The sequence below is a fragment of the Salvelinus namaycush genome, chromosome 3 (genome assembly GCF_016432855.1).
Source record: "Salvelinus namaycush isolate Seneca chromosome 3, SaNama_1.0, whole genome shotgun sequence".
Classification (NCBI taxonomy): Eukaryota; Metazoa; Chordata; class Actinopteri; order Salmoniformes; family Salmonidae; genus Salvelinus; species Salvelinus namaycush.
In genome coordinates this window covers 17522771-17666949 of record NC_052309.1, presented here as the reverse complement: position 1 = coordinate 17666949, position 144179 = coordinate 17522771, and the positions used below count along the sequence as shown (strand labels likewise).

General features: G+C 43.2%; 2 protein-coding genes and 1 pseudogene across 2 annotated transcripts; 2 read left to right on the top strand and 1 right to left on the bottom strand.

The window, feature by feature from the left end:
- The first annotated feature begins 39845 nt into the window (after positions 1-39845).
- Positions 39846-48593, top strand: LOC120044244 (glutathione hydrolase 5 proenzyme-like). The gene is made up of 12 exons (XM_038988849.1): positions 39846-40027; positions 41671-41798; positions 41910-42005; positions 42557-42752; positions 44029-44189; positions 44373-44519; positions 44725-44855; positions 46452-46636; positions 46829-46920; positions 47072-47184; positions 47311-47421; positions 47703-48593. Exons 1-12 carry the CDS (start codon positions 39846-39848, stop codon positions 47847-47849), a joined length of 1689 nt encoding a protein of 562 aa, XP_038844777.1. The 3' UTR covers positions 47850-48593.
- Positions 48594-58759: 10166 nt separating this feature from the next.
- LOC120044243 lies at positions 58760-67271 on the bottom strand (annotated as a pseudogene).
- An 11686-nt stretch (positions 67272-78957) lies between these two features.
- On the top strand, positions 78958-123652 carry LOC120044242 (leucine-rich repeat-containing protein 75B-like; the record flags this gene model as incomplete). The annotated part of the gene is made up of 4 exons (XM_038988848.1): positions 78958-79251; positions 87483-87611; positions 91487-91599; positions 123160-123652. Coding segments are annotated over exons 1-4 (1029 nt in total), but the record flags the coding sequence as incomplete, so codon positions are not given.
- Positions 123653-144179: the final 20527 nt, after the last annotated feature.

Here is a 144179-nt window from a genome sequence, read left to right as displayed (position 1 = left end):
TAATCTCCCTCAATCTGGGGCTCCACGCAAGATCTCACCCCGTGGGGTCAAAATGATCACAAGAACGGTGAGCAAAAATCCCAGAACCACACGGGGGGACCTAGTGAATGACCTGCAGAGAGCTGGGACCAAAGTAACAAAGCCTACCATCAGTAACACACTACGCCGCCAGGGACTCAAATCCTGCAGTGCCAGACGTGTCCCCCTGCTTAAGCCAGTACATGTCCAGGCCCGTCTGAAGTTTGCTAGAGAGCATTTGGATGATCCAGAAGAAGATTGGGAGAATGTCATATGGTCAGATGAAACCAAAATATAACTTTTTGGTAAAAACTCAACTCGTCGTGTTTGGAGGACAAAGAATGCTGAGTTGCATCCAAAGAACAACATACCTACTGTGAAGCATGGGGGTGGAAACATCATGCTTTGGGGCTGTTTTTCTGCAAAGGGACAAGGACGACTGATCCGTGTAAAGGAAAGAATGAATGGGGCCATGTATCGTGAGATTTTGAGTGAAAACCTCCTTCCATCAGCAAGAGCATTGAAGATGAAACGTGGCTGGGTCTTTCAGCATGACAATGATCCCAAACACACTGCCCGGGCAATGAAGGAGTGGCTTCGTAAGAAGCATTTCAAGGTCCTGGAGTGGCCTAGCCAGTCTCCAGATCTCAACCCCATAGAAAATCTTTGGAGGGAGTTGAAAGTCCGTGTTGCCCAGCAACAGCCCCAAAACATCACTGCTCTAGAGGAGATCTGCATGGAGGAATGGGCCAAAATACCAGCAACAGTGTGTGAAAACCTTGTGAAGACTTACAGAAAACGTTTGACCTCTGTCATGGCCAACAAAGGGTATATAACAAAGTATTGAGATAAACTTTTGTTATTGACCAAATACTTATTTTCCACCATAATTTGCAAATAAATTCATTAAAAATCCTACAATGTGATTTTCTGGATTTGTTTTTCTCATTTTGTCTGTCATAGTTGAAGTGTACCTATGATGAAAATTACAGGCCTCTCTCATATTTTTAAGTGGGAGAACTTGCACAATTGGTGGCTGACTAAATACTTTTTTGCCCCACTGTAAGTGAGAAGCTCATGAAAAGATTTCTAATTTTTTTAAAGGAGAATGGATGGGGAGTAGTTTGCTGTCAACATTTCAAATAGCATAGCACATAGTATCATGATACAACCTTAGCCAATATTACTATTCTCTTCTTTTGCCTCTTGCCTCTGTGTCCCCTTTCACTCTCTCTCCTTTCCCTGTCTCACTGTTTCCCTGTCTCCCTGATTTCCTCTTCCAGTGGCTACGGACAGCCTCAGGTTCCCATGAATATTCATCATTATCACTCACACACATAAACACACACTTGCACGCACATGCGCACAGACACACACGTCTTTACACAGTCTCCTGAATTTCACGGTCTAATCCTTCATATTTCAATGGGGATTTAACTGAATAGTGAAAATGTCTACCTCCTTCACAACCATCCGTTAATGGACTGTATAAATACCCATCTGTGGCTATAAATAGTCTTTGGGCTATAAACATATTAAAGACTGAAATTACAGTTGATACGACAGTACTTATACATGTATCATGGCAGCTTATCCACACCTCCTTTTCCCTTCCCATTACCACCCAGTCCTTTCATTTTTCTCTCTCTTTCCCGTCATCCATGCTCTCTTTCTTTCCTGTCATCCATGCTCTCTCTCCATTTTCTCTGCCCCCTCTTTCCCTTTCAGACCTCATCAAGGTCAGTATGACCTGGCAGGAGAGAGGGAGGGAGAGATGGAGAGGAAGACAGGGAATGATGGAGCGAGGGTCGGAGAACTAATAAAAAAGGGAAAGGAATGAGACTGACAAAGGAGAGAGGGACACACACACAGAGAGAGAGAGATGACATTTGAAATGTCTCTATTCCTTTAGAACTTTGGGAGTGTAATGTTTACTGTTCTTTTTTTTGAGAGAGAGAGAGAAAGTGGGGGGGGGGGGGGGGGGGTCCATAGAGTGAAAGAGGAAATGATTCAGTGGAAGAGTGACAAGGGAAGGTAGGGAGGAGGGAGTATACCACCAGCAGGAAAAGGAGGCTTCAGCTGTGCTTTTACCGGAGAGGTTTCCTTGCATTATCTCCAGAGCTGTCAAATGCTCTGTGACCAGGGAGCTGAAGGGGACAAATATAGTTCTGTGTTTTCCTTACATAACCTAGGTCTGTTAGCATGACTGCCTTCCCACATAGCTCAGATTCTTCCTCCTATTTATCCAATTCCTTCACTCTTTAAATCCCTGTCACCCCAGTGGGTGCTCGTATGACACACAGAGGTTGGGTTTGCGAACTGTGAATTTGCTAATGTGGGATTGGCAGGATCATTACCCTAACACACACACACACACACACATCATTATCACACACACACACACATCATTATCACACACACAGTTTATTAATGAGTGTAACTTATCTCAAGCTGGGTAAGCTGGATAAGAACCGACACAGCCTGTTATCAAATACTGATGTACACATAAATTAAGAGTTTATTTCCAAAATGCTATAGCCACCTACTTTTCACTTGTTTTTTCATCAGACATTATTGCTTATGGGTACCTTCATGTGTGTGTAAAATATTACTGTTCTCAGATTTTTTATTCATAGATTTCAGATGTTTATGAACATTTTAATTTTTTTGCAAAACCCTATACTGTATTTACATTGTTTCACTGGAATGGAATGTTCGAATCCTGTATATTTGACTGTAATATGTGGTTGTCTCACCTAGCTATCTTAAGATGAATGCACTAACTGTAAGTTGCTCTGGATAAGAGCATCTACTAAATGACACAAATATCAAATGTAACTGTTTTACATACAGATCTCATATTCCTGTATTTAATTATTATTTTTGAACATTTTTGAAATATTGATTTCACAAATGATAAGTTTATATAGTTCTTTATTGAAAATGTAGCTATTTGTTACAATTGACTGTGTAAAACCTAGCAGTACTACTTATTTCTCTGAGAGTGAGGCAGATAAATAGCATCAAGTGATAGATTTTAAACAAATGCACTACATGACCAAAAGTATGTGGACACCTGGACATCTCATTCCAAAAGCATGGGCATTAATTGGCACCCCCCTTTGCTGCTATAACAGCCTTCACTCTTCTGGGAAGGCTTTCCACTAGATGTTGGAACATTGCTGCGAGGACTTGCTTCCATTCAGCCACAAGAGCATTAGTGAAGTCGGGCACTGTCGGTGTTCCATTTCATCCCAAAGGTGTTTGATGGTGTTATGGCCAGGGCTCTGTGCAGGCCAGTCAAGTTCTTCCACACCAATCTCAACAAACAATTTCTGTATCGACCTAGCTTTGTGCATGGGGGCATTGTCATGCTGAAACAGGAAAGGGCCTTCCCCAAAATGTTGCCACAAAGTTGGAAGCACAAAATTGTCTAGAATGTCATTGTATGCTTTAGCGTTAAGATTCACTGGAACTAAGAGGCCTAGCCCGAACGATGAAAAACAGCCCCAGACCATTATTCCTCCTTCACCAAACTTTACAGTTGGCAGTATGCATACGGGCAGGTAGCGTTCTCCTGGCATCTGCCAAACCCATATTCGTCTGTCAGACTGCCAGATGGTGAAGCATGAAGCATCACTCCAAAGAACGCGTTTCCACTACTCCAGAGTCCAATGGCGGCGAGCTTTACACTACTCCAGCCGACGCTTGGCATTACATGTGGTGATCTTAGGCTTGTGTGTGGCTGCTCGGCCATGGAAACCCATTTCATGAAGCTCCTGACGAACAGTTCTTGTGCTGGATGTTGCTTCCAACGGATGTGACTAAAATAGCCGAATCCACTCATTTGAACGGGTGTCAACATACTTTTGTATATATAGTGGACATGTCTGTCATTGAAGAACGCCATGCCATGATTAGATAGTGTGTGTGTTTTTTACCAACATTTCTCTTTTATTTCATTTTATTCAGTTACCATACAACTGCAACAAAGATAGCTCAGATGTGCCAATGCCTTTTGAATTTTGTACCCAAATTTCTGAAAATGGATGTATAGCGTTTTGGAATGAAACTCTTTAAAAATACCACTTTTAATACATTGAATAAGCTGTGTGTTTTAGGGTTTTGAGTTATAGTTTATAGTAATACAAATGCTTGACACACATTGAATCTTACAAACAGACACACACTCTCTGATTTACAGTACATATTGTGAGCAGCCACCATCATCTGGTGGTGTCATCTCAGAGGTAATTAGGCATTGGTGAAAAACAATCATCCATTTACTTCTCTGCCCAGACTTCCAAAGAATATTTTTCTTTCCTCAGAAGTGGTAGCTTAACTTCTTTGGGAACGGGGGGCAGTATTGAGTAGCTTAGATGAATAAGGTGCCCCGAGTAAACTGCCTGTTACTCAGGCCCAGAAGCTGGAATATGCATATAATTAGTAGATTTGGATAGAAAACACTCTAAAGTTTCCAAAACTGTTAAAATAATGTCTGTGAGTATAACCAAACTCATATGGCAGGCAAAAACCTGAGAAAAATGCAACCAGGAAGTGGGAAATCTGAGGTTTGTAGTTTTTCAAGTGATTGCCTATCCAAAATCCAGTGTAAATGGGGTCAGATTGCACTTCCTAATGCTTCCAGTAGATGTAGATCTTCAGAAAGTTGTTTCAGGCTTCTATTGTGAAAGGGGAGCGAATAAGAGCTGTTTCAACAAGTGGTCAGGCTGAAAGCCTTTAGTTTAGTCTCGTGCGTGGCCGTGAGCGCGAAGGTCGTTCCCTTTCCTTTCTATTGACAACGGAATTGTCCGGTTGGAATATTATTGATGATTTATGATAAAAACATCCTAAAGATTGATTATATACATCGTTTGACATGTTTCTACGAACTTTAATGGAACTTTTTTGACTTTTCGTCTGGACTTAGTGCCTGCGCTTTGTGCATTTGGATTAGTGAACTAAACGCGCGAACATAAAGGAGGTATTTGGACATAAAGATGGACTTTATCGAACAAAACAAACATTTATTGTAGAACTGCGATTCCTGGGAGTGCATTCCGATGAAGATCATCAAAGGTAAGTGAATATTTATAATGCTATTTCTGACTTTTGTTGACTCCACAACTTGTATGGTATCTGTATGGCTTGTTTTGGTGCCTGAGCGCTGTACTCAGATTATCGCATGGTGTGCTTTCGCCGTAAAGCTTTTTTGAAATCTGACACAGCGGTTGCATTAAGGAGAAGTTTATCTTTAATCCTATGTATAACACTTGTATCTTTCATCAAAGTTTATGATGAGTATTTCTATAAATTGATGTGGCTCTCTGCAAATTCACTGGATGTTTTGGAGGCAAAACATTACTGAACATAACACGCCAATGTAAACTGAGATTTTTGGATATAAATATGAACTTTATCGAACAAAACATACATGTATTGTGTAACATGAAGTCATATGAGTGCCATCTGATGAAGATCATCAAAGGTTAGTGATTAATTTTATCTCTATTTCTGCTTTTTGTGACTCCTCTCTTTGGCTGGAAAATGGCTGTATGTTTTTTTGACTAGGCGCTGACCTAACATAATCGCATGGTATGCTTTCGCCGTAAAGCCTTTTTGAAATCGGACACTGTGGATTAACAAGAAGTTTATCTTTAAAATGGTGTATAATACTTGTATGTTTGAGGAATTTTAATTATGAGATTTCTGTTGTTTGAATTTGGCGCCCTGCAATTTCACTGGCTGTTGTCAAATCGATCCCGTTAACGGGATTTGATCCCTATGAAGAAGTCAGGGTCGCAACTTTGGTTTTCGAAATGGAGGGGACATAATATATATGTATATATTTTTTAAACACTCCAAACAGCCTACCCGACTGCTCGGAGGTGTCCGCATGGTCCTTCAGCACACCGTTGCCTTGTTTTGTATCACATTCCAATGATAAAACTGGGGGGACAAAAATGCAATTTCAGAATTTGGAGGGGACATGTCCCCCCCGTCCCCAGTGAAGGTTGCGCCCCTGAATAAAGTACTCAATACAACAGTGAAAGCTGTGAATAGACTGCTGTAACCTGGATTGGTCTATAAATGGAAAGAGTTGGAAATTGTAGCCTACATACAATAATTAAAGTATGACTACATTGACAATGCGCAGACTGCTATGTATGACACAGATGAATAGAAAATATGAAAGCAGTTATGTTTGTGATAATTATGATCCCTGTGAATTGAGTGTATGACCCACTGGGCACAGACGTCAATTCAACGTCTATTCCACATAGGTTCATTGAAATGACGTGGAAACAACGTTGATTCAACCAGTGTGTGCCCAGTGGGGAGTGTAATGATGAGTATGGAGAGTATAGTGTAATGATGTTATCATTCATAACTGACCAAAATTAGTGTTGTTTTATTTATATCTATGCATGAATTCATACGTCTAGACAGGGATATTGTATTTATATCAGGATTTTCCTTTATTGATAGGAATCATTCATTGTTAAACACTCATTATTTTCATGTCCAATTCTCACAATGCCCCCTCCTCATCACTTTCCTCATAACGCCCCCTCCTCATCACTTTCCTCATAACGCACCCCTCCTCATCACTTTCCTCACAACGCACCCCTCCTCATCTCTTTACTCAAAACGCATCCCTCCTCATCCCTTTACTCATAATGCCCACCTCCTCATCCCTTTACTCATAATGCCCACCAACTATTCCCTTTCCTCATAATGCCCCCCTCATCCCTTTCCTCATAACGCTCCCCTCCTCATCACTTTCCTCAATGCCCCCTCATCCATTTACTATTTTAAATGTTTTAATTTTAAATTTTATTTAACCGTTATTTAACTAGGCAAGTCAGTTAAAACTTCTTGTCAATATGGGGGCGCTGTTTTCACTTTGTAAAAATTCGTTCCCAAATTAAACTGCCTCGTACTCAATTCTTGCTCGTACAATATGCATATTATTATTACTATTGGATAGAAAACACTCTCTAGTTTCTAAAACCGTTTGAATTATATCTGTGAGTAAAACAGAACTCAAGTTGCAGCTAACTTCCTGTCAGGAAGTGAGAAATCTGAAATCGGGCACTCTGTTCCAGGGTCAGTTTATTAATTTGCATGTAATCTATGAGTCGACATGCACTGCATACGATTTCCCCTAGATGTCAGTAAGCAGTGAGAATTGGAATGGTGTTGCTAGGTAGATCTGAGGCCGTATAAAGGCTCGGGTGCACTCTTTTCAACGTTCGTCATGGCGCAAGACAGACCTCAGGATGGCATTCTGAAAAGCTCTCGTTATAGGCCTTAGATATATCCGGCTCTGATTTTATTCGATATAGGTGTTAAAGACATCATAATGTAGTTATTTTAAACCGAGTTATATCAGTTTATATCAGTATATTGCGATTTTCGGTATTTCATTTGTGCTGCGTTATAGTGAGTTGGACACGTCTTCGTCACATGGCTAACGTTTGCTGCTAATTCCAAAGTTGAAGACGACAATCTACAACCGAGCAACGATGATTCTGGACAAAGGACACCTTGCACAAGATTCTGATGGAAGCTCATCAAAAAGTAAGAACTATTTATTATGTTAATTCGTTGTTCTGTTGAAAAATGTTACACTACTATTCCGCCATTAATTTCGGTGCGGTCTCGCTTTAACGCACGCTGTATGTTGTAGTAACGTTAATTTTAAAAATCTAACACAGCGGTTGCATTAAGAACTAATATATCTTTCATTTGCTGTCCAACCTGTATTTTTTTGTCAAGTTTATGATTAGTTATTGATTAGATTAGGTGCCTCTCCCAAGATTTCTCCCGACATTTTGTTGGCAGCTTGGCTACTATTCTCATTGTATAACCACGATTAGTGCCGCTAAATATGCACATTTTCGAACAAACAATATATGTATTGTGTAATATGATGTTATAGGACTGTCATCTGATGAAGTTTTGAGAAGGTTAGTGAATAATTTAATATCTTTTGCTGGTTTATTCGCTATCGCTAACGTGCATGAATCAATGCTGCTGTGTGGTTGGCTATTGTAGTAAGCTAATATAATGCTAAATTGTGTTTTCGCTGTAAAACACTTAAAGAATCTGAAATATTGGCTGGATTCACAAGATGTTTGTCTTTCATTTGCTGTACGCTGTGTATTTTTCATAAATGTTTTATGATGAGTATTTAGGTAATTCACGTTGCTCTCTGTAGTTATTCTAGTTGCTTTGGTGAGAGTTGTGATGGTGGCTGCAATGTAAAACTATGATTTATACCTGAAATATGCAAATTTTTCGAACAAAACATATGCTATACAATAAATATGTTATCAGACTGTCATCTGATAAAGTTGTTTCTTGGTTAGTGACTATTTATATCTTTATTTGGTCGAATTTGTGATAGCTACCTATGCAGGAAAAAAATGGTGGAGGAAAAAAAAGTTGTGTCTTTTGCTATGGTGGTTAGCTAATAGAAATACATATTGTGTCTTCCCTGTAAAACATTTTAAAAATCAGATGGCTGGATTCACAAGATGTGTATCTTTCATTTGGTGTCTTGGACTTGTGATTTCATGAACATTTTATTATATAATATCCCTGTGGTTTTAGGCTAGGCTATGCTAGTCAGCTTTTTTGATGGGGGGGATCCCGGATCCGGGTTTGTGACTCGTTAGAGGTTTAAGAACAAATTCTTATTTAGATGACAGCCTACCCCAGCCAAACCCGGACGACGCTGGGCCAATTGTGCGCCGCCCTATGGGATTCCCAATCATGGCCGGTTGTGATACAGCCTGGAACGTGCCCCTCATCCCTTTCCTCACAACGCCCCCTCCTCATCACTTTCTTCATAATGCCCCCCTCCTCATCACCTTCCTCATAATGCCCCCCTCATCCCTTTCCTCAAAATGCCCCCCCATCACTTTCTTCATAATGCCCCCCTCCTCATCCCTTTCCTCATAACGCCCCCCTCCTCATCACTTTCCTCATAACGCCCCCTTCCTCATCACTTTACCCATAATGCTCCCCTCCTCATCCCTTTTCTCATAATGCCCCCCACCTTAAAACTTTCCTCATAACACCCCCCCTCCTCAGCCCTTTTCTCAAAATGCCCCCCTCCTCATCACTTTTCTCATACTGCCCTCCGCATCACTTTTCTCATACTGCCCTCCTCATACCTTTACTCATAATTCCCCCCTCCTCATCCCTTTCCTCATAACGCCCCCCTCCTCATCCCTTTTCTCATAACGCCCCCCTCCTCATCCCTTTTCTCATAACGCCCCCCTCCTCATCCCTTTCCTCATAACGCCCCCCTCCTCATCCCTTTCCTCATAAACGCCCCCTTCCTCAATCACTTTCCTCATAACGACTCCCCTCCTCATAACCCCCCCTTCCTCATCACTTTCCTCATAACGCCCCCCTCCTCATCACTTTTCTCATACTGCCCCCCTCATCCCTTTCTCATAATGCCCCCCTCATCCCTTTCCTCATAACGCCCCCTTCCTCATAACTTTCCTCATAACGCCCCCCTCATCCCTTTTCTCATAATATCCCCCTCCTCATCACTTTCCTCATAACAACCCCCCTCCTCATCACATTCCTCATAACGACCCCCTCTTCCCTGTTCTCATAATGCCCCCCACCTCATCACTTTCCTCATAATGCCCCCCTCCTCATCACTTTCCTCATAATGCCCCCCTCTTCATCACTATCCTCAATGCCCCTCTCCTCATCCTTCTTCTCTTTTTTAATTTTATTTAAAAAATATATATTTAACCTTTATTTAACTAGGCAAGTTAGTTAAGAACAAATTGTTATTTAAATGACGGCCTACCTCGGCCAAACCCGGATGATGCTAGGCCAATTGTGCACCTTCCTATGGGACTCCCAATCATGGCCGGTTGTGATACAGCCTGGAACGCACCCCTCCTCATCACTTTCCTCACAATGCCCTCCTCCTCATCACTTTCCTCATGACACCCCCCTGCTCATCCCTTTCTTCATAATGCCCCCCTCCTCATCCCTTTACTCATAATGCCCCCTCCTCATCCCTTTACTCATAATGCCCCCCTCCTCATCCCTTTACTCATAATTCCCCCTCATCCATTTACTCATAATGCCCCCCTCCTCATCCCTTTCCTCATAATGCCCTCCTCCTCATCACTTTCCTCATAACACCCCCCTCCTCATCCCTTTCCTCATAATGCCCCCCTCATCCCTTTCCTCAAAACGCCCCCTCATCACTTTCTTCATAATGCCCCATCCTCATCGCTTTACTCATAATGCCCCACTCCTCATCACTTTCTTCATAATGCCCCCCTCCTCATCCCTTTACTCATAATGCCCCCTCCTCATCCCTTTCCTCATAATGCCCTCCTCCTCATCCCTTTCCTTAAAACACCCCCTTCTCATCCCTTTCCTGATAATGCCCCCTCCCCATCCCTTTACTCATAATGCCCCCCTCCTCATCCCATTTCTCATAATGCCCCCCTCCTCATCACTTTCCTCATAACGTCCCCCTCCTCATCCCCTTTCTCATAATGCCCCCCTCCTTAAAACTTTCCTCATAACACCCCCCCCCCCCCCCGCAGCCCTTTTCTCATAATGCCCCCCTCCTCATCCCTTTACTCATAATGCCCCCTTCTCATCCCTTTACTCATAACGCCCTCCTCCTCATCCCTTTCCTCATAACGCCCTCCTCCTCAACACTTTCCTCAAAACGCCCCCTCCTCATCACTTTCTTCATAATGCCCCCCTCCTCATCCCTTTACTCATAATTCCCCCTCCTCATACCTTTACTCATAATGCCCCCCCCCGCAGCCCTTTTCTCATAATGCCCCCCTCCTCATCCCTTTACTCATAATGCCCCCTTCTCATCCCTTTACTCATAACGCCCTCCTCCTCATCCCTTTCCTCATAACGCCCTCCTCCTCAACACTTTCCTCAAAACGCCCCCTCCTCATCACTTTCTTCATAATGCCCCCCTCCTCATCCCTTTACTCATAATTCCCCCTCATACCTTTACTCATAATGCCCCCCTCCTCATCACTTTCCTCATAGCGTCCCCCTCCTCATCCCCTTTATCATAATGCCCCCCTCCTTAAAACTTTCCTCATAACACCCCCCCCCCCCCCCCCGCAGCCCTTTACTCATAATGCCCCCTCTCATCCCTTTACTCATAATGCCCCCCTCCTCATCACTTTCCTCATAACGCCCTCCTCCTCATCCCTTTCCTCATAACGCCCCCCTCCTCATCCCGTTCCTCAAAACTCTCCCTCCTCATCACTTTCTTCATAATGCCCCCCTCATCACTTTCTTCATAATGCCCCTCTCATCCCTTTCCTCATAATGCCCCCTCATCCCTTTCCTCAAAACGCCCCCTCCTCATCACTTTCTTCATAATGCCCACCTCCTCATCCCTTTCCTCATAATGCTCCCCGCCTCATCCCTTTCCTCATAACGCCCCCCTCCTCATCCCTTTCCTCATAATGCCCCCCTCATCCCTTTCCTCAAAACGCCCCCTCATCACTTTCTTCATAATGCCCCCTCCTCATCGCTTTACTCATAATGCCCCACTCCTCATCCCTTTCCTTAAAACACCCCCTTCTCATCACTTTCCTGATAATGCCACCTCCTCATCCCTTTTCTCATAATGCTCCCCGCCTCATCCCTTTCCTCATAACGCCCCCCTCCTCATCCCTTTCCTCATAATGCCCCCCTCATCCCTTTCCTCAAAACGCACCCTCATCACTTTCTTCATAATGCCCCCTCCTCATCGCTTTACTCATAATGCCCCACTCCTCATCACTTTCTTCATAATGCCCCCCTCCTCATCCCTTTACTCATAATGCCCCCTCCTCATCCCTTTCCTCATAATGCCCTCCTCCTCATCCCTTTCCTTAAAACACCCCCTTCTCATCACTTTCCTGATAATGCCCCCTCCTCATCCCTTTACTCATAATGCCCCCCTCCTCATCCCATTTCTCATAATGCCCCCCTCCTCATCACTTTCCTCAAAACGCCCCCTCCTCATCACTTTCTTCATAATGCCCACCTCCTCATCCCTTTCCTCATAATGCTCCCCGCCTCATCCCTTTCCTCATAACGCCCCCCTCCTCATCCCTTTCCTCATAATGCCCCCCTCATCCCTTTCCTCAAAACGCCCCCTCATCCCTTTACTCATAATGCCCCCTCCTCATCCCTTTCCTCATAATGCCCTCCTCCTCATCCCTTTCCTTAAAACACCCCCTTCTCATCACTTTCCTGATAATGCCCCCTCCTCATCCCTTTACTCATAATGCCCCCCTCCTCATCCCATTTCTCATAATGCCCCCCCTCCTCATCACTTTCCTCATAACGTCCCCCTCCTCATCCCCTTTCTCATAATGCCCCCCTCCTTAAAACTTTCCTCATAACACCCCCCCCCCCGCAGCCCTTTTCTCATAATGCCCCCCTCCTCATCCCTTTACTCATAATGCCCCCTTCTCATCCCTTTACTCATAACGCCCTCCTCCTCATCCCTTTCCTCATAACGCCCTCCTCCTCAACACTTTCCTCAAAACGCCCCCTCCTCATCACTTTCTTCATAATGCCCCCCTCCTCATCCCTTTACTCATAATTCCCCCTCCTCATACCTTTACTCATAATGCCCCCCTCCTCATCACTTTCCTCATAGCGTCCCCCTCCTCATCCCCTTTCTCATAATGCCCCCCTCCTTAAAACTTTCCTCATAACACCCCCCCCCCCCCCCCGCAGCCCTTTTCTCATAATTCCCCCCCCCCCTCATCCCTTTACTCATAATGCCCCCTCTCATCCCTTTACTCATAACGCCCTCCTCCTCATCCCTTTCCTCATAACGCCCTCCTCCTCAACACTTTCCTCAAAACGCCCCCTCCTCATCACTTTCTTCATAATGCCCCCCTCCTCATCCCTTTACTCATAATTCCCCCTCCTCATACCTTTACTCATAATGCCCCCCTCCTCATCACTTTCCTCATAGCGTCCCCCTCCTCATCCCCTTTATCATAATGCCCCCCTCCTTAAAACTTTCCTCATAACACCCCCCCCCCCCCCCGCAGCCCTTTACTCATAATGCCCCCTCTCATCCCTTTACTCATAATGCCCCCCTCCTCATCACTTTCCTCATAACGCCCTCCTCCTCATCCCTTTCCTCATAACGCCCCCCTCCTCATCCCGTTCCTCAAAACTCTCCCTCCTCATCACTTTCTTCATAATGCCCCCCTCATCACTTTCTTCATAATGCCCCTCTCATCCCTTTCCTCATAATGCCCCCTCATCCCTTTCCTCAAAACGCCCCCTCCTCATCACTTTCTTCATAATGCCCACCTCCTCATCCCTTTCCTCATAATGCTCCCCGCCTCATCCCTTTCCTCATAACGCCCCCCTCCTCATCCCTTTCCTCATAATGCCCCCCTCATCCCTTTCTTCATAACGCCCCCCTCCTCATCCCTTTCTTCATAACGCCCCCCTCCTCATCCCTTTCCTCATAATGCCCCCCTCCTCATCCCTTTCCTCAAAACGCCCCCTCATCATCCCTTTCTTCATAATGCCCCCCTCCTCATCCCTTTTCTCATAACGCCCCCTCCTCATCCCTTTCCTCATAATGCCCCCCTCATCCCTTTCCTCAAAACGCCCCCTCATCACTTTCTTCATAATGCCCCCTCCTCATCCCTTTACTCATAATGCCCCCTCCTCATCCCTTTACTCATAATGCCCCCCTCCTCATCCCTTTCCTCACAACACCCCCCTCCTCATCCCTTTCCTCAAAACGCCCCCTCCTCATCACTTTCTTCATAATGCCCCACTCATCACTTTCTTCATAATGCCCCCCTCATCCCTTTCCTCATAACGCCCCCCTCCTCATTCCTTTACTCATAATGCCCCCGTCCTCATCCCTTTCCTCATAATGCTCCCCGCCTCATCCCTTTCCTCATAACGCCCCCTCCTCATCCCTTTCCTCATAATGCCCCCCTCATTCTTTTACTCTTTTTTTTTATGTATTTTTTATTTAACCTTTATTTAACTAGGCAAGTTAGTTAAGAACAAAATGTTATTTAAATGACGGCCTACCCCGGCCAAACCCGGATTATGCTGGGCCAATTGTGCACCTTCCTATTTGACTCCCAATCATGGCCGGTTGTGATACAGCCTGGAACGCCTCCCTCCTCATCCCTTTACTCATAATTCCCCCCCCCTCCTGATCACTTTCCTCATAATGCCCCCCTCATCACTTTCCTCATAGCGCCCCCCCTCATCCCTTTACTCATAATTCCCCCCTCCTCATCCCTTTCCTCATAACACCCCCCTCCTCATCCCTTTCCTCATAATGCCCCCCTCATCCTTTTCCTCAAAACGCCCCCTCATCACTTTCTTCATAATGCCCCCCTCATCCCTTTCCTCATAACGCCCCCCTCCTCATCACTTTCCTCATAATGCCCCCTCATCCCTTTACTCATAATGCCCCCCTCCTCATCACTTTCCTCATAACGCCCCCCTCCTCATCACTTTCCTCATAATGCCCCCCTCCTCATCACTTTTCTGATAATGCCCCCTCATCCCATTTCTCATAATGCCCCCCTCCTCATCACTTTCCTCATAACGTCCCCCTCCTCATCCCCTTTCTCATAATGCCCCCCTCCTTAAAACTGTCTTCATAACGCCCCCCCCCCCCCTCAGCCCTTTCTCATAATGCCCCCCTCCTCATCACTTTACCCATAATGCCCCCCTCCTCATCCCTTTACTCATAATGCCCCCCTCCTCATCACTTTCCTCGTAACGCCCCCCTCCTCATCACCTTCCTCATAATGCCCCCCTCATCCCTTTCCTCAAAACGCCCCCTCATCACTTTCTTCATAATGCCCCCCTCCTCATCCCTTTCCTCATAACGCCCCCCTCCTCATCACTTTCCTCATAACGCCCCCTTCCTCATCACTTTACTCATAATGCTCCCCTCCTCATCCCTTTTCTCATAATGCCCCCCACCTTAAAACTTTCCTCATAACACCCCCCTCCTCAGCCCTTTTCTCAAAATGCCCCCCTCCTCATCACTTTTCTCATACTGCCCTCCGCATCACTTTTCTCATACTCCCCTCCTCATACCTTTACTCATAATGCCCCCCTCCTCATCCCTTTCCTCATAACGCCCCCCTCCTCATCCCTTTTCTCATAACGCCCCCCTCCTCATCCCTTTCCTCATAACGCCCCCCTCCTCATCCCTTTCCTCATAAACGTCCCCTTCCTCAATCACTTTCCTCATAACGACTCCCCTCCTCATAACGCCCCCTTCCTCATCACTTTCCTCATAACGCCCCCCTCCTCATCACTTTTCTCATACTGCCCCCCTCATCCCTTTCTCATAATGCCCCCCTCATCCCTTTCCTCATAACGCCCCCTTCCTCATCACTTTCCTCATAACGCCCCCCTCATCCCTTTTCTCATAATATCCCCTTCCTCATCACTTTCCTCATAACGACCCCCCTCCTCATAACGCCCCCCTCCTCATCCCTTTTCTCATAATGCCCCCCTCCTCATCACTTTCCTCATAACAACCCCCCTCCTCATCACATTCCTCATAACGACCCCCCTCCTCATCACATTCCTCATAACGCCCCCCTCTTCCCTGTTCTCATAATGGCCCCCACCTCATCACTTTCCTCATAATGCCCCCCTCCTCATCACTTTCCTCATAATGCCCCCCTCTTCATCACTATCCTCATAATGCCCCTCTCCTCATCCTTCTTCTCTTTTTTAATTTTATTTAAAAAATATATATTTAACCTTTATTTAACTAGGCAAGTTAGTTAAGAACAAATTGTTATTTAAATGACGGCCTACCTCGGCCAAACCCGGATGATGCTAGGCCAATTGTGCACCTTCCTATGAGACTCCCAATCATGGCCGGTTGTGATACAGCCTGGAACGCACCCCTCCTCATCACTTTCCTCACAACGCCCTCCTCCTCATCACTTTCCTCATGACACCGCCCTGCTCATCCCTTTCCTCATAATGCCCCCCTCATCCCTTTCCTCATAATGCCCCCTCCTCATAACGCCCTCCTCCTTATCCCTTTACTCATAGCCCTTCTATTTCAGCAATTCCTTCTGATGAAAATGAAAGTGAAAGTGTAGGCTCTGCCATAATTTATGTGCTCTCTATCATCATAGCATGACAAATGGCCCAAGACGATGCCCAAGGACCAGTCAGCCCTTCCTCCATCAAGGGGCCAACATCTTTCCCTAAAGTATCCAGAGGACTGACTATTAAATGTGTGATAGAATAATACTATAGTATCCATGTTTGGTATCTATCAATAGAACTCTGAAGCTAGCTACAGTATATGGATGTATGATCTCTGTGGTTCCTTATAGTTGCTCAGAGTAAACTCTGACGACACTGTATGCAATTTTCCTACTCTGCCCACCCCCACAGGTCATCACACATAGATGTGACCCCCTTCCTAGAGGCTTCCTTGGCTGGTTTGATCTGATTGGATATCTTAGTTTTACTACCTTTTCGTTTGGTCTGTGGATTGGACAACAATTGATTTTGAATACAAACAAGTCATATCTGGTATAAATGGAATGAATGTATGTTGTTCTCTCATCTTGATATTTTCTAATTTCCTAGGTTTCTATGCCTCTGGCCTAGTAGGCATCTCTTTGTTCATGCTTTGTCTTGTAACAACCTTAGGACCTATATGCCTAGAATTAGGTTTTGTTAATAATGTCAGTATTGCCTTGTATGTGAATCCGTTCAATTTAGAAAGTTATTAAATAATACTTGCATTTTGCCATCACTTCTCATGACCATTCCCTGATCTTACTCAGCTAAACGCCTAATTCTTGCTTGCATATTTTCCTCACGTGTGCTCCCTCTACGACCTGTAGGTCACCAGGCTGCTCGTTAGGGCGCACACCTGTCACCAGCGTTAGTCGCATAATGACACTCACCTAGACTCCATCACCTCCTCGTTTACCTGCCCTATATATGTCACTCCCTTTAGTTTCTTCCCCAGTCGTCATTGTTTCTTTTCCTGTTCCATGTCGGTGCGCTGTTCATGTTTCCTGTTTTGTTCTTTTATTTATTAAATGTATACACTCCCTGAACTTGCTTCCCGACTTTCAGCGTACATTACAATTTTAATTATCTTTATGGAGTCAGATATAGTTTTAATAGACTTTGTCCATTAATTGAATAGTCTTATTACAGGTCGCATGTAAGGTACATATACACATATCAAATATTACCCTGCTACAAAAGCATGCTAATTATATGGATGCTTGAGATAATGTTTTCTTATGCAGGAATCCCTGCTTTAGTCACCAATTTGCAAACTGGCTTTGTCAGGTAGCGCGTTAGCCAAAGGATTTGAATATTTTTACTACCACACGAAAGGCTGTTCTCCTCCACTCTCTCATAATCAGGTCTTGGGAGTGTTATATTTAGCTTCCACTGGCAGAGAATGAGTTCTGTAGGGAGACCTTGATGTTACATAAGAAAAATATGAAATATAGAATGTCAGTGGGTACATTCTCACTCCATATCAAAACATTTATTCAAAGTATACTTGTGCCAATAAAAATATATGATAAGATAGATATGATAAGATAGATATGATATGACATGTAAATGTCACCTAATAGATTATCACAACCAAAGATCCAAACACACGCATGCACCTATGTGCACACACAGGCAAGTGTACACACACACACACACACACACACACACACACACACACACACACACACACACACACACACACACACACACACACACACACACACACATCTTTGTATCAGACAAACAGAACATCTTGCAATATCTAGACACCACCACACAACTCTCAGTTGAATTGAAACTTTGCTATTACGTAATTGGACACAAACACTGCATATCCAGTTATAGATCTGATACTACTGAAATAGTCTGAGAGCTTTCTGACAAGTCTCTGACTTACAGTAACTAGCATCAAGTGACACAGTCCCCTTGCATACTTTTTCTGCTCAAAAATTCCTCCAGCTGAGCAATTTCACAGCCAAGTGAGCGAGAAATAGACAGATATTGTCATTAAAGGTCCTTCAATATTCCCATTTCAAAGCACAATGACTGGATAGAGTGATAGAGGGCTACTGCATCGTGTCTCACTGTGGAGCAGATTGAGATACTGTAGGCACTATAGAGCACAGCAGTGCTGCATAGATTGGGGTTTGCTGCCTAGAACTCCTGTGACTGATTGAAGCTCTGGCCTGGTTTGAGTGAAGTTATTTCTGGCACACATTAACACATGGGAAACATGTTGTCTCCTTCTGAGCTTTCTATCTCCCTAAGCACTGAAACTAATATCTCAGCGCCACAGGAAGAAAACAATGGATAGCCTACTGATGGAGAGCAACAGAGGCACTATAGGAACGGGGTTATTTGATGAGGACTTTGAGGAGGACCTTTGTATTAGTAGAGGGTAGAGGAGATGGGATGCAGGAATGAAGAGATGGAGAAGCACCCTTCTTTTGCCATCCACAATCACCTATCCATCTTCCGGTGTACGGCCCCAAAGTCTGGCAAAGATTATACCATTTCCATACCCAAATGATTACAGTGTGATAACTATTCAATCTCACATTTTTTTTAAACCTTGATGTGAGTGTGACTTACCACAAATAGCTGTGTGTTTGTGTGTGTGTGTGTGTGTGTGTGTGTGTGTGTGTGTGTGTGTGTGTGTGTGTGTGTGTGTGTGTGTGTGTGTGTGTGTGTGTGTGTGTGTGTGTGTGTGTGTGTGTGTGTGTGTGTTCAGCACAGCTACAATTTCCACAGGATTGGAAAGTTGATCCACCTGCCATTGCTCAGGTGACATACATGATGAGAGTATCCTTCATATCACCACACACGACAGTCTGCCACCCCCTCCATCAAACTAATTACCAGATACACAGATAGGTGAAATTTGGACTCAAAACGTATCTACATTTTTGATATGGTCAGCTGGGGTGAATGGGTGTCAGGTCACATTTGGCTTGGGTTCCTGCTCTACCTGTCCCTCACGTTTGACCCTACCATACCAACCTGACACTGTGAAGCATTCTCATTTTGTCATGCTTGAGCTGTCTGAGCTATATAATCTGACCTATAGGCTACTACTCATATCTATCCAACGGTCTTGTTTCAAATACATTGGAATCTTTTAGGAAAAATCTTTGGGAAATGTTATAGTGCACTGTGCAGTTCGAAAAATCCATAATCCCAGCCTTCTGTTGTCACGCATCCTATAGCTTTTGCAACTACCTGCTCTGAACGAAAGGTTCCTCCTTAATTTCTGTGTTATGAATTACTGTTTAATGGTGTTACACAACAAAACACCTACGCGTTTATTCGTGCATAATAGAGCCGTTAATGCCAAAATGCATGAAATGGTCAATTGTGTAAATTAAGTTGAATCTTTTTGCATTTAGAAATTATAATTCAAATCGACCCTTGAAATAAAAGTGAGTTTAGGTCTTGCGGCGTTTTTTGGCAAATGCACATAAATGAATTGCCTATTGTGACTAATAATCCCCAGTCTACTTGTTGAATCCTTGAGCTGACTTTGAATGTTTGTTCGAGAGTAGGCAGGCTAATCAATGTGTTGTAGTGCTGTCTAGACACGGATTTACCTACCTGCCCGAAGACTGATTTCACTATCGGATGCAGATTGGAGTCATGTTCAGGTGGAGCTGTGCTGAGTCTTTTGGCGGTGCGGCTGGTACGGGGACCGGGCACTGGCGTGGACGATACCGGTGGATCAGAGTTTAAACTCGTGGACGACCCAGCATTTATTCTGTCCTTTGATTCAAAAAAGTACGCAGTATCGTCGGATTGTTTTGTATGGGATGGAGTTGGCGAGGACCTCCGGTCCGGACGTGCGTTCCCGTGGTGATGCGCAGGCGGCAGGTCACATTTGGAGGTGTTGTGATGGTGGTGGTGTGGGTGTGGGTGTGGGTGGAGGTGTCTGGACGACTTACTGCGGTCTTTCCCACTGCGATCCATTCGCTCTCTCATTTCTTCCTGTCTGTAGCCGTCATCGTAGTGGTTGCTGTGTTGTTGGAAGTGGTGGGAATGTACCCGTTTATCACCTCCATTCCTGTCTGTCCTGCCACCGGCATGCCTCGGTTGACAAAGCGGTCTGCGCGCGCTTGCCTCGCACTCATCGCTCCAACACGGCTCGTCAGGTACACCGCTACCTCCGTCGGGTTGATGATGGTGACTGCGGTGGCTGCGCGACCCATGATGCTCAGAATGATGTGCGGATCTGCGACTCACCGGTACCGCTGAAGATCTCAACAGAGAGGTCGTAGATTCGCTCTTGGGAAGAGAGGAGCTCATTGCCGTGTGCCGTTCTTTTTACCTTAATGTATTCCTGTGTGCAGATACCAGGACAAGACTGAAGGTCGGGTGAAGACAGTTGCAGGTGCTGGGCATTTAGCCGGTATACTGTGTAGTCAGGGCAGTCTATTGGATCCCCTCTCAGTAGCCTATTCGCGCGTCTCTACAGCCTAGGCTACAGTGCAAACTAGGAACACCCACCCACTGTGAAATGCTAAAGTTCTGAATGCCACCTGCTCACTCTATTGTATAGATGCGAGGCTACGTGTCATACGAAGTGACGAATCAGTCGCTTCTATACACGCGCAGAACGCATCAGTGAATTTGGGTGGCTTTGGAAGGGGATTTTATAGTTGCCTGCTATGCGGCGTGCCGTACACTGTCCTCGCGCAAAGTTCGTTAGGTCCCGCGTCACCACAGAATATAATGAACCGTAAAAGAGCCGTATATCATTATAATTACTCACTCCTCTACTCATTCATTCCCGGGGGTCGTGAGGTTGAGCATCACATGATTTGAAGCAAGATAATAGGTGAGAGGGGTACGACATTGTTTTTACTTCACTGCCTTGCCAGAACAATTGTCAATCAAAGTTTTTTTGTTCAGTTATTGATTAAAATACCTAACTAGAACTGCATCTCTTGGACAAATATTCCTATATTCATGTCAAAGTTAAGTACTTTAGTATCAGCATGATATTCTCAATTTCATCAATTAATCATATTGCAGGGAATGAACGATTTTACTATTTTCCTCTCATCTTCTGTCTAGTAACTCTACGAGGACTATTAGAAATTGCCATTCTACCAGAGTAAAAAGCAACAGCCTGCATGGAATTCCAACCAAACTCCCCATCCCCAGACATATCTAACCATCTTCCAACTTTCCATCCATCCTATAGTCTACTCTAAACATTTTCAAAATATATATCCAGTGAAACCGTATTGCTCAATGCCATCAAAACAAAAATCTATATATATTTATTCTCCTCCACAATGTCTAAATAGGCTATTATCACTCCTGTTGGCAGTTGGCTCTTTCTCAAGTGGCCTCTGTCTTTCTCTGGCCTCTCTCTCTCCCACAGTGTTCTCCCTCCCTCCCTCCCTCCATCCTCCCTAACCCTAACTCTCTCTCTAGGGTAAACAGATGCTCTCAAGCTGAAAGTGGAGCTTATGTAACATTGTACCTTCACCTTTCAACCCCATCTCCATACATTTGTAATGGTCAAATCACATGTACAATTACTTAGCACTTCACCTTTTATAAAGGGTTTGTAAGGGATGTATCATTGGTTGTAATTGTGTGATTGTTTGTGCCTGCTAAATAATTGAGTTATATGTCTGTTATAATTCAATCAATTAGTTATTACTGTTTAATACCAATAACAAAAATGCTCTAGAAACAAACTGTTTTTACAACTTTTGCAAATCCTTTATAAAGGGCACTTAAATGTAAAGGGTATTTTGAACCGCACCATTTACTCATATGAGTGTGTCAAATGTATTTGTCTCAATGGAAATTGTAAAAAAAAAATAAAAAAAAATGGAATTCACTATACATTCTTGACCATACATATTTGGGTTGTTCCACCAATTTGGTCAAAGAAAACGTTTGATTTCACCTCATTTTTACATTCTGTCATACACTGTAAACCCCAAGGCATGTTTAACTCAAATACTTCTAGTAATTTGTACTCAAAGTCAATGAAAAATCATTATTACATAAAATGTTTATGTGGTAACTTTTTTCCCCAGCATGCTCTACTGCAGGTTGATAAAAAAAAAAAAATGTATATCTGTGTTTTTGCATGTACATTGAGTGATTGATTGATTAAATGCTATGATACACAAAGATAAATAAAACAATTCTAACTAATCCAATTATTGAATTTGTACACCCATTACTAAAATGGTTGTTCCAGTTTAAATGGGTTAGGTCATTTCCTCCTACTATTTTTTATCCCTGGCAGTCATTATGAATGCAGGTTGTGGATGAATACAAATTGCAACTGTTGGATAACCTAACGCTGGCTGGATTCCAATAGGAATTACATATCACACAAGACAGTATAATGCGATTATCAGTACATTTCAGGTACATTTCCCATGTTGCCCACAAATACTGGTTGGAAGATTACTTTGAACATTTTTTGGAAAGTTTGTAGAATTTTGCAACCCTACTTGCAGGCCTGATGTGGCCTGTAAATTATGTGTTTCAGGCCGCTGTATAAGGCCTTATGATATATGTAATGGTTAAATTATAATGATAATATTCACCTAGGAACTCACTTGGTGAAGGCCACAGGACTGAAAATGAATGAATTCAACAACCATGTCTCTTTCACTAACAAATACAGTCATGGGTGGTTTACTCTACAATTCAGTTGAAAAGGCAAGGTACAATCGCAAGTTATTGGAAGTGTGGCTTAGTGGGGGCGTTACATTTAAGTATACCTTACTCAAAAAACCTGCATTTGTATTACTCATATGAAGGTAATCGGTTTCCTCAAAATGTTTGAGTAGCCAGAACGTATCCGGTTTTACAGTGTAAGGAGTACACGTTCAACTTAATTAACAAAAAACATGTTTTCCCATCTCCTAGAGGTAAAAAAAAACTATATTAAGTAAGTACGTGACAGGGTTGACGATTTCATCTTGTGACAGGGGGAATGGAAGCTTTTTGTGTGCGACAGAGGGACAAGCTTAATTTTTTAAATTTCATTATCAATACATTTCTAGCCTATCTATGGGTAACAGGGGACGTGTTATTCTCGACCCGCTGTCACGACTTCTGCCGAAGTCGGTTCCTCTCCTTGTTCGGGCAGTGTTCGACGGTCGACGTCACCGGTCTTCTAGCCATCGCTGATCCATTTTTCATTTTCCATTTGTTTTGTCTTGTTTTCCCACACACCTGGTTTTCATTCCCTCATTACGTGTTGTGTATTTAACCCTCTGTTCCCCCCATGTCTTTGTGTGGTATTGTTTGTTTGTAAGTGCTTGTGCACATGTTGACTGGTGCGCGTCGGGTTTTGTACCCAAGTTGTTCTTTTCTTGATGCTGTTGGTTTTGGAATTAAACTGCTCCGGCTATTACCTAGTTCTGCTCTCCTGCGTCTGACTTCCCTGCCACCAGTTACGCACCCCTTACACCCGCTCAGTTTTCCAATGTGTCTATTGAAAATAAATATTGAAAAAGGAATAGTTTCACCATATTAAAACAAGAGTTCAGTTCACCTAACAGGCTGAACTTTAAACAGATGTAAATGGAAAGATGTAAATTAATCACTAATAACATTACATAAATAAATAATAATCTTCAGAAATGATTTTGTCAAAGCAACAAAATAACCAGGGCTTTACAATGATGGTGAAAACTTGGAGAAATGTTGGTTAAGTGGGTTAAAATCTTCCTAGAGGTCTGAGACGGTACACAGATGGACATGTCAAAATGCAGAATTTTGGCACTTTAGTAAGTCTTTATTCATATTGAAAATGAGATTTTGTTGAATTATCTATGTTGTCTATATTAAAGGGCTCTTCATTTAATATAACAGGCTTTCAAAATTCAATATTGGTCCACAAATTATACTTAAAATATCAAAGGGATGCAAAAGGGACTCATTTCATGGAACGACCCATTAAATGATAGACCAGAAGATCTAACAGGTGGGGGACAGTAGATCTGAAGCTCTTTATCAATAGCAGATCTTCAGATAAAAACTTAATAACCAATTTCTGTTATGATTATGTAGCGCATGGGGATGTGTGAAACTTACTCCTCAGCCTGAAGTGTCCCCACTTGCACCATGAAATAGCTAGCTTTTCACGTGGCGCGACTGGTAACGCTTTGGCAGGGCGGTCACGTGTGTTAGCAAAGCAGTGCTGGGTTTGAGCCTCGGTGTGAGTCAAATCAGGAGTAAGTGGTATTTGCTAAGCAAGAGCGTGAAGTCCTTTACAATTGCATCATTAATGAAAGAAGAACTAAGTGAGTGCTGAAAGTGTAGTCAGATAGCTGAAGTAAAATGTGACAGTATCTGTATGCCCATGGTCTTTACTCACACAACAGATGTCCAGGGATCCAGGCACATGTCAAATTCTGTTAATATATAGACACAATTAGACACACAACCTCTCCCTCCCTCCAAACTGTGCTTCAGTGTGCAAAGCTGAGAAGTGAGCCTCCTCTCCCCTGTCTCTTGGGAGTTTGTGTTTTCTGACATCTGTGTCTCTGTATCCCCTGCTCCAGGGATAGTCGGCAGAATATCTTGCTTCTCTTTTCATTTCTTTCCCATCCGTTCCCTGATTTCATTGCCTTCTTCTCCTGCTCTTGTTCTAGCTATTTCTAATTTTGTCATCCTCTCCCCTTCCCTGTCTTTCCTGTTTCTTCTCTGTCCTGCCTTTTTGACATGTCACTCTTATGTTTGTAGGTCTGATATTTATGGGGAGGAGTAGTTATAGATATTAAAACTTAACATAATAACATATTTACACCAGTGACGGCCGGTGCCATTTAAGATCAGGAAGAACAATTTTTATTAATGAGCATGATTTTATTTCTATTTCAGCCTATTGGATGACTGTCATTCATATTCCATTCACCTAGCTTAATGTAACATTGATAGGTTTAGGCTACAGTACGACATGATACAAAAATTTGCCCTATACCCATCATTAAGTTGCTGGAACCTAGCCTACATGAACATTTATAAAGTAAGTGCACAGGTCAAGGGACAAATTGGAGTAATCAAGGTGACAGCATAGCCGCGGGAAGTAGAGGTGCTAAGGAGGCTGCAGCACCAAAATTCACCAAAATAGTGCACTAGGCCTTTATTACTCCTGTATGAGCAATGCAAAATATTTGTCAGAAGAGCGGGGAGAAATCTCTCTCTCTCTCTCTCTCTCTGCTGCTTCTCCTTAATTTTTGAAGAAATTAATTTGTTCAAAACTGTTCAACTGTTCAACATTTTATGCACTGCAGTGCTAGCTAGCTGTATCTTATGCTTTCAGTACTAGTTTCATTCTCTGATTCTTTGACTGGATTGACAAAATGTCAGTTGATGCTGCAAGAGCTCTGATAGGTTGGAGGACGTCCTCCTGAAGTCATCATAATTACTGTGTAAGTCTATGGAAGGGGGTGAGATCCAAGAGCCACCTAGGTTTTGTATTGAAGTCAATGTAGCCAGAGGAGGACAGAAAATAGCTGTCCTCTGACTACACCACGGTGCTACCCTACAGAATGCTGTTGAGGCTACTAGAGACCTTCATTGCACTGTGTGTTTTAATCAGTTATTTGGTAACGTGAATATATTTAGTATAGTTTTATCTACAAAGGATAACTTTTTTAAATGTTTCACTATTTTTATTTTTATGAAATTCACTGAGTAGGATTGTCCTCCCCTTTCTCCTATGAGGATCCCCCACTGATTTTATCAAAGCTGCTCCCCTCTCTCTCGCTCTCTCTTAGCTCTCTATGCCCCCCCCCCCCCCCCCCCCCCCCCCTCTTTCTATCTCTTTAGAAAATGTTGGGCTCCAGCAGCGGGGGACATGAGCCTCAGGCTTCAATATGGCCTATTTACAGTCCACACACACGGAAACTAAACAATGTGAAACCATTTCCAGCTCAGTAAACAACCAAAAAAGCACATCTACATCAATGTGTGTGTTAATTAAGTCATTTTAGTAATTTGACAACAATATTATATGGTAATATACAACTGTTGGTCTAAATACACCAACTCAACATGATGTGTGAAATTCAAGACAAAGTACCTCTAGTAAGCCATGTAACAGTTACTGTAACACTTGAAGTCACCTTTCTCTCACCCTCACGATCAGTTTACACCAATGAAATGGTTAAATTACGTCTCAAGGGTCTCAAGGGTCTCGCTCTCTCTTTCTCGCTCTCTCTTTCTGCACAGTCTCCTATTTCATACTTGGTGGACATCTCTTTCTCAGAGTTTACATGCAAAATAAAACATAAAAAGGGAGATATGTGTGTTCTTGGACATGTCACCCTATAGGGAGATATGTGTGTTCTCGGACATGTCACCCTATAGCGAGATATGTGTGTTCTTGGACATGTCACCCTATAGGGAGATATGTGTGTTCTCGGACATGTCACCCTATAGCGAGATATGTGTGTTATTGAATGGTGTGTGTTGTTGTCCATGCTGCCCTCTCCCTGCTGTCGGTCTCTTATCTCTGACCACATCTTGCACCCCCATTAACCCGGTCCCCTGGCACAGTTTGGTAACCCTGAAAAATTAATCGATTGCTTTAATAATTAACCACACAGCAGCTTGTGGCATACAGGTTTTTAGTTGCTATTAGTTGCTGTAGTTGCTGTAGAATATCATGATTTATATCTTAATGAACCATTCACTTTTACTTCTACTCACAATAATTTTTTGTTCTCCAATAGTTTGGTGTTGCGCTCACATTGTTTTGTGTACTGTGTTTCTCCACTACCCCATGTTCTAAACTTGCCCCCTCGCTCTCTTTCTTTCCAGGAGTGACTCAGTTGGACGAATATTCTTTTGGAACTATATTTCCGCCTCAATGGAATAAAGGCAGATTTTTGCTCATTCATCTGTTTGGCTGTCTATCAGCTTCCAAGTATACTATACAGTAATGGTTGTTGGCATCTCGTTACAAAAATAACCAAATTGCACAGAAAAACAAAAGAGTAAAGAACCTTTTTAACTGTTGAAGAGAGGATAAAGTAGTATATTATTTGGGTTTAATGATTTATGGAAGAAAAAAAGGAAACAGAAATTGCAAAAATGACTTGAGTGAGAGCTTCATAGCCCCAAAAACTAAAGGAGGGGAGGTTGGTGTGGAAGAGGGGATTTGGTGGGGTGTTGGAATGGCGCAAAGAGTGCAGAATGATAACTAGCTAATGCTATTTATAGAATTATAAAGACCTTTGTCTCTCTGCTTCAACACATACGCCTACCCCGTCTCTGGGTGTTCTCCTTTTCAATTACACAATTTGTATAACAACAGTCATTATATCATCAACATACAATTATACAGTAAGTAGTTACTGATTCAGGTTATGATAATGATAAGACGACTATACTAAGCTGCACAATAGGATATTTAAAATCCCATTCAAATGAGGTGCTTTCTTTCATGCACCTACTGTATTTGGATGAATTGATCCTTGCTTTCAAACACAATTCATCATTAGAATAGAAAGCCTTACAGTATGCCAACAATTCAGGTCATATTACTACAGGATGTGAAATATAGCACATGACCCTAGATTAATTACTTGATAAGTATGTTTGTGCATATTTCTAGCCCAGTGTTTTGCCTGAAGCAAGACGCCATATGAAAAGGTTACCAGGACTTCCTGTATGAACTGGCTCTATTCAGCTAATTAACATGAGAATGGGATCTTCTACAGACTGGACATACAAAGACCTCTATCCTATCATATTTTGTTGATGAGATGCTGTGTATGCATAGTCTGTGATGGTGTGGAATGGGGCTTGCAGATGTAGCTGGTGTTAGTGATACTGGGTTAACACTGGGGCAATTAAAGGATGGTGCACTTTGTAATTACAGTGCATTCAGGAAAGTATTCAGACCCCTTGACTTTTTCCACATTTTGTTATGTTACAGCCTTATTCTAAAATGGATTAAATAAATAAAATCCTCATCAATCTACACACAATACCCCATAACGACAAAGTGAAAACAGAAATGCCTTATTTACATAAGTGTTCAGACCCTTTGCTATGAGACTCGAAATTGAGCTCAGGTGCATCCTGTTTCCATTGATCATCCTTGAGATGTTTCTACAACTTGATTGGAGTCCACCTGTGGTAAATTCAATTGATTGGACATGTTTTGGAAAGACACATACAGTACCTTTCTATATAAGGTCCAACAGTTGACAGTGCATGTCAGAGCAAAAGGTTGAAGGTATTGTCCGTAGAGCTCAGAGACAGGATTGTGTCGAGGCACAGATCTGGGGTAGGGTACCAAAACATTTCTGCAGCATTGAAGGTCCCAAAGAACACAGTGGCCTCCATCATTCTTAAATGGAAGCAGTTTGGAACCACCAAGACTCTTCCTTGAGCTGGCTGCCTGGCCAAACTGAGCAATCGAGGGAGAAGAAACAAGATTCTCTGGTCTGATGAAACTAAGATTGAACTCTTTGGCCTGAAGGCCAAGCATCACGTCTGGAGGACACCTGGCACCATCCCTATGCTGAACCATGTTGGTGGCAGCATCATGCTGTGGGGATGTTTTTCAGCGGCAGGGACTGGCAGACTAGTCAGGATCGAGGGAAAGATGAACGGAGCAAAGTACAGAGAGATCATTGATGAAAACCTGCTCCAGAGCGCTCAGGACCTCAGACTGTGGCAAAGGTTCACCTTCTAACACAACAACGACGCAATAGTGGCTTTGGGACAAGTCTCTGAATGTCCTTGAGTGGCCCAGCCAGAGCCCGAACTTGAACCCAATCAAACTTCTCTGGAGAGACCTGAAAATAGCTGTGCAGCGACACTCCCCATCCAACCTGACAGAGCTTGAGAGGATCTTCAGAGAAGAATGGGAGAAACTCCCCAAATACAGGTGTGCCAAGCTTGTAGCGTCATACCCATGAAGACACAAGGCTGTAATCACTGCCAAAGTTGCTTCAACTAAGTACTGAGTAAAAGGTCTGAATAGTTATGTAAATGTTATATTTCTGGTTTTATTTTTTATACATTTGCAAATATTTCTAAAAACCTATTTTTGCTTTGTCATTATTGGTTATTGTTTGTAGATTTAATCAATTTTAGAATAAGGCTGTAACATAACAAAATGTGGAAAATGTAAAGTGGTCTGAATACTTTCCGAATGCACTGTATACTATTAAATGGGGATTAATTCAACTATTTAGTTCAATTGAGGGATGTTTGTTTCATTGAATCTCACGATCACTCTGTAAAATGTTCAGCCTTAAATCTTGAGGTGTAGTTCAAGTTCACCCAAATGACAAATTTACACAATTTTGCAGAAATCTAGAAAGAAGTTATTGGACACTGATTTAGGTTAGCTATTTAAAGCATGCTAACAGGGGTCTGCTCTGTTAAATTCGGGGACTTCCGGATTCCTTCGGAGGTGAGCAGGCAGCAGCGGATGAACAAATGTTCCTGAGACCCAACCTCCTCTCACTCCGGTGTTCTCGTAGACGCCCATCAATCCTAACCGTGAGGGCGATGAGGGAATCGAGGTCCAATGGTAACTCCCGCGCTGTGAGCTCGTCTTTTACTTCCTCCGACAGCCCGTGAAGGAAGGAATCGAATAGAGCCTCCGGATTCCACGCACTCTCGTCGGCCAATGTGCGAAACTCTACTGCGTATTCTGCCACAGTATGGGAGTTCTGATGTCCCTTCAGTAGTTTTCGGGCCGCCTCTCTCCCGGGCACCAGAGAATCGAACCTTCCTCACCGCCATGAAATCTTCCAGGTTATGGCAAACGGCGGATTGTTGCTCCCAAACGGCCGTCGCCCAGGAGAGCGCCCTTCCGGACATCAGCGTAATTAGATACGCTATCTTTGATCGATCCGAAGGGAACAAAGATGGCTGTAGCTCAAAAATGAGGGAGCACTGGGAAAGAAATGCCCGGCAGGTTCCAGGATCGCCAACATGTCGCTCCGGAGGAGGTAAGCGGGGTTCTCGGGGAGCCGGATGTGGCGTGCTGCTTGCGAGCTAATTCACGGAATTGCTCCATCAACGCCATGAACCCCAGGTCGTGGCGTTCCGTCAGATATCAGAACCCCTCCATCAGGTTCTAAAGTAGCTTCTCCTGTCTCTTAATGGTAGCTCCCTGCTGGGAGACAGTGTGACGGAGCTGGTCCAAGTCTGCTGGATCAGTCAGGGCCAGTTCGTACTATCACGACACAAGGCGAGACCCAGATGCAGACACAGGAGGCAGATGGTTTGAGCTCTGGTATTTATTATAATCCAAGGGATAGACAAAAGGCAGGTCGGGGACATGCAAGCATTCATAGCCAGGGCAGAGTCCAAAACGGTACAGGGCTCGAGGTCAGGGGCAGGCAGAGTGGTCAGGCAGGCGGGCTCATAGTCAGGACAGGCAAGGGTCATAACCAGGAGAACGAGAAAAGAGAGATTGGGAAAAACAGGAGCTGAGAGAAAAACGCTGGTTGACTTGGCAAACAAGACGAACTGGCACAGACAGAAAACACAGGTATAAATACCCAGAGGATAAGTGGGGAAGATAGGAGACACCTGGAGGGGGATGGAGACAAGAACAAGGACAGGTGAAACAGATCAGGGTGTGACAAGTTCTCAAAAGAAAAGAGGGAGAAAGAGGCAGAATGGTTCAAGTATGACTCCCCAATTTCCACATATTGTTATTGTGGCTTTTGTGAGAGGCACCAAATTTCACACACAGCTAAGACATGCCTAAACAATTATTTCTGGCTATCGTGCCATAGCAGATTTTGTCCATTAGCCCCTGGCAGCCAGTTTGGAGAGGCGTCATGCCCCCTCAGATTTGTCTTGTTTAAAAAAAAAAATCATTATAATTATATATATATATATTAATACTACTAGCCACTTAGCAATTTTATGAAGTTGTCTTTAGCTAGCCCAGATAGGTTCTCAATCTCCCAACCTCATAACTGGCTACCAAGAAGCCATTTCAGGCTATCAATCAAGTTAGAGTAGCTAGCTTGTCTAACTATCTTAGCTGGCATGCCTGCTGACAAGTTTGGTAGACTTTAGAAAAGCAAGCAACTACTAAATGTACTGAATAAGACTCACATTCTTTTCAATCTTTTACCCAGATTTTAGCAGAGATGCAGATAAGTATATTTTGTTTCTTTTCAAAATGAACCTCCAGTCAGGAGGATACAGACAGATATGCCGAAAAATGTAAATCATTTTTTACATGGAATTAAGCATAATGATTATGGCTCTAGAAAAGGCAATTTCAGTTGTAGTTTTTTTCAGAATTCTCCAACTTCCACATGGGGAGGCCTAGTCGCGCTCCAGACCACCCCCCAGCCACCCCCCTTCTTTGTGCCCCCTCAGAGTCACATGGTCAGTGTGCTAAATTAAAACATTTAAAATTAAATCATGTCTAGTTCCAATATGAACTGAGATGATTACAATGATAGATAATATGATATGACATTAAGAACACCTTCCTAACGCTTGTCAATTTCAAAACATATCCAGTGGAGCATGCCAATGAGTCATGATGAAAACCATTTTGTCATAATATTTTGGGGTCTGCTTAGTCACAGGATGTAGGGGTGCTGAGCATTCTGTAGCACCCCCTGATAAATCAGAATGAAAAATATTTTTTTGCACTGGCACTGGACAAAAATAATCCTCAGAGGTAAGAGGAGAACAAATTATCTTGGCCAGTAACCAAAAGGTTGCTGGTTTCGAATCCCTGAGCAAACTAGGTCAAAAATCTGCTGATGTGCCCCTTGATCAAGACACTTAACCCTAATTGCTCCTGTAAGTCGCTCTGGATAACAGTGTCTGCTAAATGACTAAAATGTAAGTGGATACACAGGTCATGCTACAGTACATGTTGAGGATGCAATGAAACAGGAGTAGTTCAAGTGTGCTGATCAGGACTGTCAACACAGATGTGGTTGTCTCAAAATAACCGTCTAAATTACCCTGATCTTTGGGTTGCGTATGGGACAGGAAGGAACTTTTGCCACGTTGCTGCACTTAACATTGACAGAAAGCTGGGGACAGAACAGAGTGCTCCTTTTTATACGTAGTATACTGCTGATAGAACAAAATAGCCAACAGAGGGGCAATGTTCTGAGAAGCACCTGGATATCCTCAACATAAAGACTCCTCTGTGTCATTGACATCCAGTTCACATACTGTACTCTGTCAAAGATAATAATAACTGTTGTTTATGCATACTGTGCATTTGACATTACTGTAACAAATGACAGGATAAGGGCATCAAGGGTCAGCGTAAGAGTGACATTAAAGTGATTAAAGTGACAGAATTAAAGTGACAGGAGTGGCACTATGTGTGTACACATTACACACAAGGACACAGTATTCACTATTTCCTGTAGTTGAAAACAAAAAAAGTGTATTAGCTGATTAGAAATAGTGGACCTAAGCATAATACACATGTAGCCAGCAAATGGAGAGCACAATGAATAAGTTGAAAAAGCTTTGTTCTTTCTTTAAAAAAAATAATTCTAAAATGATTTCAAGTAGGCCTAGTTCAACATGTTTAAAACATGGTTGATGATAACCCTATTACATGTATAATATGCACAGACTGTTCGTATGAAGATAATATGCCACATTCCCTGCCAATGTCATCTAATATACACTGAACAAAAATATAAACGCAACATGCAACAATTTCAAAGATTTTACAGTTCATATAAGGAAATCAGTCAATTGAAATAAATTCATTACGCCCTAATTTATGTATTTCACATGAGGCCGAGACAATAAGAAGACAGTGGCAGAATAAATTCAACAACACCTTTGTTTCATCACAAAACCGGAGAGCAACCTCTGTCGGGTGAAGTCCACAAAGCATATTATTGCATGTAACAAACAGTTACATGACCTACAGCATGGTCAAGCAAGTTAATGTTTCTGACATTTTCAGACTACTAAACAACTATTGATTTAGAACCATGGAGAGTTACCGGAAGTCACAAAGAAAACAGGAGCCACCATTCCAGCACTATTTCGACTTCAACATTTCAACATCATCAAATCACATATGCTTTCTTAGTATAATACAGTGACAACTAAACAATTCAGTCCAATCAACGTAATTTAAATATGATGTGGTTGTCCATGGTTCTGATTTCTGTGTGTGTGTGTGTGTGTGTGTGTGCGTTCTTGCAAATAGAAAAAGCATGTTGACTCACCCTACTTGTAGGGAAACGCCAATACCATCTTCCTCTCTTTCATGTTGACGAAATAGTCTTTAACTCTGTCATACAGTACAGGTTTTATATTTTGTTATCCTAGGCTACCTGGCTAAAATACTTGCTCGCTAGCCCAACTTCCTTTCATGGGCAATGTAAGCTACACTACCGTTCAAAAGTTTGGGGTCACTTAGAAATGTCCTTGTTTTTGAAAGAAAAGCAAAAGAAATTGTCCATTAAAATAACATAAAATTGATCAGAAATACAGTGTAGACATTGTTAATGTTGTAAATGACTATTGTAGCTGGAAATTGCAGATTTTTTATGGAATATCTACATAGGTGTACATAGGCCCATTATCAGCAACCATCACACCTGTGTTCCAATTGAACGTTGTGTTAGCTAAACTAGTTTATCATTTTAAAAGGCTAATTGGTCATTAGAAAACCCTTTGAAATTATGTTAGCACAGCTGAAAACTGTTGTTCTGATTAATAAAGAAGCAATAAAACTGGCCTTCTTTAGACTAGGTGAGTATCTAGAGCATCAGCATTTGTGTGTTCGATTACAGGCTCAAAATGGCCAGAAACAAAGAGCTTTCTTCTGAAACTCGTCAGTCTATTCTTGTTCTGAGAAATGAAGGCTATTCCATGCAAGAAATTGCCAAGAAACTGAAGATCTCATACAACGCAGTGTACTGCTCCCTTCACAGAACAGCGCAAACTGGCTGTAACCAGAATAGAAAGAGGAGTGGGAGGCCCCGGTGCAGGTCGTTGTCCTGTTGCTTCAATTGGCGGACAGATAGCCTTACATTCTCCTGCAAAATGTCTTGATAAACTTGGGAATTCATTTTTCCGTTGATGATATCAAGCTGTCCAGGCCTTGAGGCAGCAAAGCAGCCCCAAACCACGATGCTCCCTCCACCATGAGGTTTTGATGTTGGTGTGCTGTGCCTTTTTTCTCCACACATAGTGTTGAGTGTTCCTTCTAGAGGTCGACCGATTAATCGGAGTGGCCGATTGAAAATAAGAATGTGTTCTTAACTGACTTGCCTAGTTAAACATTATATATATTTTTTATCGGTGTCCAAAATTACCGATTTCCGATTGTTATGAAAACCCACCGTTCCTAGGCCGTCATTAATTAGGGCCGATTTCAAGTTAACTGCCTTGTTCAGGGGCAGAACGACAGATTTTTAACTTGTCAGCTCAGGGATTCAATCTTGCAACCTTACGGTTAACTAGTCCAACGCTCTAACCACCTGCCTCACGAGGAGCCCGCCTGTTACGGGAATGCAGTAAGAAGCCAAGGTAAGTTGCTAGCTAGCATTAAACTTATCTTATAAAAAACAATCAATCAATCATAATCACTAGTTATAACTACACATGGTTGATGATATTACTAGTTTATCTAGCGTGTCCTGCGTTGCATATAATCGATGCAGTGCGCATTCGCGAAAAAGGACTGTCGTTGCTCCAACGTGTACCTAACCATAAACATCAATGCCTTTCTTAAAATCAATACACAGAAGTATATATTTTTAAACCTGCATATTTAGCTAAAAGAAATCCAGGTTAGCAGGCAATATTAACCAGGTGAAATTGTGTCACTTCTCTTGCGTTCATTGCACGCAGAGTCAGGGTATATGCAACAGTTTGGGCCGCCTGGCTCATTGCGAACTAATTTGCCAGACTTTTACGTAATTATGACATAACATTGAAGGTCGTGCAATGCAACAGGAATATTTAGACTGATGGATGCCACCCGTTAGATAAAATACGGAACGGTTCCGTATTTCACTGAAAGAATAAATGTTTTGTTTTCGAGATGATAGTTTCCGGATTCGACCATATTAATGACCATATTAAAGGCTCGTATTTCTGTGTGTTATTATGTTATAATTAAGTCTATGATTTGATAGAGCAGCCTGACTGAGCGATGGTGGGCACCAGCAGGCTCGTAAGCATTCATTCAAACAGCACTTTCGTGCATTTTGCCAGCAGCTCTGCTGTTTAGGAATTCAAGCCTATCAACTCCCGAGATTAGGCTGGTGTAACCGATGTGAAATGGCTAGCTAGTTAGCGGGGTGTGAGCTAATAGCGTTTCAAACGTCACTCGCTCTGAGACTTGGAGTAGTTGTTCCCCTTGCTCTGCATGGGTAACGCTGCTTCGAGGGTGGGTGTTGTCGATGTGTTCCTGGTTCGAGCCCAGGTAGCGGCGAGGAGAGGGATGGAAGCTATACTGTTACACTGGCAATACTAAAGTGCCTATAAGAACATCCAATAGTCAAAGGTATATGAAATACAAATCGTATAGAGAGAAATAGTCCTATAATTCCCATAATAACTACAACCTAAAACTTCTTACCTGGGAATATTGAAGACTCATGTTAAAAGGAACCACCAGCTGTCATATGTTCTCATGTTCTGAGCAAGGAACTTAAACGTTAGCTTTCTTACATGGCACATATTGCACTTTTACTTTCTTCTCCAACACTTTGTTTTTGCATTATATAAACCAAATTGAACATGTTTCATTATTTATTTGAGGCTAAATAGATTTTATTGATGTATTATATTAAGTTAAAATAAGTGTTCATTCAGTATTGTTGTAATTGTCATTATTACAAATAAATGTAAAAAATCGTCCGATTAATCGGTATCGGCTTTTTTTGGTCCTCCAATAATCGGTATCGGTATCGGCGTTGAAAAATCATAATCGGTCGACCTCTAGTTCCTTCCAAACAACTAAACTGTAGTTTCATCTGTCCAGAGAATATTTTGCCAGTAGTGCTGTGGAACATCCAGGTGCACTTTTGCAAACTTCAGATGTGCAGCAATGTTTTTTTTGGACAGCAGTTGCTTCTTTCGTGGTGTCCTCCATGAACACCATTCTTGTTTAGTGTTTTACATATTGTAGACTCGTCAACAGAGTTGTTAGCATCTTCCAGAGATTTCTGTAAGTCTTTAGCTGACACTCTAGGATTCTTCTTAACCTCATTGAGCATTCTGCGCTGTGCTCTTGCAGTCATCTTTGCAGGACGGCCACTCCTAGGGAGAGTAGCAACAGTACTGAACTTTTTCCATTTATAGACAATTTGTCTTTCCGTGGACTGACGAACGTCAAGGCTTTTAGAGATACTTTTGTAAACATTTCCAGCTTTATGCAAGTCAACAATTCTTAATCTTAGGTATTCTGAGATCTTTTTTGTTCGAGGCATGGTTCACATCAGGCAATGCTTCTTGTGAATACAAACTCAACATTTGTGAGTGTTTTTTATAGGCTCTAACCAACATCTCCAATCTCGTCTCATTGATTGGACAGGTTAGCTGACTCCTAACTCCAATTAGCTTTTGGAGAAATCATTAGCCTAGGGGTTCACATACTTTTTCCAACCTACACTATGAATGTTTAAATGATGTATTCACTATAGACAAGAAAAATACAATACTTTGTGTTTAAGCACACTATGTTTGTCTATTGCTGTGACTTAGATGAAGGTCAGATCAAATTTGATGACCAATTTATGCAGAAATCCAGGTAATTCCAAAGTGTTCACATACTTTTTCTTGCCGCTGTATATACTGTGTATATATATATAAATATATACATGTATATATATTTTTTTTATTCAGATTTTTCGTGAGATGCTGCAGTACCCTACTTCCCGTTTCTATGATGGCTGCGCGAAGATGCTGGATATTGGCGGGAACTGGAACACACTGTCGTACACGTCAATCCAGAACATCCAAACATGCTCAATGGGTGACATGTCTGGTGAGTATGCAGGCCATGCAGTGGCAAATTTAGCATGTAAATCTTGGTGGGGCAAACTCAACAAAACAGTTTTTAGATGCATGCCAGCAAAGCCACTACACAACACAACACCAAACAATACATTAATTGCACTATAACGGTGACAAACAGTGCCCGCAAACTGTTAGGGCCTACATAAAGCTGTCCCAACAGCAGAGCGTTCTTTTCAACACCATGGAGTGAATCTTTACCATTGCTACACCTGGCTATCGGCGGAGCCTTGTCTTGCAGTGAAACAGTTCATTCAGCCTCATTTACTGCCTTTAAAAAAAACATAGCTGATATGGCTGACTTTCTTAAACAAATGTGGTTTCTACTGACAATTGAGATGTACAAATGATGGCAAACGGGATGTTGAGCGGATAAGAGGCAATCTGTTATTTTGATTAAGACATTAATGAGCGAGCTAGGAGGGATGAAATGTACAGCGACAGAATTCAGAGCATGGGCCATTCTTACAGTATTCTCCCTGTACACCAAGCCAGAACCGTAGGATAAATAAAGGGGGCATATAAGCAGACGATGAAAGCTCTTACAATATTCAATGATTACATTTCTCCAAAACAGGCTATAGGCTATATGTGCACCACCAAGTCAGAACAGTAGGCTAAGTTATGAGGGGGAAAGGGACCAAATGATTAGGGTGAGGCACATGAGCTACTAACAGCTTACTACACAACATACACTTAATATTACTTTCTTAGCTACAGTATACATACCTCCCTGGCATATCACATTATTTATGTAGCAGCATACAATACATTTTTGGACTCACCTTGTTGTGCTGTGCTCACTTGAACAGGAAGGTGGAGCAGCGGTCCTTCATGTGGGAAAATGTTGTCATCAAACTTTGTCATCAAAGTCTGGCATTCTCTGGATTTATGGTGCTTTCAAGACAACTGGGAACTCAGGAAAAAAACAAGGTTGAATCATGAAGTCATGCTGGATTGACAGCATGGCCAATGTATTCAACCTTTTCTGGCCCATGGTGTTGAATGTTTATCCTTTTAAGCTTGGAAAAAATACCCTTAAACCCTGACTTGGACCACACACGTGCTCCATTGAATAGCAAGCTAGTGATTGCTTTGCAACGTTTGCAGTTAGCCACTGATTCCTTCCAAACCACTCATTGTTGAATTTGCGATTTCCAACTTGTTGTGAAATGTTTATGTCCAATGGCCAATATGTTTTATCTATAATTTCTGTTTGCTAAAATAATTTATATGTTGAAAGATAATGATTACATAATTCCACTCTGAAACCATATAATTGTATGAAATTGATTAGAATCATAAAACTATAATCTGATGATGTGTGTAGTTTTAGTCAGAATTAGAACAAGGACCTTTTGTTCCTTTTTAGTATGTAAGCAGGGTGCAAGTGTGAAACAAATGATAAGAGGAGCTATCGACAGACGAGTTGTACTACTGTGTTCCTTACAGGACATTCTGTCTCCACCCGTGGAGGGGAGAAACTGTTAGGCTTGCAGAAAATGATGAAACATGTTGCAGATTAAACAATGTATCTGTGTAGTGGAAAAACACAGACTGTCTGAGCAAGGCGTAGCTTAAGATTTGAACTTGTTTGTGTGTGTTATAAAGACTGGGTTTGCATTTTTGATGTTAGAACATTTTCTGAATAAACGGTACTAATCTTTTGCATAAGCTGAGTCTTTGCCTAATTATTATTATACCCATGGTCTTACAAACCTCGGGGATTGGTCAAAGCAATTGATTGACAGTTATTATCATTGGGATTGAAAATTCTCGTGACACTGTTCATCATTTCTCTTCATATGACCAGGTTTGAAAAGGATTTGCCAGTAGATTGTCGACTTGATTCATGATGATGACTGCTTGTCTAGTTTGCTAGCTAAGATTTTGAAAGTATGATGTTGACATGATCAGTCCAATCAAAGCTATGGTACATATAACGTGATTTGACGTCATTTTATCTGTGGCCAATGACCTTGTTGGATGGGCACTGCTAATGTAACTCTATGGCAGCACCCAATGGGGTTGAATTTTTGAGCTCTCCCTGTAGATTTTGCGGTGGCGTAGTGTCCCCAACATCGTCTGCGGTTGTGAGGCCGGTTGGACGTACTGCCAAATTCTCTAAAATTACATTGGAGGCGGCTTATGGTAGAGAAATTAACATTACATTATCTGGTAACAGCTCTGGTGGACATTCCTGCAATCAGCATGCCACCTGCAAGCTCCCTCATAACTTGACACATCTGTGGCATTGTGTTGTGTGACAAAACTGCACATTTTAGAGTGGCCTTTTACTGTCCCCAGCACAAGGTGTACCTGTGTAATGATCAGGTTGTTTAATCAGCTTCTTCATATGCCACACCTTTCAGGAGGATGGATTATCTGTCCAAAGGAGAAAAAAATCAATAACAGGGATGCAAAGAATTTGAGCACAGCATTTGAGAGAAATAAGCTTTTTGTGCATATGGAACATTTCTGGGATCCTTTATTTCAGCTCATGAAACATGGGACCAACACTTTACATGTTGCGTTTATATTTTTGTTCAGTATATATCTGGCATGGCTCAAGGGGAAACAACGTTCACTTTTACTTCAGAAATGCAACAATTTGATCGAGTGGGGTGGAGGCGGAGTATGAAGGCTCATTGACTACTAAGCCGTGAGCTCTTGGGACGGGACAACACTTTCTGCCCAGCGGAGAATAGTATTCTTGGAAAAGTTTTTCTCTTGAAAGCATGTCCAAATATAAGCCATGGCAGGTTGGTTGCTGTCTCTGTATCGGTTTATTTGGTGCTATAATATCCATCTGTCTCTGCATACTAGCCTTCGGCGTATTTATCCACCAAGGATGCCCCGAGGACACGTACAAGCACGCGGCGGTTTCTGCGGACTCTAAACTTTGCTCGGACATTGGCAGGTAAAGTCAAATACGGTCGCCTAGATCGTACAGCTAGTTATAATAAATTATAATTTATTTAAAACATGTTATCTAAAGTTTCACTACTCTAATGGGCTACCTATGATACATGGATTTGGTAGTCTGGTTGAACAGGTGTTGTTTGGTGTTATTTTACCAAAATGGCCAAGTTCAACTGGTCTCTCTAGGTTCAAGCTGCGTGCCTTATCATGGACAATATAATTGTTATTTTAACAGGGAAAGAACACTCTTTACTGCAGTGATTTAGACTGTGTAGGCTATTCATTTTCAACTTGTAGCCAACGTGCAGATAGATTAAAAACTGTAGGTAGCATAGACTACCAAATAGTACGCAGTTTAGGAGATTTGATTGGCTATCATAGCGATTATACAGAACTATTAATTGTATTGAACCCAAGTTACTTGATTCAACTGTGACTGATCAGATCTATAGCTTTCCTTTTATTACTTGATAATAAATATTGATATAACCCCTAGCAAGCATGGCTAATAGTCAGCTCCCCCAGCAAAAACATGTACCTCAACAGAAAATCTTCAGCTTTGTTAGCGGAACCGGTAGCGCGCACAGATCAGCTTGCTTCTCTGTGTTATAGGTCATCTATTTCCCCTATCTTCTGCCAAGAGTTGTCACTCATCAGCAATGCACTTACTTGTTCAGTCGTGTGAAGTTATGTGAAAATCTCTTATTTTTCGCAATAAATGAGGCATGAAGACACTTCACTTCTTCAGCTGTCCCCATTCGAGAAACTTTTATGGTTCCAGGCAGGACCCTCTGTGAAAAGGGTTCCACATGGAACCAAAAAGGGTTCTCCTATGGTGACAGCCGAAGAACCCTTTTAGGTTCTAGATAGCACCTTTTCTTCTAAGAGTGTAGAGGTCCAGATGACCCAACATGCCTACACCACCCGACTGGAGGAGAAAGGATGTAAGCACAATTAAAGTTGGACCTACTTTTATGTGATGGGACATTTCTGCAGGGTGTACAAACGAAGCAAGCTTTGTGTTGACACCATGGCCTCTTAGATCCCCCTACTGTCTCTGTTGTTGTTTAACAAAGAGACTAAAGGAGAAAGGACACAAGGCTTTTAATACCTGTGTCATAATATTTTAATATATATATTTTTTGACCCTATCCTTTGAAAGCCCTTTATTAGCACTTGAAGGGAAGTTATTCTTTTAGGATTGTGTATAGTAGGCAGAGTCTACCGCACATCGAGAGCTGATTGGTGAAGGTGCTGGAGGCAAAAGGCTAAACTGGAGAAATAGGAAAAAGTCTCTGCTCACTTTCATTCAGATACACATTTCTTTAGTTGTAGCTGAGCTTTTGCTTTTCTACACAGATGATCATACACAATTATTGCCTGATGATCTTCTGAACTTCCCAATACCTTTCTGGTGCATTTTAGTCACTTCAAACCATACTTACTTCAGATTTGAAAGTACTGTCAGACTGATTTGTAATAGACTGTCAAGGACCAAAATAAAAAAGTGAACATTGGCTGTTGATTACATCAAGTTTTTCTTTTACATGGTGGGGTCGCAAAACATTTTTTAAATCCAAATGGGGTCAATTGCCAACAAAAAAGTTTGAGAACCTCTGCTGTAATGTGGGCTGTTTCCAGAGATATACTGCAACAAGGAGGATCGGCAGTAGATGGCGCCATTGCAGCTCTGTTGTGCACCTCACTGGTCAACCCTCAGAGCATGGGCCTGGGAGGAGGGTCCATATTCACTGTTAGGGACGAAACTGGTGAGTCTGTTTTTTTATAGTCTTTGCTTTTGTGGTACTTTACTGTGGGGTTTGGCCAATAAGGTTTGTGGTGGAATTGTATAACCTATGCATCTCTTTATCTATCCTCAGGCACGGTGAAAACCTTCAGTTCGAGAGAGACTGTTCCACAGTCATTCAAAGCTGATCTGCTGAAGGGCTGTCCCACATCTGTCACATTTATCACAGGTAGTTAGACCTGACAATAAATGGATGGCTGGATGGATGGATGGATGGATGGATGGATGGATGGATGGATGGATGGATCCATATACAGTATGAATGTGTGTACATTGTATGACAACAATTAACATATTTTTTTTATTCAAATAACTCAGACAGCTAAAAGAGTAATGCCTTTTAGCCGTTCCAACATCAAATGTCAGCAAACTACAACACCAAACACTAACCCTTTCATGTCTAGTCTTCCTTTCTGTCCTGGAATGTGGCATGATGTCACACCTCTCTTTTTGCTTGTGTGTTAGGGCCCATACAGTCCAGTAGTGTTTGCTGACCGGGAGTACTTAGCACCTCTGAACAGAGTGCCAGCGCTAATTTGTTTACCGAGTGTGCATGATTTTACATGTATCATTGCGTGAAAATGTTGGCAGTCGGACGTTTACAGCAGGTGGTCCCTAAAACACAGCACGCTGAATGATCGGCAGACACACGCTAAATCCACATTCAGTACGGTGTGTGGAAGCTTTAACATCTCTTTTTGCTTGTGTGGACCCTGGCAGGTAGTCAGTGGATTGGCGTTCCTGGAGAGTTGCGTGGGTATGAGGTGGTTCACAGAATGTATGGGAAGCTGCCCTGGGCCAAGCTGTTTGAGCCCACCATTAGACTGGCCAGAGAAGGATTTCCTCTGCCACCCTTCCTGGGATACCTCCTTAACATCACACTCATAGGAAACCTGGTGAAAGCAACATCACTCTGGTAGTAAGAGATCTCACTCACACTTACAGACAGGAACTCAAATGTGTACATTCGTTTTCATACTCTAAGGACTCGGGTGTTAAATTAAGTCATTGAGGATTGCACTTGTTTCGATTGATTGTAGTGGTTTATTTGTAATTGTACCTTGTAGTTTTTTTCTTGTTTCATTTTTTATGTAAATTGTATTGATTGTGAAAATGTTTGTACTTAGGACACCATTATGAATGAGACTTTGGTCTCAATTGGGCTCCCCTGAATAAATACAAGTAAGAATAATATATATAAAGAAAGACGCTAAAACTGCATTTGTCCAAATGTCAGGTCAGCAAAGTTGTTAATAGTGCATGAAGTACATGTATCTGAGGACTTTTCAGTCAGAAAGTCCAGATATCCAGTCCTATTATCCTAGCATGAAGCTAATAAACTCGTTTAGACACCTCCACTGTAGTCTGTGGGCTCAGACCAAGTTCTCATCCGTATGGTTGTGCGGTATTATACACAGACAGACTGCAGAGGCTTTCCTGAGTACAGACTGTAGACCAGTGGAGGCTGCTGAGGGGAGGACGGCTCATAATAATGGCTGGAAACCATGTGTTTGATGTATTTGATACCATTCTACTTATTCCACTCTAGCCATTACCACAAGCCCATCCTCCTCAATTAAGGTGCCACTGACATCCTGTGCGGCAGACACAGACTGCAGAGGCTTTCCTGAATACAGACTGCAGACACAGACTGCAGAGGCTTTCCTGAATACAGACTGCAGACACAGACTGCAGAGGCGTTTCCTCGTCTCGGCTCCTCTCCTCCGCTCTCTCCTCTTCCTCCTCTTACAGAACAGAAGTGTGAGCAGTAGCACAGGAGATGTGTGGGGAATGTGCCCTTGGCACCCCAGCAGATGGAGAGGGGGATTCACATATACTCAGGGATAATTTGAGAATGGAGATATGAATGAAATTACAGAGATCTAATGTTTGACAGTTGCAAATGTTCTGTTCTATCACTGTAATCCAATAAAAAATCTAATCACATTTTATTTCTCACATGCGCCGAATACAACAGGCGTAGTAGACCTTACCGTGCGTGACATGCTTACTTAAAAGCCCTTAACCAACAATGCAGTTCAAGAAATATAGTTAAGAAAATATTTACTAAATAAACTAAAGTAAAAAATAAAATAAGTCACATAACATCCAGATACCACTGTATGATAAATGCATGGTCTTTTTTCTGTTTATGGTTGGTATGGTATATTAAAGACATGCCCCTCTTCCAGTGAGGTGTTCTGCCACAAGAACAAGACGGTGCTGGGCATAGGAGACACATTGAAGTTCCCTAAACTGGCGGAAACCATGGAAACCATTGCAGAACAAGGTGTAGATGCCTTTTACACTGGCCAAATTGGACTTGACTTGATTCAAGACGTAAAAGCAGCAGGTGGGAGCAATATTTATTTGTGTAAATGAGAGAGAGGGTGGGAGAGAAAGATTGGGAGAAATGTAGAGGGAAAACCATTATAAAAATTAAAAAAACATTTTAATGAAAACTCCAGATTGTTATATTTTCTTGTCCGTGTAAGGATTGCTAACATGGATGGACATACTTTGCTCCCCATTTTAGGTGGGACCCTTACCATGGAGGATCTGAAGTCATTCAGAGTCAGAGTGGAGGATGCCTGGACTGTTCCTCTTGGAGATTACCAGATGCACATCCCTCCACCTCCTGCAGGGGGAGTCATGCTCGCCTTCATCCTCAACCTTGTTAAAGGTACCTAATGTGTTAACACTTTCTCCAAATCAAGTCAGGCAACAGCTACAGCTATATCTACAATTTAGAACTATTGCTTTGTAACCATTATGTTCAAAGTGTGTTGATGGTGTGTCATCATGGTAGCGCACAATCATTGGAAAGTTCCAAAATGTACCTTCTCCAGGTTGTGGAGATTTGACTGGCTGTTTGTGACCTTTCCCAGGGTTCCATTTCACCCCCAGGTCCATGGAGGAGGACCAGAAGGTCCTGACCTATCACTGCTACATAGAGGCAGCTAAATTTGCTAACGGACAGAGGAGGAGCGGTCACGATCCTGTTTTCAACACTAAAAAAGTAAGGATCGAAGAGAACTGCCTCTCTAAATCAAATCACATTTATTTATATAGCCCTTCTTACATCAGCTGATATATCAAAGTGCTGTACAGAAACCCAGCCTAAAACCCCAAACAGCAAGCAATGCAGGTGTAGAAGCTCGGTGGCTAGGAAAAACTCCCTAGAAAGGCCAAAACCTAGGAAGAAACCTAGAGAGGAACCAGGCTATGAGGGGTGGCCAGTCCTCCTCTGGCTGTGCCGGGTGGAGATTATAACAGAACATGGCCAAGATGTTAAAATGTTCATAAATGACCAGCATAGTCAAATAATAATAATCACAGAAGTTGTCGAGGGTGCAACAAGTCAGCACCTCAGGAGTAAATGTCAGTTGGCTTTTCATAGCCGATCATTGAGAGTATCTCTACTGCTCCTGCTGTCTCTAGAGAGTTGAAAACAGCAGGTCTGGGACAGGTAGCACGTCCGGTGAACAGGTCAGGGTTCCATAGCCGCAGGCAGAACAGTTGAAACTGGAGCAGCAGCACGGCCAGGTGGACTGGGGACAGCAAGGAGTAATCATGCCAGGTAGTCCTGAGGCATGGTCCTAGGGCTCAGGTCCTCCGAGAGAGAGAAAGAGAGAATTAGAGAGAGCATACTTAAATTCACACAGGACACCGGATAAGACAGGAGAAATACTCCAGATATAACAGACTGACCCTAGCCCCCCGACACATAAACTACTGCAGCATAAATACTGGAGGCTGAGACAGGAGGGGTCAGGAGACACTGTGGCCCCATCTGATGATACCCCCGGACAGGGCCAAACAGGCAGGATATAACCCCACCCACTTTGCCAAAGCACAGCCCCCACACCACTAGAGGGATATCTCCAACCACCAAATTACCATCCTGAGACAAGGCCGAGTATAGCCCACAAAGATCTAAAAGTATAGCCACGGCACAACCCAAGGGGGGGCGCCAACCCAGACAGGAAGACCACATCAGCGACTCAACCCACTCAAGTGACGCACCCCTCCTAGGGACGGCATGGAAGAGCACCAGTAAGCCAGTGACTCAGCCCCTGTAATAGGGTTAGAGGCAGAGAATCCCAGTGGAGAGAGGGGAACCGGCCAGGCAGAGACAGCAAGGGCGGTCCGTTGCTCCAGAGCCTTTCCATTCACCTTCACACTCCTGGGCCAGACTACACTCAATTATATGACCTACTGAAGAGATGAGTCTTCAGTAAAGACTTAAAGGTTGAGACCGAGTCTGCGTCTCTCACATGGGTAGGCAGACCATTCCATAACAATGGAGCTCTTTAGGAGAAAGCCCTGCCTCCAGCTGTTTGCTTAGAAATTCTAGGGACAATTAGGAGGCCTGCGTCTTGTGACCGTAGAGTATGTGTAGGTATGTACGGCAGGACCAAATCGGAAAGATAGGTAGGAGCAAGCCCATGTAATGCTTTGTAGGTTAGCAGTAAAACCTTGAAATCAGCCCTTGCTTTAACAGGAAGCCAGTGTAGGGAGGCTAGCACTGGAGTAATATGATTTAAAAAAGTTTATACGTGTATTCTGTACTTTTACACACTAATATGTGAAATCATACTTTTTTTAAATGTAGGATGCATCGTATATGGTGGACTCTGACTTTGCTGATCGGATCAGGCAATTGATCAGTGAAGACCGTACCTATAATGACTCCTACTACAACATAACACCTTCCCCTGACCGCTTTGGGACCACACACGTGTCAGTCCTGGCTGAAGATGGATCTGCAGTCTCTGTCACAAGTACCATCAACCAAATGTGAGCCTCTACCCTCACTGAGATGCGGAATAGTAAATCCCTCTCAATAGAACACTGTCTAATGTATTAACACACAGTCTCCTTCTAAATAGTAATATGACCGATGTCTCAACAGCAAACAAACCAGCTAAAACTGCAGGTTTTGGAGTTGTGTACTCTTTTCTCTAGGCTAAGAGTCTTTTTTCTCTCCAGTTTTGGTGCAGGGATTTACTCCAGTAGAACAGGCATCATCCTCAACAACGAGCTGGCTGACTTCTGTTTTAGAGCAGAGAGATTGAGTGCAGGTATATAGAAACTTTTCAATTTAGTAACCGTTTTAAATTAATGTATCACTTAGGACTACTTGTCTAACCTTTAACTGGTCTTCATGGGGTGATATCTTATATAAGTCTATGGGTGATATCTGTGTAAATTACATTGTCTCATTCCTCACAGGTGAACAGCCTCCCTCTTCAATGGCTCCAGCTATACTGAGCTCCAGCTCTGGGAAAAAGACCCTTGTAATTGGGGGATCAGGGGGTAGCATGATCACGACCGCCATGGCCCTGGTGAGTGTTCATTCAGGTGTCTTAACCAATTTCTACCACATGTCTCACCGTTCCTTCTCAACCCAGCAAAAAAAGTTTTTTTTAGAAAAGGATACATAGAGCCTCATCAAATCTCTCTCCTTTCAGTCCATAATGAACCACCTTTGGTTGGGGATGAGTTTGAAAGATGCCATTGCTGCTCCTATAGTGTTCGTCGATGGCAACAACAATGTGAAGTTTGAGCATGGCTTTGATAAGGTAATTCCTCTGTTCTTATCCTTTCAGTAAATCAATGACAGCCAAGGTCACTGCAATTGGCTGTTGAGTGATGACAAAGTGATGTGTGTATATATATATATATATATATATATATATTTTATTTTTATTTTTTATATAGCTAATATTGGTTTGATTGTAATGGCTGCCTGAGAGCAGTGACCATTTTGAGAGACATACAGTCAAATCATGATTTTAAAGTGGAATGAGTAAGGGACGGTGAGTGGTGCTTTTTTTTAGCCTGACTGTCTGTCTGCTCTCAGTCTGTGATAGAGGCCCTGAAGGTCATTGGACACAGAGTGACAGACTACCCATACTTCTTCAACGTGGTCAATGCTGTGGCCAAGGAGGACGGATGCATCGCAGCCGTGTCAGATGCCAGGAAGCAGGGCAAATCTGCTGGCTACTGACCAATGGGACACCAGGACACTAAGAGTATACCAAGACCAGGTGTGTCCTTACTAAGGTGTACAGCCAATTAGTTGGCTTTAGAACACTGTACAGTAGGTCCAAGAGGACAGTAATTTTAGTGAGATTTCTTTTTTGTAATTCTATTATCTTCATATATGAACATTTTATCTAAACCAACAGTCCAGAGCCTTAAGCAGAATCAAATGGCCCTCTTGACAAAATACTTAGGCACTGAAATGGATGGAGTTTCTAATTTTACCAAGTACATAAAATGACATGCTTGTTCTTAATGACTAACTGTACAGTACACATAGATTATAGCACAAGGAGGTCCCGAAGGAACTCAAATGGGAAGAGAAGGTCAGTACAGCCTGTCAGCCTGTACTAACATGGGACTCATACTGTGACCACAAGGACTTGTCAGATTCAGGACAGGACATGGTACAACATGTTACAACTCAATCCTCCAAGTTCATTTATTAGTCCCTCTCTGGAGTGTTGCAGCAATACTCTGAGACTCACACTTTGAGATAAAACAGGCTTTTTGCAGCCCCCTTCAGTGTCAGAAAGGAGTTCCACTGCCTAAAAATACTAAAGCACCCGTTGCTGACTAACAGCTACCCAATCAGTTTGCTGCCTGATCTTAGTAAACTGGTGGAGAGAATTGTGTTTCACCAAATACAATGCTATTTTTCAGAGAACAAATTAACTACTGACTTTCAGCATGTATATAGAGAAAAGCACTCAACTTGTACTGCACTGACTCCGATGACAGATGATTGGTTAAAATAAATGGATAATAAGATGATAGTTGAAGCTGTATTGTTAGATTTCAGTGCAGCCTTTGATGTTATTGATCATAAATTGTTATTGAAGAAACTCACTTTGGCTTTACATCACTTGCCATCACATGGTTGGACAGTTAGTTATCCATTATAACCCAGAGAGTGTTCTTCAATGGAAGCTTCATTAACATCATATATGTACAATGCGGTGTCCGTCAGGACAATTCCACACTCTACATGTCAGCACCCAAAGCCGGTGAGCTCACAAAAAGGAAAAAAAGGATTGTCAGTTTTAGAATGAGTGAATAATAATAAACTGGTCTTAAATACATCTAAAACTAAAAGCATTGTATTTGGTTCAAAACATTCTCTAAGGCCTAAACCTTAACTGGAGTTGTACATAAAGGGTGTGACCATTGAGCAAGTTGAGGAAGCTAAACTCCTACGCACAGTACGTATAACACTGGATGGTCAATTATCATGGGCAAGTCATATTGACAAAGTTGTTGTGAAGATGGGGAGGGGTATGTATTTTATAAAAAGAGGTTATGTGTTTGAGACAAATCAACTTGGCATGTATAACAAGGCAATTAGAAATTCCAGACACGCTCGTTTTCTAACTTGATCACTAATAATCAGAATATTTAGAGAGTGATCTTCTCAACCATTGATGGCCTGATTTAATCCTACCCCCGCAAGCAAACCTGTGAACTTCCCTCCACATCTAAATGTGATGAGTTTGCGGCATATTTCAGAGATAAGATACCCAGCCTAATGTTTGTTATCGTCAAGCAAGACCTGATGAGAAGTTTGACATGTGCCCTAGCCTACCACACAAAGGCACTATGGATTTATTTTCCCTGGTTGACACAGACATGCTCAGGAAAGTGATATCACAATTTAAGCCTTCTACCTGCCTTCTTGATCCTATCCCCACCACCTTTTTCAAAACAGTTTTTTACATTTCATATCTAAAGAAGTGCAAGCTATTGTTACTCACTCCCTGTTCACAGGTACTTTCCCCACTGCACTAAAAACTGCTATGGTGAAACCCCTTCTGAAGAAGAGTAATCTAGATTCTTCAGCTCTTAGCAATTTTCAGCCAGTCTCCAACCTTCCATTCTTAAGCAAAATTCTGGAGGAATTGGTTTTCAAACTGCTAAAAGCTAAAATAACACCTAGCTTTTTATCTGGTGTTTTATCTTTATTCCACGTTAATTAAAATATGCGGCCAGATTCTCTCTGTGGTTTGGCGCCAACAATAAGTACTTTGGCCTTGTCTTGATTTAGCTGGAGGAAGTTGTGAGAAATACAAGTATTTAAATCACAAATTCAGTCTAATAATTTATCTGTGTAGCTAAAATCCTCTGGTGACACAAATGTAAAGTTGTGTATCGTCAAGTGCCAACCGTATTTTAGAAAAATTCCAATCTGGTTTTCGTGCCCACTACAGCACAGAGACAGCCTTAGTTAAGGTGGTAAATGATCTTAGCGCTAACACAGATGCCAAACAGCTCTCCGTCCTTGTACTCTTGGATTTAGGTGCTGCATTCAACACTGTTGACCATGATGTCCTCTGGACAGACTGGAGAGGTGGGTTGGCCTCTCCGGTCCAATTATAAATTGGTTCAGGACCTATTTGACAGGTTGAGTTTTTTTGTGACCCATGGTGAACATAACTCAGAGAAAATACTACCACCTGAGGAACATTGCCAAGGCGTGGCCATTTCTCTCTCAGGCTGATACAGAGAGACTCCTCCATGCTTTTATTATAAGCAGGCTTGACTACTGTAGTGCTCTCCTGTCTGGTCTACCTAAGAAAGCCATTGGTCAACTGCAAAACATACAGAATGCTGCAGCACTGGTACTGACCAAGACCAGACAGAGAGCACACATAACACTGGTTTTAAGGTCTCTGCACTGGCTGCCTGTGAGTTTTAGAAATACATTTTAAGATTCTTCTATTGGTTTTTAAGAGGAAGCCTTTAGTTACTATGCCCCCATCCTATGGAACAGCCTGCCAGAGATCCTCGGTGGGCTGAAACTGTGGACATATTTAAAAGAGATCATAAAACACACATTTTTAGCTTTGCTTTTCCTTAGAGTGCTTTTTAGTCACTCAGTTTTTGTTATTCTTTTACTTTTTATCCTCTTATTGTGTAGTAAATATTTCCGTTTTTATGTTTTACCTGTGAAGCACATTGCGTTGCATTCCATGTCTGAAATGTGCAATGTGCTGTATAAATAAAGTTTGATTTGTACTAGTCGTTCAGGCTCTGGTCTTGTCCCATCTTGATTACTGTCCGGTAATATGACCATAAACAATGACCTAGCAAAGCTGCAGCTGGCTCAAAATAGAGCACACGCCTTGCCCTTAACTGCACATATAGAGCTAACATCATCAACATGTATACCAGTCTTTACTTCTCACCTCGTTCGCGTCTAACGTCGACGTCATCAGAGTGCGCTTCTGAACACTGTATGCTGGAAAAACTCGGTTTGTTATTTTTAACTAAAACATAACCAATCTTTGTTAATCATAAATACCGAACGTGTTTTTGCATGGATTCCGCATCGCGGTTAACTTTTACCAGCTAGGACCACTCTCTCTTGTCCCGGAATCTCGCTCCACGGTGGATGGAAAGTGTTTTTTCTCTCTGGAAAAGTTCGGCAAAAAGCTGGCTTTAGGCTAAAAACAAACTGCTAACTGCTAGCCTCCGGGCCCAAACCCACCTGTCTCTCATGGCTTCGCTCGCCCCTGGATGTACCACCTGCCAGTACCTGAGCCAGAGAGTCGCTGAGCTGGAGGGGAGAGTATCTGTCTTGCGCCAGATCAAGGAGGACGAAGAACTCCTGGACTCCATGGTTATACAAACCACCTCCAAAATCGACGACGTCACCTGCCCCTGGCTCGGCACCTCCACTTCTGGGGAGCCTGTAACTGTGAAACTCCATTCGGTTCCCTTAAATGAGCCATGGCCCAGACTAGGAGCTAAACCGAAGGGCCTGGTCTGTTCCACCCCTTCTACTCCGCCTCAGGATGCCTGGATTGCTGTCCGGGGAGGAAAGCACTCCAGGAAACGGAATCCATCAAATGTTTCGGAGGTGCTACAATTGGGGAGGAGATTCAAGGTCCTGGAAGACCTGGAAGTGCATTCCAATCATACTGTACAGGGTCCCTCCGCTTCATCTCTACTGCTGCCATCTCACTCTCAGGTGGAAGTGCCCAAGCACACTCATCTGCGCTCCTTGCCTGCCACTAGGTCGTCAGTCTCAGCTGCTAGCCCCCCTCAACCTGCTAGGAGGCAGATCACCCGGGAGAGGCCCCGTCATTTACCCAATAAACCCATCTGTAGTCCTTCCGTTCTCGTGGTGGGTTCATCCATGGTCCGAAACGTTTCAATCCGGAAAGCTGAGACCTTCTGCTACCCTGGCGCTAGGATCTCTGACCTAGATTCCATGCTACCGCTACTTATTAGCAAGCACTCCGCCGCTTCAACTGTCATTGTCCATGTTGGGTCAAATGACATTAAACTCCAGCAGTCAGAGAAATTGAGAGACGATTTTAAAACATTGATAAATACGCTGCTGGAATCTGGGAAGCAGTGTGTTGTTTCCGGTCCATTTCCATCCCCACGCTACACGGATATGGTTTTTAGTCGTATACGCCAATTACACACCTGGCTTAAGGGATACTGCTGCACGATGAGAATTCCTTTTGTGGATAACTTTGCAGCTTTTACAGACCGACCAGGTCTATTTCTTCGGGACAATTTACATCTTAACAGGTATGGCTCCAGCATCCTCTCCACCAACATGTCTCTTACTCTTGCCTCATGTAGAGCCTTTGATACCTGACGTTGTGTATTCTCGGGGGTTGACTTTTGGGATTGTACGCTCCCCTATCAGACTATGTTCAATGCTCCTCTCCCAGTTTCATTAATTAGTTCCTCAATTGCAAATATGGAACAAACTACAGTTAACAACCCTTCTGCAATTCCTAGTTTATTGTCCAATCACCGTATTGCGAATACTACTCACATGCAGAGAGGTATTGTTAGTAGTAATCTTGTCCCCATAAAATTGAGCTCTGTCAATAGCTCAAATGGTTTATTGCTCATCTAGTGCAGCTTCAGGTGCTACCTTGGATACTCCATCTGATATGAATTCCCGTAGCAATGGTATTGGAATAATTCATTTGAATGCTAGAAGCCTGATCCAAAGGTTGGACTTTATTGAAATTTTGGTCTCACAATCAAATGTTGACGTTCTGATTTGTATCTGAATCGTGGCTGTGTGATTCTGTGCCAGATTCAGATGTTCAGTTGATTGGATACAATATTTATAGAACTGATAGAGTTGGTAGAGGTGGTGGTATTGCGATTTATGTTAAATGCTGCTTAAATGTTTCTGTGTCCATATCAACCTCTGTCTCAAAGCAATATGAATGTCTAGTTTTAAACGTGGTACTTGGTAATAATGCTCATTTAACTCTAGCAGGGGTATATCGCCCCCCCTCAGCTCCTCCTTGTACTCTATGCAAATTATCTGATATACTGTCGAATTATGCAAACTCTGAATTACTGATTTTGGGAGATTTTAACCTGGATTGGCTCTCACCAGTATCCGATAAATTAAAAGGCATTTGTACTGAGCTAAATCTAACTCAGCTGATAACTAAACCAACCCGTCCCAACTTTAAGAACCCAGTAAAATCCACTCTACTAGACATTATTCTAACAAATACCCCCCATAAATACACAGCCAGTGGGGTTTTTGCAAATGATATCAGTGACCACTGCCCTATTGCTTGTATTAGAGATACCAGGCTGAAACACTCTGATCCCTGTATAATCTCTAAGAGAAATTATAAACATTTCTCACAGCAAGCTTTTATCCTTGACTTATATCACTCTGAGCTTTTATCCACTTGCTGCTTTCTGGACCCGGTTTTAGCCCTTGCTTTTTTCTCTTCTATTGTTACCTCTATGTCTGATAAACATGCCCCGCTTAAGAATCACAGAGTAAGAAACCGAACCAGTTCTTGGTTCTCTCCTGAATTGTCAGGTCTTTTCCTGCAAAAGAATCGGGCCTGGGCCTTGGCGAGGAAAACAGGTACTCCAGCTGATTGGCTGTTTTTTAGGCAATTGAGAAATAAATGTACTGCAGCTGTCAAAAAGGCAAAATCAAATTACTTCCTTAATGCTATGACAGATTCTGCAGGAGATCCTGCAAAATTCTGGAAAACCGTTAATTCACTGAAACGGGGGAATTCTGCTGTTTCTCTTCCTAAACAAATTACCTCAGACTTCTGTATTCTAACTGAAAAAAATGATATTTGTGATGCTTTTAATAAGCATTTCATCTCTGCTGGTTTTTTATTTGAAAGGAAAAGTGGACTTTGTGGTACTGGCCAGTTAGTTGATTTTTCGTCTTGCTTTTCAACCGTTACTCTGAAAAATGGTAACCCTGTTTTTAGTTTCCAGAAAATAACTGAAGCAGAGGTTCTAATTGCCCTGTGTGCCATTGATACTAAGAAATCCTTAGGCGCTGACAATTTAGACCCGTACTTACTTAAGTGTGCTGCACCTATTTTTGCTGGTCCAGTAACACACATTTTTAATCTAACATTAAGCACAGGAAATATCCCTAAGGTGTGGAAAGCAGCTTTTGTTCTGCCATTACATAAGGGAGGTGACGGTAGTGATTTGGATAACTATCGACCCATCTCTAGGCTCCCTTGTCTGGTAAAGATTCTAGAATCTATAGTCAACAAACAGTTACAATCTTTTCTTTCTGCTAACAGTATTCTTAGTACCAATCAATCTGGTTTTAGATCTAAACACAGTACCACATCGGCCACTATGCTTGTTGTAAATGATATTGCAAATGCCTTAGACGATAGAAAGCACTGTGCTGCGTTGTTTGTAGATTTGTCAAAAGCTTTTGACACTGTAGACCATGCTATCCTTTTGAGTAAGCTGTCATCTATAGGACTGGGCACTGATGCCTGCCGATGGTTTTATGACTATCTTAAAGATAGAACTCAAGCCGTCATGGTCGATGGGGTCAAGTCTGACCCCTTACAGTTACTTAAAGGGGTCCCTCAGGGTTCAATAATTGGCCCACTATTGTTCTCACTTTATATAAACAACATTGGTGATGATGTCAGATATTGTAAATTCCATTTATATGCAGATGACACAGTTATGTACTCTATTGCTCCAACAGCGGACCAAGCTTTAATGCAGTTGGAGTCTGATTTTAGGATACTACAGGGGTCTCTTTTACAGCTTAAACTTGTTTTAAACGCTAAGAAAACAAATGTCATGTTTTTTTCTAGGTCTAAACTCCCAGTTAGAAACACGTTTGTAATCACTAGCTTGGATGGTACTCAAATCAATAAGGTCTCTGCATATAAATACTTAGGGGTATGGTTAGATGATAGGCTTTCTTTTAAAAAACATGTTACTGAATTGGGAAAAAAGCTCAAATTCAAGATAGGATTCCTTTACAGAAACAGGGCTTGTCTGTCCTCTGTAAATAGGAAAAAAATTGTGCAGGCTACTTTTATGTCCGTTTTAGATTATGGTGATATTATCTATATGCATGCATCGGCAAACACATTAAAACCACTGGATGCTATTTACCATTGTGCACTCAGGTTTATCACGGGTGATAGTTACAGAACTCATCACTGTATCCTATATCAACATGTGGGTTGGGTCTCTCTATCTGTGAGGCGAGAGCAACATGCTCTCTTGTTTATTTATAAAGCACTTCTTTTAAAACTACCTCCATATATATCATCATTAATTTCCACAAGATGTACTAATTTTAAAACCAGATCACAGATGTGGATTACATTAGAGACTCCTGCGGTCTCCACAGAGTTGGGTAGGACTGCCTTCAGTTCCTTTGCACCTTATTTATGGAACAAACTGCAGATCCAACTTAAGTTAGACACTCTGGTGTCCCTTGCCCATTTTAAAATGTTTATGGAGGATCAATATGATGTTGTCTGTGATTGTTTCTGTTGAATTGTGTATGTTTTGAAATGTTCTTGTCTGTATGTCTAAAACTGTACATGTCAACATGTTTACACAGGGCACAGCCGTAAAAGAGATCTAGGTCTCAGTCTGTTTTCCCTGTTAAAATAAAGATTTATATATACTTGTTGAAGGTTGATGAGAGATTAACTGATTCTCTTTTAGTTATGAGAAATATTACTGTGAAGAAAATTGCAGATTGTCTGCATAATCAAATAACATTCAGCTCAGACACCCATACATACCCCACAAGACATGCCACCAACGGTCTCTTCACAGTCCCGAAGTCCAAAACGAATTCAAGTCAATGCACAGTATTATACAGAGCCATGATCGCATAGAACTCCCTTCCATCTCCTATTACTCAAAAAAAAACAGCAGAATGACCTTTAAAAAACGGCTAAGCAACATCTCATGGAACAGTGGGGAACTCTGAAGGGACACAAACACACACAAACGAACACACTTTTCTTTCTAATATTGTTTGTTTATCGTTGTATATTACATTTCTGTGACTGTCCATCAGTGTTTTGTAACTTGTCATATTTCGTTTTTTGTGGACCCCAGGAAGAGTAGCTGCTGCTTCTGCCAACGCTAAATGGGGATCCAAAGAAAAAACGGTACATATAATAAAATCAATGTCCGAAATAACAAGTAAATTGGCAAGAGTTCTGAATGCCATTGTGCAATCTCACAGAAGCTATAATAACACGTGTGACCAGAATGTGAAAAATAATGTACACACAGTGAGAGTACTGTATTAGCTTTTGATGTATTGCATTGACATCACCAGGGCTTGTTGTCACATGTACAGGTTTATATTGATCCCCCTCCAGGTCTATTAAATTCTTCAACCAGTGTTAACTTTCAGCATTTAGCTCCGTCATGTCTGCAATGAATACTAATTACTTCGACTTATTCTGTTTGCCCTAAAGGAAGTGAGAATAGCTTTTTTTTAAACAAATGCAGTAATAGTAATGTGATGTGTTTCAATAGTAGAGCTTGTGAATGAGTAATGATCTCTAAATTGGATCCTCCCAGGCACTAGATGTGAATTATGAAAACATGCAAATATATTACCCAGTGTTGGTGTCTGGTGTTCATGTGGGATCATTTGGAGTAAAGGAGCTCAGTCTTTGGTATAGATGTAGGATCTTAATTTGAGCCAGTTTGCTACAACAGGAAAATAATCCTGTAGCAACAGGAAATGTGAATTATAATTAATGGACATTTTTGTACGGGTTGATACCTTTTCCATAAGGGAAAATCAAGTCTGAAATACACTTTTTGTTTTACATTTCCTGCATTGCAGGATGTTTTTCCTGCAACAGGGTGAACAAATTAAGATCTTACATCTATATGTGCCCGAGTGTTTCATCAGGTTTAGCTAAATGATATTAAGGCTCTCGGTGACACTCAGGAAAATGCTTGAATAAAGCCTTAGTTAATCAACTTTCCAACACAGAATTTTCTCTGTCCAGGGCATTTCAAAGCTGTAAAATTGTTGCGGTAAAATAGTTGTTAAAAGCTTTGCCTCTGATTTTTAGTCTCTGTTTTGTATCCTGCTTTCCAAACTTTAAGTACTTTGTGCCTTTCTAACTATACAGTAAGAGATGTGGTATGACCCTGTCAGAAGTTACAGTATTAATGAGGTCATGTCATGAGCTGTTGTTGAAATCTGTTGATGGGAAATTGTTAGTCATATAGTATAGCTCGCTACCACATGCTTTTCTTCCTGTGACATTTAGCCTTTTACAGTAGGTTAATTCATCCCCACATACACTTTACCCATTAACCATAGTACATGTACTATGTCCAAAATGTGATGCCAAGACAATAGACAGGTTAAATATTTTCTAACAGACATTGTCCCTTTTTGCTATATTTGGTTAAAGTGTATGGTCTGTTACGCATTCACTATACCCCTGAGTGGCACTGAGAATAGTTGCTTTACATATGTTTTTATGTTATGACATCATTTTTTTACATATTTTGTAGAATATAAATCAAGGTTTCATGTTTACTGTCCAAAAAAATGGATCAAGTAAATACATTTTTGTGGAAAAAATGTTATGGAACACCTTACGAGATGATCATCAATAAATATGTTTACATGTTCACTCGTGAGAACAATTAAACCCTGAAGTAAGCCCTCTTTTACTCTTTGAAATTCTGTCTGATTACCTGTGTTTTCATTGTTGGTCAATGCTGATCAAATTGTTGTAGTCTTGTGAACATTACATCCTTAAACTGTTCTATGGATATATATTGTAAATGATTGATCTTGAACCAATACCAAGTCTTCTCAAAAGCAACACACATGATATATATATTAGGCAAAATGTGATGATGATGATGATGATGATCTCAAAATAAAAGCACCAGTCATTACCTTTCCTATTCTGACCGATGAAAGACATACATGAATATAGAGATGGTACAGACAGTAGCGAATAACAATCAAATTAAAGCGAAGTGGAGAACTGTGGATAATGAATTGCTCTATTTCTGTATATCAGACTGAGGTATACTTGGTCATCAAATACAGGATAAGAGAGGAGACGTTGGAGGGTAGTTTCTCTCCACTTTGTGATACCAATGAGCATAGAAAGGTGGACCTGGTTTACCAGAAAGGACTAAGGTTATAGGTTGTAGGTCATTACCGAGATGAGGGGAGGAATGTGTGTATGTTTCTGTTGGTTTGTAATATAGTCTGTGGAGGTGGTTTTCATCTGAATCGGATGCCTAATCAGCCTGTCTGTGGAAGCAGGGGTGTCTGTATGGGTCTCAGTTAGAGGGAGCAGGTAATAATGGTGGGAAAAATCTGTACAGTTATATATCGCTATTGTTTTGGACGATGTTATATTGATACTTTGACTCCAAGTATTGATTTGTAAAAAATTAGGTAGCTTTAGATAGAGCTAGTCGGCTGTACCTGTGACAAAACTCTGGTATTTTTAATCTTATAGGCTGTTCTCCATCTTTTTAAATAGTGAGCTGACATGTTTTCAGCACTTTTTATTTCCATGACTGATTAAAACTCATTTTCTCATGGTGTCTTTTGTCTCTCTGCAGCAGACATATTGTGAGCAATATGTTTGGAACATCAAATCGCAATAAAATCACAGTATCGAATCACAATAAATATATAATTGTGGGAATCGCATACATATATCGGCACCTAAGTATCGTGATATCGTATTGTGAGGTCCCTGGCAATTCCCAGCCACAGTAGCGGGCTCATGTGGTTGGTCTCAGTACCCAGCGGCATAGCCCCACTTCCTGGGGTCAGATTCAGCATGAAGCCGGTCCCCCTGGCGCACCACCGCCTGAACCACAGCACCTGTGGCTGTCAGGAACTCTGTCTCGTGGTTCTTCAAGGCCAGACCAGCCATCACCCTCTGTAAGGAAAGCATATGGCTGACGACACTGTGAAACTCCTATTCAAATAGACACCCTGAATCACTAGCATGATAACCAGCCACGATCTTGACACAATAGACGCATGTCTATTGACTATCGTCAGCCATTTAACCCACCTCGTCAAACCCGGGCTCTCCCTGTGTGGTGTTGGGACTCAGCTGGTTGTGGATTCTGGGATCTGCCACAGCTTTCTTCAGGTCATAGTTGAAGAACAGCGCATTGAAAATCACCTGCAGAACGAACAGCCAACTATTCAGTCACAGACGACTACTTGGTAGAATGCAAAGAAAGTATTAAGAGTATTTTCACACAGCAATGAAAGGGCATGGTAGCCTGGCTCACCGTGGCAGTTGCCGTGGTGATCTTTGTTCCTCCTGAGCCCCCCACCACCATCTTGACTTCCTTGCTCCCCTTGTCAAAGAGAATGGCTGGACACATAGAGGACAAGGGCCTCTTACCTGGAGAGAGACAACTATTGAGTTAGCTCCATCCAGATCCACCATCAAGTACCAATGTCTGGTTATCCGAGTCGGCTGATGCACTGAAAACTTTGGTGTCTGTAGTCAGATGAACCCTTTACCTGGTCTGATGAAGTTGTTTGGTGAAGGAGGCACTCCATAGCCATTCGTGATGAGGGGGGAGCTGAAGTCATCCATCTCATTGTTGAGGAGGATTCCTGTAGAATGCGACATGACTTTGGAGCCAAACCTAGGGAGGAAGTAGAACAGAAAGATAATGAAGACAGGTGAGTAATGAGGACTACTTACAGTAAAGTAAATCAAAACTGGGAATCAAAACTGGTAAAGTAAATCAAAACTGGGACTTGATTCTTACAAATGGTTGATGGTGCTGGTGGCTGCCACTGCACTCCCGTCCTCTGCCACCACAGACAGATGTGCTGTCCCGTGGTTCTCGGGGACAAAGTACTCCGGCTCATAGTAGTTCGTGTGATGGGTGGTATCATCTGTAATCTTCTGACGGAGGGCATTGGCAAAGTAATCTGAGGTCATGTTGTGGATGAGCTGTAGGGACAGGAGAATGAGGCTCTGCCATTCAAATGAATGCCCATTCATAGAAACCACCATACAGAACAGTGTATAACGTTGAAGATGGACTGGTTTGCATTTACTGAAATTTCAACATAGCAGCTTTACAAATAGTGTCTCTGGGCCGACTGATGTCCATTTCAATCAATAGTCTAATCAACTCTCTTATGAGCATATCCATATTTACTCTGTCTCCAACAAACATGAACATGACAATTCAACACATACTAGGACCCGTTGATTGAATATGATTAGTAAGTGACTGATTGGAGCAAATTCTTGAAAGTAGAGACATCCTATTAGAGAACTATTCAATATAAGCTCTGGGAAAGATGGGGATGAGAGTTACATCAGAGATACGGAGGAATTGTGGATCTCCCAGCATGCTTCGCTTGGCATAGGCGAAACGGAAGGCCTCGACCATGCGGTGGTACGTGAGGATCTTCTTCTCAGTGTTGGAGACACTGTCTGAGGTGAAGTTGTATCCTGCATGGGAGCAAACCTGGTAATCAACCATAGCCACCATCCCTACATTTATTAAACAATAATACGGTACATTTAATGTGATCACGTCAATATACACTTTGACTCTGAAGTGGACATTGAAAAGGTTTTACCCGTATACAGTAAATATAAAAGTACTGTTCATTCTGTGTCCCAGTCCCAGTCTATCAGTGTTATAACTGTTTCAGTTCACAGACGTAGAGGAGGAGAGGATGGGAGAAAGGAAAGAATGCTAAAACCAAATGGAAATATTTGATGAATTTCAGCTGACAAGCAGAAGTCATGGTGAACCGTCAGGATGAAGGGCTTGATCAGGCCCTGACATGCCAGTAGCAGAAGTCATGATGAACCGTCAGGATGAAGGGCTTGAGCGGGCCCTGACATGCCAGTGTTATATGATTCCCCCGCCACTCATCTGTGTCCAATTAGAGGTAAATTGGAAAGATTAGAGTTTGCGGTAGAGGCAGGGGGCCACGGTGAGTGGGTGGCCAGGCAGAGGAGCCACAGGAAGAGTAGGTTCAGGCAGTTTAATTACTCTGGAATAAGGTTTTCATCTAATCCTCTGAGACAAACACTGTCACATTATATAGCCATTGTACTGGATGCCAGCAGAGAGAGGAAGTCTAGAGGAGGACATCTATGGACTATATATCCAATAGACCCTGCATGAATGTGGAGCTGAAACAGAGCTTGGAAGAGGAGATTTATTTCTACACCCCAATAACTGGTCAGTCAGCAGCACCACCACGAACAAAAGGTGATTATCTATCTTAATTTGCATGGTCAAGAGAGCAATACATGTATGGTGCACACAGTAATAGGATGAGATACAGTGCCTTGCAAAAGTATTCATCCCCCTTGGCGTTTTTCCTATTTTGTTGCATTATAACCTGTAATTTAAATGGATTATTATTTGGATTTCATGTAATGGTCATGCACAAAATAGTCCAAATTGGTGAAGTGAAATGAAAAAAATAACATGTATCAAAAAATTCTAAAAAATTAACGGAAAACTGGTGCGTGCATATGTATTCACCCCCTTTGCTCTGAAGCCCCTAAATAAGATCTGGTGCAACCAATTACCTTCAGAAGTGACATAATTAGTTATATAAAGTCCACATAGGGGGGATTCTAAATGTCACATGATCTCAGTATGTATACACCTGTTCTGAAAGGCCCCAGAGTCTGCAACAGCACTAAGCAAGAGGCTCCACCAAGCAAGCAACACAATGAAGACCCTAAGGAGCTCTCCAAACAGGTCAGGTACAATGTTGTGAAGAACTACAGATCAGGGTTCGGTTATAAAAAAATATCAGAAACTTTGAACATCCCACGGAGCACCATTAAATCCATTATTAAAAAATGGAAAGAATATGGCACCACAACAAAGCTGCCAAGAGAGGGCCGCCCACCAAACCTCACAGACCTGGCAAGGAGGGCATTAATCAGAGAGGCAACAAAGAGACCAAAGATAACCCTGAAGGAGCTGCAAAGCTCCACAGCGGAGATTGCAGTATCTGTCCATAGGACCACTTTAAGCCATACACTCCACTGAGCTGGGCTTTACGGAAGAGTGGCCAGAAAAAAAGCCATTGCTTAAAGAAAAAAAGAAGTAAACACGTTTGGTGTTCGCCAAAAGGGATGTGGGAGAACCGCCAAACATATGGAAGAAGGTACTCTTGTCAGATGAGTCTAAAATGTAGCTTTTTGGCCATCAAGGAAAATGCTATGTCTGGCGCAAACCCAACACCTCTCATCACCCCGAGAACACCATCCCCACAGTGAAGCATGGTGGTGGCAGCATCATGTTATGGGGATGTTTTTCATCAGCAGGGACTGGGAAACTGGTCAGAATTGAAGGAATGATGGATGGCGCTAAATACAGGGAAATTCTTGAGGGTAACCTGTTTCAGTCTTCCAGAGATTGGAGACTGGGACAGAGGTTCACCTTCCAGCAGGACAATGACCCTAAGCATACGGGTAATCAACACTTGAGTGGTTTAAGGGGAAACATTTAAATGTCTTGGAATGGCCTAGTCCAAGCCCAGACCTCAATCCAATTGAGAATCTGTGGTATGACTTAAAGATTGCTGTACACCAGCGGAACCCATCCAACTTGAAGGAGCTGGAGCAGTTTTGCCTTGAAGAATGGGCAAAAATCCCAGTGGCTAGATGTGCCAAGCTTATATAGACATACCCCAAGAGACTTGCAGCTGTAATTGCTGCAAAAGGTGGCTCTACAAAGTATTGACTTTGGGAAGGGTGAATAGTTATGCAAGCTCAAGTTCTGTTTTTTTGTCTTATTTGTTTGTTTCACAATAAAATATTAGCATCTTCAAAGTGGTAGGCATGTTGTGTAAATCAAATGATACAAACCCCCCAAAAATCAATTTTAATTCCAGGTTGTAAGGCAACAAAATAGGAAAAATGCCAAGGGGGTGAATACTTTCGTAAGCCACTGTAAACCAGGGCTGCTATAATGTAAATTAACAGCATAATTTTCTTATGTGAACAGTGCTTACCCAGCATCAGGCCTGCAAAGCAGAGCGCCTCAGGTGTGATGGCTCGGAAAACAATTATCTTTGGTCCTTATACACTTATAATGTAGCATAGGCTGTCCAAATGTGACCCACAGTTTGATATTGAATACAACTCTGTGTCATCAGTGGGAAGGCTTACCATCCAGGATGTTGAGTATGAGGGAAAGGATAGGGCCACTGGCGGGGGCGTTGGGTACAAACATGGTGTACTCCCCCACAGTAGCATTGAGAGGATTCTCATCCAAAAAAGGCTTGCATTTCTTTAGGTCTTTAACCAACTTGAAGCCTGAATGTCCTTCACAAGGTTCTCTGCCAGCGGCCCTTCGTAAAAAGCATTAGGTCCCTCATTTGCTATTATTTCATAGGTGTCAGCGAGTTTAGTAAAGGTGATGATGTCATTTTCCTTAAGGATGCCACCATTTTTGTCACAAAACACCTCACTGAAAGAGAGACAAAAAACAGAGATGTCATGTCAGAGACAACATACGAGACACTGAGCTCTCATGTTTGCGTATAAGGGCATAAACCATCAACAGGGGATGTACAGTATCTTCTCATGTGAAAACGTGACCCTCTGAACAGTAACTCAGATTGTCACTCCATATTACGTCTCCCTTGTAGGCATTCTCACCATAAAGCTGTGTCACAGATGATGGTTTCCCTGTTCTTGGAAATAGCGGTGGCCAATGCCCTGCCCAAAGGAAAGCCTTTCCGTGCCAACTGGATTGCAGGCTAGAAAAGCTCTCTCCATGGCAATTTTCCATGGCGTTCGTGTGCCATCTCATACCCACGGATCTCCCCTGGTATGGCGATGGACAACCCTCCTGTCAAACGTTACACGTAATGTAATGTAACAGATTGTGAAAGGATATATTGGAAGAGGATAGTGCAGAGTGCAGCTTTTGATCTTCTCTAATGTACTACTCTTCATTCCTGTTCCCAAGAACTCTAAAGGTACCTGCCACAATGAATATCGCCTTGTAGCACATCTGTAATCATGAAGGGCTTTGAAAGGCTGGTTATGGCACACATCAACTCCATCATCCCAGACACCCTAGACCCACTCCAATTTGCATACCACCCCAACAGATCCATAGACGATGCAATCTAAATTGCACTCCACACTGCCCTCACCCACCTACAGTAGATAAAAGGAATACCTATGTGAGAATGCTGTTCATTGACTACAGCTCCGTGTTCAGCACCATAGTCCCCGCCAAGCTCATCACCAAGCTCGGGACCCCGGGACCCTGGTACTGAACACCTCCCACTGCAACTGGATCCTGGACTTCCTGAGTGTAGGAAACAAAACCTCCGCCATGCTGACCCTCAACACGAGAGCCCCACAGGGGTGTGTGCTTAGACCCCTCCTGTACTCCCTGTTCACCCACGACTGCGTAGCCACACATGAATCCAACACAATCATCGAGTTTCCTGACGACACGGCAGTGGTTGGCCTGATCACCGGCGACGATGAGACAGCCTACAGGGAGGTGGTCAGTGACCTGGCAGCGTGGTGCCAAGACAACAACCTCTCCCTCAACATCAGCAAGACCAAGGAGCTTATTGTGGACTACAGGAAACAGGGGGCCAACACACACCCATCCACATCGACAGGGCTGTAGTGGAGCGGGTCAAGAGCCTCAAGTTCTTTGGTGTCCAAATCACTAAGAACTGAAAATGGTCCATACACACGCACACAGTCATTAAGAGGACACGGCAGCGCCTCCTCGGGAGGATGAAAAGATTTGGCATAGGACCTCAAATCCTCAAAACGTTCTACAAAAAGTTCTACAGCAGCACCATTGAGGGCATCTTGACTGCATCACTGCCTGCTATGGACTCTATGCACACTCACAGGCCTCTACACACTCACTCACACTCCAACACACATACACACTTCATTGGCTCACACACATAACACGCATTCATACTGACACTACACACACAAACACACAATCATTATATAAGTCGCTGCTACTCCATTTATCATATCCTGATGCCTAGTCACCTTACCCCTATACGTACAGTGTCTACCCCTACCACTCCAGTATCCCTGCACATTGTTAATATGCTATTGGCACTGAACCTGTCAATATCGCTTACTTACTTTCTTGTGTTCTTATTTCTATTTCTTGTGTGTTTTTATTCTACACTGAACAAAAATGTAAAGTGTTGGTCCCATGTTTCATGAGCGGAAATAAACAATCCTAGAAATGTTACATACACACAAAAAGCTTATTTCTCTCAAATTTTGTGCACAAATTTGTTTATGTCTGTGCTAGTGAGCATTTCTCCTTTACCAAGATAATCCATCCACCTGACAGGTGTGGCATATCAAGACGCTGATTAAACAGTGTGATCATTACACATGTGCATCTTGTGCTGGGGACAATAAAAGGCCCCTATAAAATGTGCAGTTGTCACACAACACAATGCCACAGATGTCTCAAGTTTTGAGGGAGCATGCAATTTGCTTGCGGATTGCAGGAATGTCCACCAGAGCTGTTGCCAGAGAATTGAATGTTTATTTCTCTACCATAAGCTGCATCCAATGTCGTTTTAGAGAATTTGGCAGTACATTCAAGCGGCCTCACAACCGCAGATCATGTGTAACCACGCCAGCCCAGGACCTCCACATCTGGCTTCTTCACCTGTGGGATCTTCTGAGGGGGGATGGGGGCGGGCTGAGGATAAAGCCCTTTGGTGGGGAAAAAACTCATTCTGATTGGCTGAGCCTATGCCCTCCCAGGCCCACCCAAGTCTGCAACCCTGACCAGTCATGTGAAATCCATATATTAGGGCCTAATTAATTGATTTCAATTGAATGATTTTCATATATGAACTGGACCTCAGTAAAATCTTTGAAATTGTTGCATGTTGCATTTTTATTTTTGTTCAGTATAGTACTTTACTTTATTTAATAGTACTACTGATATTGATTACTGCATTGTTGGTAAAGAGTTAGCAAGAAAGGCATTTCACTGTACTAGTGGATGTGACAATAAAACTTAAAGCACTTATCTCAGTGTCTTGACTCTATTGCAAGGCCATCTTTCATTGTAAATGTGCATCTTTCATCTTTTTGTTAGGTAACTGATAAAATATTACCCTTCTTGGCTAACTGGGTGCTATTCCCAAACATGTCCTCTGTTGCGTTGGCGGGAGCCGTCTCTCTGGAATCAATGGTCTCTACCTTTGTCTGTGAAGGAAGACAGAATCATCATTACATCAAAACCTAGTTACAATGGAGTGAGCTATTACATTTCCTGTTTTTAGTTCAGTTGTGCCAGTCAATGTTGGATTTGTTGACATCATTAAAGATACAGTTGGTATAGGTTTAAGTCAAGGATTAGGGCTCAGACTCTACCAGTTGTGGCATTATAGATGGTGAAGAAGAGACCTCCTCCAATGCCCATGCTGTGGGCATTCACCAGCCCAACACACAGCAAGGCAGCAATAGATGCATCCACTGCAGAACCCCCTTTCTGCAACGTGTCTCTGAGATTTATAGTGGACACACAAACACACACACACAGACAAAAGTTTATATTCAGTGGCCCTGATTTGCATACACAAGCGCTAGTTTGTGAAGAAACAGCAGGCAGTTTACACAGACAGAATGAATTATGATGACAAAATCATAAGGATTTGAGATGATAAACATAAACTCAGAAGAAGGAGCATATTTTTATGTTCAGACAAAGAAACATTTGAGCCTGGTATCTGCTATTTAAAGGCTTGCTTGAGACAGCGTGCTTTGAAACAGGGATCTTTGTATTGTATCTCAATGTCTACAACAACATTTCAATTAGTAATTTCACCGGTGTGCAAACATTTGAGACTAGTACTGTATGTACATGTACAGTGTGTTTGTGTTTGTGTGTGAGAGAGAGAGAATTCTAACCTGCCGATTACTGAGCATGGGCCAGCATCGGCTGCCACGGCAGCCCTTGAGTAGGAATGGCCATTCGAGGACGTCCTGCTCCCCAAACCAAAGAGAACTCCCACAAAAGTGCTTACGGCTGCCACCAGCAGCATCACCAGACCCACCACAATGGACTTATGGACCATCTTTCTGTCAGGGAAACACAGGACATCATAGTAGAGTCAATCTCAATTGAAGAGAGTTAGACAAGTGTAAACACACAGAAACACCCCCACACAAATGTACCCTCAAAATAGAAAAACAGCAAAGACGATTTTTTTCAAACGTGTATCACAATTATGAAATGTGAGTTGTCGCTAAGTTCTCTAAAATTCTGTTCAGATATAAAACCAGGCCATTACAACTCACCTCACTCAACAGTGTGTCCTCCTAACCTTATCTAGAGAGTAAACTCGATAGTAATCATTTCGGTACTTCAACCCAATAAGATACACTTTCCTCCTAACTAGTTTATTTTGTTGAAATCTGGGACTGTGTTTACACAAGCAGCCCAACTCTGATTTCTGTGCCCATTTATTGGCAAAAGATCTGATCTGGGTCAGAAGACCAATTACTGGTGAAAGATTTTTGTCTGCCATTGTAAACGTACCCTTAGAGGTCAACCTACTAAAACATGTAACATGCCTTTTGATTATTGATACAAGTCAGCAAAACATTTCATAATAACACTTTGATTCTTACCTTGGAGTAACGCTAATAGCAAGCTTTGACATGTTGCGATAACAAAGTGTATAGTCACACAGATGTGTCATTGATGAGAGGGTAGTGTCCACATTTTGAAAAGGGGATCTGCATGCTGTTGTTTTTTAAATCTAATCTAGCCGGTTGGCGATTTAAATTCAGATAAGAGCCTTTTGATGTCCTTCATGAGAATGTTCCCGAGCTTGCACTGTACACTCTTAGAAAAAAGGGTTCCAAAAGGGTTCTTCAGCTGTCTGTTTTTGGTTCCAGGTAGAATTAATTTTTGGTTCAAGGTAGAACACTTTTGGGTTCTATGTAGAACCCTCTGTGGAAAGGGTTCTACATGGAACCCAAAATGGTTCTACATGGAACCAAAAGTGTTCTACCTGGAAGCAAAAGGGATTCTTCAAAGGGTTCTCCTATGGGGACAGCGGAAGAACCCTTTAGGTTCTAGATAACACCATCTTTTTCTAAGAGTGTACTGTACAGATATTGGACAGAGTACAGTAACTACAACAGTCACAGTAGCGACAACTGTATTGAGCTGCAACAACTTCTTGACAGCAGCAACTTCTTGATTTTAGCAATCTTTACTTTAGTATCTGAAACCAACTCCAAATGAATTTCCTAATATTCCATAAGTCTAAATCTACAAAGGGCCAGCTCCTGCTTATCCCAGCCAAGGCTCTTCTCTGTCCTGGCACCCCAATGGTGGAACGAGCTTCCCCCTGACATCAGGACAGCAGCCCTGATCTTTGAAATCAAATCAAATCAAATTGATTTATAAAGCCCTTCATACATCAGCTGATATCTCAAAGTGCTGTACAGAAACCCAGCCTAAAACCCCAAACAGCAAGCAATGCAGGTGTAGAAGCACGGTGGCTAGGAAAAACTCCCTAGAAAGGCCAGAACCTAGGAAGAAACCTAGAGAGGAACCAGGCTATGAGGTGTGGCCAGTCCTCTTCTGGCTGTGCCGGGTGGAGATTATAACAGAACATGGCCAAGATGTTCAAATGTTAATAGATGACCAGCATAGTCAAATAATAATAAATCATCTGAAAACCTCTTCAAAATTAGTATGTCCACGTCCTAGTTCATGTTAATTGGTTTTGATAGTCCCTGTCACACAAAACTTGATTCCTCACCATCACTGGGTGTGGTGACACCTCCAAATGAAAAAGTTTGGAGAAGGCATCACCACACCCAGTAATGTTGAGGAATCTACAACATCAGTAGCACTGTTTGGACTTATTCCATAAGTCTAAATATTAAAGCTATGCGTAGAGATATGCATAGGCCTATGAATAATACAATGGCGATTAAAATTGTGTTGTGTGACAGAACTGCACATTTTAGAGTTGACTTTTATTGTCCCAAGCACAAGGTGCACCTGTATAAAGATAATGCTTTATAAAAGGCCATTCTGCCAATGTTTGTCTATGGAGATTGCATGGCTGTGTGCTCGATTTTATACACCTGTCAGCAACGGGTGTGGCTGAAATAGCCGTATCCACTCATTTATATACTTTTTTATATATAGTGTATACTGACAAGGAATCATTTATTGACTTGACTGTTCCCTTAATAACAGAGATACCTGTTATGCAGGCAGCACTGTTGTGTTGCCTGCATCAAACCCTACCTCACTGCAGAAATGTAGCTACAGTATATGTGAGCACACTGTAATCAGAATCAGAATCACCTTTATTCTCCAAGAACATTTACACATACCCAGAATTTTCCGTAGTGAGAAGGTGCTGCCAGCAATAGACAACATACAAACAGAATACAGACACAAGTTCACATAGACATCATACAGAATGTACAATATCAGAACAGTAAGCATAAAACATAAAACTCTAATGCAGCAAGTCCCCCTCTGGGAAGCAGGTTGAAATTTATTGTCATGAGTCTTGTTCTGGAGACAGAACTGAGCGATTTCCCCTTTTTGGTCTTAATTTAAGTTTAGCCTTCGGCATTAGGGTTGGCAGTGTGGTTAAAGTTAGGGTAAGGGTTCGGTTTAAAATCAGATTTTATGACTTTGTGGCTGTGCCAGCTAGTGGCCACTCTCCAGAGATGCCTCCAGAACAAGATTCATGACAAAAAACAATAACCTTCCTCTGTGAAGCTCATCCTGCCTGATGCCAACAAAATTAAACCAACAACACAAAAGACTGGAATCAGATAATACCTCCTCCCTTCAGTGCTATGTATTTACTGCCATGCAAATTCCTTAGCCTGTCAAAACAGTGTTCAATGCATGTAACATCTCTGGACACTTCATTTAGCTTATGCAGCACAGGTACAGTTGATGAAAATACACAAACCATTCAGACTGAATTATTCCCTGTCCTCACACTTAATAGCATTCTTTTTTTTAGCTATCCATCACCTAACTAGTAAAAGATCAGATCTTCCTCTTACCTTGGTGTCTCTCAGGCCTCTGGAACAGACTGGTTGGCAGTGGGTTTGTCACGGTCCTCTCAGTAAGTTGAGCAGTACATAGCACCATCTAGGCAATAGCTCTCAATGTGTAACTATTACAATGATGTTCAACTTTAACCTACACCTCCATAAAAGCACCTGATTGGTGTTACTGTGGAAAAAGCAGACAGGTACAGAAGTAGGTAGCCTAGCGGTTAAGAGCGTTGGCCCAGAAACTGAAAAGTCGCTGGTTTGAATTCCTGAGTCGACTAGGTGAAAAATCTGTCGCTGTGCCCTTCAGCAAGGCACTTAATTAACTATAACTGCTCCTGTAAGTATCTCTGGATAAGAGTGTCTACAAAAATGTAGGAACAGAGGAGCACATTCCGAAAACATTAACATAAAACTCACCTCTCTTATGAGGGAAATAATTGACAAATTAAGACCAACATAAAACCTTCTATGATGTTATTTTGTTGCACCAGAGACTGGATGTCTAAACAATGGAATAAATTATCTCTTTATTAACAAATAGACTGCTATTGTAGTATTAGCCACATCAAACAACATGGTTGTTGGAGATTATTTCAAAGAGGTGAACACATGACTCCAGGGTAGAAATCCACAGGGGCGTAACTTTGGTTTCAGAAGTTGGGAAGACATCAATTTTTTATTTTTCCAATCAGATAAACAGTCCAAACAGCCTACCCGACCTCTCAGAGAAGTCCACATGGTCCTAAAGCACACCGTTGCCTCGTTTTGTATCACATTGCAATTATAAAACTGGGGGGGGGGACAAAAATGCAATTTCAGAATGTCCTCAGTGAAAGTTGCACACCTGTAAAACCATGTTAGATGAGGGAAATGGGTCAGTTGTACAGCTGAATGCCTTCAACTGAAATGTGTCTTCCACATTTAACCCAACCCCCTCTGAATCAGAGTGGTGCATGGGCTGTCTTAATCGACATCCACGGCACCCGGGGAATAGTGGGTCAACTGCCTTGCTCAGGGGCAGTACGACAGATTTTTACCTTGTCAGGTCGGGGATTCGATCCAGCAAGCCCAATGCTCTAACCACCAGGCTACCTGCCACCCCTTCACCATCTTGTTGCACATAATCAATGCAGCATTCTAACACCCAAAAAGGTAGTGGCACATTATTTGTAACAGGGTTCAATTCGAAGTGAAGGCAGTCAGTTCAGGAAGTAGACTTAAATAACAATAATAGAAACAAAAGAATGCATCTATTTTCAATGACTTCTCAATAAACTGAGGTGTAGAAGCTTTTTTTAAGTGTCCTTTTTTAAATACATTTTTTATAAAATCACTTCCTGAATTGACTGCCTTCAATTCGAATTGGCCCCAGCCATGATTTGTAGTAGATCTATATTCTCTGCTAGGAACATCACATATGGATTGGTTTGACTTTTTTCAAATGTAATGTTTAACTTCAAAGAGTGCAACAATGGTTGAAATGGTATAAATTTTTAACACACCTATATTGCTGAGGTTTATAAATATACATACTTTTTATTCTAGAATGACAAAACATCACCTCGTTTCACACCAGACTTTCAGTAGGCAATTTCTTGACAATACAGCAACTCCATAATGTATTTTATCCTTTGGTTTATCTTTTCTTTTACATTGTATAATAATAGTGAAGACATCAAACCTATGAAATAACACATATGGAATCATATAGTAACCAAAAGTGTTAAACAAATCAAAATATGTTTTATATTTGAGATTCTTCAAATAGCCACCCTTTGCCTTGATGACAGCTTTGCACACTCTTGGCATTCTCTCAACCAGCTTCATGAGGTAATCACCTGAAATACATTTCAATTAACAGGTGTGCGTTCTTTAAAAAAATAATTTGTGGAATTTCTTCCTTCTTAATGCATTTCAGCCAATCAGTTGTGTTGTGACAAGGTGGGGGTGGTATACAGAAGATGGTATTTTACCAAATAGGACTAAGTTAATATTATAGCAAGAACAGCTCAAATAAGCAAAGAGAAACGACAGTCCATCATTACTTTAAGACATGAAGATCAGTCAATACGGAAAATTTCAAGAATTTTTGAAGTTTCTTCAAGTGCAGTTGCAAAAACCATCAAGTGCTGTGATGAAACTGTCTCTCATGAGGACCGCCACAGGAAAGGAAGACCCAGAGTTGCCTCTGCTGCAGAGGACAAGTTCATTAGTTACCGTTAAAGGACACCAATAATAATAAGAGACTTGCTTGGGCTAAGAAACATGAGCAAGACCAGTGGAAATCTGTTCTTTGGTCAGGAGTCCAAATTTGAGATTTTTGGTTCCAACCATCGTGTCTCTGTGAGATGCGGTGTGGGTGAACGGATGATCTCAGCATGTGTGGTTCCCACCGTAAAGCATGGAAGAGGAGGTTTTATGGTGTGGGGGTGCTTTGCTGGTGACACTATCTATGATTTATTTAGAATTCAAGGCACACTTAACCAGCATGTATACCACAGCATTCTGCAGCGATACACCATCTCATCTGGTTTGGGCTTAGTGGGACTATCATTTGTTTTTCAACGGGACAATGACCCAACACACCTCCATGCTGTGTAAGGGCTTTTTTACTAAGAAGGAGAGTGATCGAGTGCTGCGTCAGATGACCTGGCCTCCACAATCCCCTGACCTCAACCAAATTGATATGGTTTGGGATGAATCGGACAGCAGAGTGAAGGAAGAGCAGCCAACAAGTGCTCAGCATATGTGGGAACTCCTTCAAGACTGTTGGAAAAGCATTCCAGGTGAAGCTGGTTGAGAGAATGCCAAGAGTGTGCAAAGCTGTCATCAAGGCAAAGGGTGGCTATTTGAAGAATCTCAAATATAAAATATAGTTTGATTTGTTTAACACGTTTTTGGTTACAACATGATTCCATATGTGTTATTTCATAGTTTTGATGTCTTCACTATTATTCTACAATGTAGAAAATAGTAAAAATAAAGAAAAACCCTTGAATGAGTAGGTGTTCTAAAACATTTGACCGGTAGTGTATATTATTTAAGTATAGAATACTCTGTAATACTCTGATGGCTAAAGGTGAGAGAGAAAGAGAGTACGAAAAATACATTTATCAAATGAAAGCATTAATGAATCCATATTTTATATATCGATTGTGATATTATAACGGCAGCCTTCCCTCTCTTCACGAGAAGAGAGGGTGTAACAGGGATCGGACCAAGACGCAGCGTAGTTGGTGCTCAACATATTTAATACTGATAAACAGTGAACACGATACAAAATAACAAAATATGGCAAACCGATACAGTCCTAGCTGGTGCAGCGAAAACACAGAGACAGGAAACAACCACCCACAACTCCCAACACAAAACAAGCCACCTATATATGATTCCCAATCAGAGACAACACAAAACATCTACCTCTGATTGAGAACCATATTAGGCCAAACATAGAAACAGACAAACTAGACACACAACATAGAATGCCCACCCAGCTCACGTCCTGACCAACACTAAAACAAGCAAAACACACAAGAACTATGGTCAGAACGTGACAGATATGATCAAATCAATGCGCTGAATACAACAGGTGTAGACCTTACAGTGAAATACTTACTTACAAGCCCTTAACCAACAATGCAGTTAAAAAAAAAAAAGTGTTAAGTAAAAAATGTAAACTAAAAGTTACAAATAATTAAATAGCAGCAGTAAAATAACAATAGCGAGGCAATATACAGCGGGTACAGGTATAGAGTCAATGTGCGGGACACCGATTAGTCAAGGTAATTGAGGTAATATGTGACTCCACCTGGATTTGGTCTTATGTAGCAAAATTTTAAATTGTTTTTTTTACATTGGTAAAACAGAGACTCAGAGCTACCAAATGGTATATCATACACTGCATTTTTGAGGAACAATGGGAAAGTAATTCTGCTTTGAAAGTTGATACACTTGTACACTCACTTTTGAGTAAATGGCATTTTAGTGTTTCATTGAGAGAGCTCTTCTTTGTCTACACCCATTCAGCATCGTTCACACCCTCTTAAGCTTTAACCCCACCCATCTCGTTGCATTCAGAGCACACGCTTGACGCTCTGGCTGATGATTTGTTTACCTCTGGATAACAAAAAATAGCCTAACCAGCTCTGCTGGCAACAATTTCATTATGCTTTTTTGCCGTCGTTTACTGACACCGACCATATTCAACGGGTGTTGTACACTTTCGCTTAAGACATGTAGCTAGCTACCTAGGTAAACAATTAACCTAGCTAGGTAAACAACATGTAAGATCACACACATCACGTCACGCCACCTAACGTTAGGTAGTTAAACAACAATGAACAGTGCCAAATCATGTCATTACTACCCCTGCATGAATAATAATGACAATAATAATAATAATAATAATCATGTCATACACGCATACACGTTCGCTAGGGAGCCAGCCAGCTAACAGTACACTTTAGCTTAAGACATGTACCTAGCTAGCTAGGTAAACAATTAACCTAGCTAGGTAAACAACATGTAAGATCACACACATCACGTCACAACGTTAGCTAACGAGCCAGCCACCTCACTAACAGTACACTTTAGCTTGAAATTAAACAACTTTCTGTCAAAATGAGAAACGTGTAATATCTGAAAATGTAGCTAGCTAGACTATCTTACCCGTATACATCATCATGCATGGTGGACGCGTCTCCCTGTCACGGATCCATGCCACAAATGTCCTTAGTTTGAAAGCGTAATCCGGAAACAGGTGTTTTCCCATCTCTTTAGCTATCATACTCTATTTCCACTGATTTCAAAACTCGATCCTCCAGAAAGTGGAGAGCAACACTTACGCAGCTACATTTAAAAAGATGCGTTTGACAGGATTACCAACACAGACTGACCAGCTGAAATAAACAAAAGCCCTCTATATGGCAGACCAATCCGAACTCATCTCTCGGCATGTCCAGCCCACTCATTATCTCAGCCAATCATAGCTAGTGGGAAGGTTGCTGTCTTTTTAGGTGGTTTAAACAAGGCTCGTAATTTTTCTTCGTATATTTACAGATGGCATACAAGTTTGTTATTAAGGCACATGAAAGTTCACATGTTCAAGAAGACATTTCTGCCATAAAAAACACATTTTTATTTTTTTATTTTTTTATTTCTTGTGACTTGCGACATACACCTAGTTTCCTGAATCGAGTCACATATGTACAGGTAGGTACAGTTAAAGTGACTATGCATAGATAATAAACAGAGAGTAGCAGCAGCATAAAAAAGGGGTCTGGGTAGCCCTTTGATTAGCTATTCAGGAGTCTTAAGGCTTGAGGGTAGAAGCTGTTAAGCCTTTTGGACCTAGACTTGGCGCTCCGTTACCGCTTGCCGTGCGGTAGCGGAGAGAACAGTTTATGACTAGGGTGGCTGGAGTCTTTGACAATTTTAAGGGCCTTCCTCTGACACCGCCTGGTATAGAGGTCCTGGATGGCAGGAAGCTTGGCCCCAGTGATGTACTGGGCCGTACGCACTACCCTCTGTATTGCCTTGCGGTCGGAGGCCGAACAGTTGCCGTACCAGGCAGTGATGCAACCAGTCAGGATGCTCTCGATGGTGCAGCTGTAGGACCTTTTGAGGATCTGAGGACCCATGCCAAATATTTTCAGTCTCCTGAGGGGAAATAGCGCTTTGTCGTGCCCTATTCATGACTGTCTTCGTATGTTTGGACCATGATAGTTTGAAGGTGATGTGGACACCAAGGAACTTGAAGCTCTCAACCGGCTCCACTACAACCCCGTCGATGAGAATGGGGGCGTGCTCGGTCCTCCTTTTCCTGTAGTCCGCCATCATCTCCTTTGTCTTGATCACGTTGAGGGAGAGGTTGTCCTGCACCACACAACCAGGTCTCTGACCTCCTCCCTACAGGCTGTCTCATCGTGGTCGGTGATCAGGCCTACCACTGCAAACTTGATGATGGTGTTGGAGTCGTACCTGGCCATGCAGTCATGAGTGAACAGGGAGTACAGGAGGGGACTGTGCACGTACCCCTGAGGGGCCCCCGTGGTGAGGAGCAGCGTGGCGGATGTGTTGTTACCTACCCTTAGCACCTGGGGGGGGGGGGGGGGGGGGGGGTCAGGAAGTCCAGGATCCAGTTACAGAGGGAGGTGTTTAGTCCCAGGGTCCTTAGCTTAGTGATGAGCTTTGAGGGCACTATGGTGTTGAACGCTGAGCTGTAGTCAATGAATAGCATTCTCACATAGCTGTTCCCTTTGTCCAGGTGGGAAAGGGCAGAGTTGAGTGCAATAGAGATTGCATCATCTGTGGATCTGTTGGGGGCGGTATGCAAATTGGAGTGGGTCTAGGGTTCTGGGATAATGGTGTTGATGTGAGCCATGACCAGCCTTTCAATGCACTTCATGGCTACAGACGTGAGCACTACGGGTCGGTAGTCATTTAGGCAGGTTACCTTAGTGTTCTTGGGCACAGGGACTATGGTGGTCTGCTTGAAACATGTTGGTATTACAGACTCAGTCAGGGACAGATTAAAAATGTCAGCGAAGACACTTGCCAGTTGGTCAGCGCATGCTCGGAGTACACGTCCTGGAAATCCATCTGGCCATGCGGCCTTGTGAATGTTGACCTGTTTAAAGGTCTTACTCACATCGACAACGGAGAGCTTGATCACAAAGTCGTCCGGAACAGCTGATGCTCTCATGCACATTTTAGTGGTACTTGCCTTGACTCGAACATAGAAGTAATTTAGCTCGTCTAGGTTTGTGTCACTGGGCAGCTCGATGCTGTGCTTCCCTTTGTAGTCTGTAGTAGTTTGCAAGCCCTGCCACCTCCGACGAGCGTCGGAACCGGTGTAGCACGATTCAATCTTAGTCCTGTATTGACACTTTGCCTGTTTGATGGTTTGTCGGAGGGCATAGCGAGATTTCTTATCAGCTTCCGGGTTAGAGTCCCGCTCCTTGAAAGCGGCAGCTCTAGCATTTAGCTCAGTGTGGATGCTACCTGTAATCCATGGCTTCTGGTTGGGGTATGTACGTACGGTCACTGTGGAGACGATGTCATCGATGCACTTATTGATGAAGCCAATGCTAGATGTGGTGTACTCCTCAATGCCATCGGAAGAATCCCAGAACATATTCCAGTCTGTGCTAGCAAAACAGTCCTGTAGCATCTGCTTCATCTGTACACTTTTTTATTGACCGAGTCACTGGTGCTTCCTGCTTTAGTTTTTGTTTGTTAGCAGCAATCAATGGGATAGAATGATGGTCAGATTTGCTAAATGGAGGGCGAAGGAGAGTAAAGGTGGTCTAGAGTTTTTTCCCCCTCTGGTTGCACATTTAACAGGCTGGTAGAAATGAGGTAAAATGGATTTAAGTTTCCCTGCATTAAAGTCCCCGGACACTAGGAGCGCCACCTCTGGGTGAGCGTTTTCCTGTTTTCTTATGGCCGCATACAGCTCATTGAGTGCGGTCTTAGTGCCAGCATCGGTTTGTGATGGTAAATAGACAGCTACGGAGAATATAGATGAAAACTCTTGGTAAATAGTGTGGTCTACAGCTTATCAGGCGAGCAAAACCTCAAGACTTCCTTAGATTTCGTGCACCAGCTGTTGTTTACAAATATACATAGACCACCACCCCTTGTGTTACCAGAGGCCGCTGTTCTATCCTGCCGAAAAAGCGTAAAACTCGCCAGCTGTATGTTATTCATGTCGTTCAGCCACGACTTGGTGAAACATAAGATATTACAGTTTTTAAATGTCCCGTTGGTAGGATATACGTGATCATAGTTTGTCCATTTTATTATTCATTGATTGTAAGTTGGCGAATAGGACCGATGGTAAAGGGAGATTACCCACTCATCTTCAGATCCTTACAAGGCACCCAGACCTTTGTCCTGATATCTCCGTCTCTTTCTCCTGTGAATGACAGGGATGAGGATCTTGTCTGGCGTCTGAAGTAAATCCTTCCATTCCGACTTGTTAAAGAAAAAGTATTCATCCAGTATGGGGTGAGTAATCGCTGTCCTGATATCTAGAAGCTATTTTTGGTTATAAGACATGGTGGCAGAAACATTATGTACAAAATAAGTTACAAATAACGCAAAAAACCAAACAATAGCACAATTAGTTAGGGGATCGTAAAACGGCAGCCATCTCCTCTTGCGTCATTATTCAGACTGATAGTATGTGATATGATAATTACTATGATAATTGACAAACTGTGTACAAAATGTATTAGCATTAAATCATCCCTCTCAAATAGAAAGCTAAACAACATAACTGGTCTTGGACAGTCGCCGACACCGAGAGAGTAATCGCATGACTGATCTAGGCAGCGCGGATTCTTATTGGAAGCAAAGACCACGATCTCCACGTGATGTTGTAGTAGGCTACACTGACTGCTCGAGCTCTGTTGTGGTAGTGCATGGTTTAAACGGCAAGACGGTGGAAATTATTTGAATATGAATAGAAAGCTATGCAATACTGCTGGTGTAATGCTCTAAATGTAATCTAATAGAGAATATAGTAATTTATCAACCTCCGCTCATATTTTCTCCCTTTGTTTTCATACTGTTCAGATAAAAAAATACGTGCGTGCGTTACTCAATATCCAAGTTTAGGCTACTGTGTAACTGTTATGGCTACATTTTGTCAGGTACATGTATATAGCGTCTAGGAACCGTTGTTCAACAGAAATAATCTGTGAAGTAATGGGTTCAAAATTGACCAGGCAAAGTAGTCTGGACCAAATAGAAACCACATTTTCCAAGAGGAGACGCCAGCAGCATGACAGCTCCGGAGAAGCTGAGCGGAGTGGTGGCAGGGGAGGCGGGGAATTCTTGTTTACATCCCTGATGCTGAAGTCAGACAAGCTCCCAGGGATGCTGCGGAAAACCAACCACAGCCCCTATGTGAGACGGGTGGCATGGATCCGGGAAATACAGAAGCTTCTTCGAGAACAGAAACAAGAACAAGCAGTCGAGGTGCTCAAATTGCTAAGAAAGGTAAGAGAGAATGTTTAACATTGAATAATAGTTTACTTCTCCTAAACTTCATAAGATGTGTCCGTCCGTAAGTTATCTGGTGCACCTGCAGAATGTGATGCTGTTAGATCAGCAGTATCCACAGGTTGTCACTCAAGTCAGCCTGATCAAAAATGCGAAATGTACTGGTAAAATGCTGCATCTATTATTCGTATTAGATTATTATGCATGTGTAAGCGACTGTAGGTTTGTTTGTAAATTAGGCGTGTTACTTCATATTTTGGAGTTTCCCCTTCCCCTTAAAATTATTTACAGTATGTGACAGTCTCTTTATTTTCTGCGTGAACTTGCTTCCATTCAGCCACAAGAGCATTAGTGAGGTTGGGCACTGATGTTGGGTGATTAGGCCTGTCTCGCAGTCGGTGTTCCAATTCATGCCAAAGGTGTTCGATGGGGTTGAGGTCAGGGCTCTGTGCAGGCCAGTCAAGTTCTTCCACACCATTCTCGACAAACCATTTCTGTATGGACCTTGCTTTGTGCAAGGGGACATTGTCATGCTGAAACAGGAAAGGGCCTTCCCCAAACTATTGCCACAAAGTTGAAAGCACAGAATCATCTAGAATGTCACTGTATGCTGTAGCATTATGATTTCCCTTCACTGGATCTAAGGGGCCTAGTCCGAACCATGAAAAACAGCCCCTGACCATTATTCCTCCACCAAACTTTACAGTTGGCACTATGCATTGGGGGCATGTAGTGTTCTCCTGGCATCCACCAAATCCAGATTTGTCCGTCGGACTGCCAGATGGTGAAGCGTAATTCATCCCTGCAGAGAACGCGTTTTCACTGCTCCAGAATCCAATGGCAGCGAGGTTTACACCACTCCAGCAGACACTTGGCATTGCTTCCAAAGGCAGTTTGGAACTCGGTAGTGAGTGTTGCAACCGAGTACAGACAATTTTAACACGCTACGCGCTTCAGCACTCGGTTGTACCGTTCTGTGAGCTTGTGTGACCTACCACTTCACGGCTGACCCGTTGTTGCTCCTAGACGTTTCCACTTCACAATAACAGCACTTACAGTTGACTGGGCAGCTCGTGCAGGGCAGAAATGCGATTAACTGACTAGTTTGAAAGGTGGCATCCTATGACGTGACACATTGAATGTCACTGAGCTCTTCAGTAAGGCCATTCTACTGTCAATGTTTGTCTATGGAGATTGCATGGCTGTGTGCTCGATTTTATACACCTTTAAGCAACAGGTGTGTCTGAAATAGCAGAATCCACTCATTTGAAGGGGTGTCCACATACTTTTGTATATATAGTGTAATTTAGTTCAGGGTACAATTATTCAGTGGCTTGCCCCTTACATAATCACAGATCAAAATTGTAACTGCTGTGTCAGATTGTCTGCCTTGTCTGGCTTAGGTATGTATGGTAACACCTTCACTGCTGTTGAGGTGTAGGTCTTCAGGCTCTTTCTGGAATATCACATTTCAGACAGGTGACAAACGGAGACTGAAATAGAGTATATAGAGGGCAACCACTGAATATGTTAAACTAAAGGCCAATTTTCTATTCCTTAGATATTATTCTCGGGGTTTTCCTACATTCCACAGTTCTACATAGTGTACATTAAATGTCTCCACATATTTATCCTGCCATGCTGGATGGTGCTTGTGAATTGCACACAAATTAGTGAATTATCTGAGCCACGTGTCAATCATCAAATTTAAACAGCAGCAAAAGGCGTAACCTTGCACTGCTCTGCTTCCCTGTAGCCCTGAAGTTACATTAATGAAAACTTGCTCAGCTCCACCTTCTCTTGTCCATGGCTGGATTACCGACCAGGTACGCAGGGCATGTGCCCTGGGACCCTGACCTCCAGGGGGCCCCCAACCCCTCAAAAAATACAGATAGCATATGAACACGTTGGTTGTGGGCCCCCTGGAGGTCGGACCCCCCCAGATAGCATATGAACACATCGGTTGCGGTCCCCCTGGAGGTCGAACCCCCCCAGATAGCATATGAACAAGTCGGTTGCGGTCCCCCTGGAGGTCGGAAACCCCCAGATAGCATATGAACACGTCGGTTGCGGTCCCCCTGGAGGTCGGACCCCCCCAGATAGCATATGAACACATCGGTTGCGGTCCCCCTGGAGGTCGGACCCCCCCAGATAGCATATGAACAAGTCGGTTGCGGTCCCCCTGGAGGTCGGACCCCCCCAGATAGCATATGAACACGTTGGTTGTGGGCCCCCTGGAGGTCGGACCCCCCCAGATAGCATATGAACAAGTCGGTTGCGGTCCCCCTGGAGGTCGGACCCCCCCAGATAGCATATGAACACATCGGTTGCGGTCCCCCTGGAGGTCGGACCCCCCCAGATAGCATATGAACAAGTCGGTTGCGGTCCCCCTGGAGGTCGGACCCCCCCAGATAGCATATGAACACGTTGGTTGCGGTCCACCTGGAGGTCGGACCCCCCCAGATAGCATATGAACACATCGGTTGCGGTCCCCCTGGAGGTCGAACCCCCCCAGATAGCATATGAACACGTTGGTTGTGGGCCCCCTGGAGGTCGGACCCCCCCAGATAGCATATGAACAAGTCGGTTGCGGTCCCCCTGGAGGTCGGACCCCCCCAGATAGCATATGAACAAGTCGGTCGCGGTCCCCCTGGAGGTCGGACCCCCCCAGATAGCATATGAACAAGTCGGTTGCGGTCCCCCTGGAGGTCGAACCCCCCCAGATAGCATATGAACAAGTCGGTTGCGGTCCCCCTGGAGGTCGAACCCCCCCAGATAGCATATGAACACATCGGTTGCGGTCCACCTGGAGGTCGAACCCCCCCAGATAGCATATGAACACGTCGGTTGCGGTCCCCCTGGAGGTCGAACCCCCCCCCAGATAGCATATGAACACATCGGTTGCGGTCCACCTGGAGGTCGGACCCCCCCAGATAGCATATGAACACATCGGTTGCGGTCCACCTGGAGGTCGAACCCCCCCAGATAGCATATGAACACGTCGGTTGCGGTCCCCCTGGAGGTCGAACCCCCCCCAGATAGCATATGAACACATCGGTTGCGGTCCACCTGGAGGTCGGAAACCCCCAGATAGCATATGAACACATCGGTTGCGGTCCACCTGGAGGTCGGAAACCCCCAGATAGCATATGAACAAGTTGGCGGCCTCCCCCCCCCCCCCCCCCCAGATAGCATATGAACACGTCATAAGCCATGGAAAAATTTGTAGAATTACAGAAAACTTGCTTTAAAACATTTTCTCTCAGCCTCATGACAAGATGTGTGACAAGATAGCACCGAACATCTTACGAGTTCCAACCAAACTTTGCTTTATAGTGACTTTTATAGTGTTTATCCTTACCTTTTTTGTACAGAAAGTTAATACTATTATCACATATGACCACCAAGCACTTCTAGACATCAGATCGACAGTTACTAACCTCGATTTCGACTTCAAATACGTCTTCAACTCTGACTCAGCTGTTCCACTGTTCATGCTGGACCCTATTCCTTTGTTCCATTGGCTACCAAAACGCTGCAGGCGTAGACATGGTAGACGAGGTGATGTCCTGGTGAAATTGAGGCGAAGACAAAACCGAACGGTGCTCCCCTCCGTTCTATTGGCAAATGTCCCATCACTCGAGAATAAGATGGATGAGCTTTGTTTGAGCGTTTCCTATCAGAGAGACTTGAAAAGTTGCAATATTGTGTTTTACTGAAAGTTGGCTAGATGATGACGCTATGCACGTAGTACTCAGTGGATTCTCCATGCAGCAGCAGGATCGTACAGCGACTTCGGGGGAAGTCAAAAGCGGGTGGAGTATGTTTTTTCATAAATAACAACTGGTGTGCTGCTTCAAGTGTGAAGGAAATCTCAAGCTTTTGTTCACCTGATCAAATCAAATCAAATTGTATTTGTCACATACACATGGTTAGCAGATGTTAATGCGAGTGTAGCGAAATGCTTGTGCTTCTAGTTCCGACAATGCAGTAATAACCAACAAGTAATCTAACCTAACAATTCCACAACTACTACCTTATACACACAAGTGTAAAGGGATAAAGAATATGTACATAAAGATATATGAATGAGTGATGGTACAGAACGGCATAGGCAAGATGCAGTAGATGGTATAGAGTACAGTATATACATATACATATGAGATGAGTAATGTAGGGTATGTAAACATTATATTAAGTGGCATTGTTTAAAGTGGCTAGTGGTACATTTTTACATCATTTCCATCAATTCCCATTATTAAAGTGGCTGGAGTTGAGTCAGTATGTTGGCAGCGGCCACTAAATGTTAGTGGTGGCTGTTTAACAGTCTGATGGCCTTGAGATAGAAGCTGTTTTTCAGTCTCTCGGTCCCTGCTTTGATGCACCTGTACTGACCTCGCCTTCTGGATGATAGCGGGGTGAACAGGCAGTGGCTTGGGTGGTTGTTGTCCTTGATGATCTTTATGGCCTTCCTGTGACATCGGGTGGTGTAGGTGTCCTGGAGGGCAGGTAGTTTTCCCCCGGTGATGCGTTGTGCAGACCTCACTACCCTCTGGAGAGCCTTACGGTTGTGGCCGGAGCAGTTGCCGTACCAGGCGGGGATACAGCCCGACAGGATGCTCTCGATTGTGCATCTGTAGAAGTTTGTGAGTGCTTTTGGTGACAAGCCGAATTTCTTCAGCCTCCTGAGGTTGAAGAGGCGCTGCTGCGCCTTCTTCACAACGCTGTCTGTGTGGGTGGACCAATTCAGTTTGTCCGTGATGTGTACACCGAGGAACTTAAAACTTTCCACCTTCTCCACTACTGTCCCGTCGATGTGGATAGGGGGGTGCTCCCTCTGCTGTTTCCTGAAGTCCACAATCATCTCCTTTGTTTTGTTGACGTTGAGTGTGAGGTTATTTTCCTGACACCACACTCCGAGGGCCCTCACCTCCTCCCTGTAGGCCGTCTCGTCGTTGTTGGTAATCAAGCCTACCACTGTAGTGTCGTCCGCAAACTTGATGATTGAGTTGGAGGCGTGCATGGCCACGCAGTCGTGGGTGAACAGGGAGTACAGGAGAGGGCTCAGAACGCACCCTTGTGGGGCCCCGGTGTTGAGGATTAGCGGGGTGGAGATGTTGTTACCTACCCTCACCACCTGGGGGCGGCCCGTCAGGAAGTCCAGGACCCAGTTGCACAGGGCGGGGTCGAGACCCAGGGTCTCGAGCTTGATGACGAGTTTGGAGGGTACTATGGTGTTAAATGCTGAGCTGTAGTCGATGAACAGCATTCTCACATAGGTATTCCTCTTGTCCAGATGGGTTAGGGCAGTGTGCAGTGTGGTTGCGATTGCGTCGTCTGTGGACCTATTGGGTCGGTAAGCAAATTGGAGTGGGTCTAGGGTGTCAGGTAGGGTGGAGGTGATATGGTCCTTGACTAGTCTCTCAAAGCACTTCATGATGACGGAAGTGAGTGCTACGGGGCGGTAGTCGTTTAGCTCAGTTACCTTAGCTTTCTTGGGAACAGGAACAATGGTGGCCCTCTTGAAGCATGTGGGAACAGCAGACTGGGATAAGGATTGATTGAATATGTCCTTAAACACACCAGCCAGCTGGTCTGCGCATGCTCTGAGGACGTGGCTGGGAATGCCGTCTGGGCCTGCAGCCTTGCGAGGGTTAACACGTTTAAATGTTTTACTCACCTCGGCTGCAGTGAAGGAGAGCCCGCAGGTTTTGGTAGCGGGCCGTGTCAGTGGCACTGTATTGTCCTCAAAGCAAGCAAAAGTTATTTAGCCTGTCTGGGAGCAAGACATCCTGGTCTGCGACGGGGCTGGTTTTCTTTTTGTAATCTGTGATTACAAGTCGCTATCTAGCCTGGGCCGAATACGCACAGATTCCTCCGAATATGCACAGAACTCCCTGGTGCATTCCTCACTCCATCTCAGTCCTTTTCAGTGTGTCCTCGGATACCAACCCCCCGTGTTCCCATGGTAGACAGAACCCGGGAACTGTGCCTGCCGTCGATGAGTGGTTTCGACAGAGTGAGCCGGTTTGGGCAACGTGTGTGGGACATCCGGCTTCGTGACCCATGCAAAAAGTTCAGTCCACAGTTCATTGGTCTCTTCAAAATAACACACTGTATCAATCCTGTCACCTACCATCTCCTCATCCTTCCATGTGTCCCTTCTCAAGCCTGTGAGGTACAGCCCTCTCCATCCTCCTGTGGCGCACCTCGACGCACCCCCTCTGTTTGACGTCGGCGGTGCACCGGCTTATTACTTCCAAGCCCTCCTTGATTCCAAGCGCCTGGGTGGTCGCATCCACTACCTGGTGTTTTGGGAGGGGTACGGACCAGAAGAATGGTCCTGGGTCCCCGCCCAGGACATCCTCGACCCAGCCATGATCCTGGCTTTCCACTGTAACCGTCCTGACCGCCCAGCTCCACGTCCATGGGGGAGGCCCCCTGCTCAGCTTCCGAGGCCGTCAAGAGCCGGGGTACTGTAACATCTGCTTCCAACTCACACCCTCTAACACCTAGATCCCCTGAACGCAGCTCACTCTCCAGATCCCAATCACCTGAATTCTAATCACCTGTTCACACACCCGTATGTCGTCATCACACACTATTTAGTTCAGTTCTGCACCCCATCACTGTGAGGTATTGTTTGTTTTGTGACACACGGCTTACGGAGCGCTGTTTCCTGCGATTTCCTTCTCCCGTGTATGATAGTTTTTGCCTGCCTCACTAACGACGCCTTTTGACTATTCCCTGCCTGTACTTTAGCCTAGCGGATTTCCTGTTATCTACCTTTTGCCTGATCTCCCAGACTACATTACTAGCCTTTTTCCTGCCTGTACTGTTGCCCTTTTGGACCCCGTTTATGACCTTCTGCCTGCCCCTGGACCCAGCTACCTGCCTCCTGAGGTGGTCCTTTGCAATAAACACCTGCTGCACCCTGTGCTTGACTCCATCTCCCTCATGTTCATTACACTACCATCTTCACATTGCATGGAGTCCAGCAAGTAAACATACTTACAGCAGCTTTGCTCGTACTGTAAAACAGAAATGGAGAAAATCATATTTTGTATGATTGCATATAGCCCCCATTTGACTTAGAACCCGTTAGTAAACCAAGTCCTGAAACAAATGAATTATAAGAGGGGGAGAAATGTTTTCCTGAATTTAGTTTTGTCCTCCTCTGCTCTGCTCCGCCTTAACCTTTCATTGTGGTGGATGTTTTGTTTTCGAGCCTTTCTGTCATGGCATACCTGCGGTTTCAGCTCATTTGTTTCAGGGATTTCTGTGTGTGTTTAGTTGAACTCATCCTCCTCGATATGGGAGGTTGGTGAGGGCTGTATCGAAGGCCTTTTGATGTGTGTCAAAGCGTTACATCTCAAACTCGGGCTCACGATGACATCAATCCCTCCTCACCAGCAGCAGCCCTCAGAGCAGCCCTCAGAGCAGCCCTCAGATTACCTGACATTGCAGCTTCCTTTGCCTCACTCTATTTACACTGTCACTGCAAATAGCAGCAGCCCTGCAGATGATACAAGTAAGAACAACCTCTGGGGAGGTTCTCATTCCTCGTTTTTATTAACCCCATCTGCACATCACACACGCCTGCCATTTGAATTCCATAGAAGATGGTGGGGAGCGGGAGTGCTGTAGACTTGAACCATTTCTCTAAGTGCCTGCGTGGTGTTTTTAGAGGTCTTTTTTGGATAGCTCTGGAGTATGTTCAGTGTGGTGTGTGTAAAAACCCAAGGCTTTTAGGGATGGAAGTGTTCTAAGGCACATTGCAGACCCCATGCAGAGCACAGCAGTAAAGTCACTGTCCCTAGAGTGCATGTTTATGCAATAGAACGTTATTTTACTGTTAGGGGTGACTGAGGGCACAGCACATCACTTTAGTTGTTGTGTGTTTGAAATGTCATTTTGGGAGAAATTGCACCGCTTTAAACCCCCATCCCACACCCCTGCCTATCCTGTGCCTTGTCCCATGTGGCACTCTTAGTGTAAAATCCTCTCAGCTTGATAAATGAACATAACGAGGAAAGTGGCTGATGAAAGTATTATGTAAATATATTGATAATCTGTTACCATTAAGCAGTCCACATCATATCACTTGAATAATTAATGATGCATGACTTGCACTTAAAAATATTGTAATTCACCCCTTGTTGGATCTTGGAATGATTGAAAAGAAACACCAATGGTAGATTATTCTCTCTAAATCTGTGTTCCCACAGGACTTGGGACTCCAGGGAACATCCCTTAATGATATCCTTTATAAGAACGCAGCCTTTCTCAACCTGGTGGATCCGATCTCCCATGAACTCTTGCTCAGCCTGGCCAAAGACATGCAGTGTCCAAAGAGGGTAAGCCCATCGTAATGTCTGACTGTTGAGCTGTCTGTTTGTCCATCTGTCTGTTTGTCTCAACCACCTCAGCCGTGCTGTTGTCAGAGAACATCAAATGAGATCAGGCACAGAAAATAGAATGTTTAGGAATCCACGGCTGCAAGGGTCAATTCAAGAGCTGTCACGTTCCTGACCTTATTTTCTTTGTTTAGTCTTTATTTAGTTGGTCAGGACGTGAGCTGGGTGGGTATATTCTATGTTCTGTGTTTCTATGTTTAGGTTTGTCATTTGGCCTGATATGGTTCTCAATCAGAGGCAGGTGTTTTTCATTGTCTCTGATTGGGAACCATATTTAGGTAGACTGTTTTCACTATTGGGTTGTGGGTGATTGTTTCCTGTGTTTGTATTGTGTCTTGTTCAGTTTATTATATTAAAACCATGGACACTTACTACGCTGCGTCTTGGTCCGATCCCTGCTACACCTCCTCTTCAGACGAAGAGGAGGAAATCTGCCGTTACAGAATCACCCACCAACCAAGGCCCAAGCAGCGTGGTAAAGGACAGCAGCAGGAGTGGCAAGAGACACAGGATTCATGGACTTGGGAAGAAACTCTGGACGGTAAGGGACCCTGGGTTCAAGCTGGAGAATATCGCCGCCCTCGTGAAGAGCTGGAGGCAGCTAAAGCCGAGAGGCGGTGGTATGAGAAGGCAGCACGGAAGCGCGGCTGGAAGCCAGAGAGGCAGCCCCAAATATTTCTTGGGGGGGGCTCTCGGGGAGTGTGGTGAAGTCAGGTAGGAGACCTGCGCCAACTCCCCGTGCTTACCGTGGAGAGCGAGAGTACGGGCAGACACCGTGTTATGCAAAAGAGCGCACGGTGTCTCCTGTACGTGTGCATAGCCCGGTGCGGTACATCCCAGCTCCTCGTATCGGCCGGGCTAGAGTGGGCATCGAGCCAGGTGCCATGAAGCCGGCTCAACGCATTTGGTCTCCAGTGCGTCTCCTCAGGCCGGTGTACATGGCACCAGCCTTACGCATGGTGTCCCCGGTTCGCCAGCACAGCCCAGTGCGGGCTATTCCACCTCGCCGCACTGGCCGGGCTAAAGGGAGTATTCAACCAGGTAAGGTTGGGCAGGCTCGGTGCTCAAGAGCTCCAGTACGCCTTCACGGTCCGGTCTATCCGGTGCCACCTCCTCGCCCCAGCTCAGTACCACCAGTGCCAACACCACGCACCAGGCTTCCTGTGCGTCTCCAGAGCCCTGTTCCTCCTCCACGCACTAACCCTGTGGTGCGTGTCTCCAGCCCGGTACCACCAGTTCCGGCACCACGCACCAAGCCTCCTGTGCGTCTCCAGAGCCCTGTACGCCCTGTTGCTGCTGCCCGTCTACCCAGCGCCGCCTGCGCTGCCTGTCTGCCCAGCGCCGTCTGATCTGTCCGTCTGCCCAGAGCCGCCTGCGCTGCCCGTCTGCCCAGCGCCGTCTGAGCCGCCCGTCTGTCCTGAGCCGTCAGAGTCGCCCGCAAGTCAGGAGCCGCCAGAGCCGCCCGTCTGTCCTGAGCCACTAGAGCCGCCCGCCAGTCAGGAGCCGCCAGAGCCGCCCGCCAGTCAGGAGCCGCCAGAGCCGCCCGCCAGTCAGGAGCCGCCAGAGCCGCCCGCCAGTCAGGAGCCGCCGGAGCCGCCCGCCAGTCAGGAGCCGCCGGAGCCCCCGCCAGTCAGGAGCCGCCAGAGCCGCCCGCCAGTCAGGAGCCGCCAGAGCCGTCCGCCAGTCAGGAGCCGCCAGAGCCGCCCGCCAGTCAGGAGCTGCCTGAGCCGCCCGCCAGTCATGAGCTGCCTGAGCCGCCCGCCAGTCAGGAGCTGCCTGAGCCGCCCGCCAGTCAGGAGCTGCCCTTCAGTCATGAGCTGCCCTTCAGTCATGAGCTGCCCCTCAGTCATGAGCTACCTCTCAGTAATGAGCTACCCCTCAGTCAGGAGCTATCCCTCAGTCAGGAGCTACCTCTCAGTCATGAGCTGCCCTTCAGTCCGGAGCTGCCCCTCAATCCGGAGCTGCCCCTCAGTCCGGAGCTGCCCCTCAGTCCAGAGGCGCCCATCAGTCCAGTTGGGTTATTTTGGAGGGTCAGCGATCCGAGGAAGCCACGGAGGCGGGGATTGACTATGGTGGAGTGGGGGCCACGTCCAGCGCCAGAGCCGCCACCGTGGACAGATGCCCACCCAGACCCTCCCCTATAGGTTCAGGTTTTGCGGCCTGAGTCCGCACCTTGGGGGGGGGGGGGGGGGGGGGGGTACTGTCACGTTCCTGACCTTATTTCCTTTGTTTAGTCTTTATTTAGTTGGTCAGGACGTGAGCTGGGTGGGTATATTCTATGTTCTGTGTTTCTATGTTTAGGTTTGTCATTTGGCCTGATATGGTTCTCAATCAGAGGCAGGTGTTTTTCATTGTCTCTGATTGGGAACCATATTTAGGTAGCCTGTTTTCACTATTGGGTTGTTGGTGATTGTTTCCTGTGTCAGTGTTTGTGCCACACGGGACTGTTTTGGTTAGATTTACTTTTGTTATTTTGTATTGTGTCTTGTTCAGTTTATTATATTAAAACCATGGACACTTACTACGCTGCGTCTTGGTCCGATCCCTGCTACACCTCCTCTTCAGACGAAGAGGAGGAAATCTGCCGTTACAGGAGCAAATAGATGATGGTCAGTGCCTTAGAAATATGACTGCTAGGCCATTTGGTTTGGTTCCAGCCTTCCAACTGCTGCCATAAATCATATAGTTATGATTAGGCTCTGAATGACGCATTTGTGTGTGTGTGTACGTATTCACTCTTGGGGTGCTGGAGACATGGGGCGCCTATTTATAACTAATGACAAGAAGTAGGTCAGTCACAGTGTGGTGTCATTTCTACAACCGTCAAAAGTACAATCCAATGTCAACAACAACTCATCAAAACGTGAAGAACCACTGCTTCAAAACATGTCTTTTATTGTGCATTCAACCATAGTACTGTGTATCTATATCTCAAGAGCCCTGTGGTGGCTACTGCCTGTGCATATTCTGAATCAATTTTGAATTTGATTCCATGTTGACAATGCCCCAATTCCCATCAAAGAGAAAAACATGTTATTATAAGGGAGAAAGAGCAATGGAACAAGAGCAAGACCAAGGAGAGAGGGACTGACAGAGATGCTAAAGTATATTTTGATGTATAACCATGTTGGATGGACAAGGGAGAAGAGCCTTGAGATAATGTGGTGATAGCAGCCAAGTGGTTGGATTGTTTGTAGTGGGATAAGTGAAGGGGATCAGACAATATAAATAACCTTCACCTTTTAAACTAACATTCTAAGAACAAAGGAAACAGCCCCATCACTACACAGCTCAAAGTGGCATAATAGGGGTTGCAAGGACATAAGTGAAACAGTGGTCCATTGAAATATGTGTATCCAAAATGTTCTGCCTTGGGCTTCGAAAGTGTATCAATTAATTTTTAGGCGTCACAAGGTTGTCCTAAATGTGGTTTAAAGGAAAATTCCACCCCAAAACAATATTTTGGTATTTGTTTCATTAGTGCATTGTTGACATAGTCGCAAAATGTTTTTTCAAGATATGTAACTTTCAAAATACAGAAATCATCCCCGTATGATGCATTTGACATCATATGAAGGAAAATGCAGGGGTCTAATTCCATTGTTCATGATGTCGGAAAGGAAAATAGGCCTATTTTCATTAAATGTATTCAGTTCAGAGAGTCAACAAGAGCAGTCACTTTGATTGTTCCTCTATTTGAAAGCCAGACACTTTCACCCTATGTATATGTATGTATGTATGTATGTATGTATGTATGTATGTATGTATGTATGTATGTATGTATGTATGTGTGTATGTATGTGTGTATATTACAGGAAACAGATACCCTGAAGTCATCCAACAAGATCTGCAGACAGCTGATATTCCACCTGACCCCTCATTCCAAGTGGATGAGACAAAGCCTTCCCAGGAGGAAGTCGCAGGCCTGGTGAGTCTGTCCGTCTGCCGATCTGTCCATCTATCGCTGGCACATCCACTAACTGGGACAGCTACTGCCATAACTCCACTGCAAACAAATGAACAGCGAACAGCAAACTGACATCAGAGGAGTGATACAGTACGCACGGCCCCAAAAACCTACTTAAGCCCACTAACATCTCTGAAACAGAACAGTCTCGTGTTCAGTGAGTGTTTGTTAGAGATTAGTCACTCCTGATATTGGGTGCTTTACTGTACAATAACAGCAAGGATTTCATGTGTTAGATAATTACACAGCAGCACCAGCTTCCACCAAGTCTATTTTGTTAGTGTCTTGGATAAGGTTGCAAAGCTACCGGTAATTTACCAAAGTTACTGCAATCTTCAGTAATTAACAGAAAATCTATGGCAATGTATCGTCATTCTGGTAATTTATTCTTGAATAACTTTAAAAATATATATTTTGATATAGTATTCATTTATTATATCTGTGTCCATATTGTCCATGAGTTTCTAGTAGATAGACCACATGGTTAAGAGAAAATAGTCTAATTAATGAAAAAAGCATCTAATCAATGGCATTATTTTCAATTAACTGCAACTATTGAATGTGTTCACAACTGCCACTAGTTTTGCGCCAAAACTTTTACAACAAAAGTATTCCCCCCCCCCCCCCCCTGGCATTTTTCCTTTTTTGTTGCCTTACAACCTGGAATTAAAATAGATTTTGGGGGGGTTTGTATCATTTGATTTACACAGCATGCCTACCACTTTGAAGATGCTAATTCTTTTTTCTTGTGAATCAAACAAATAAGACTAAAAACAGAACTTGAGCGTACATAACTATTCACCCCCCCAAAGTCAATACTTTGTAGAGCCACCTTTTGCAGCAATTACAGCTGCAAGTCTCTTGGGATATGTCTCTATAAGCTTGGCACATCTAGCCACTGGGATTTTTGCCCATTCAAGGCAAAACTGCTCCAGCTCCATCAAGTTGGATGGGTTCCGCTGGTGTACAGCAATCTTTAAGTCATACCACAGATTCTCAATTGGATTGAGGTCTGGGCTTGGACTAGGCCATTCCAAGACATGTAAATGTTTCCCCTTAAACCACTCGAGTGTTGCTTTAGCAGTATTCTTAGGGAAATTGTCCTGCTGGAAGGTGAACCTCCATCCCAGTCTCAAAGACTGAAACAGGTTACCCTCAATAATTTCCCTGTATTCCACACCATCCATCATTGCTTAAATTCTGACAAATTTCCCAATCATTGCCAATGAAAAACATCCCCATAACATGATGCTGCCACCACCATGCTTCACTGTGGGGATGGTGTTCTCGGGGTGATGAGAGGTGTTGGGTTTGCGCCAGACATAGCATTTTCCTTGATGGCCAAAAAGCTACATTTTAGTCTCATCTGACCAGAGTACCTTCTTCCATATGTTTTGGTAGTTTCCCACATGCCTTTTGCCGAACACCAAACGTGTTTGCTTATTTTTTTCTTTAAGCAATGGCTTTTCTGGCCATTCTGTAAAGCCCAGCTCTATGGAGTGTACGGCTTAAAGTGGTCCTATGGACAGATACTCCAATCTCCGCTATGGAGCTTTGCAGCTCCTTCAGGGTCATCTTTGGTCTCTTTGTTGCCTCTGATTAATGCCCTCCTTGCTTGGTCCACGAGTTTTGGTGGGCAGCCCTCTCTTGGCATGTTTGTTATGGTGCCATATTCTTTAAAAAATGTAATAATGGATTTATTTGTGCTCCGTGGGATGTTCAACGTTTCTGATATTTTTTTATAACCCAACCCTGATCTGTAGTTCTCCACAACTTTTCCCTGATCTGTTTGGAGAGCTCCTTGGTCTTCATGGTGCCGCTTGCTTGGTGGTGCCCTTTGCTTAGTGTTGTTGCAGACTCTGGGGCCTTTCAGAACAGGTGTGTATATACTGAGATCATGTGACACTTAAATAAAGTCCACCTGTGTGCAATCTAACTAATTATGTGACTTCTGAAGGTAATTGGTTGCACCAGATCTTATTTAGGGGCTTCATAGCAAAGGGGGTGAATGCATATGCACACACCACTTTTCCGTGACATTTTTTTAAACATGTTCGTTTTTTCATTTTCGTTCACAAATTTGGACTATTTTGTGTATGTCCATTACATGAAATCGAAATAAAAATCCATTTAAATTACAGGTTGTAATGCAACAAAATAGTTAAAACGCCAAGGGGGATGAATACTTTTGCAAGGCACTGTACTGACATGTTTATTTTACTAAGTGTTTAAAAAAATATTTATAAAGAATCAATCATGCCGATACCCTCATATTTAACATCCACAGTATTCATTAAGTAGATGTTTTACAGCTTTTCCTTTCTATTTTCTTTATTTTTAAATCATATTTTATTATTTCATATTTTAAATGTTATAATGCCACACAGAGGGCCAGAGATGATTACAGACACCTGTGATAATCTAAAGTTCCCAAAAGGGCCACTAGATGTCTTGTGATAGATTACATAAAATCCTTGAAATTCTGGTAGTTTACTGATAAATGTATAAAGTTACCAGTAATATACCTGCCTTTGCAACCCTAGTCTTGGGGTCATATAATATAGGCCTGTGTAGTATCCTATTGTGTTGGGCAGTATATCATATCATGTTTACTTGGTGCAGAATAAGTTTGTATGGGAGTATACTGTAGTGTAATTGTTCCACGCCCCAGTGCACAGCTTGACAACTGTCATGGTACTGTGGACCTGTCTAACCGAGGAATAAATGAACAGATCAATCCTAATAAATAACAGAAAGAGATCGGTTTCAATTAGAAAAATATAAGACAGATCCAGCTCGGGTACTAAGATGGCGCTAACAGAGGGCGCCTCGCCTTGAGCTCTGATTAAAAAAACATTGCAGGTTTCGGTTTTTCTTAATCAGTTCGTTTTGTGCATTACTGCATACACCCGGGTAGAACTATTGGAATACAAATCGCTGGGTACTCACAATCTACCCGACCTCCCTGAGATGGAATAACAATGGACTAGCTTCTTTGGCGAGGCACCAAGCTGCTTTGGAGTCCTACTGGAGTGTAGGAAGCAAAAATGCCGACGGAGACGCAGACGTGGTGAGGTCTTAGTGAGATTAAGATGTCCTCCATTACCGAGCATACTACTCGCCAATGTTTAATCTATAATGAACAAACAAAAGTAGCAAGGATCTCCTTCCAGAGGGACATCAGATCCTGCAACATAGGGATTATATACAACCAGCAGGTTTTACCGTTTTCTTTGCGGATAGTAAGCGGCCTCTCTCTGTCAAGACCATTGGTGGTGGCCTCTGATTTAGGACCAACACATGATGCGGCGGGGGAAACGTACAGGAACTTGCAAGCTTCTGCTCCCCCGACTTGGAATACTTGGTCATCAAATACCTTCGAGAGATTTCTCGGGGATTATCGCCATGGCTGTGTACATCCCGCCCCAAGCCGACACAAAAAAGGCTCTCGAAGGTCTTCATTGGACCCTGAACAAACTAGAGATTGCATTCTCGGAGGCAGCATTCATTGTTTCGGGACTTTAACAAAACTAATTTGAGTACCGTGCTCAAAAATTATTACTAACACATCGACTGTCTAACTCTTGACCACTGCTACATGCCTTTTCGACACGGGCATAAGGCCCCCTCCCGTCCTACTTTCAGAAAATCCGACCATGACTCCATTACTTCTCCCCGCCTACAAACAAAGACTCAAGAGGGAAGTTCTGAGGGTCAGGTCTGATCAGCATTGGTCCGACCAATCAGAATTCATGCTCCAAGACTATTTTGATCACGTGGACGCCTCTGGAGATAACGTCAATGAATATGCCGACTCAGTCACCGGATTCATAAAAAAATGCATAGATGACGTGATACCAATAGTGTCTTTCAAAACAAACCCACTTCAAAACGTTGATTGATAGCAGCCTTGTAGGGAAATTGAAAGAGAGAAGCTGCTTTTAAACAGTACAAATATGACTTATACAGATAGATCAAGATGGTGAAACACAAGTATAGGGACAAGTGGAGGAGCAATTCAGCGGGTCGAACACAAGGCATATGTGGCAGGGGCTCTTAACATTTACGGATTACAAAAAGGAAAGCCAGCCACATCATGATCACGAACACCACCCTTCCGGGTGAGCTAAACACCTTTTTCTCAAGATTCGAGCACAATGACCCTGAGCTGCCAGGAGAGCCCCAGATGACAACGTGGGCTACACAATCACAGTCTCCATTGAGGATGTACAGTTGAAGTCAGACGTTTACATACACCTTAGCCAAATACATTTAAACTCAGTTTCACAATTCCTGACATTTAATCCAAGTAAAAATTCCCTGTCTTAGGTCAGTTAGGATCGCCACTTTATTTTAAGAATTTGAAATGTCAGAATAATAGTAGAGTGATTTATTTCAGCTTTTATATCTTTCATCACATTTCCAGTGGGTAAGAAGTTTACATACACTCAATTAGTATTTGGTAGCATTGCCTTTAAATTGTTTAACTTGGGTCAAACGTTTTGGGTAGCCTTCCACAAGCTTCCCACAATAGGTTGGTTGAATTTTGGCCCATTCCTCCTGACAGAGCTGGTGTAACTGAGTCAGGTTTGGTTGCATCCTTGCTCGCACAGGCGTTTTCAGTTCTGCCCACAAATTTTCTATAGGATCGAGGTCAGGGCTTTGTGATGGCCTCTCCAATACCTTGACTTTGTTGTCCTTAAGCCATTTTGCCACAACTTTGAAAGTATGCTTGGGGTCATTGTCCATTTGGAAGACCCATTTGCGACCAAGCTTTAACTTCCTGACTGATGTCTTGAGATGTTGCTTCAATATATCCACATGCTTTTCCCTTCCTCATGATGCCATCTATTTTGTGAAGTGCACCAGTCCCTCCTGCAGCAAAGCACCCCCAAAACATGATGCTGCCACCCCCGTGCTTCACAGTTGGGATGGTGTTCTTCGGCTTGCAAGCCTCCCCTTTTTTCCTCCAAACATAACGATGGTGATTATGGCCAAACAGTTCTATTTGTTTCATCAGACCAGAGGACATTTCTCCAAAAAGTACAATCTTTGTCCCCATGTCCAGTTGCAAACCGTAGTCTGGCTTTTTTATGGCGGTTTTGGAGCTGTGGCTTCTTCCTTGCTGAGGGACCTTTCAGGTTATGTCAATATAGGACTCATTTTACTGTGGATATAGATACTTGTGTACCTGTTTCCTCCAGCATCTTCACAAGGGCCTTTGCTGTTGTTCGAGGATTGATTTGCATTTTTCGCACCAAATTACGTTCATCTCTAGGAGACAGAACGTGTCTCCTTCCTGAGCGGTATGACGGTTGTGTGGTCCCATGGTGTTTATACTTGCGTACTATTGTTTGTACAGATGAAGGTGGTACCTTCAGGCTTTTGGAAAATGCTCCCATGGATGAACCAGTCTATAATCTACAAAGTCTACAAAACACATTCTGAGGTCTTGGCTGATTTATTTTTATTTTCCCATGATATAAAGCAATGAGGCACTGAATTTGAAGGTAGTCCTTGAAATACATCCACAGGTACACCTCCAATTGAATCAAATTATGTCAATTAGCCTATCAGAAGCTTCTAAAGCCATGACATCATTTTCTAGAATTTTCCAAGCTGTTTAAAGGCACAGTCAACTTAGTGTGGAAACTTCTGACCCACTGGAATTGTGGTACAGTGAAATATAAGAGAAATAATCTGTAAACAATTGTTGGAAAAATTACTTGTGTCATGCACAAAGTAGATGTCCTAACCAACTTGCCAAAACTATAGTTTGTTAACAAGAAATTTGTGGAGTGATTGAAAAACAAGTTTTAATGACTCCAACCTAAGTGTATGTAAACTTCCGACTTCAACTGTAAGTCATGCAAACGTGTTAACCCTCGCAGACTGCCGGCCCAGACGGCATCCCTAGCCATGCCCTCAGAGCATGTTCAGACCAGCTGGCTGTTGTGTTCTCTGACATTTTAAATCTCTCCCTAGCTCAGGCCGCTAATACCCATCTGCTTAAAGATGTCCGCTATCATCCCTGTGCCCAAAACGAAAGTAACTGAACGACTACCGACCAGATGCACTCACTTACGTCATCATAAAGTGCTTCAAGAGGCTAGTCAAAGACCATATCACCTCCTACCTCCCCGACACACTAGACCCTCTCCAATTCACCTACGGCCCTGACAGATCCAATGACGACACAATTGCCATTGCGCTGCACATTGCCCTTACCCACCTGGACAAAAGGAATGCATATGTGAGGATGCTGTTCATCGACTCCAGCTCTGCCTGCAATACCATAGTGCCCTTTAAGCTCATTTCAAAACTCAAGGCCCTGGGTCTCCTCCCTATGCAACTTCCTGACGGGCCGCTCCCAGGTGGTGATGGTAGGCAACATTACCTCCTCAACACGGGGGCCCACAAGGGTGCGTCATCAGTCCCCTCCTGTATTCCCTGTATACCCACGACACAGTTCCAACTTCATCATCAAGTTTGCTGACGACAGTCAAATTTGATAAGTCACGTACACATATTTAGCAGATGTTATTGTGGGTATAGCGAAATGCTTGTGTTCCTAGTTCCAACAGTGCAGAAGTATTTTTTTATTTTATTTTATTTCACCTTTATTTAACCAGGTAGGCTAGTTGAGAACAAGTTCTCATTTAAAACTGCAACCTGGCCAAGATAAAGCATAGCCGTGTGAACAGACAACAACACAGCGTTACACATGGAGTAAACAATAAACAAGTCAATAACACAGTAGGGGGAAAAATGAGTCTATATACATTGTGTGCAAAAGGCATGAGGAGGTAGGCAATAAATAGGCCATAGGAGCGAATAATTACAATTTAGCAGATTAACACTGGAGTGATAAATCATCAGATGATCATGTGCAAGTAGAGATACTGGTGTGCAAAAGAGCAGAAAAGTAAATAAATAAAAACAGTAAAGGGATGAGGTAGGTAAATTGGGTGGGCTGTTTACAGATGGACTATGTACAGCTGCAGTGATCGGTTAGCTGCTCAGATAGCAGATGTTTAAAGTTGGTGAGGGAAATAAAAGTCTCCAACTTCAGCGATTTTTGCAATTCGTTCCAGTCACAGGCAGCAGAGAACTGAAAGGAAAGGCGGCCAAATGAGGTGTTGGCTTTTGGGATGATCAGTGAGATATACCTGCTGGAGCGCGTGCTACGGGTGGGTGTTGTTATCGTGACCAGTGAACTGAGATAAGGCGGAGCTTTACCTAGCATGGACTTATAGATGACCTGGAGCCAGTGGGTCTGGCGACGAATATGTAGCGAGAGCATACAGGTCGCAGTGGTGGGTGGTATAAGGTGTTTTGGTGACAAAACGGATGGCACTATGATAAACTGCATCTAGTTTGCTGAGTAGAGTATTGGAAGCTATTTTGTAGATGACATCGCCGAAGTCGAGGATCGGTAGGATGGTCAGTTTTACTAGGGTAAGTTTGGCGGCGTGAGTGAAGGAGGCTTTGTTGCGAAATAGAAAGCCGATTCTTGATTTGATTTTGGATTGGAGATGCTTAATGTGAGTCTGGAAGGAGAGTTTACAGTCTAGCCAGACACCTAGGTATTTATAGATGTCCACATATTCTAGGTCGGAACCGTCCAGGGTGGTGATGCTAGTCGGGCGGGCGGGTGCAGGCAGCGAACGGTTGAAAAGCATGCATTTAGTTTTACTTGCATTTAAGAGCAGTTGGAGGCCACGGAAGGAGTGTTGTATGGCATTGAAGCTCGTTTGGAGGTTAGATAGCACAGTGTCCAAGGAAGGGCCAGAAGTATACAGAATGGTGTCGTCTGCTTAGAGGTGGATCAGAGAATCACCAGCAGCAAGAGCGACATCATTAATGTATACAGAGAAGAGAGTTGGCCCGAGTTGGCACTGAACTCTATCAGAGAAGTTGTCACCAACTACTTCTCTGATAGATAGAGTTCAGTGTGTCAAATCGGAGGGCCTGTTGTCCGGACCTCTGGCAGTCTCTATGGGGGTACCACAGGATTCAATTCTTGGACTGACTCTCTTCTCTGTATACATCAATGATGTCGCTCTTGCTTCTGGTGAGTCTCTGATCCACCTCTACGCAGACGACACCATTCTGTATACTTCTGGCCCTTCTTTGGACACTGTGTTAACAACCCTCCAGGCGAGCTTCAATGCCATACAACTCTCCTTCCGTGGCCTCCAATTGCTCTTAAATGCAAGTAAAACTAAATGCATGCTCTTCAACCGATCGCTGCCTGCATCTGCCCGCCTGTCCAACATCACTACTCTGGACGGCTCTGACTTAGAATATGTGGACAACTATAAATACCTAGGTGTCTGGTTAGACTGTAAACTCTCCTTCCAGACTCACATCAAACATCTCCAATCCAAAGTTAAATCTAGAATTGGCTTCCTATTCCGCAACAAAGCATCCTTCACTCATGCTGCCCAACATACCCTTGTAAAACTGACCATCCTACCAATCCTCGACTTCGGTGATGTCATTTACAAAATAGCCTCCAATACCCTACTCAATAAATTGGATGCAGTCTATCACAGTGTCATCCATTTCGTCACCAAAGCCCCATATACTACCCACCACTGCGACCTGTACACTCTCGTTGGCTGGCCCTCGCTTCATACTCGTCGCCAAACCCACTGGCTCCAGGTCATCTACAAGACCCTGCTAGGTAAAGTCCCTCCTTATCTCAGCTCGCTGGTCACCATAGCAGCACCCACCTGTAGCACGTGCTCCAGCAGGTATATCTCTCTGGTCACCCCCAAAACCAATTCTTCCTTTGGCCGCCTCTCCTTCCAGTTCTCTGCTGCCAATGACTGGAACGAACTACAAAAATCTCTGAAACTGGAAACACTTATCTCCCTCACTAGCTTTAAGCACCAGCTGTCAGAGCAGCTCATAGATTACTGCACCTGTACATAGCCCATCTATAATTTAGCCCAAACAACTACCTCTTTCCCTACTTTATTTATTTATTTATTTTACTCCTTTGCACCCCATTATTTATATCTCTACTTTGCACATTCTTCCACTGCAAATCAACCATTCCAGTGTTTTACTTGCTATATTGTATTTACTTCGCCACCATGGCCTTTTTTTGCCTTTACCTCCCTTATCTCACCTCACTTGCTCACATTGTATATAGACGTATTTTTCTACTGTATTATTGACTGTATGTTTGTTTTACTCCATGTGTAACTTTGTGTTGTTGTATGTGTCGAACTGCTTTGCTTTATCTTGGCCAGGTCGCAATTGTAAATGAGAACGTGTTCTCAACTTGCCTACCTGGTTAAATAAAGGTGAAATAAAATAAATAAATAAATAAAATGAGGGTGCCCGTGTTTACGCATTTGGGGTTGTACCTGGTAGGTTCATTGATAATTTGTGTGAGATTGAGGGCATCAAGCTTAGATTGGAGGATGGCCGGGGTGTTAAGCATTTCCCAATTTAGGTCACCTAGCAGCACGAGCTCTGAAGATAGATGGGGCGCAATCAATTCACATATGGTGTCCAGGGCACAGCTGGGGGCAGAGGGTGGTCTATAGCAAGCGGCAACGGTGAGAGACTTGCTTCTGGAAAGGTGGATTTTTAAAAGTAGAAGCTCGAATTGTTTGGGTACAGACCTGGATAGTAAGACAGAACTCTGCAGGCTAACTCCGCCCCCTTTGGCAGTTCTATCTTGTCGGAAAATGTTATAGTTAGGGATGGAAATTTCAGAGTTTTTGGTGGTCTTCCTAAGCCAGGATTCAGACACGGCTAGGACATCTGGGTTGGCAGAGTTTGCTAAAGCAGTGAATAAAACAAACTTATGAAAGAAGCTTCTAATGTTAACATGCATGAAACCAAGGCTTTTACGGTTACAGAAGTCAACAAATGAGAGCACCTGGGGAATAGAAGTGGAGCGAGGCACTGCAGGGCCTGGATTAACCTCTACATCACCAGAGGAACAGAGGAGGAGTAGGATAAGGGTACGGCTAAAGGCTATAAGAACTGGCCGTCTAGTACGTTCGGAACAGAGAGTAGAAGGAGCAGGTTTCTGGACGTGATAGAATAGATTCAAGGCATAATGTACAGACAAAGGTATGGTGGGATGTGAATACATTGGATGTAAACCTAGGCATTGATTAATGAGAGATTGTATCTAGAAACATTTAAACCAGCTGATGTCACCGCATGTGTGGGAGGTGGAAATAAAGGGTTGGCTAAGGCATATTGAGCAGGGCTAGAGGCACTACAGTGAAATAAGACAATAATCACTAACCCGAACAGCAATGGACAACGCATATTGACATTAGGGAGAGACATGCGTAGCCGAGTGATCATAGGGGTCCAGTGAGTAGCTGGAGATACAGCGATTCAGACAGCTAGCAGGCCGGGGCTAGCAAGCTAGCAGAAGGGCCTTAGAGGGTCGTCGCGACGGAGGAAGTATGTTATAGCCTCCTCGTGTGGATTAGTAAGGTTCCGTGTATCAAAGGGGTCCAGTCCAATTGGCAAAATACGTATAGTGGCCCAAGAAATTGGCCGATGGATCTCTTCAGCTAAACAGTCCAAAATACTCTAGACAGCTAGCGAGCCACGGCTAGCAGGCTAGCAAATGGGCATTCAGGGGACGTCGCGACGGAGGGGCCTGTTGGAAAAAAACAACCCTCGGGCAGATTACGTCGGTAGTCCAGTCGTGATGGATAAGCAGGGCTTTGTGTAGTAAAAGGGGTCCAAGCCAATTGGCAAAATAAGTATAGTGGCGCAAGAAATTGGCCGATGGACCTATTCAGCTAACAGTCTGATATGCTCTCAACAGCTAGCTAGATGGGCATTCAGGGTACGTCATGAAGTAGGAGCCAGTTGAATAACCCCCTCGGGCAGATTACGTCGGTAGTCCAATTGTGAAGGAGCTCCGTACCGCCAGTAAAAAGGGGTCCGGGCCAATTGGCAAAATAGGTATTGTTGCGAGTGGCTGATGGACCTCTTCAGCTAGCCGGGAGATGGGCCTAGCATGGGATAGCTCCAGGCTAACTGGTGCTTGCTTCGGGACAGAGACGTTATCCGAGTGGCTACTCCTGGCTTGCAGCTAGCTAGCTGCGATAATCCAGGTTCAGAGCTTGCGATAGGAATCCGGGGATATGGGGAGAAAATAGGTCTGGTATGCTCTGGTTTGAATGGCATTGTGCAAACTGGCGAGAGTTTTCTGAGCTATAGGTTAGCTGATGACCGCTAGCAGTGGTTAGCTGACTACTAGCTAGTAGCTAGTTAGCGGGCTAGCTTCTGTTGGCGGATTCCGGTTCAGAAGTAAAGAAAAATACTTTAGAAAAAAAGCAGATCCACGCCACATTGGGTGAGGCGGATTGCAGGAGAGTATTTTGAAGTTGAGGTTTAGAAAAATATAAAAAAGATATGCGAAGAAAAATATATAAAAACATATACATGGGACACGACTAGACGAGGACAAAGACCTCTGACTGCTACGCCATCTTGGATTGACCTTGTCACAACACAATTGATTCGCTCAAACGCATTAAGGAAAGAAATTCCACAAATTAACTTAAGGCACACCTGTTAATTGAAATGCATTCCAGGTGACTACCTCATGAAGCTGGTTGAGAGAATGGCAAGAGTGTGCAAAGCTGTCACAGGCAAAGTGTGGCTATTTTGAAGAATCTAAAATATATAATATGTTTTGTTTAACACTTTTTTGCTTACTGTATGATTCCATATTTGTTATTTCATAGTTTTGATGTCTTCACTATTATTCTACAATGTAGAACTTAGTCAAAATTAAGAAAAACCCTTGAATGAGTAGGTGTCCCAACTTCTGACTGGTACTGTGTCACACCCTGATCTGTTTCACCTGTCTTTGTGCTTGTCTCCACCCCCCTCCAGGTGTCGCCCATCTTCCCCATGATCCCCAGTGTATTTATACCTGTGTTCTCTGTTTGTCTGTTGCCAGTTCGTTTTGTCGGTCAAGCCTACCAGCGGTTTTCCCCTGCGCCGGTCTTTCTATTGTTCCTTTTTTCTAGTTTTGACCATTCTGCCTGCCCTGAGCCTGCCTGCCGTTCTGTACCTTGTCACTTCCCGGGATTATTAACCTCTGCCTACCCTGACCCTGAGACTGCCTGTCGTTCTGTACCTTTTGACTCTGATCTGGATTACTGACCTTTGCATGCCCTTGACAGCCTCCACCCTAACTATTCTCCCAAGCGGCGCAGCAGTTTAAGGCACTGCATCTAGGTGCTAGAGGCGTCACTACAGACCCTGGTTCGATCCCGGGCTGTATCACAACCGGACGTGATTGGGAGTCCCATAAGGCGGTGCACAATTAGGCCAGCATCGTCCAGGTTAGGGGGGGGTTTGGCCGGGGGAGGGTTTGGCTGGGCTAGGCCGTCATTGTAAAATAAGAATGTATTCTTAACTGACTTGCCTAGTTAAATAAAGGTTAAACATTGTTTTAAATAGCAGCCTCTCTTCTCATAGCCTAAACACTAACTACCAAGGCTCTCCCACTGTGTTCATTTGCAGGCTCTACTCTGGCAGCATGCTCCTCTCTGTAAATCATCCATCTTCTCACAGCCTTCACCCTAACTACCCAGCCAGGCAGCCTCAGCCATACTGCACTGGAACACTGTCAACACCATTTCTATTCAAGTAAATTTCACGGCTTACTGAAAAAGTGCGGAAGAGTTTGTGCTGTGAATACTAGTAGCATTTAGGGCACAATTCATTATGGGTTCACTGATAATGGGTATTTGATCATTTGTTGTTTGATATAGGGTATACTTCACATAAAGTGATGCTTTTCCTCAATTGATGTATTTATGCTATAGAGTATTCTTCCCCATCTAACCTTTCTGGTGTTCTCTCTGTTTTTCTCACGCTTCCTCTCTCGTTCCCTCTCAAGTTGGTCCCATTTTAAAATAATTTCTCACATTGATTTTGTTCTCTTGCTTCTCCCAGATGATTTTCTTTGTGTCGATTTTGTTCAACAGTTGCCTCAGAGAGAGCACAGAGCTGTTCTGCGGTCTGAGCTGAGGCTCTAGGGTAAACGAGAGAGAGAGAGACATATGTAAACATAGGTTTCCCATGCCAATAAAGCCCTAAAATTGAGAGAAGGAGAAAGGGGGAGGGAGAGAGCGAGAGAGGGAAAGAAAGAGGGAGAGAGAGTGTGGGGGGACTGCAGGGCTACCTATTAGAAGCCCTGTGTTTCATTAATTCCCCCTGCCTAGTCTTACAGTAAATAGGTTACAGCTATAGGCATGTTCTCTCATTTATAGGAAAAAAAGGAGTATTACTTGTACAATAGCATGCTTTCCAGTGACAATTCCATTGTATTCATTTCAGAGCTCATGCATAAATGAAACCCAGACCTTGCTTGATTACTTGTCAGCTCAGTCCTAGAACAGTGTGAAAGGTGCAGAGCCATTTTGTCCTGTATTGTTCAGAATCATGTCCCAGGAGAGATCAAATTCTATTTAATTTGTGTCTACAATAGCATGTTATCTAGCTCAATAAAAACAGGAAGAAGCACTGACTGTAGCCAATCAAGGGCCATATTCAGCACATAGCATAAGACAACATTCCCCAGGTATAATTAAATCCACTCATGCATTGCACAGCACTTAATTTGATCGCTGATCATTTTCCTGCACTGTAGGAAATGTAAACGTATAGTGTATGAGTTTTAAAAAGGCTTCAAGTTTGTACAGTACTTTCCACTGACATTTTAGACTTGATTTGCCCTAACGAAAAATGTATCAACCCCTACAAAAATGTCCATTATTTATAATCCACATTTCCTGTTGCTGCAGGATTATTTTCCTACTGTAGCAAACTGGCTCAAATTAAGATCCTACATCTGTAGCTGATGAGGGTTTGAAAGTAAGAAATTATGTCAATGGATGGGAGTTAAATTCTCTTTACTGACCAACTCAATTGGTCACAAAGTTATAACTATATACCTTTTATCACTTTATATGGTACTACACTCAGCGGGCGAGGGTCAATGGTTGTCCAAGCAGCCCAATAGAAAGCATTATCAGCTTGAGGTGAATGGTAAAAAGAGTAAGATACTGGCTGTGTGTGCTTTATGGCTGTTGGGCTGTTAGCACAGGTCTTATCAGCTGTGGGTGTGCATAGTTGGGAAGGGCCCATAAGTAAGCATTTCGCAGTTAGTCTACGCCTGTTTGCGAAGCATCAATCAAATGTATTTATAAAGCCCTTTTTTTACATCGGCCAATGTCACAAAGTGCTGTACAGAAACCCAGCCTAAAGCCCCAAACAAACAGCAAGCAATGCAGATGTAGAAGCACGGTGGCTAGGACAAACTCCCTAGAAAGGCCAGAACCTAGGAAGAAACCTAGAGAGGAACCAGGCTCTGAGGGGTGGCCAGTCCTCTTCTGGCTGTGCCGGGTGGAGATCATAACAGAACATGGCCAAGATGTTCAAATGTTCATAGGTGACCAGCAGCATCAGATAATAATAATCACAGTGGTTGTAGAGGGTGCAACAGGTCAGCACCTCAGGAGTAAATGTCAGTTGGCTTTTCATAGCCGATCATTCAGAGTTAGAGAGAGCAGGTGTGGTAGAGAGAGAGTCCAAAACAGAAGGTCCAGGACAAGGTAGCAAATCCAGTGAACAGGTCAGGGTTCCAAGCATGTGACAAATAAAATTGGATTTGATTGAATATAATACCCACTCTGACCCCCATCTTTCTGCTACATGTGAAGCTATCCACCTGGGGCACTGATATCTGACCCAGACTGGATGCAGGCTAGCAGTGGCATACCGCAGTTTCCAAACCATTGTTGACCAAATCCCTGACCAAAATGGCTGACCTTTATTTCATCATAAGAAGGTTCATGGCCATTCTAGTATTCTAATTCTTATTTCTAATTCCTAATTCTATGTGGCTACAGGGTCAGACGATTAGGTTACGTATAGTACTAATCATGCATTTGACAGGCTGTTTATCACTGGCACATGTTCAGTACACACACAGAGCTACGTACGGACATGGACACACACACACACACACACACACACACACACACACACACACACACACACACACACACACACACACACACACACACACACACACACAGGCTGTGACATGGTAAAAGGTTTATCCAAGGCAGATGGAGCAGGTAGGCTTTCAGTCAACTCAGCACGTGTCAGGTCCTGTTTGACTGGCAATTTCACACTGATCCAAAGGTGTGAAACAGATACCTCCAAGGTTATTAGGGTGGTAGGTAGCCTAGCGGTTAGAGCTTTGGGCCAGTAACCAAAGAGGCCCCGGTTGGTATAACCAAGCCTACAAGGTGAAAAATCTGTTGATGTGTCCTTGAGCAAGGCACTTAACCCTAATTTTCTCCAGGGGCACCGTACTAGTATGGCTGACCCTATAGAACAGTGGTTCTTAACCTGGGTTCGATCGAACCCCAGAGGTTCGGTGAGTCAGTCTCAGGGGTTCGGCGGAGGTCAAGACACACATCCGACTCATATGATTCGTGATGACACGCCCCGCTTGGCCATCATTGGCTGCAGGTGATCACGCTACATCGCTTGGCCTATCTGTGCTGCAGGGAATTTGGTGCGCTCAGTAGTCGACTTGTGACTGTCGTGATGGTACGTCTTGTGATTTCTTTCTTAATATTTTAATCCCTTCATACTTATTACTATGTCGAGCAAAAAGAGAAAGTGGTCGGAAGAATATGTACAATATGGATTCACATGTATAATGGAACGTGATGGGAGTCAGCGTCCTAACTGCATGATTTGCAATGCCAAGTTGAGCAATTCTAGTCTAGCACCGGCAAAACTAAGAGAACACTTCCTTAAGCTGCATGGAGATGGAAAATACAAGAACACATCGCTCGCTGAATTCAAGGTGAAGAGAGCCAGATTCGATGAAAAGGCTACTCTGCCTGTTCTCGGCTTTGTACCCATCAACAAACCGATCCTCACAGCATCGTACGAAGTTGCTTACCTGATCGCAAAGCAGGGCAAACCACACACCATTGGTGAAACACTCATAAAACCAGCTGTGTTGAAGATGGCGAATATCATGCTGGGAAAAGAGGCTGAAGTTAAGTTATCCCAAATTCCTCTTTCAAATGACACCATCAGCGACAGAATAGAGGACATGAGCAAAGACATCTTGGCTCAAGTAGTTGCAGATCTGATTTCAAGCCCGGCAAAATTCAGCCTTCAACTCGACGAGACCACAGACGTTTCCAATCTAAGCCAGCTTGCTGTATTCGTGCGCTATGTGAAAGACGACGTGATAAAGGAAGATTTTTTATTTTGTAAGCCTCCTACAACAACAACTAAGGCAGCCGATGTGAAGAAACTTGTGGATGACTTCTTCAAAGACAACAATCTTTCGTGGGATATGGTTTCTGCAGTTTGTTCGGACGGAGCTCCAGTCATGCTGGGAAGAAAGTCTGGTTTTGGTGCGCTAGTGAAAGCTGATGCACCACACATCATTGTTACGCATTGTATTCTGCACAGGCATGCGTTGGCAACAAAAACCTTGCCTCCAAAACTGGCAGAAGTATTAAAAATTGTAGTGGAATGTGTGAACTATGTGCGAACTAGTGCTCTGAGGCACCGCATCTTCAGTGAGCTGTGTAAAGAAATGGGCTCTGAAATCGAGGTTCGGTGGTTATCCCGGGGACAGGTGCTGAATCGTGTTTTTGCTGTGCGTGTGGAATTAGCCCTGTTTTTGCAAGAGCACCAACATTGTCATGCAGATTGCTTCAAAAATTCTGAGTTCATTCTCATTTTAGCGTACATGGCTGATATCTTCGCAGCTCTCAATCATCTCAATCAAAAGATGCAGGGCGGTGGAGTCAACATCATCGAAGCGGAGGAAAACCTGAAGGCTTTTCAAAAAAAGCTACCGTTATGGAAACGACGAACAGAGAACGATAACTTCGCAAACTTTCCCCTGCTGGACGACTGTGTAAGTAAGATCGAAGATGTATCTGGAATCGGAGACATTTCTGTACCCGCGGAACTGAAGCAAGCAATTGCCACGCACTTAGATGAGCTTGCAAAGTCTCTCGACGGATACTTCCCTACAAGAGAGTCATATCCAGCATGGGTGAGACAGCCGTTCACGTTTAGTGTTGAGACAACAGATGTCAATGATGAATACCTCGATGAAATCATTGAAATTCAGCAGAGCCAGGTTCAACAGCAACTCTTCAGAACAACAACGCTTTCAACGTTTTGGTGTCAACAAATGGTAACGTACCCTGTTATTGCTAAGAAAGCTCTGGAGATTTTCATACCGTTTGTTACAACATATCTTTGCGAGCAATCCTTTTCGAGGATGCTGGACATAAAAACGAAGAAAAGGAACAGACTTTGTTGCGAAAATGACATGAGAGTGGCACTTGCCAAGGTGAAGCCGCGCATTTCTGAACTGGTCTCTGAAAGGCAACAGCAGAAGTCACACTGATTTGCAGTAAATATTCATTATTATGTTTTTGTTTTTGTGTGAAAATCATGTTTTGATGATTTTGTTCTTTGAACACACGGTGTTGATGTTGATGCACGGTTCATTTTGTGCACCAGTAAAATATATACCTACGTTTTGAATTTGAAAAAATCATATTTTATTTTTCCAATTAAGAAGGGTTCGGTGAATGCGCATATGAAACTGGTGGGGTTCAGTACCTCCAACAAGGTTAAGAACCACTGCTATAGAACAACACATTTTGCTGCACCCATCTGTTGAATGTGACAATAAAACATATATTATTTTTCAATAAGCGTGCAGTATTGTATACAACTTTGCATTGGTTAACTCCGGCAGTTCAGATTAATTCGCTACCCTGCTCAAGAGCACAACAGTGTTCTGTCATGTTATCACTACCACTACCTGTTGTATCACTACCATAGTTAAGTCACTCCAATAGACTTTGACTCTACACCAAAGTGGTTAATGATACTGAAGCACTTCTCCTTCATTCATTTACTTACATCACTCCTATGCCTGTTGCCTCAGTGTCTGCTGTTTGAATGTGTTTGACCTATTTCCAGAGAGACTCGGCAGGCATCCCCTGATGTCGTTCTACAGAATGGTCACGACAGCTCTGACTAATCTCTCTTGACCCTTTAATAACCTGAGAGAGATGCTCAAGGTGAGGGAAAGGAGCCGAAATGAGTAAACACGTGGGAGGAAGATAGATATCGAAATTAAGAGTTCCTTTTGGCACAGAACTTTTAGAGCAGAGTGAAATGCTTACTCAGAATACGAACATGACATTAAAGAGTGGAGCAGATTTAAGGAAATCTCAAAGGAAGTCACAGAGTGATATGTCATTGTAAGTACCTTAAGTGAACATTGCCTCATATTGTCTATCCCCTAACCATTTGATTGAGTATAATTGCCTCCTCATATACATATATTAAGTACAAGTAGTATAGGCTTTTTGTGTACTTTACTAAGGGTTGCAAAGGGAGGGTATATTACTGGAAAATGTTAAAGTGTACCAGTTGTCACGTTCCTGACCTGTTTTCCATTGTTTTTGTATGTGTTTAGTTGGTCAGGGCGTGAGTTGGGGTGGGCATTCTATGTTATGTGTTTCTATGTTGGGTTAAATGTGTTGCCTGATATGGTTCTCAATTAGAGGCAGGTGTTTGACGTTTCCTCTGATTGAGAACCATATTAAGGTAGGCTGTTCTCACTGTTTGTTTGTGGGTGATTGTCTTCCGTGTTTGTGTTCGTCACCACACGGGACTGTTTCGTTTGTTTAGTCTGTTCCTGTTCGTGCGTTCTTCGTGTTATGTAAGTTCTCATGTTCAGGTCTGTTTAACGTCGTTTGTTGTTTTGTAGTTTATTCAAGTGTTCTTCGTGTTTCGTCTTCATTTAATAAATCATCATGTATTCATCACCCGCTGCGCATTGGTCCACTCATTCACCAAAAGACGACCGTTACACCAGTAAACTACAATCATTTTGTTATCTTTCAAGGATTTTATGTCATCTTTTGAGTACTTCAGATTATCACAGGTGTCTGTAATAATCTCAAATCAAATGTTATTGGTCACATACACATGGTTAGCAGATGTTATTGCGAGTGTAGCGAAATGCTTGTGCTTCTAGTTAGATATTGCTGCACTGTCGGAACAAGTCATCTAACAATTCCACAACAACTACCTAATACACTCAAATCTAAGTAAAGGAATGGAATAAGAATATATAAATATATGGATGAGCAATGACAGAGCGGAATTGGCAAGATGCAATAGATGGTATAAAATACAGTATATACATATGAGATGAGTAATGCAAGATATGTAAACATTAATAAAGTGTCATTATTAAAGTGACTAGTGATCCATTTATTAAAGTGGCCAATGATTTCAAGTCTGTATGTAGGCAGCAGCCTCTGTGTGTTAGGGATGGCTGGTTAACAGTCTGATGGCCTTGAGGTGGAAGCTGTTTTTCAGTCTCTCGGACCCAGCTTTGATGCACCTGTACTGACTTCGCCTTCTGGATGGTAGTGGGGTGAACATGCAGTGGCTCGGGTGATGATGTCCTTGATGATCTTTTTAGCCTTCCTGTGACATCGGGTGCTGTAGGTGTCCTGGAGGGCAGGAAGTGTGCCCCCGGTAATGCGTTGGGGCAGATCGCACCACCCTCTGGAGAGCCTTGCGATTGCGGAGGGTGCAGTTGCCGTACCATGCGGTGATACGGGGTGGCAGGTAGCCTAGTGGTTAGAGCGTTGGTCTAGTAACCGAAAGGTTGCAAGATCGAATCCCCGAGCTGACAAGGTAAAAATCTGTCGTTCTGACCCTGAACAAGGCAGTTAACCCACTGTTCCTAGGCTGTCATTGAAAATAAGAATTTGTTCTTAACTGATTTGCCTAGTTAAATAAAGAAATAAATACAGGATGCTTTCAATTGTGCATCTGTAAAAGCTCTGTTGCACCTTCTTCACCACACTGTCTGTGTGGGTGGTCCATTTCAGTTTGTCAGTGATGTGTATGCCAAGGAACTTGAAGCTTTCCACCTTCTCCACTGTGGTCCCGTCGATGTAGATAGGGGGGTGCACCCTCTGCTGTTTCATGAAGTCCACAATCATCTCCTTTGTTTTGTTGACGTTGAGTGAGAGGTTATTTTCCTGGCACCACACTCCCAGAGCCCTCATCTCCTCCCGTAGGCTGTCTCGTCATCGTTGGTAATCAAGCCTACTACTGTTGTGTCGTCTGCAAACGTGATAATTGAGTTGGAGGTGTGCTTGGCCACGCAGTCATGGGTGAACAGGGAGTACAGGAGGGAGCTGAGCACGCACCCTTGTTGAGGTGTTGAGGATCAGCGGAGTGGAGGGAATGTTTCCTTTCTTCACCACCTGGGGGTGACCCGTCAGGATGTCCAGGACCCAGTTGCACAGGGTTCAGACCCAGGGCCTCAAGCTTAATGATGAGCTTGGAGGGTACTATGGTGTTGAATGCTGAGCTATAGTTAATAAACAGCATTCTTACATAGGTATTCCTCTTGTCCAGATGGGATAGGGCAGTGTGCAGAGTGATGGTGATTGCATCACCTGTGGATCTATTGGGGCGGTAAGCAAATTGAACTGGGTCTAGGGTCTGATGCTGCCCCAATGCGACCACGCAGTGATGTTGCCACGCTTCCTCCAGACGTGACACTTGGCATTTAGGCTAAAGAGTTCAATCTTGGTTTCATCAGACCAGAGAATCTTGTTTCTGTGGCCACTGTGTTCTTGGGGGCCTTCAATGCTGCAGACATTTTTTGGGAACCCTTCCCCAGATCTGTGCCTCGACACAATCCTGTTTCAGAGCTCTACGGACAATTCCTTTGACCTCATGGCTTGGTTTTTACTCTGACATGCACTGTCAACCTTGGGACCTTATATAGAGACAGGTGTGTGCCTTTCCAAATCATGTCCAATCAATTGAATTTACCACAGGTGGACTCCAATCAAGTTGTAGAAACATCAAGAATTATCAATGAAGACAGGTTTCACCTGAGCACAATTTTGAGTATCATAGCAAAGGGTCTGCATAACTTATGTAAATAAGGTATCAGTTTTTTATTTTTCATAAATTTGCTAAAATTTCTCAAATCCAGTTTTCACTTTGTCATTATGGTGTATTGTGTGTAGATCGATGAGGAGCATTTTTTATTTAATCAATTTTAGAATAAGGCTGTAATGTAACATGTGGAAAAAGGGAAGGGGTCTGAATACTTTCTGAATGCAGTGTATATTCATGGAAACGGCAGCTTTCGTTGGAAACATGACAATTAATGAACATTATCAATCCTGTTGCTCAGTCCCTTTACGCCTACCTAGCTCTATGTACATATTGTAGCTACCTCAATTACCTTGTACCCCTGCACATCGACTTGGTACTGGTACTCCCTATATATAACCATGTTATTTATACTCGTTATTTTTATTCGTTATTCATTGTGTATTTACTCCTTGTGTTTCTGCATTGTTGGAAAAGGACCCGTAAGCAAGCATTTCACTGTTAGTCTACACCTGTTGTTTACGAAGCGTGTGACAAATAAAATTGGATTTGGCATTCATTTTAGACAGTGGTGGAAAAAGTACCCAATTATCATACTTAAAAGTAAAAGTATAAATACCTCAATAGAAAGTTACTCATGTAAAAGTGAAAGTCAGCCAGTAAAATACTACTTGAGTAAAGTCTAAAAGTATTGTTTAAATATATTTAAGTATCAAAAGTCAAAGTATAAATCATTTAGAATTCCTTTATATTATTTATTGTTTTCAAAATGTATGGATAGCCAGGGGCACACTTAGACATTATTTACAAAAGATGCATTTGGGTTTAGTGAGTCCGCCAGGCCAGAGGCAGTAGGGATGTTCTCTTGATAAGTGCTTGAATTTTACCATTTTCCTGTCCGGCTAAGCATTCAAAAGTAACGAGTACTTTTGGGTGTCTGGGAAAATGTATGGAGTAAAAGGTACATTAATTTATTTAGGAATGTAGTGAAGTAAAGGTTATCAAAAATATAAATAGTAAAGTGAAGTACAGATACCCAGAAAAACTGCTTAAGTAGTACTTCAATGTATTTTTACTTAAGTACTTTACACCCCTGATTTTGGGAACAGAATTATATTTTTTCAGAGAGTACTGTACGTGCACACACCAAAAGATATTTCTCAACACATGTAGCTGCAAATGCTGATTGAGAAGCTGAAGTGTTAATTATTAACTTTATTAATTAGATAAATTACCCATTGTGAACTTAGTACAAATACAGTAGGTGCTATGAGGCAGGAAATAGAGGGAAACAGAGAGAGTTGTCTTGGTCCCTCACGTTGTTGTGTTGTGGTGTGTGTCACTGCACTGAGCTGCCACTCCAGCCTGTGTTAGGGGAACCCTGTGGCCAGCTGGAGTCACCATGAGGAGTGGCTTATTGGTGGATCAGAACAGGGAAGGTGTTGCCTGACACTGTTAGTCTGCTCCTTCCCTATCCTTCACTCAGTCTTCCTCTCTCCTTCCCTCCCTCCCTCCTCCACTCCACTCCACTCCACTCCTTCCCCCTCCACTCCTTCCCCCTCCCTAGGCTAATTAAAGCACCCTGGTATTCACCTCTGGAGAAATCTGGAGGGGTCCCATAGAGGTGGACCAGGAGGGGTTGGTGGAGAAGAAGGCTCCTTCAGAGGCTCGTAGATGATTACTTAGTAGTAGGTGGGTAGGTTTAGGTGTGAAAGCCAGTGTGTGTGTATGCGTCCCAATCAGAATGGTAGCTTGTCTCGAACCAAACTTGTTGTTGGATGTTAGCTTCCCAGGCCCTGTGACAAAGTATGAATCATAGCATGCACATCCATTTGTGCAGCAGGCCTAGCAGCAGTACTAAAATGTTGTAAAATATTTGTACTCAGAAAAGCGTCTCTGTGGTGTCCCCTTTTAAAACCACCCAGGCCAATATAACAGAATAGTTAGCAGGACCCCCTGTTTCTCACAAGGCTCTGCCAACCCAGACCATTCACCATGTATAATACAAATGCCCGGAGGGCAAACAGCCTGGATAGATATTGTGAATAAACAACTCCGTACCAAAGCGTTGATGAAGCAGACATTGATCCAGCCAGATGAGTCAAGTGTGTCTTTACATGCTCAGCTGAAGTGTAGCCGACTGGAGAACATTTACTTTTGTATTACCTAGCTACAGTAGGCCCTCTTCCCAGTTCCCTGAGAGATTTGAATATTATTTATGCCCGAGCATATTGCTGAAGTGTCCTACTACTGTATAGTAAATGACTATGGCTAAACATGCATTTCTGTAAGTCCACATCCCTCATTGCAACTCCTTACATGTATCATAATGAGACTGGGTCATCCCACCATTTGGAGTAGATTTTGATATTTAAGTGCACAAAGAAACAGGTCAGTAGGAATCAGTGTATATCCACTGAAACACTAAACCAATTCAGTCCAATCAACGTAGGCTGAATATGATGTGGCTGTCCATGGGGTACTGATGTCTGTGTGTGTGTCCCTGTGTGTGTGTGTGTCTCTGTCTCTCTCTGTGTGTGTGTGTGTGTGTGTGTGTGTGTGTGTGTGTGTGTGTGTGTGTGTGTGTGTGTGTGTGTGTGTGTGTGTGTGTGTGTGTGTGTGTGTGTGTGTGTTTGCTTGCAAGTAGAAAAAACATGTTGACTCACCCTACTTGTAGAGAAACGCCAATGCCATCCTCTTCTCTTTCATGTTGCCGAAACGGTCTATGACTGTCATACAGTACATGCTTTTAGTTTTTGTTGTCCTAGGCTACTTGGCTAAAGTGCTTGCTCGCTAGCCTAACTTCCTTTCATGGGCAACAATGAGCCGGTTAGTTAACATTAGCCTACTACATATTGAACTCCCATCCTTTCAGGCACGATGTGTCGATTTATGGTTGGATCAGAATCGCCGTTACAATCATTGGCCAGTACTGTCACGGTGGTATAAAGGATTTTGGAGACAGGCACAGGAATACACAATAGGGTTTTTAATACACCTTAAACAAACACGTATACAAAAACACTGGGCTGTACCCAAACAAAAGAGCGAGGGGAAACCTCGTTGAACGACACGGGACAACACCCGTAATCCACAATATATACAGCACGCAGCATAACAGCTGCACCAACGCATAGGTATTCACACCACCAACAGACATGGGAACAATAACCGACAAAGACAGAAGAAACAGAGGGCACATATATAACATAAGAATCAGGGGAAATGGGAACCAGGTGAATGTAATCAGACAAGACAGTCCGGGGTTGATGATAATGAATCCCGTTCAGTGAAGCCTAGAAAGCCGGTGACGTAGACCTCCAGAACTGGTGAACAGAATGAGCATCAGTACCGGGGGATCCGTGACAAGTACGGAGAATTAAGTAAAACCACAAGTTCAAATCCCTATCTCCATCCATGGCTAATTTAGGAAAGGGCCAATTTTAGCTAGCTAGCTAGCCACCGGAGGACAACAACACAACGAGATGCAACAATTTTTAAAAAAATGGTGTGAAGCCAAATCAAAACTGGCTGCCCATTCACAGTTGAGCTCACTCAGTTTAGCTCAACAATGATTGGCTATTATTATTTCTATTTTTTATCAACGGAGGGCAAATGCTCACTGGCTTCCCTTGTATTCAATGCACTGGGCGGCAACAATATCATAATATTTTTTACCAGACAGCATCCGATAGATGGGACACACATACAGATACAGGGGGGCACTGTTTCACTCGCTCTGATGCTTTCTCTGGTGAGTTACTGTACATTCAGCCTCTTTCTAATTGAGAGACCAAAGATAAATTATTATTATATATATATATTCTTTTTTTTTGTGTCTATTTTTGGGGAAGCCCGGCTTCCCTTGGCATCCATCAATACATGCCACTCTAACTAACCTGATTCAGCTGATCAACCAGCTAATTATTAGAATCAGGTGTGCTAAATTAGGGTTGGAGTGAAAACCTACAGGACGATAGCTGTCCAGGTCCAGGGTTGGAGAGCCCTGCTCTGTATATTACTGATTCATAAGGGTAAATGAAGGGGAATGTGGACAGATTACAAGATTCTCCCACCATTTGCTTTTATCACTCCCCACCCACTCCCAGACGATTTAGATGTTATGTGAAAAGTGTCTGGAAAAAGTGAATTTGTAGCGTCAGAAATGTTCATCCCCCACTTTCCCATTTCTAGATAGATTGCGTACCTTGAGAGACTTAAGTCGTATCAGATTTTTCCTGAGGCGACTGAGGGGAAAGAATAGGGAGGGACAAAGGAGGCCAATGCTGATGACCACTTACCTTCTGTCCACCAGGAGAGCGGCTAGACTGAGCATAGCCATTAGCCTCAATGGGTCTAAAATTACCCTGACGGACAGTAGTAGAGTGGTGGAGATTGAAGGAGAGGAAGAGAAGGGTGGAAGGGAAAGAAATACATCAATGGGACAGCTAAAGTCTTCACTAGACTAACCTAGAATTACTAGATTTAACCTTGAAGGGAGAAAAAAAATTCAACTTCATATTCTTAACATCCAGCACCACCCCAACAGCAACATACTGTATGTGGAAATGGAACATTTCTGTTTTGAAGAAAAAAAGATAAAGGAAGATAAGTGTTTACAATGACATAATCTGTGTGCATCGTGATTTTAACCAATAATGAATAGGCATTGCCTACTTATTGGTTGATGATGTCATCGGAAACACTTATCTTCCTCTATATTTTTGACTATAAAACATAGAAACGTTCCATTTTCACATGCAGTATATTCCTGTTGGGGTGGTGCTGGAGATTATGAATATGAAGTTGAATTTTTTGAAATGTCCCTTTAATAGAGTTTAAAAGAAATGCTTACACAAATGCACATGTTAACCAACATCCTGATTACAAATTCACATGAATGCTGATGTGCGCTGAAATAGGGAATAGGGGATGCCATATCCTTAATCCTCTGTGAGGTTGCATAAACATAGCTCCTCTGACTGAAACATGAGTTGACACATTTTATCTGTGCTGTCGTGACTGTAGAGACAGAGGCTGTCTCTCCCTGGAAATCTCAGGATTTGTGTCAGGTCTTGAAATGGATGTTACCATAACATAGCCTGTATGATCTCAACCAGTGGAGGCTGCTGACTGGAGAGCAGCTCATAATAATGGTTGGAATGGAGTAAATGGAATGGTATCATATGGTTTTCATATGTTTGATACCATTCCATTCACTCCAATTAACTCCATTCCATCCATTATTATGAGCTGTCCTTTCCTCAGCAGCTTCCACTGATCTTAACCCAGAACTGTTTTAAACTGACACTAAATCGTTAGTGCTGGCCTATCCCTATTTCACTTAATGGATTGTTTGTTCAGAGCTTTAGAAACTGAAATCTTTAGTTGTGTCTTTAGTTCTGACCTACAGTACCCATGAGACCACTAGAGGGCCCTTTGGTCATTCGACTGTAGGAAAGGGCTACAAAGCAGACTATTTCCCATAGGAAAACACTGGGGCCACACAAGGGTACGTGCTCAGCCCCCTCCTGTACTCCCTGTTCACCCATGACTGTGTGGCCATGCACGCCTCCAACTCAATCATCAAGGTTGCAGATGACACAATGACGAGACAGCCTACAGGGAGGAGGTAAGGGCACTCGAAGTGTGGTGTCAGGAAAACAACCTCTCACACAACATCAACAAAACAAAGGAGTTGACTGTGGACTTCAGGAAACAGCAGAGGGAGCAGCCCCCTATCCACATCGACGGGACAGCAGTGGAGAAAGTGGAAGGTTTTAAGTTCCTTGGCGTACACATCACGGACAAACTGAACTGGTCCACCCACACAGAAAGTGTGGTGAAGAAGGCGCAAAAGCGCCTCTTCAACCTCAGGAGGCTGAAGAAGTTTGGCTTGTCACCTAAAACCCTCACAAACTTTTACAGATGCACAATTGAGAGCATCCTGTCGGGCTGTATCCCCGCCTGGTACGGCAACCGCACCGCCCTCAACCGCAAGGCTCTCCAGAGGGTGGTACGATCTGCACAACACATCAACGGGGGCAAACTACATGCCCTCCAGGACACCTACAGCACCCGATGTCACAGGAAGGCCAAAAATATCATCAATGACAACAACCGTCTGAGCCACTGCCTGTTCACCTCACTACCATCCAGAAGGCAAGGTCAGTACAGGTGCATCAAAGCTGGGACCAAGAGATTGAAAAACAGCTTTTATCTCAAGGCTATCAGACTGTTAAACAGCCATCACTAACACAGAGAGGCTGCTGCCTACATACAGACTCGAGTCATTGGCCACTTCAATAAATGGATCACTAATCACTTTAAGTAATGCCACTTTAATAATGTTTACATATTTTATATTACTCATCACATATGTAAATATGGTATTTTATACCATCTTTGCATCTTGCCAATGCCGCTCGGTCATCTATCATCCATATATTTATATGTACATATTCTTATTCCATCCATTTAGATTTATGTGTATTAGGTAGTTGTTGTGGAATTGCTAGATTACTTGTTAGATATTACTGCACTGTTGGAACTAGAAGCACAAGCATTTCGCTACACTCACATTAACATCTGCTTACCATGAGTATGTGACCAATAAAATGATTTGATTTGAGTAAATTCTAGCAATGAAAAGCAATCAGCCTGAGCAGCTAACCCTACATTAAGTCAGCCATTAGCTTTACACGAGGGAGTCCATTCTCATTTGGTTCCTGTGCTGCTATATCAATTCCCGTCTGATAGAGTCGCTAGATGGATTTCCCTCTCGTTTGCTGTTAAATGAGACCTAATACAGGGGAATCTCAGTGTTCTTGAGATGAATCTTGATTATTATGCAGACAGAATCTGGCTGCCTTGGAAAGTATTTGTTTTGTTTGTGTTGTAGAAACTGCCAGTTCTTTGTTTTGTTTGTGTTGTAGAAACTGCCAGTTCTTTGTTTTGTTTGTGTTGTAGAAACTGCCAGTTCTTTGTTTTGTTTGTGTTGTAGAAACTGCCGGTCCAAGTAGAATGATACTGCTGGCTACAAGCAAAGCAGGCACATTAAATTAGAACAAGACAGAATACTTTTAGTTGTTTCTGTTGTTTTATTTTTAGATGGTAACAGGCAGAGGCTGTGGTGTGAGAAAGGTTGGTTGTGCCCGTGAGTCTGAACCAACCAGACCCGTAGGCCTGTGGGTGGCATTCTGCCCATCTTTCTGGGAGGCAGTGGATTTGGAGGGCGGTCCAAGACCGTTTCTGCTGCTCAGCCTCATTAAAACAATATTACAGAGAATATCCCCCTACGCCACCCACACGCCCCGTCTCTGTCTTACTGGAACAGGCTCCTTCTTTTTCTTTCTTTATCTCTCTTCCTCTTTCGCTCTCTCACTCTTGCTTTTTCTCTTCTATGTTCTCTCTCTCTTGCTATACCCCTTCTCTCTCTACTCCCTTCTCTCTCCTCTCTCTCTCCGCCCACACAGTGAGGTGAGAAAGCAGCCAGCTCCAGCAGGAAGTGGGAAATACTCACATCCTCTGAGCCCTCTATCTGCCAAAAAACAGAGCAACACAAAACAAAAGTTGATGCATGGTTCTGTTGGCTCAGGAGGTGTAGCCTACATCTTACAGATCTTGCACAAAACAAAAGCCCCAGAGCCACTCTGCTGAGGAGAGCTAAGGAGAGACAGATGGAGCTCCCTGGTGTTCAGAGGGGAGAGTGAACGAGCGACAAGTCAATGCCAGTGAGGTTTATTACAATATAGAGGAGTGGCTGAGTACACCTTATACTCCTATGGGGAAATCAGCTTGCCATTCTAATCCTTATGTTTTATTAGAGAGAAGAGGATAGCAAGATAAAAACAGACCTTACGACATGCAGAGCAAAATAACAAGAGAGCAGCACAGGCTGAATGCAGAGGAAGGGAGAGTAGGATGGATGGTGAGCGAGGGAAGGAAGGGAATCGAGAGTAGGAAGTAGAGAGAGGGAGTTGATTTATTGCCACCTCGATGAATCAATAAACTCACAAATCTGAGCTCCAGTTAGCTGCTGCTGCAGGACTTTCCTTGGCTGCTCCAGAGCAGAAAGGCCTACAGATGTGAGGACCAGAGGAAAACCATTTATACTATGAGGCTCCCGCTCTCACACAACCTAGGAGCAACCAGAACCCCCAGGCAAGCAGGACTGTGATTAAGAGGAGAGGGAGGGAGCTCAGGCCAATGTGTGGGTAGTCTGATACATCCTCCCATGAATGCTGTATATGTAAATCTCTCCATGCCCACTTTGTCATTATCATTTGTTTTACAGACTTCCTCCTACTGTACTGTCCAGCTGGAGGCTAGAGGAGGGAGCTCAACCCTCGCTCCAAAACCACAACATATACTTCCATGACATATCTAGCTAGAGTCCTGCGCTCCAGTGTCACTTCCGCACGGTGCAGCTGCCTCATAGCTTTCTAATGAATATTTAATCAGACTGTGGCAGAGAGCAGGTTTTTGTTTTGTGCCTCTATTCTGCTTAGTCTCAGAGCCAGTGAGGTGTGTGATGATAGACAATGACAGTGTCAGAGGACCAGTAGCTCCACTCTTCTCAGTTTGAACTCTCCATATACTTTATCAACTGACGATTGATATGATCATTAAATGCAATATACTTTATTTGCCATTACCACAGATTACATCCTTTTTTAAAACAGATTTATCTTGTACGCTGAGATATGGTTGAATAAAACACATTGTCGGGAGTGCCAGTTAGATGCCTCTGCTCTGTGGAAAAGGGACAGTAGAGCCAATACCAGCCTTTTTCTGTGGAGGGTGACATGTGGCCTTATTTGGCCAGTTCTGAAAGAGGGAGAGAAACACACACTAATACATGACACTCACCAAAAACACTTCTCAAAGCAATTCTCCTAGTTGTCTACTTTCTGTTTTTATTGCCTGGCTGCAGTGGGACCTCGGATCCTCTGTCGTATTGAACAACATCCATAGTCCCCCATAACAGAACTCTGTAGCTCAATGAACACAGGCTAATTAAAGGGATAATCCACCCTAGAAAGGAAATGGGATGTGATACGTCATCATGATAAAGTTCTCGTCACTGCTAGTCGGAACTAGGAAACTCTGAAATGTTCGATTTGCTAACTGGTTGTTATACACGTGCCGCGTTCAACAAGTTAGCAAGTCGGATATTTCAGAGTTTCCTAGCACGTGAACACAGCAGAACAAACTATCTAATTTCATAATGGTTTTATAACAAATACCTGCACTCCAGATCGCCAAATAAGCCAATAGATGGTATGGGCATACATGTCTAGAACACATCCATCTGTCTATGACTTCACGACAAAGTATATATTTTGTTCAAATGTCCTCAAAGTGCACAGTGCACCGTCAGATGAATAACCTTTCTTCCTTCAACTACCATGGACCATGGAGCAAAGCAGTTTTCTGCTCTCGTCTCCCTTGCGGGCTCGCAGGGCCCTTGCACGTTGCCATAGCAACCTGACACGCAGCTTTGAGCTAGATAGTCGATCTCTACAAGGTTGAACATGGGGAGATTCACAGGAGGTTGGTGGCACCTTAATTGCGGAGAACGGGCTCGTTCTAATGACTGGAGTGGAATTAGTGGAATGGTAACATATATATATATCTAACACATGGTTTCCAGATGTTTGATGCCTTCCATTTGCACCATTATTATGAGCCGTCCTCCACTCAGCAGGCTCCTGTGGTGAGATTGTAACTCCTAAATTGATAGTGCAGTTTTACAACTAGCTAACTACTTCACATGCTGATATTGACTTTGGTATTGTGTGTAGCTACAAGTAGAGGCTGCTGAGGGGAGGACACACATGGAAACCATTCCACTCATTCCGCTCCAGCCACTACAACGAGCCTGTCCTCCCCAATTAAGGTGTCACCAACCTCCTGTGGTAGCTATGTTTTCTAGCTAGCTACCTAGCCAGCCAGCCTTTCTAGAGAGAGCATTGCGTTGTGGATTTTGTATTCAACTTGTGCTCTGCAGATTTGCACAAACATTTTCACGTTGCTTCCTAATTTATTATTATTAGCGTTATTTAACAATGTAAATCAAATTAATTTGTGGTTTTGAGTCGATTATTCCTTTAAGTTAAGATCATTTGTCTTCACATGCTAGCTGCAGGGGTATTCAACTCTTACCCTATGAGGTCCGGCGCCTGCTGGTTTTCTGTTCTACCTGATAATTAATTGCACCCACCTGGTGTCCCAGGTCTAAATCAGTCCCTGATTAGAGGGCAACAATGTAAAAACGCAGTGGAGCTGGCTTCGTGATCCAGAGTTGAGTTTGAGGGCTCTAGAGGATACCTAACTGCCAATAAAGGATGCTTGGTCCCAGCTTGGTTATCACATACACTAAATGGCTATTCTGTGCTCTAGAGTCTAGAGAACCAAAACAAAACTTGCAAAGAAGATTAGCTTTTCAATTCTATTCTCTGTGTAGTTTTTAGCAGTCTCTGGTCTTTCCCTTCACAGTCTTAAAACCACACTGAAGAAGAAGCTGACCAACGACGTGGCCAACCTGTCTGGCATCCCTCTGTCTGGCCGAGACGTCCACCGGGTGGCCTACTACCTCCAGAGTAACGGCAACTCTGTGTCGGCCGTGGACCTCAGCTTCACTGAGCTGCAGGACGAGAGCCTGCGTCTACTGCTGCCCTACCTGGGCTCCATGCCCAAGCTCACCACCCTGGCCATCAACGGCAACCGTCTGACGGTGGGCGTGCTGAAGGACCTGACGGAGGTGGTGAAGAACCCCCTGCAGTTCGCCAGCCTGGCATGGGTGGACGTGGGCAACAACGTGGACATCTTCACTGTGCCACAGCCCCTCCTAGTGGCCCTGCGCAGACGCTTCGGCCTCCGGAGCAGCCTTCCCACCATCTACGAGTATAGTGAGGTGCAGGTCTATAGTAGTTATACCCTGGAGACCTCTATTGAAGAACCCAGCCGGTATGAGGAGGAGGAGGGAGAAGAGGAGGAGGAGGGAGAGGGGGAAGAGGAGGAGGATAAGCTGGAGCTAGAGGCATGGGGAGGTGGGGAGAAGCTTGGGGAGAAGTGTATATCCACGGATGTGGCTCTGCACTACTGTGAGAGGTGTTGAGTCAGAGTCAGCGTTGTGATTTGACAACCCTTTGTACCCTACTGTACCCTACTGTACCCTCACCTTGGCCTGAGCCCTGCCTCCCGTTTCAGCATGCGTCATCATCGCAGGAGAAGCTTGGGGTCACCAAATTCATAAACCACTCACTAGGAAAAAATACTGTTTTGTGTTGTCTCTTTATATGTTCCGATTGCAGAGAGAGTTCAAGACAGTTTTGCCAGAAAACGTACATTTGAGAAAAAACAGACTGTTCTTGTGTTGGTAAAGAGATTGGTATTCTAGGCACTGCAGTGATATTTTTAGTGTGTCCTCCTGCGTTTGTCATTCTTTATGAGCAAAGCAATCCTACACAACAGGAATAAGACAGATTAGATTTCACCTGACTGTTTTGGCTTTCTAATGTCAAGTGCTTTTTTTCTAATGAGGTACTTCCATGTAGCACATGCAGACTGGATGACACAGTGGGAGGGTTTGTTTCTATAAATATGCTGCTGTGTTTTATTGCACAACACACAACATTTACTAAATGCTGATTTCAAAACAGATGGTTTTAATATACATCCACCAGATTTACATTTATCCAAAAATAGTTTTTATTTTCCAAGAAGAGCAGACCCGACTAGGCTGTGAACCTCTGAGTGAGCCTCAACTGGCAGGTTCTGGGTCAGGCTGCCCTTGCCCTGGGCTGGGTGCTGGGGAGAGGACACCCAGTCTGTCTGTCTGTCTGGGAAGGAGTGAGCTGGGGAGAGGACACCCGTCTGTCTGTCTGGGAAGGAGTGAGCTGGGAAGTAGACACCCAGGCTGTCTGTCTGTCTGTCTGGGAGGGAGGGAGGGAGGGAGGGAGGGAGGGAGGGAGGGAGCTGGGGAGTGGACACCCCGTCTGTCTGTCTGGGAGTGAGTGAGCTGGGGAGTGGACACCCAGGCTGTCTGTCTGTCTGTCTATCTGGGAAGGTGTGTGGGCAGCTGATGAACTGACTGCTGCCTCTGTCAGGTTGTGTAAGAGGTGACAAGGCAGACAGATGGTGGGGGGAGGGGGAAAAAAATATCCTAGCATAACATAATTATCTCTGTACTTATCTCTGTACTCTGTACTTATCATCTGTACTGCTGTTTGCACATAATATGAAACTGAATTGTAAATGAGATGGTCAAAGGGAGCGTGTCACAGGTGTCTTTTTAGATATTTTGTTTAGTGTTCAACTTGAGCATTATTTTGTATTGTTTATTTCAGGTGACATGATGTTTACTGCAGCTCAACAATAGTCTGCAGAAAACATTTGAAAGAAATTATGATGAAATATGTTTTTGTGTGTGTACTTGTTTGTGCACTCATGTGGTTGTGTATGTGTTTCTGTGTGCCCAGGTGTGTGGCTGTGTGTGTTTGTAAGTGCTCTGGACATACCTGGTGTCCTCTAGAAACCTATTGTTTGCACTTTAAATGCAAGAACAAGTCAATGACAGTCATCCAGTCACAAATCTCTCATTGAATATCCACTAGAATGGATCAATCTTCATCCAAACCACCATAGTCATTACAATATGACTTCCAGCATACCGTATCTATTTGTTTCCCACCTCAGTTTACTCTACAGTAACAACCATGGTTCTCTGAAAATTATAGAATACTGTTAATATGACTTCTTGCTTACTGTAACAAAATAAATACATGTTACAATTCTTTGGTCATTTTTGTTGTTTGTTTTTTAACAGTATTAACTTATGTCATTTCCCCCAAGACAAGGCCATAGGAGCTACACACTTATATTATTTTCATCAAGGATATCCCCCTCTATAGTTTGATAGCTTTCCAATACATCAGCTGGATTTTCTGCCAGGGTTTGTGTTTTGGGTGAGTGAAATGGACGTGAGGCCCAGCCCTGTATGGACCTGCCAGTGTGAGAGTAATATCACCATGGTACTTGACTGTGACTGCTCTGCTTGGTAGTCACTTCCCTGGTCATAGGGGAAGTACCGTTATGTCAGGCCATCCATCTTATGCTCTTATTAGGCCTGTAGAAGGTCATGTTGGAGCTCAGTGTCAGGTAAGAGGGGATCCTGGGCCAATGTGTAGCTGGCGTTGATCCAGGCAGACTAGTGTAACGTAAACCACGCTTAGCATTCCTTCTAATAGCATCTCCAAGGCAAAGAGCTCATTCACAGGTTCATGCTATATGGTCTTATGACAAAAGCTCTGCTGCAGGGTACAGTAGATTATCACTTTCCTATGTCCAATGTGGGTCTGCTGACATAAAACAGTAAGATGTTTTAGTTTTTCACAGAATTCAGCCCAATGTCTGTTTTAAAATGTCCTATGTGAGCCTTTATAATGATTCTGAGAGGACACCACTTGCATTGTTCGTGGTTAGTCAAGCTTCCACAGACCAGTGTTTTTTAATCCCATTTCTCAGCCCTGGGATGTGTACAGATGCTGCTTTTCAACTGTAACACCAGTGTTACACTAGTGCATAGACCCTTATGTTATACTAGTGCATAGACCCTTATGTTATACTAGGGAAAGTGTTTCCATAGCTAGGGCTGACAGTGAGGACTTGTGAAGAGCAGAATCAACAACATCTACGTTATCAAAACAGTTGCATTGTGAGAAGGTGTTAAAGTTCACAGCTAACCATGGTTATGTATTGGCTCATTTATCCCCCTTCCTCTCCCCTGTAACTATTCCCCAGGTTGTTTCTGTAAATTATAATGTGTTCTCAGTCAACTTACGTGGTAAAATAAGGGTAAAAATCTAATTTCAAAATGATGTACATTCTAGCTGAAAAGTACCGGTTGCCTGGCTTTGGTCCCAAGTGAGAGCCGGTCTGCCAGAGCCAAGGCCCAGTGAGAGAGGTGCAGGCCCTTGTAGATGGAAACAGAAAAGTTTAGCTTCTGGCTAAAACAGGGTAAATCTTATTTTAAAATGTTGCCATTAGAGGTCAGAGGTTAATGAACAGAATAGGCTGTGCAGGACAGTGTGTACCAGTTTTTGACTAGTAAACCTCACACTGATTGTACCCATACTCCCTCATTTACCAGTGGACATAGTATGACGGGTATTTTCCCTGTCAAGGAAGACTTACTGGAACTAGATGTTCATGGAATTCAAGACCGACAGTCTAAGAAGCCCTTCAATACGATGCAATTACACTCAGTTTTAACTGTGGATATGCAAAGGGGACTAGCTTGTAATGTCAAGGGGTAATCTCAATGTATTTAGCACCTTATCCATGTCTGGTGGTATAAATAAAACATTGTTTTGTCTCACATTATTCCTGTGTGTTTGTGTTATGTTTGGTCTGATGTTGCAATGTCATGATGTCATCATTGTGACTGGGGAAATATTTTTTTTTTCTTATTATTCTCATGTATTCAAAACGTTCAAGTGCTATTACTGATGCTTTTTCCCAGAATCCATACTCCACCTGGTAGTGGTATTGGTCCCATGGCAGCTCATATGGACCACGGCCAGAAACCATTGCTACAGTGTAACTCCTCACAGGCCTGACCTCCAAAATGACAGGACTGGTTCACTATTAACAATACAGGAAATGTCTGTTGATTTCAATCTGTTTTTCCAGTCTCCCAAACACTAACGGCTCCACAGTATTTCATTAGCTATGACACTGTGAAAGGTAATCATTACCAGTAAAACTAAGTTAGAGACAAACACATTTATGGGATGTATGCATAATATATACATTTGAGTACCTGCAAGTGTATGTATTTATGTGTATTTATGTCTGTGAGAGTGTAATGTTAGTTTCACCTCTTTACTCAATCTCAGTTTTCCCATGGCTCCAGGATAACTATGCTGACAGGAACAAGAGAGACGGATGATGGGGTTGTTCCCCAGGGTCTCCATCCACAGCTTCAAAATAGAGCTCTGCACGGGCATGAATTTTAAGCCCAAGCCCGAGCTCTACCCCGATGTATAAGGTCGGGACCGTGGGGCTCAGGTCAGGTAGCAGAGCTTTACTTCAGAATGCTGTTTGATTGAAAATAATACTCATCAATAAAACAAAAGCAGTTTAGGTCAAAAGAGATGAGACTAATAAAGCAAATAGAGGAAGTAACAGCACAGGTAGATGGTAATGGAAACTGTACAATAGAGGCACAAAATAGGTTAGAGGAAAAACAAAAATAATTGGAGGTACTTATTCAAGAACGATCAAGTGTAATGTATTACAAAAATAAAGCGAATAGATGGAAAATGGTAAATAATGTCACGATCTTGGAAATGAGCAGACCAAGGTGCAGCGTGAGTATAGTTCCACATATTTACTTAAGTAAAACTAACAAAACCAAAATAACAAAACTTACAAAGACCGTGAGGACGTAGTGCCCAAACACACTAACAAACAATCAACATCCCACAAAACACAGGTGGGGAAATAGCTACCTAAATATGATCCCCAATCAGAGGCAACGATAAACAGCTGCCTCTAATTGGGAACCACATTAGCACCAACATAGAAATAGATATACTAGATCACCCCCTAGTCACGCCCTGACCTACTACACCATAGAGAACCAAGGGCTCTCTGGTCAGGGTGTGACAGTACCCCCCCCCCCCCCCCCCCCCAAAGGTCAGGGCGTGACAAATAAAGTGCACAACATTTTTCTGGAATCTTCAACATAGAAATGCTACCAAAAATTATTTACAGAAACTCGTTACAAATGATGGAGTCATCCATGATTCTCCAAATTATATTTTGAAAGAGGAAGCAAAATATTTAACCATATGCTTTTCAGTCTCCTCCATTTCCACTGAATGATGTTAACTATAAGGATTTCTTTCCTAATAATAATAGTAATAATGATAATAATAATCATGTCAAATTAACAAATTTACAGAAAGACCTGTGTGAAAGTCAAGTTACAGAAGAGGAACTTTTTGAGGCAATTCAATCTTTTCAGTCTAGAAAATTCAACGTGCCTATTGATAATGAATATGAGTTTGGGGGGCTAAAATTATTAAATATTAAAGCTTTTAGACTTGGCTCCGGTACCAAGCTTCCTGCCGTCCAGGACCTCTATACCAGACTCCAGCCACCCTAGTCATAGACTGTTCTCTCTGCTACCGCCCGGCAAGCGGTACCGGAGCGCCAAGTCTAGGTCCAAGATGCTGCTGAACAGCTTCTACCCCCAAGCCATAAGACTCCTGAACATCTAATCAAATGGCTACCCCCCCCCCCCCCCCCTCTTTACACCGCTGCTACTCTCTGTTGTTGTCATCTATGCATAGTCACTTCAATAACTCTATCTACATGTACATACTACCTCAACTAACCGGTGCCCCCGCACATTGACTCTGTACCGGTACCCCCCTGTATATAGTCTCGCTATTGTTGTTTTACTGCTGCTCTTTAATTACTTGTTACTTTTATCTCTTATTCTTGTCCATATTTTTTGAAACTGCATTGTTGGTTGGGGGCTCGTAAGTAAGCATTTTACTGTAAGGTCTACACCAGTTGTATTCGACGCATGTGACTAATATAATTTGATTTTGATTTGAAATCCATTCATCTTTGTTTGATTTAATTTTCCCTTCAAAGATTTCATAACTTTGGAAATGTTTTAGTGATAACCCCTATATCATTTCCTGGTAACAGTGTTTTTCCAGTACTCTGACATACGGTAGTGGTGTCCTACCCTTGATATGAGGTGGGGATCCTACTCAGCAGACTTCTTTCCCATCTTCAAGATGTTCAAATCCAAGGGTTTTCCATATTGGGGAAGGATTATAACACAGAAACATTTCAATGACATCTTCTTTAAAGTCTCCTGGACAGTTGTTTGTTCTCAGCAAGGATAACAGGATCTGCTTTCCCAGAAATTGTCGTGGGATTTGTTTCTTGCTTCCCAGCAAACCTCAAAGAGGATCAGGAACAGAAAAAAACACACTCTCCAATGTGATTTGTGTTTGCTAGCAGGCGTTTTGGCCAACTACTGTGTTGCTATACTCTTTACAAACCCTTCAGGAGGTCAGAGCGGTGGACTTGGGAGAGTGGTGGAGTATTTATTTGCAGGGGATCTGACCTTTGGCTGAGATTTGAACATTTTGGTCCAAAACAGCCCCAAAGGAACCCACACTCAACAAACAGCTACTCATACAAGTGCCAAAGGCATTCTCACAACATTATGGCCATTGAAGTGTATTGTATTGTGAGCATCATTTACATGGCTCTTTTCCTCACGATTCCCATTCACTGAGTGTAATATCTGAGTTTAGGATTAGGGTACAATGTATTACCAATTTAATTATTTTATTTTACCTTTATTTAACTAGGCAAGTCAGTTAAGAACAAATTCTTATTTTCAATGACGGCCTAGGAACAGTGGGTTAACTGCCTTGTTCAGTGGCAGAACGACAGATTTTTACCTTGTCAGCTCGGGGATTTAAACTTGCAACCTTTCGATTACTAGCCCAACGCTCTAACCACTAGGCTACCCAAAAGGGTCAAGGTTAGGATTAGAGTTTCTGCTGTAAGTGCAATGTCTTAAATCAAATCCAATTTTAATTGTCACATGCGCTGAATACAACAGGTACTACCTTACCATAAAATGCTTACTTACAAGCCCTTAACCAACAACGCAGTTCTAAGAAAATAGAGATAAGAAAATATTTACTAAATAAACCAATCTGGGGTTAGGGTTGTGTTTGTGGATAAGGCTAGGGTTAGGGATCAAACGGGATGTGGATATGAAGCTCGGGTTAATGTCCGCGCCCGCATTGAAATCTAATTCAAAAATCTGTTAATTTAAACTAGAGATTTCTAGGTTCTTGCAAGAGAAACGGATGATGGGTTTGTTCCCCAGGGTCTCCCTCCACAGCTTCAGAATTCTGTTTGATTAAAGACGATCTAGCTCACATTGGGGGAGAAGAAAATCCCTAATCTGGACCCCATCAAGGGGTCACATTCTGTTAACCTAACAGGCCATAAAACACAGCTGAAAAGGATTGAACAAGGGGAAATTCCAAGATCTGATCAAATCTCCTCCATTACGTTAATTAATCCTTGCAATGATTTCATTTTCCCTTCCAGCTTAAAGGATTTCGAAACTTTGGAGATTTTTGGGTGATGAACAATGTATCATTTCCTAGGAACAGTGTTTTTTCCAGTAAACTCTGTGAAACCTTTGATGTGTGTGGGGGTTTCTAGTTCATACATGAGGCAGTGATCCTACTCAGCATACTTCTGTCCCATCTTCAAGATGTTCAAATCCATGAGTTTTCCATATTGGGGAAGGATAAAAAGTGGAAATCTGCGGTTGCTACATCCACGTGTTTATACTCAGCATGGATAGCAGGATCCGCTTTCCCAGAAACTGAAGAGGTACTTGTTTCTCGCTTCACGGTAAACCTCAAAGAGGGTCAGGATCTAAAAAAACATACTCTTCATTTTGATTTGTGTTTTCTAGCAGACATTTTGGCCTACTACTGTGTTGCTATACTCTTTACAGACCCTTCAGGAGGTCAGAGCGGTGGACTTGGGAGAGTAGCAGAGTATTTATTTACCAGGGGTCAGACCTTGGGCCCATAGGAACCAAAACTCAACAAACTACTACCCACACGTGTTTCAGTAAACTTTATTAGTGCCAAAGGCTTTCTCACAACATTTACCATGCATATAGTGCCACCTTCTGGTCATTAGAGTGTATTGTATTGTGAGACATGAATCTTACATGGCTCTTTTCCTCAGCATTCCCATTCACTGAGTGTAGGGTTAAGGTTGTGTATGAGGATAGGGTTAGGATAATGGTTGAATCAGGATGTGGATATGGACTAGGGTTAGGGTTAGAGTGAGGGGTTATGATTGAGGCTAAGGTTGGTGGTTCGGGGTTGTGTGTGTGTGTGTGTGTGTGTGTGTGTGTGTGTGTGTGTGTGTGTGTGTGTGTGTGTGTGTGTGTGTGTGTGTGTGTGTGTGTGTGTGTGTGTGTGTGTGTGTGTGTGTGTGTGTGTGTGTTAGGCGGAATGTTGGGGCTTTGCCTATTCTAGTTATTTTTCCACCTCCAACCATTGGCAACACTGCAGTATTAAATGTCATTTGATCCCATTCACCTCATCATCTACAAGCCTGTAATCAAATGTTTGCCGCTCCGAAGCGGATTCTGCAACATTTAAAGGCCACGTTGTTCGCCTCAACTGCCATCACTTAATGTGATTAGGTGGGAATAAATGTCTCTGGAAGCACTGATAAGCAGGAGGCAATAGACTGCAGGCAACACTGCGCTGATGGTGGCTGTGTGATGTACTGTAGGCCTATTATTATGTAATACTGTGATGGCAGTATACATTTGTGGTACAAATGTCCCTAATATTTTGGGACAGGCTAGAGATTGATTCAGAAAGACTAACTATTTACCCATGAGGCTAAATATTTTGCCTCTACTGAAGTATGTGAAAAATGTTGATTTTTTGCAGGATGTGGGTTATACTGCAAAACATGTACAGTTCTGTGTATGTAGTATTATTTGTATTGTTAGTGTTGTCATCACTACACTCAGTCTAAAAAACATTAGGAACACCTGCTCTTTCCATTACATAGACTGACCAGGTGAATCCAGGTGAAAGCTATGATCCCTTATTGATGTCACTTCAATGGTAGTAGGTATGGTAGTAGGTGCCATACTGGTTTGAGTATGTCAAGAATTGTAACGCTGCCATTCAGAAGGGGAATGGGAAGACAAAATATTTAAGTGCCTTTCAAAAGGTTATGGTAGTAGGAGCCAGGCACACCAGTTTGAGTGAGTCAAGAACTGCAACGCTGCTGGGTTTTTCACTCTCAACAGTTTCCCATGTGTATCAAGAATGGTCCACCACCCAAAGGACATCCAGCTTCAGTGACTTGACACAACTGGGAAGCATTGGAGTCAACATGGGCCAGCATCCCTGTGGAACACTTTCGAGGGCAATAGTAGGTGCAACTCATTATTAGAAATGTGTTTGTATACTCAGTCTCTCTCTGTCTCTCCTCCCCCCCAGTCTGCAGGCCTATGGGCCATTTGCAGTTCTGATCACCCTGACACACACACACTTGTTTGTTTCCCTCCCACTTTGAAGTTTGTAGAGCCAGATGGATAGCCTCATATTGATCTCAGAGATTAGATGTTCTGATTTTGTATTTAGTGAAATAATAAATATTCAAGCCATCAGATGAAAATCATGCAAAATATAGTAGATACTGTATTTGTTTCCATAAGAGGTATTATTTTTGTGATAATCATAGGCTAATCAAATGAACATTCAGAGGTAGCTAGGCTCTATAATTAGTTGTAGTGCAGTGAAGTGAAGTGATGGATGGGCAGCTTGTTCGAAGATTACATCATAGTCTACTGGGCTACAACTCAACTCTGTACTATGCAGTAATTTAACTATCACCCCAAAACTAGTCGCAACAAAATCAAGTCAACATCTTAATAAAAAAGCTGCAGCAGCAGTATTTCATAAATATACATGATCTAAATTAAATATCGATAGTGCACGGCGGGTTGCCCGTGTCAAGACATGCGCGTGCCTACGCATAGCTCAGAACGCCCACTATGCGGCAATTGAAAAGGCGATTGGCTGCTAAAGATAACCGTACCTCCGGTTATTTCGTGATTGGTCGAGGGTGACTTGTACATTACGTTATGCCTATTCTACAAGTACACAGGGAGCTTCTGAAAAGGAAGACGTAATGGTATGATTCCTTGTGTCCTTGCAATGGTCATCATTCTAATATTATACGACAAATTCCACAACCCGGAGTCAGAATGAAGGTATGGTAGGCCTACTGCAATGTCAATATATCTATGTTGTGATATTTTGCACAGCCGGCTTGCATTCGATCTATATTACAACTTTTAAATCCGGTGCGTCGACAAATAGTAACAAAATGTCAATTTGGCATCCAATCAAACCTATTAATTGTTATACAATTACAATACATTAATTTTGTTGTTGGTCTGTTTGCTTTAAAGGGTTGCAAACTCTGATTTTACGGATACATGTATAAGGTGAGTGACAGTAGTGTTTTGCCGGTTGGAATATTTTCTCCAGGGTTGAAATATTTATATTGCGTTCTATTTACAATGGCATGGATGCATTAAATGATGATAGTCACGAGCTCTTTCTGGCCCTCAGTCTGACACTAATTTGCATCTCCCTCGCAGTGAACTATACCACAGTGCAATGTCCATTCATTTCCCCCATCGTTAATCTGCCTTAATGAGATCAGTATACTGCAGTCAACGAGTGATGGAATATTTTGAGATGTCTGGTCTATTGATAATACCCCGTCCCTAGTATTTGGACTCACTAATCACTGACCAGGAGTGCTAGAACAGGCAAGAACAACAACCATGGTGGAGGGAATGGTGATGATGTTGAAGAGGGGGATGAGGATGGATGATTATGATAAATAACCCCCTAGCATTGTTTCAGTGTGAGTATCCGAAGTATGGAAAGTTGTTTACCTAATTTTAATTAACAAAGCCTAACCCCTTAAATCCTGTTTCTTGCAACACTGTAATAATGAGTATCAGTGTAGAATAGTGTTTAGAGTAGGCGATAGATAAGATCTTCTACATTGAGCAATTATTTCCACTGGCAATGTTTGGCTCCGATCCAGCATATCAATGTTATGTTGTGCAGTAGGCAGTAGTCTTTCAAATTGCTATAGTATCACAAGGTGCCATGCAACGTCAACATATCACTTGAATAATGTTTACATATTTTGCATTAGTCATCTCATATGTATATACTGTATTCTATTGTATCTTAGTCTATGGCGCTCTGACATTGCTCGTCCATATATTTATATATTCTTAATTCCATTCCTTTACTTAGATTTGTGTGTATTGGGTATATGTTGTGAAAATTGTTAGATATTACTGTACTGTCGGAGCTAGAAACACAAGCATTTTGCTACACCCACAATAACATCTGCTAAACACGTGTACGTGACGAATAACATTTGGTTTGATATCAGACATTTGTGAATACATAAGGAAAGTATTCAGAAACCCTTCACTTTTTTCACATTTTTTTATGTAACAACCTTATTCTAAAATTGATTGACAAAATATTCCTAATCAATCTACCCAACACACCCCACCCATAATGACAAAGAAAAAAATGGTTTTGCAAATTTCTTACAAATAAAAAACAGAAATACCATATTTACATAAGTATTCAGACCCTTTGCTATGAGACTCGAAATTGAGCTCAGGTGCATCCTATTTCCATTGATCATCCTTGAGATGTTTCTACAACTTGATTGGAATCCACCTGTGGTGAATTCAATTGATTGGACATGACTTGGCAAGGCACACACATGTTTATAGAAGGTCCCACAGTTGACAGTGCATGTCAGAGCAAAATAAACAAGCCATGAGGTCGAAGGAATTGTCCATAGAGCTCTGAGACAGGATTGTGTCGCAGCACAGATCTGGGGAAGGGTACCAAAACATTTCTGCAACATTGAATGTCCCCAAGAACACAGTGGCCTCCATCATTCTTAAATGGAAGAAGTTTGGAACCACCAAGACTTCCTAGAGCTGGCCGTCCAGCCAAACTGAGAAATCGGGGGAGAAGGGCCTTGGTCAGGGAGGTGACCAAGAATCCAATGGTCACTCTGACAGAGCTCCAGAGTTCCTGTGTGGAGATGTAAGAAACTTCCAGAAGGACAACCATCTCTGCAGCACTCCATCAATCAGGCCTTTATGGTAGAGTGGCCCGATGGAAGCCACTGCTCACTAAAAGGCACATGACAGCTGGCGTGGAGTTTGCCAAAAAGCACCTAAAGGACTCTCAAACCATGAGAAACAAGATTGTCTGGTGAAACCAAGACTGAACACTTTGGCCTGAATGCCAAGCATCATGTCTGGAGGACACCTGGCACCTACAGTGAAGCATGGTGGTGGCAGCATCATGCTTTGGGGATTTCTTTCAGTGGCAGGGACTGGGAGACTCGTCAGGATCAAGGGAAAGATGAACGGAGCAAAGTACAGAGAGATCCTTGTTTAAAACCTGCTTCAGAGCGCTCAGGGCCTGAGACTGGGGCAAAGGTTCACCTTCCAACAGGACAACGACCCTAAGCACACAGCCAAGACAGCGCAGGAGTGGCTTTGGGACAAGTCTCTGAATGTCCTTGAGTGGCCCAGCCAGAGCCCGGACTTGAAGCCGATCGAACATCTCTGGAGAGACCTGAAAATAGCTGTGCAGCGACGCTCCTCATCCAACCTGACAGAGTTTGAGAGGATCTGCAGAGAAGAATGGGAGAAACTCCCCAAATACACGTGTGCCAAGCTTGTAGCATCATAGACAAAAAGACTTGAGGCTGTAATCGCTGCCAAAGGTGCTTCAAAGTGCTGAGTAAAGGGTCTGAATACTTATGTAAATGTGATATTTTCTTTTTTTATACATTTCTTAATCTGTTTTTGCTTTGTCATTATTTGGTATTGTGTGTAGATTGAGGGGGTAAACGATGTCTTCAATTTTTGAATAAGGCTGTAACGTAACACAATGTGTAAAAAGGGGTCTGAATACTTTCTGAAGACACTGTAAGTTGGCTATGATGGTTCAGAGGTCGATCATAAACATGTTTGTAACATCTATATCTTCAAGTACTCAATCTTTTCCTTCATCTGCTTCCCTAGTATTTGAATAGTGATGTATTGTGGGGGGCCTAAATCAGTTTGTTGTCTCAGTGCAGGTGAAAGTTCATCTGGTCTTCTGTCTGATCATGACAAAGCATCATTTGCCCCAGAGAGATGGCTGTGGCGTTGTATTGACTAATCTGGTTTATTTTGAAAAGCAGCTTTTCAGCTCGTGAGAAATGAAGGATGATGGCTGTAATATGTTTAGAACCACACATGAACCGTTTTTGTCAGTTGTACCATATGTTTTTCATCTAATTCATTGATACTGCATTGTCATAAGGATCCTGTTATTCGACATGACTTCTCTTGAGTTCCACTGAATTGTCAGTCATGGGGACTGTTGCTCATTGGGGCATATTGTTTTGTTGTGCAAGAGAATGAGAGAATTTGACAGAATTTGCACAAGAGAATTCAGGATAGGTTGACTGGCATGACCCTGTTCTGAATTCCAAAATGGATTTGGAACTCTGATATTAGGAGCTATGGTCTGTTGGAGTTAAATGTGATAGAAAGGTAGCAGTTTCCGTGGCGGTCGTTATTAAATATGCCAGTCATATTTTAATATCAGGATTATCTCCTGAGCAGACACATCGTTTTGGTTTTATTGCCTGCAACCCAAAATCACTCTTTTTTTATTAGTTGGAGCTATCCTCTTCTACCCCAAAGGTAAGGCTTTAAAGGTACAAATGTATGATGCACAGGACATTTGCCATCATTTCTAAGCGCCATCATTTCTAAGCTCCATCAGTTATCATTGTCATGTTTGAATGCAGTCTTTTGAACAGCACATATTCATACATTGTGATTTGCTGTGCCTTCCCTGACAAAAGCAGCAAGAGATTGATTGAATCAACTCGATTTTTCTGTCAGTTTTACTTCCTGATCTCAATGGAGATGAAGTCTAGTGCAGGCTGCCAGCTGACTGCACGCTTCACTATGCGAATGGCAACTCCCCCTGAAGCTACTGAAGCAATACTCTCCAGTGAGGAAATGATGGGGTGGAGAAGAGGGAGGGAAGAGAGGATCACCAAACTAAATTGATCATCAAATCATTGAAGTGTAGAATTTACTGGGAAATGCTTACTTACAACCTTTTCCCAACAACGCAGAGTTAAAAAGTAAGAAAAATTAGCTAAATAAAAAAAGGAAATAGTAACACAATTAAAATAACATTAGCGAGGCTATATAAAAGGAGTACCCGTACCGAGTCAATGTGCAGGGGTATGAGATAGTTGAGGTATTGATGTAATATGTAAATGTCATGTAGGTAGGGGTCAAAGTGACTAGGCTATCAGGATAGATAATAAACAGAGTAGCAGCAGTGTATACGAAGAGTGTGAAAGTGTGTGTGTGTGTGGGTGGGTAACCATTTGATTAACTGTTCAGCAGTCTTATGGCTTGGGGGTAGAAGCTGTCGTGGAGACTTTGGTCCCAGACTTGGCGCTCCGGTACCGCTTGCCAAATGGTAGCAGAGAGAACAGTCTTTGACGGGTGGCTGGAGTTTTCCTCTGACATCGCCTGGTATAGAGGTCCTGGGTGGCAGAGAGCTCGGCCCCAGTGATGTACTGGGCTGTATGCACTACCCTCTGTTGCGCCTTATGGTCGGATGCCAAGCAGTTTCCATACCAAGCGGTGATGCAGCCAGTTAAGATGCTCTCAATGGTGCAGCTGTATAACTTTTAGAGGATCTAAGGGCCAATGTCAATTTTTTTCATTATCCCGAGGGGGAAGTGGTGTTGTCATGCCCTCTTCACGACTATGTTGGTGCGTTTGGACCATGATAGGTCCTTAGTGATTTGGAAACCGAGGAACTTGAAGCTCTAGACCGGATCCACTACAGCTCCGACGATGTGAATTGTGGCGTGCTTGGCCCTCCGTTTACTGTAGTCCACGATCAGCTCTTTTGTCTTGCTGACGTTGTAGGAAAGGTTGTTGTGGTGCCAGGTCTCTGACCTCTTTCCAATAGGCAGTCTCAATGTTGTCGTGATCAGGCCTACCACCATCACGTCGTCTGCTAACTTAATGATGGGATTGGAGTCGTGGCTGGAAGAGTGAAGGCTAGGGACACTGGGATAGGGTCTGTTGTTTTGGTGGGGTGGCAGGTATGCTAGCGGTTAAAAGCCTACTTAAATCATTGACAGGTGGCACAATTGACTTATGGCATTAATATGTCTTAAAAAATATATATATGATTTTGAAAATATAGTTGTTAAATAATTGGCATACAGTGAGGGACCAGGAAATCTGGTCACAATGTGGACACAGTAGATGGATATGAAACTCATTTTAATACCATGTGTAGACATTGTACAAGATGGCGCCAGAGAACAAGGCTGACGTTTTACGTATTCCTAACCAGTTGGGTTATTTTTGTTTGTTTATTTGCGTTGTTTGTAAAAAAAAATGTTTTACTTATTTTGTACATAACGTTGCTGCTGCCGTCTGTTATGATCGAAAATAAATAACTTCTGGACATCAGAACTGCGATTACTCACCACGCACTGGCAGAATAGTTTTTTTCCTTTAACAAATCCGACGAGCCTGACGTGAATGATATTCTGCTTTCCCGGGAACAGGCCCAGATCCCTGTAATTTGCGTGAAGAGAAGGCGTAGAAAAAGGGTCCAGAGGGTGGGCAGCCTTCTGAGAATTCGTAGGCAATCGAATTAACCCCCACTTCCATTCAAATAGAAAACGTGAAAACTTTGGAAAATAAAATTGATGACCAAGCGGAAGATTAAACTACCAACAGCACATTCAAAACTGTAATATCTTATGCTTCACGGAGTCGTGGCTGAACGGCGGAATTATCAACATCTACACTGTATCGGCAGAATAGAACAGCGGCGTCTGGTGAGACAAGGTGCGGCGGACTATGTATTTTTGTAAATAACAGCTGGTGCACGATATCGAGGGAAGTCTTGAGGTTTTGCTCACCTGAGGTAGAGTATCTCATGATAAGCTGTAGACCATACTATCTACCGAGAGAGAATTCATCTGTATTTTTTATAGCTGTCTACATACTACTACAGGCTGATGCTGGCACTAAGACCGCACTGAATGAGCTGTAAGCAAACAGCAAAACGCTCACCCAGAGGTGGCGCTCCTACTAGCTGGGGACTTTAATGCAGGGAAACTTAAATCCGTCTTACCAAATTTCTATCAGCATGTTAAATGTGCAACCAGAGGGAAAAAACTAACTCTGGACCACTTATACTCCACACACAGAGACGCATACAAAGCTCCCCCTCCATTTCGCAAATCTGACCATAATTCTATCCTCCTGATTCCTGCTTACAAGCAAACATTTAAGCAGGAAGCACCAGTGACTAGATCAATAAAAAAGTGGTCAGATGAAGCAGATGCTAAGCTATAGGACTGTTTTGCTAGCACAGACTGGAAAATGTTCCTGGGATTCCTCTGATGGCATTAAGGAGTACACCACATCAGTCATTGGCTTCATCAATAAGTGCATCAATGACGTCGTCCCCACAGTGACCGTACATACATACATACCCCAACCAGAAGCCATGGATTACAGGCAACATCCGCACTGAGCTAAAGACTAGAGCTGCTGCTTTCAAGGAGCGGGAATCTAACCCGGAAGCTTAAGAAATCCCGCTATGCCCTCCAACGAACCATCAAACAGGCAAAGCATCAATACAGGACTAAGATCGAATCGTACTACACCGGCTCTGACGCTTGTCGGATGTGGCAGGGCTTGCAAACCATTACAGACTACCAAGGGAAGAACAGCCGAGAGCTGCCCAGTGACACGAACCTACCAGACGAGCTAAACTACTTCTATGCTCGCTTCGAGGCAAATAACACTGAAAAATGCATGAGAGCACCAGCTGTTCTGGAAGACTGTGTGATCACGCTGTCCGCCGCCGATGTGAGTAATACCTTTAAACAGGTCAACATTCACAAGGTCGCAGGGCCAGACGGATTACCAGGACGTGCTTTGAAAGGCTGGTCATGGCTCACATCAACACCATTATCCCAGAAACCCTAGACCCACTCTTTAATTACTTGTTACTTTTATTTCTTATTCATATTTGTTTTTAACTGCATTGTTGGTTAGGGGCTCGTAAATAAGCATTTCACTGTAACCTGTTGTATTCGACGCATGTGACTAATACAATTTTATTTGATATTTCTGAAAATCTGGGCACAATTAAAATGTGGACAAGATCAGGACAAGGAACGCATGTTAGCACCTGGTATAAACAAGGCTTTACACTGTCATATATTCTGCCAAAAAGAATAATAGAAGTCAATGGTCAAAAAAACGTTTTAAAAAGCACAGCGCTCCTCAGCAGGTCCAGCGCATCAGCAGATTGACTGTTTGCGTCACTGTCAAAAAGTCTGATATGACAAGTGCAAGTTAGGGGCCCTAAACCCCTTAAAACTGCCCACAACCAGGTATGCTATAGTAATACGTAATATTTAATCTTCATGTAGATTAGATATTAATAAGCTCAAAGAAGTGTATATATTTGTAACAAAGTAGTGCATTTTACTGTAACTCTTTGCAGTTATCTATTGTATGTTTTGTCAGTCCCTCCCTGCAGAGCTTCCTAGATGCTAATTGAGGTGACAGGGGAAAGCTCTTCCTTTGGCGCTGTGCCAGATATGAGTGATTTCATGGCCATACCACTGTGCCTCCTCCTGCTAAATCTAGGGTGTAGTAATGGCCCACTGAGTAACTGTCCAAAGATAGGGTGATTATCTAAGTCACAGTGGATCTTTTACCACTCTTTCTGTGTGCCTGGTTTATGCCCCATTGCATGCTTGGTCAGCTGTATGAGTAGGGCACTCATCTATTTCCATTGCCTGTAATGTATTGAGAAAAACTCAACCCTGCGACACTCATCTTTTCCCATTGACTACATTGTATTGAGAAAAACATCAGCTACTTTGACATTTGACCTTCATTCAAAAACGTGCCAGGATGACATTTTCATATATCATGTTGTTTCACAACCTACTTATTGCTGTACTGTACTGTATTTCTAGGAAGACCATCTCCATCTCAGTGCAGTCAGTTCCACATATAGCACTTAGCTCCTGGATTATATAACTGCAGACTGGCTAAGCAGGCAGGCGAAGAGAGGTGAGATCATAGAGCAGGGCTGTGTGTTGTGGCAGGTCATGGCTGAGTAGAACTGTATTTGTGGACAGCAGCGGCCTCATCTTGTAAAATATAGCATACGCTCACTGTATTCTCTACTGAGCTCAGACATAGCCACATACTGTATGCTCATGTCAGCTATTGATTCCCCAGACCCTGTAACAGAAGACATTTTCTCTCCCTGCCCTCCTCTTCCTCCTCCTCTCCTCCCCCACCAGTATGCTCCAAGGAGCTGTGCCAGGGATCATGCCATCTTGGGTCTCAGGCCTTGGAGTAGACAGTTGCAGTCAGTAAACATTGATCAGGCAAATATGTCACATCCATTGTATGGTCTTTTGGACCACATTAATATCACTAAGTGCACCTACTCTACTAGGTCATAAGGCTGTCATATCTGTTAAATTACCCCACTGCTCACACAGTAACGATACAAGTCTTAACATAGAGAGGATGTTTTCAATGAGAGCCATAGCATACTCTCATTGGGGGATTTATGTCTGTAGCATTGTGTGTGACCGGGAATTCATTATATAATGGACAGAAACTTAGTGGCAATGTGCAGTTGCTACATCCATTTTTGGACTTGTGATAATGTACACATTGATTCTTGAAAAATATAACTGATAAATGCCTCATGAGCTTAGTTCAACTGTCGTACCCCATCAGAATGCAAAATATAAGCTGGTTTTAACAAAGTAAATGTAAGCAGGGTTATTCAACTCTTACCCTATGAGGTCCGGAGCCTGCTAGTTTTCTGTTCTACCTGATAATTAATTGCATACATCTGGTGTCCCAGGTCTAAATCAGTCCCCGATTAGAGGGGAACAATGAAAAACTGCAGTTGAATTGGCTTCGAGGTCCAGAGTTGAGTTTGAGGGCTATAAAGCCTCAAAACATGGTTACAACTATAATTTTGATATCATGGATGGGTCAGGCCTTGCATCCGTAGCCCTGTCTATAAATTTGAGAGTGGTTACATTACTCCAGCCCCATCCCTCAGCTTTTTGCCAAAACGGGTGGGAGGCTGCTTTGTTATTGTTTCAACTGCGGATTGCACCTTTAATGATTGAACCCAACATCCCTTTTGGGGCATAGCTCATTAGGACAGGCTGTTTACGCTCTAGTGCTTGACCATTTTCAACCACAAACAGACCCAAAGAACTCTCATAATAATGTATTTGCAGCAGGCACGTTCACAGATAGGGGTCTACCTTTGCCCTCCCACTCCCAACTGCCCTTTGGGTGGTGGAATATATATTTTTGTATGCGGTTTGCATTACAACTGTGCTGGTTTATTGTCTCGTTAGTGTGAATGTGTTTCACCTGTGCTGGCCCAGGTGCTATTTAAGATTGGCTGGCCGAGGGCTCCAGTTGTCTTGAAAGAGGTGGAGGGTTAACACCTTTGACTCTCCCCATTTGATTTCTAAATCATAATAATTTTTCTGATCTTCCCAGTTTTGCGCCACTTTTTGGTTTCTTCCATGTTTTTAAATTTGGTGGGTGTCTTTTAGGTCCTAGGTGTTGCTAGCCAGCTTTCAGTGGACACCCACATGAGTGTTTTTCAGAACCCCTCTTAAAACTCCACCTTTCATTTTGGTTGTTGACTGGTTTTGTTTGTTGCCCTTTTGTTTGAGTGAACATTTTTGGTTTTCTTGCTAGGAAATGTAACAAAAACCAAGGAAAGAGAATGCAAGGAAAAAGTGGCGCAAAACTTAAACCAGAAGATCAGATAAAGGATTTTGTCTAGAAAGCAAATGGGGGGGTCAACTTAAGGCATTAACCTTCCACATCTCTCAAGACAACAGAAGCAATGGGCCAGCTGCTCTTAAATAGCACCTGGCCCAGCACAGTTGAAACACCTTCCCACTAATGAGATGACAAACCAGCGCAGGTGTAACACATACTGACTAACGAGGTAACACCAATCAGGGCGCGCCCCACACGCTAACATCCAATCTCTAAATAAAAATGGAAAAAACAAAGCCTATAACAGTAGCAGCAACACATGTAGTCTATTAGACTCTAGCTAACTACCATATACTAAAAATATCCACTAGCCAGCCAGTCATATATAATGAGTTAGAAGTTTATCAATATTATATTAAGAAGTTATTATTTTAGAGCATTGAAAATAAATCACAACCAGTGAAGATATATATTTTAATTTTATTTATTTATTTATTTTTTAAATTCACCTTTTATTTAACCAGGTAAGCAAGTTGAGAACAAGTTCTCATTTACAACTGCGACTTGGCCAAGATAAAGCAAAGCAGTGCGACACAAACAACACAGAGTTACACATGGAATAAACAAGCATACATATAGAGCTAGCTAAATAGCAGATGGGTGCCCTTTTTTCATTTTGAGCACCTGCACCCTGTGCACGGCCCTGGTTTACAGTCCACATTCACTGTCTTTTTTGTGTCTTTCACTCTGTTCCATTTGGATCTTAAGTTCCTTCCTCTGAAGAGCTATAGGCTGTATAGCATCCACCTCTGCACCTCCACACTGTTCACAGGACCCTGTTCTGAATATGCCAGCTGCCGTCAGGCACTGCTACACATTTTTTTATGTGCGAACACCCCAGAGACTGTATTATAATACTTCAATGCTTTTTGTAGAG

Excerpts from the sequence above, each read along its gene's own strand:
- LOC120044244 (XM_038988849.1), top strand. The coding sequence starts at position 39,846 with ATGTCCAAATATAAGCCATGGCAGGTTGGTTGCTGTCTCTGTATCGGT. Across the intron at positions 44,190-44,372 it reads TCAAGACGTAAAAGCAGCAG|GTGGGACCCTTACCATGGAG; the intron begins GTGGGAGCAATA and ends TCCCCATTTTAG. Across the intron at positions 46,637-46,828 it reads ACAAGTACCATCAACCAAAT|TTTTGGTGCAGGGATTTACT; the intron begins GTGAGCCTCTAC and ends TTTTCTCTCCAG.